The 140,821-nt window shown below is 43.7% G+C and overlaps 2 protein-coding genes across 2 annotated transcripts; both read right to left on the bottom strand.

Annotated features, from left to right (window-relative positions):
• Nucleotides 1–25,676: 25,676 nt before the first annotated feature.
• LOC141173010 (sialic acid-binding Ig-like lectin 13) lies at nt 25,677–54,224 on the bottom strand. The gene is made up of 7 exons (XM_073657629.1): nt 54,085–54,224; nt 44,974–45,345; nt 44,274–44,576; nt 40,950–40,970; nt 33,326–33,448; nt 27,146–27,201; nt 25,677–25,951 (listed from the first exon to the last, which is right to left on the bottom strand). Exons 1-7 carry the CDS (start codon nt 54,149–54,151, stop codon nt 25,901–25,903), a joined length of 993 nt encoding a protein of 330 aa, XP_073513730.1. The 5' UTR covers nt 54,152–54,224; the 3' UTR covers nt 25,677–25,900.
• Nucleotides 54,225–63,903: 9,679 nt separating this feature from the next.
• On the bottom strand, nt 63,904–113,976 carry LOC141172002 (sialic acid-binding Ig-like lectin 9). Its single transcript, XM_073655763.1, has 8 exons — nt 113,802–113,976; nt 81,122–81,212; nt 79,551–79,919; nt 78,254–78,553; nt 77,046–77,075; nt 75,367–75,489; nt 75,055–75,101; nt 63,904–65,171 (listed from the first exon to the last, which is right to left on the bottom strand). The coding sequence occupies exons 2-8, from the start codon at nt 81,180–81,182 to the stop codon at nt 65,121–65,123; spliced, it is 981 nt and encodes a 326-aa protein (XP_073511864.1). The 5' UTR covers nt 81,183–81,212; nt 113,802–113,976; the 3' UTR covers nt 63,904–65,120.
• Between the last annotated feature and the right edge of the window lie 26,845 nt (nt 113,977–140,821).

The raw sequence follows: 140,821 nt of genomic DNA on the forward strand, positions 1-140,821 counted from the left end.
ACTATGTGGCGCCCGTTATACTGTATGAGGGACTATGTGGGGCTATTATTCTGTATGGGGGACTATGTGGGGCCCATTATACTGTATGGAGGACTATGTGGGATGCATTATACTGTAGAGAGGACTATGTGGGGCTCATTATACTGCATGAGGGACTATGTGGGGCCATTATTCTGTATGGGGGACTATGTGGGGTTCATTATTCTGTATGGAGGACTATGTGAGGCCCATTATACTGTATGGAGGACTATGTGGGGCCATTATTCTGTATGGAGGACTATGTGTGCCCATTATTCTGTATGCAGGACAATGTGGGGTTCATTAATCTATATGGAGGTCTATGTGGTGTCCATTATACTGTATGGAGGACTATGTGGGGCAATTATACTGTATGGAGGACTATGTGGGGCCATTATTTTGTATGGATGACAATGTGGGCCCATTATTCTGTATGCAGGACAATGTGGGGTTCTTTATTCTGTATGGAGGACTATGTGGGGCCCATTATACTGTATGGAGGACTATGTGGAGCCATTATACTGTATGGAGCACTATATGGGGCTATTATACTGTATGGAGAACTATTTGGGGCCATTATATTGTATGGATGACTATGTGGGGCCGATTATTCTGTATGGAGGACTATGTGGGGTTCATTATTCTGTATGGAGGACTATGTGGGGCCCATTATACTGTATGGAAGACTATATGGGGCCATTATACTGTACGGAGAACTATGTGGGGCCATTATTCTGTATGAAGGACTATGTGGGCCCATTATTCTGTTTGCAGGACAATGTGGGGTTCATTATTCTGTATGGAGGACTATATGGTGTCCATTATACTGTATGGAGGACTATGTGGGGCCATTATTCTGTATGGAGGACTATGTGGGGCTATTATACTGTATGGAGGACTATTTGGGGCCATTATACTGTATGGATGACTATGTGGCGCCCATTATTCTGTATGGAGGACTATGTGGGGCCCATTATACTGTATGGAGGACTATATGGGGTCATTATACTGTATGGAGGACTATGTGGGGTTATTATTCTGTATGGAGGACTATGTGGGGCCATTATACTGTATGGAGGACTATGTGGGGCCCATTATTCTGTTTGGAGGACTATATGGGGCCCAATATTCTGTATGGAGAACTATGTGGGGCCTATTATTCTGTATGGAGAACTATGTGGGGTTCATTATTTTGTATGAAGGACTATGTGGGGCCATTATTCTGTATGGAGGACTATGTGTGCCCATTATTCTATATGCAGGACAATGTGGGGTTCATTATTCTGTATGGAGGACTATGTGGGGTCATTAAACTGTATGGAGGACTATGTAGGGCTATTATACTGTATGGAGGACTATGTGGGGCCATTATACTGTATGGAGGACTATATGGGGCGATTATACTGTATGGAGGACTATGTGGGGTTGAATATTCTGTATGAAGGACTATGTGGGGTCATTATTCTATATGGAGGACTATGTGGGGTTCATTATTCTGTATGGAGGACTATGTAGTGCCCATTATACTGTATGGAGGACTATGTGGGGCCATTATACTTTATGGAGGACTATGTGGGGCCTTTATTCTGTATGGAGTACTATGTGGGCCCATTATTCTGTTTGCAGGACAATGTGGGGCCATTATTCTGTATGGAGGACTATGTGGGGCCCATTATACTGTATGGAGGACTTTGTGGGGCTATTATACTGTATGGAGAACTATGTAGGGCCATTATACTGTATGGAGGACTATGTGGGGCCCATTATTCTGTATGGAGGACTATGTGGGGCCCATTATACTGTATGGAGGACTATGTGGGGTCATTATACTGTATGGAGGACTATGTGGGGCCATTATCCTGTATGGAACACTATGTGGGGCCCATAATACTGTATGGAGGACTCTATGGGGCCCATTATTTTTTATGGAGGAATATGTGAGACCCATTATATTGTTTACTGGTTGGCCCGTGACTTTGTCTAAGTTTTTAATTTTAGCTCTCTGCGTGAATTTGACATCCCTGCCCTAGGATCACCACTCTAACTTTTTGTTCCAAGTATCTAAAAATATAATTGTTTATTCCTCATGTAGAGACTAAACTTTTCCAGAATTGATAAAATTATTTATTTTAATGTGAAAAACTTTGAATTTGGCATATCTTTACACTTTTTATGTAAAAAACAAACAGGAGAGATTTATATATATATATATATATATATCTATATATATAGATGTATATATATATATATATATATATATATATACATATATATATATATATATGTATATATATATATACTGTATATACACATTTCAATTTAATTTACACATAACCTAAAAATGAAATAATAAAATGTATACAAAGCTTACAATCTAATAAAACATTTAAAATATGAAAAGTATTTACACAAGTGAAAAAGTTGTAAATTATAAGATTAATACAAATTAAAACACAAAATCTATATAAAATAAAAACTTAAGTGATGACACTTTAAGCAATGATTTAGAAAAATGTAAAATTTTACTAGATACAAAAACAATATTGGTTCTTGACTCTTCTAAATTTCTTCACAGGATTTAGGAGCATGATGTCGCTTACTGCAGTGATCTCATAAATTCATACGTATTGCTAGTCTTTTCTGTTCGTCGCTTTAGAAAGTAAATTATTAGTGATAGTCAGTCAGTTCAATTTATTATTAAAATTAGGAAAATTGAGTTAAAGAAAATCTAAGATGCTTAAAAAGATATATTGGAATTAAATTTTCAAAGTTAAATGTAGCCAAATAAGTAAAGAATTTTGGTCCAAGTGGGAAGAAACAAATGATACAGCTCCGTAGTTTAAAAAAATATTAATAAAAAAAAATAAAGAGGAAAAAAATAAACTAGTGCAATAGAGATGAGCGAATATATTCGAGTGGAATTGAATTCTACTTTAATTTTAGAAAAATACTCTTTTGACAAAATCCAAATTTTTTGTAATGCGCTTTCGCCACAGGCAGCCATTTTTTTGAATGGTAAAAGACCATCAAAATGTTAAAAAATAGAAAAATCCTTTTATTCACTTTCCAGTCCCTCCATGCCACCTGTCCAGTCCTTGCCAAATCTTCAGATAGACTCCACTCACATTGAAATTACAGGAGTTTTCATGCTGGGCCAAGTGTTAGAACCTTGCTCTTAGGTTTTTTCCTTTGCTGGTCACATGACCTTGTTGGCCTATTTAATCCTGCTCCGCCCTTCTGGCTTTGCTGGACTTCATTGTATAACTACTTTCTAGCTAGCCTGTGCTCTGTATCTAACTGTTAGTTTGCTTGGTCTACGGACCTCTATGTTCTATATATTTTGTTTGTTCGTCTGTCTGCTACTATTTCTGTTAGGAGGTGTCCCATTTTCCTCCCAGTCCTTAGTACTTGTAGGGATTCCTTCCCCACATCTATAGGTCTCCGTACAGACTAGCTTAGGACTTAAGCAGGTCTGATCGCAGGATCAGGTTCCCTGTTACATCGTAGGGATTCAGCTGAGTTCTATCGTAGGGACAGATCTCCTCTCTTTCCTTAGCTCTGGTAGCAGAACATAACAGTAAGTCCAGCCTGCAAATTCTCTAAGGAAAGATTTTTCTGTTCCATCATGGTGTCGGTTCAGGATTTGGCTCATCGCCTGCAGGGACTCTCTATGGAGGTGGCCGAGCTCCGTCAGCACGTGAGTAACTGTCCTGGAGCACATTTCTTGGAGCCTAAGGTATGTTTGCCGGATTTATTTTTTGGTGAACACCGAGAATTTTTTTCATTTAAAAATGCTTGCTTATTGTATTTTCGTTTGAGACCCAAGTCCTCTGGGGATGAATCCCAGCGCATAGGGTTCATAATGTCACTTTTGCGCAAAGAGCCTCAGGAGTGGGCCTTTTCTTTGCAACCTAGTGATACATGCTTCAGATCAGTGGATAGTTTTTTTTCTGCTTTGGGACTATTATATAATGATCCTGACCATGTCGCATCAGCTGAGAATGAGTTGAGATGTTTGAAACAGGGATCAGGTAATGTGGAAAAATATTGTACTCATTTCCGTCGTTGGTCTACTCAAACAGGGTGGAACGATTCTGCTCTGAAAAGTCTATTTCTTGCTGGGCTCAATGAAAGGGTTAAAGACCTGCTAATTGCTTATCCTACACCTGAAGATTTGCAACAGGCTATGCAATTAGCTATACGGGTGGATAGGAGACTCAGTGCAAGGGTTAATGAGAGCAAATCCTCTGCTATGTCAGTTTCTGGTTATGAGAATGTGTGTTCTAACAGTGGTGAACCGATGGAGATTGGATCGGTGGCACCTCGCTCTCAAGAAAAAGACCGTAGATTTTCTGAAGGCTTGTGTTTCTATTTCGGAAAATCTGGTCATTTGATTAAAGGCTGTGAGCTTCGTATGAAGAAAGAAAAAAAAATGGTCAGTCATGCCCGTATTGCCTGTTTAAATTCCAAGGGTGTATTTTTAGCTGCTTCCACGATTGCTCAGGAAAAATTAATGGAATTTCGGGTGTTTGTTGATTGTGGGTCTACTCTGAATGTAATTGATGGGGGATTCTTGGAAAGACTCAATTTAAAACCCGAACCTTTATCATCCCCCATTGCTGTGGTTTCTGTGGATGGTTCCCCTTTGAAGAATATTACTCTCAAGGTCTGTGAATTTCCTCTCACTATTAATGGTGTTCACCATGAGAAATTGGATTTGGTAGTTTTGAATAACTTGCCTTCTCCAGTAATATTGGGATTGCCCTGGTTAAAATTTCACAATCCTGTACTGGATTGGTCTACCAGTGAAATTAAATCCTGGAGCCATAAATGTTATGACAAGTGTTGTAACGGGCGTATTGCAGCTTTGGATAGGGGAGAATTGCCTGTTCCTATTCAGGATTTTTAGAGAGTTTTTTCTGAGAAGGAATCGCAGGTTTTGCCTCCCCATAGAGACTATGATTGTTCTATTGAATTTGTCCCTGGAGCGACTCTTCCTAAAAGTCATTTATTTATCCTTACTATTCCTGAGAGGAAGCCTTTGGAGGAATACATACAGACAAGTTTGGCCGCCGGTCACATTAGGCCCTCTAAGTCTCCTGTGGCGGTTGGATTTTTTTTTGTAAAAAAAAGGGCGGCGGTTTACGTCCTTGTCTGGATTTTCGTGAGATTAACAAAATTACTGTACGCAATCCTTACCCATTGCCATTGATTCCTGATCTGTTTAACCAGTTAATGGGGGCCAAGTGCTTCTCTAAAATTGACCTTAAGGGGGCATACAATCTGTTGCGCATGAAGGAGGGTGACGAATGGAAGACTGCTTTTAACACTCCTGTGGGTCATTTTGAGAATCTGGTTATGCCTTTTGGTCTTACTAATGCTCCTGCATTTTTACAGAATCTTATTAATGACATCCTTAGACCTTTGATCGGCAAAAATGTGGTTGTGTATTTGGATGACATTTTGATTTATTCGCCGGATCTGGAGTCTCATTGGCGGAGCGTACGTGAGGTATTACAGTTATTAATGGACAATTCGCTTTTTGCTAAGCTGGAGAAATGTGAGTTCGCTGTACAGAGAATTAGTTTTTTGGGTTACATTATCTCCAGCGAAGGTTTTGAGATGGACCCGGTTAAAGTTCAAGCTGTACAGGAATGGCCTAGGCCTATTGGTTTGAAATCGATACAGAGGTTTTTAGGTTTCGCCAATTATTACAGAAAATTCATAAAAAAAATTTCTAGTATTGTCAAACCTCTGACCGATCTCACCAGGAAAGGTGCTGATGCGGTTCAGTGGTCTTCTGAGGCCATTGAAGCTTTTGTGTATCTCAAGGAGAGGTTCACCTCTGCTCCCATCCTTATGCAGCCTGATGTGACTAAGCCGTTTTTGGTTGAGGTTGATGCTTCCTCTGTGGGGGTTGGCGCAGTATTGTCTCAGGATAACGGGGATGGATTACATCCCTGTGCCTTTTTTTCAAAAAAATTTTCGGAGACTGAACTGAATTACGATATTGGTAATCGGGAATTATTGGCTATTAAACTCGCATTTGAACACTGGCGCCACTTCTTGGAAGGTGCGGAATTTCCCGTTCAGGTTCTTACGGATCATAAAAATCTGATATATCTTGATGCTGCCAAGCGCCTGAATGCCCGTCAGGCTAGGTGGGCACTGTTTTTCTCGCGGTTTAATTTCTCCGTTACGTACATCCCTGGTACTAAGAATGTTAAGGCGGATGCCTTGTCTCGCAGTTTTTCTCCCATAGTCGGTGCTGAGAAAGAGGAGAACATTTTACAAGAAGGTGTTGTGATAGCTGCTTTGGACTCCGTTTTGGAAGATGAGATTCTTAAAGCACAGGAGAATGCCCCATCTAACACTCCTCATGGGAGGTTGTTTGTGCCTGGGACCTTTAGGAGAGATTTGTTTGTTGAGTGTCACGAATCTCGGTTGGCAGGTCATCCCGGAATCTCTGAGACCAAGAGACTGTTGGGTCGCAGTTTTTGGTGGCCTGGATGGCAGAAGGAAGTCATTAAGTGGGTGCGTCAATGTACTATATGTGCTAGATCTAAGTCCTCACATACTCCTGCTGCGGGGTTGCTTTGTCCTTTGGAGGTTCCCAGTGCTCCTTGGACACATTTGGCTATGGACTTTATAACTGACCTTCCCCCCTCTGAGGGTTTTACTGTCATCTGGGTGGTCGTGGACCGTTTTCGCAAGATGTGTCACTTGGTTCCCTTCGTCAAACTGCCCTGCGCTAAAACTCTCGCTAAGGCCTTTGTCAAGGAAATTGTCAGACTTCATGGCGTTCCTACTGACATTGTTTCTGATAGGGGTCCTCAGTTCGTGGCTCATTTTTGGCGTGCCTTTTGTGACAGGTTGGGAGTTCATTTGTCGTTCTCGTCCGGATATCATTCTGAATCTAATGGCCAGACAGAAAGGAAAAAACAGTATGTTGAGCAGTTCTTGCGTTGTTTTGTGGCAGACAATCAAGAGGGGTGGTCTGAGTTTCTGCCACTTGCTGAATTTGCTCTGAACAATCATACATCTTCTTCTGCTGGTTGTTCGCCTTTTTTTTGTTGTTCTGGGAGACATCCGTCGTTTGGGTCGTTCTCCAAGTTGGGATCTGCCGTGCCTGAGGAGGAGAATTTTTCCGGTGATTTGGAGAGAGTTTGGACGGATGTGCGTGGTAATCTTCAGGAGGCCAACAGAAAATCTAAAGACTACTTTGATAGGAAACGACAGGAGGTTTTGTTCGCTGTTGGTGACATGGTTTGGTTGTCCTCTAGGAATCTGCGGTTGAGGATTCCTTCTAAGAAATTGGGTCCCAAGTTTGTAGGGCCCTTTAAGGTGCTTCAGGTTGTCAACCAATCTGCTGTTAGGTTGGAGATTCCTACCTCCTGGAGAATTAATCCGGTATTTCATGTCTCTCTGTTAAAAAAAGCTGTTGTGTCGGATGGTGACGCCTCTGCCTCTGTTCCTCCGGTGGTGGAGGACGGGGAATATGAAATTTCTCGCATCCTTAACTCTAGACGGTATAGAGGTAGTTTGCAGTATCTTGTGGCCTGGAAAGGTTTCGGACCCGAGGATAACTCTTGGGTGAGGTCAGATGATGTTTCCGCGTCCAGACTTATCAGAGCGTTTCACAGGAGATTTCCTGATAAGCCTGGTCCTAGGGGATCCGGAGGATCCTCTTAGAAGGGGGGGTACTGTTAGAACCTTGCTCTTAGGTTTTTTCCTTTGCTGGTCACATGACCTTGTTGGCCTATTTAATCCTGCTCCGCCCTTCTGGCTTTGCTGGACTTCATTGTATAACTATTTTCTAGCTAGCCTGTGCTCTGTATCTAACTCTGTTAGTTTGCTTGGTCTACGGACCTCTATGTTCTATATATTTTGTTTGTTCGTCTGTCTGCTACTATTTCTGTTAGGAGGTGTCCCATTTTCCTCCCAGTCCTTAGTACTTGTAGGGATTCCTTCCCCACATCTATAGGTCTCCGTACAGACTAGCTTAGGACTTTAGCAGGTTTGATCGCAGGATCAGGTTCCCTGTTACATCGTAGGGATTCAGCTGAGTTCTATCGTAGGGACAGATCTCCTCTCTTTCCTTAGCTCTGGTAGCAGAACATAACACCAAGACTTAAGTGAGGATCCTAATGGGTTCTGTGCCAGCGTACAAAAGATCATGAGGTCACAATGTACGTGGGGACCTAATGTGAACATGTGCAGAACCCTCAAGGGTCCTATCAAAACTGAATTTCCAAGTATGAGAAGCTCGGGTATTTCAGCTTGAGCGGCTGTGATCTGAAGTCATGGAAAGGACTGATTAGGCAACAGTAAGGAGTCGAGGGGTCGAAGAGGTGAGCAGAGGGTGAGTATAAGTATATAATTTTTTTTTTACACATTAAATTTACTACTCTTTGGTGTTGAGAGAGTCTTGAGCATAATAATGAAAATTAAATTCACAGAGAATAACTTCTCCATGAATCGAATTTCCTGGAAAAATTTTACGAAAAGGTAAATTCTAATTTCAACTGATCTGCTCATCTCTACACTGCAGTGTAAAGTTAGTGCTCAATTATTAGTATTATCAGTAAATTAGTAGTATTAGTTGTAGCAGTAATATTAAGAGTACTAGTAGAAGTAGAAGTAGTAGTGGTAGTAATAGCAGTAGTATACTCTACCTCATGAGCAGGTGGTGTTTCTGTGGATGTGACAGCTGGGAGATTATGGCTATGAGATCCATTTTCTAAAATCAGTATAAGTATTTAGTTTTAAAAAAATAATGGTAAAAAAATGTTTATGAATTATTTAAAGAAGCACTCCTCCTCCCATCAAAGTTTTCTGTCCTCTTAATATATTGTAGTCATCATATTATATAGCACTGTGCACTTACAATTGCTCATTTTGTCTTTCTACCCATTTAATTCATCTCTTTTCTATTAGGTTTATGACATCATATGATTAAAACTGAAGAGCTGAATTCTTCTCAGCTCTCTGTAGAAACAGGAGGTCAATTTTCTCTGCACAAGTCGTGAGTCACTGCAAAAGTCCCTGCTGGGAGGAGGAAGTCCCTGGTAGGGGGAGGATGGTGCAGCTGGGTTAGGAGTTGAAGTGGGGGATGATAGATCTAGGGACAAAAGACTTTCTGTTTCTATGTAGAACAGAGAAAAGAGAAGAATTAACTAGGATGACAATGTCACTGGCAGAATGCTGGAGAGGAGATATGTTTCACTGAGGCTGATGGTTTCAGTGATGTGAAACGTGGAAGTCTTCTCCTGCATAGTTGGTGCAGAAAGTGTTAATCGGCAATTTAAAAAGGGCATGTTTTAAAGGTGAATGACCATAGTGCAAGTGGGAGGTAATTCACCATATCTCCACCCCAGGGTATGGTCTGGGCTTTAAATAGCCAGCCTCGGGATTCAGGTGGTGGTTCAGTATCTGGAGGCCAGCTCCAGAGAGAGGAGCTTGTGTTTTTTGTGCTAATATGAACAATGTGTTTTTGCTAATCCCGAGTTTCCTGACCCCGGTTGGTGCAAGGACTATGCTGGACATTTTATTTTGTTTTGCCGTTATGCAAGATGGGCTTTGTTTATTTTTATGAACTCTACATTGGTTTATGCCGTTTAATAAACCAGCAGATAATTTAAATAGACAGTGTTCCATGTCTACCTCCATGTGCAGCCGACTGAGCAGATCTACAACCCTAAGTAGAAAGGCAAAATGAGCAATTGTAAGTACACATTGCTGTATAATATGATGATTGCAATGTATTAGCGGGATAAAAGCTTTGATGGGAGGAGGAGTGCTTCTTTAAGAAACAGAAGTTTCTTATTATTATTTTAGATTTATGTATTACTTATGTATTGTACATAGAACCATTTGGACCAGTGTGGCATGGTAATGTGCTAGTTGTGTATTGTAGCATTGAAGTAACCACACTACTCAAACAACACACAAAATGTATGAAACATTATGCCCCCAATTCATTAATATTTGTTTTTTGTACTGTATGTTTAGTCTTAATGAGGGGCATGCAGGAATAAGAAGCGCTTAAGTAATTAAGAGGTGCACGCTACTTATTGGATTCAGCACATCTTCTCAGTGGTGTGAGCCTCTGTGCACCTCATCAGAAATGTTACACCATTTGGAGACTAGAGTAATATCTCTAGCAAAATGTATGTCCCTATTTTTGATGAATTTGTTGGGTGGGTCTGACTACTTTCCCATCCCTTTCCCCAGCTCCCCGACTTCCCCCCAGCAATGCTCAAAAATGTGCTATTTTTTAAAGTATTTTAAAGACATTGATGAATCGATGGCCTCTGTCCCAAACCACTAAAATTCTTCCATCATGCTAAAAAGTACAGCTAGAACATTTATTTTCCAATTAAAAATGTTTTTTTTTTAAATGTACCTGTTTGCCTTTTCTTTGTGAATCTCCTAATGACATAATACAGTCCTGCAACAATTATCCAGATTATAACATTACTGATAATCGTCCACACTATGACGCGCAATGACACAGACCTACAAGCTGGAAAACATAAAAGTGAATAATATTTTAATTTTGTACTTCACAAAATATTCATTTTTTTGCTTCAGTTTATAAAACATGTTAGTGTTTAATAATAATTAATAATAATAATAATAATGATAATTAATATTATTAATAATAATTGTAAGACTTAATTTTTATTTATTTTTTTTCATAAAACATGTTAATATTACGGTACATAATAATAATGATTATTATTATTGTTATTGTTGTTGTTGTTATTGTTGTTGTTATTATTATTACTGTTATTATTATGTCACAATCGCTTAAATCACCAAACAATTCATAGTTTCTGTCTTCTAAAAATGGTTTTGTTTATTTTATATATGAACATATTTATTATTATTAATAATAATAATAACAAGAATAATAATTATTATTATTAATAATATATATTTTTACAGAAAACATTGATGATTTAAGTGATTGTCATATAATAATAATAATAATAATAATAATAATAATAGCCATTATTATTATTATTATTATGTGACGCTAACATGTTTTATATAGCGAAGCAAAAAAAGTCTTAAAAATGGTTATCATTATTAATATTCTTTTTTATTGTTATTATTATTAGTAATAATAATAATATATCAAAATCACTGAAATCACCATTGAACAATTTTGAGTTTTCTTCTTATAAAAATGTTTTCAGAGTCTGAACAAAACTATATTTTTTAATAAAAAAATTAAATATTATGTCATTCAGCTTAAACCACTATTGAGAGTCAACTTTCACAGTCGCAATAATTGACATCCTGAAACTTATATAGCAGAATTGTTCCTTGCTCAGTGCTGCCCAAAATAAATGTCCCTTTCTCACCATTGCATATAACATACATAGTATGGATCATAAAAAATATAGTATTGGAACTTTATATGCTTTTAAAAAACTATCCAGTGAAAAGTTATATTTTCTTACAGAATATGGTGCCAGCTGGTTGTCAAAGTGTATAGTAATGTGAATATCTAAGAACAGAGCTGACCGCTGATGGTCATACATGCTCAGTAACTCTATATTCAGCTCATTGGGTGGACGTGCATGCTGTTATGTACTTTGACCACCAGGTGGCGCCATCCTGTATAAAAAAAATATTGTAACTCTTCAATGGTTTATTTTTTTAACAGTAAATTGCTAATATTCTTAATTTTTTATGCACTATACAATGGATGTGAAATGTAATAAATGGCCTGTCCCTTTTTAAGTACTCATTATATCAAGTGACCACATGGACATAATGATATAAATAAGGACCTTGATGTATGAATAAGATAAGAAGGAGCATGATTGCAATATGGAATATGCAGGGAAGAAGACAACAGTGTATAAAAGTGTAAAAAATGACTCCTGTTCTCTATAGTTCTAATATGTTCACATGTATCAGATTTTCTCTAGATTTTCCATTAGATTTTTGAATGGATGAGATTTGAGTAATTTCATTGTGGATTATTCGTAGAAAGGTGAAAAGCTGAAAAAAAAAAATCATGTTGCAGATTTTGCTGCAAATTAACTACCAATCTGCAATAGCATCAGCAAAGAATTGACATTTGATTATAGTGTTTTGTTTTTTAAATATTCATATCTTTTATTTACCAATATCAACAAATGAGAACTCTTCCAAAGATCAGGGGTGGGCTGGGCCAAGGGTAGAGAGACATATGCCCCCCTGGCCGCTCCCCCAGCAGAAGTGCAGGGCCACTTGTCTGACTGTTTCTTCTTCAGCCAAGACGTCACTAGCAGACACTGGCGCACACACACAATACTGTGCGGTCATGTATGTGAAGCGCCCCCAGGGCCGGCGGGTACTCGGCAGCCGGGCCTCTGGTTGTTGGGGGATATCACGGTAGCTGGCCCGGTCCGTGACCCAGGGCGGTCAGTGCAAAAAGGGAGATACTGTTATATGGGGTTTTTGGGGATGTTTCGTGACGCCACTTGTGGATTGCGGCTAGAGGGAGCCGTCGCTGCGGAGCAGTCCTCTGGAGCAGGTGTTGTGGCAGCAGGGATGGTGTGGCTCTCCACAGGTAGAGCAAGCTCCAGGACAGTGTAGAATGTGAAAGGTGGTTGCGCTGGGAGTTGTAGTGCAGTGAGGGAATGTTGGCGCAGATGAAATAATTGGACGGAGGCGGTGCGGTGCAGTCATCAATGTCTTTACTCACAGTTCTTTAGGTCCTCAGGGTGCACTGTCAGTTTACAGCCTCCCGCGTCGCGCTGCGTTCACCAGGCAGGGGTTCGGTGGTTCCTCCAGTAGATCAGGGGTACCTGGCAGAACCCCATTTTCACGTGTTCCTATTTAGACCGTCTTCGTACTAGGTTCTTCTCCCTCCTGCCCTGCGCTGCCCACTCTCAATCCCGTTCAGGTGTTCTGAAGTTCCTCCTGTGCGTCGGATCCCGGACCTGCTTGACCCTCCTGGGGATTAGAATGCGGCTTACGATCCCTCTGTCTTATGACAGGTGGGGGGCGTACGGGTGCCTTCCTGCACTCGCCGTACCCCCTAGGATCACTCCTTAGAACGGAGTCTACTCCCTGCTCCCCTCCAGGGCCTCCAGACTTGGACCTCCTTGTGGAGCAGAGCTCCTACTGAGACTCTGCTCCCAGACTGTTCTTCTGAACTGTCCCGAGCTGTTCTTCTGAACTGCTCTCCCCTACACGACCTAACTGTCCTGCCACCCTAAGATTGCTTCCCTATATATACTCCTACCAAAGTCCTCCCTCTATCTACTTCCTCCTCCCACACCCACTACTGGTTCCCCCTACCTTTGGTTCCCCCCCCACTCCAGTCAGGGTCAGGGCTCAGCAGCTGCTCTCTGCATGTTGCCCCTCCTGCCGGCTTGGAGTAGTGTAGTGTTGGATGCACGTGTTTGGAGTTCCCGGCAGCCCTTCCTCCTTAGCTGAAAGAAGGAGACACCACACCTCTGGGTGAGGTGCAGTACCTCTTTGGCAACTGAACCATCAGGGGTGCTACATATACCAGCTGTGACATGGCTGGGTTGGTACACAAACAAAGTTAAAGGCACAGTGCCAGCCCGGCCATATCACAGCTAGCAGACACGGCTGCATATACTCAGTGCGTGCTGCTGTGTCTGCTAAAGAGATGTCACATAGCATACTCTGCATGGTCACATTCCCACCAGAGAGGAGCTGGACTGGAGGCAAGCTGTTGGAAGTTGAACCAAGTGTGTTGCAATCTTCCCCATTATAAAAATACCCTTAATATGTCTGTACATTTGTGGGTATGCATAACAAAATGTACGTATTGACCCCCAGCCGGGCAAGGATCTCACCTTTGAGCCTCTGGTAGTCCTGGGCGTCCTCCCGACTGAGGTTGAAGTAGGCCTTCTGGGCATCGCCAACCAAAAATGGAGCCATCACTTCGGCCCACTGGCTGGCTGGTAGGTTTTCCCACTCTGCTCTGCGATCGCAGATGGTCAGGAAGGCTTCCAAGTCATCCTCCGGTCCCATCTTCCACAACACTGAGCGAACCTTGTCCCCGGCTTTTCGACATTCCGGAATTGGTGTTGTGGTCATTTCTCACAGGGCAGCAATCTGTTGCCACAACAGTTTATTTGTTTTTAGCTGCTGCTGGGTACAGTAGCTGCTGCTGCTGATTATGCTGCTGCTTCTGCTCCGGCTGTTGCCGCTGGAGACTCAGGTGCTGCTCCTGCTGTTGCCATTGGAGACTCTGGTGATGCTCCTGCTGTTGCCGCTGAGACTGCAGCTGCTGCTGGGTGAGTACCATCTGCTTTAACAGCTCCTCCATTTTGTCCATGGGGTGGGGCTGAAAGGTGGCAGGCCAGATTGTGGTCATGGAGCTGCCGGTGGGGTATGCCTCAGTCACAATGCCCGCATTCTCCACCAAGCTATAAGGCGGCAGTGTTCACACTGTGCATTAACTGAGGCAGTGACCCAAGCAAGTCCAACATAAACAGCTTTTATTCAGCAACTTACAGGTAAACAGAAAGTCCTCCGGTTCGCAGCTGGGTTAACATAAGTCCATAAAAAAATGGTTGCCGTGGGCAACAGCCGCGCCGGGCCGCTTAGGGCCTGACAGATGCAGAACCTTCACAGGCGTGGGTTCAGCTACTGACAGGCCCGCCGAGCCTCCTGACTATGCACCTAGCAGGTCCCAACACTGAACAACACTAATCCTTAATGCAGGGTTTTTAAAGGACCTGTGGCAAGAGCCACTGGAAAACCCAGGTTGGAGGGAGGAGGCCGCCCCACTTCCTTCCTGTAGACTCTTCCAAGAAATGAAGGCCCTGCTGGGCTTTACTAATCTGCCTTAGCCAGATAACCTGACCAGGTCAATGCTCACCTTCATTCCTGCATTGCAGCCACAGGTGTGCCGGTGACTGCAATACACTTCAATGGGTTTAATAGGTCTCTGTACACATTCTGTCACTGCCTCACAGCAGTAAGCTTGGTTTTGTTCCGGTGTCTATGTAGAAAGCTTGATTATATTCCCATCTCTGTATAGTAAGTTCAGTTCTGTTCCCTTCTCTATGTAATAAGCTCTATTCTGTTGCTGTATCTAAGCAGTAAGGTCTGTTCTGTTGCCATCTTGGTCTAGTAAGCTCTGTTCTGTTCCCATCTCTATGTACTAAGCATGGTTCTGTTGCTGTACCTAAGCTTTGTTCAGTTCCCATTTCTATGTAGTAAGCTTGGCTCCTTTCCTGTCTCTCTGTAGTAAGCTCAGTTCTGTTCCCATATCTATTCGGTAAGCTTGGTTCTGTTGCTGTATTTATGCAGCAAGCTCTGTTCTGCTCCCATATCCATGTTCCAGACACTGTTATTTTTAAAGCCTTCTACCTCTGCTGCTTTAATGCAGAGGCCAGAGATAAGCAGGCTAAATATGGGCTAAAACAACTCGAGGGCCACTGCTTTGCCCCCCAGTCCAAAATTTGACAGCCAGACCCTGCCAAAGATTATATTATCTTCCACTGCAAATAGATCAGAACCCTTTAGATGTTTATGCTTAGCACAATGAGGTGTGAAGCTTCAGAACTGGAGGAGACAGTTCCTGTGAATATCATTGAGTCTGATCTGAGGAAGACAAGATGATCATGGCATGTGCTTACACCTGTCAATAGTACTGAATGTGTTTGTGTTGGATCAACTTTACAGGTGTTTTGTAGCTCTCAGGACTCTTACATTTTAATATACCATCCTATAGATGATCTTCTTTGCTTTATCTATTTATTGCTTGTGAGATATTTATTCATTTTATTATTCGATTAGAAAATCACAGGAAAAGTCACAAAATCTACACACAATTATTTTCCTGTGAATTTCCCCCATTTGGCAGTAAATCTTTTTTGTTAGCAAATCCGGCACAAGTCGACATCTACACTACTGGATAGAAGAATTAATTTTTTATTTTCATTTTATTTTTCATATTTTTTAAAGCAGTTGTCCAGTCGCACCATATAGATGAGATAGGTCATCAAAATGGGTAGCAGTCCAAAGCCCGGCACCCTACCTATCAGATGTTATTTGCTCCATTGGCTAAAAAAAGGAATCATCTCCTCCCTTAAGAACAATTAATTTAGATGAGTTATTAAGTGATAACATGTGTTTTAAACACTTGTCACCTCCTACCCTCATAAGGGATTTGGTGATTCATTTACTTTAATGCCTAAGGAAGGAGTAGGTTCAACTCCGAAATGCGTTTAAATAAATTGGAAGTTTTTTATACTTACCGCCTGGATTAACCATTGTCAGCGGCAGTGCCAGGGATCCACCGCACTCCTCTCTCCTTTACTTGTCATGTCCTCTCTCGATTTGATCTGAGTATAGCGTCCGGAGCAGTAGCCACAAATGGATTATACATCACTCTTTACGTAGTTGTGCTGCCCACAACCTGTTCAGGTGAGCGACCAACCCTACAGCTCATCCTCACCTATTGCCTTGGTGTTACACAGGGCGCTCCTTTAGTTTTTTTTCTCTATTCTTTTGAGTAGTAATAAGAGATGTCAAAAGTATAGGAACTGTTCTGTAGCACCCCGCAGCAGCTACTACACATTGAATGGTGCCATGTTCTGCAGCTCCATTCAAAGTGTTTACACCGGATGACCTCAAGAGCAAATTACAACTAGTTGATGACGGTGACGAATGTCAGACCATCACTAACCTTATATTTGATACATCGCCATTATGAAGTGATCAAACACCCCCTATAAATTTACGAGTCATCTGGAGATAGTGAAAACAATATCATGACAGGGTCTTTTAAAATTTCTTTCCATGACAAAAGAACTTCTTTGAGATAGAAGTGAATTAAAAAAAATCTAAAATACTGAAATTATAACAAATCCTTGGATTCATAGAATCTTTATAAAGTTATAATTGCCCTCAAATACTGCTAATATGAAGTGTTCTGGGTTCTCTGCTCTAGAATTGCCCATTGGTGAAGAATTTCTTCAGATGCTCTCTAGGAAATCTTGTATTTCGAACACCACATACATTTAGACTTAATATTTCTTACCAGTAGGTTTTACTTCCAGTTTCACTTCCTTTGAATAAGTGTAGGTTTGGCTAATTCTGCCATTGAATTTAAAGAAATAGGAGCCTTCATCTTCTTTCTTGGTTTCATTTATTAATAATGTGCAATCACCATTCCTTAGGCTTCCTAATAAATGGAAATGGGATTTTTGAACTTTTGTGTACTCATTGTTAGTGACGGCATAACTTTCAGAGTCTTTGGAACCCATAAGCCAGTATCCGAAGCAAGGTTTTATAGATCTTTGGTTGTCATAAAAAATCTGCATGAAATAACAGCACAGTTGCCTTCTTGTACACTAACATGATCCATAACTTGAATAGAATATCCAGGTGCCTCCTGACAAGTAATATCTACAAGAAACAGATAGAGATACAAATCATAAAAATATAATATAATTACATACTGTTTCTAGAGTTGGAAAATGTATTCGAATAGAATTGAATTCTACTCAAATTTTACAAATTCTCCGAAATTCTCCCAAATTTTTATTCTTCAGAATACAGTTTTTTTTTTTTATTGACTCAGTGTGAATTCAGCAAAATAGCAGACGACTGGTTAAAAGGTAAAAAGAAAAATAATAAAACTCGTCTCATCGCTCATCTCTCCAGTCACTTTTGCTGCTCACTCTCACCCATGAAGACCTCGGCTCCTCTCATGTGCTCGACATCATGACGTGAGCCACGACATTATGTTGGGCACTACAGGCCAGGGACATCAAGGCCCGGGACTTCCCTACTCATGCCCATCATTCAATGACAACATTGTGACCTTATGGCGCGCATGCGCAGGGACATCCCATGCCTAGTCATGGGCGGAAGATGCCTGGAGATTCTGAGAGCGGTGGCGGTAAGGAAAGAGAGGGGTAGAAGGAGGGAAAAGAGATGATAATGAAGAAGTAGATGAAAAAGAAAATGATGAAGAAGGATAAGGAGAAGAAAGAAAAAGGATGAGGATAATGATGATGAAGAATTAGATGAAGAGGAAAATTCCAGTATAATAAACCATAATAAATCATTAAAGGGGTTGTCCACAACTAGGACAACCAATTCTTGATCTAAGTGTTTGGCCCCGATAAAATAATAAAGCTTATATTCATCCCCAGTGCTGGCACTGTTCCAGCAATGTCGGCACTCGCGGTCCCGGGGCTCTCGTGTGGTTGTTGTGACATATGAGCCTTGCGTCCAATAAGTGCTGGCATCACTATCTCCGTCTTCAAACGTATCGAACATCAAGGGGAGGTGAAAGAGCAGCCACAGGCCTGACTTCCTCTTCATATTCAATTCGTATAAAGGAGGAGACAGTGACACCAGCACTGATTGGGTGCCAGGCTCACATGATATAACAATTGCACGAGAGCCCTGGGAAGGCGAGTACCGATACCGCTGAAACGGCGCCTACATGGGAGGTGAGTATAGACTTTTTAATTTTATCGGGGCCAAGCACTGGGTATGAGAGAGGGTTGTCCAAGTAGTGGACAACTTCTTTAAGATTCCAAGTGATCCATGTCTACGGCTCATAATTTTGATATGAACCCATCAGCTACATTCACTGTAAACTGTAAAATGATGACAATTACAATAAAAATTATTGTCCAGCTTCAAAAAAATCATGGACACCTTATTTTTTTTTTACGAACAGTATAATGTGTCTAACAACAGTATAATAATTTCTGGACGGTTGGCAACTCCGAATGGAGGTAGAGTTTTTGTGCCAAACTGAGATAGTAACTTTCTGAACTGGATAGGCAATGGAGGGAATGAGTGATGCATGAGGATGCCAAGGTTAGAGTAGAGATTCAAGGACTTGTATCCATAAAGTAAAAAAATGGAAGAGTTGCAATAGCCATAGTTTATTTATTAACTTGAAGCTACCGATGAATTGCTTATGGAAATAATGCATCCCACCTAGCTCCAAGTCTTGCTTGAACTGATTGTTATTTTATAATAATTGTTACTTTTTATGACCTGGACAATGATGCCATTCTTACCTTCCAAAAAGTGAGAAAAGATAAGCACAAGATGAGCCAACTTGCTGCAGTCCAAGATCCCCTTTAGCTTCATATTGAAGTCAACTCTTGTCCTACCTTGAGGATTGAATAAAGATTGTAAAACTTTTCAATACAAATTAGATTGTAGAAATTTGGATAAAACAGGATTCATTATCTCATCATCTACAATTGGAGAAAGACTGAGAGCATACAACCTCCAAAAAGAGGTTTGCTTTTTTCTGTACAAGACAGGTTTCTGATAATGCAAGCTCCTTACCAGATCGAAATAGCCTTTCCTCAATGTTTACCATTTTGTTTTAATATTTTTTTTATGTCATAGTCTCATAGCTATAGGCGTCGCAGTGGTTCTTAGGAGATGCCACAGACCCCTGTCACCAAGTTATCTCTGGTGAAGTGCTTCTGAATTACTCACCGTGATGAGAGATAGAACTGTGCAGCAGTGAAATAACAGCAGCACAGTTCTCTCTCCTCTCACTGTGATCACCTGTATAATTACATATAAGGCAACGCTGGGTTATTAGAGCCTAGACCGTAAGAGAGTCAGAGGTTAAAGAGGTGATCCAATGCCTAAAATATCATTTATAAATATCTATTTTTACATCTTAACCTCTTTTGTAATTAGTTTTTTTTTATAAAATATCCTACACTTTAACAGCTAATCGATAAATGTGTTTTTTTTATTCACTTCCGCTGGGGTTTCGTTTGAGATAGCTAATAAATCATCAGGTTTACGAATAAGATTGTAATTTGCAAAATACTAAGTCCGTGTTCACACAATGTGTTTGTGATGCTTTATTTGCTGCAATTTCCCCCCAAAATTGTGTGAATGCTGGAATTTTATTGTGCTTTTGAAGATCATGGTAAAGAAAACATAATGAATAGCTATGAGCGGACTTGTGGAAGTTTAGGTTTGTCGGGTTCAACCGAACTTTAGTCCAAAGTTTGGCTAGTGCACCAGAACTCTACGCGAACTTTAACCAGAACTCAAACCCTATTGAAGTAAATGTGGACACGAACTTTGTTGCTGTAATATGGTCTCAGGGCGGCAAAAGTCTCTCTCTCCCCAAAAGTCCATGTACGGAGTTTAGCACCGGAAACTGAATGTCCAATAAGAACCCCGAACTTTAAAGTTTGGGTTCGCTAATCTCTAATCATGAATGCACCGTGTGAACACAGACTGAACTTTTTAGCGATAAAGAAATTTCAGGCCGTGCTATTCAAACATTTGCTTCCAGGATTACTATTTACAAGCCTACAAGGAGGTAAACAATCTGCCCAAGAAATATTCAAATTCATGGATTTCAAAATGCATTTATATCCAAGAAAGTAAAAGAAAATAGTAAAAAATAATAATACTAAACCTCTGATTTTTACAGATGCAGCAGAATAAAACGTGTAATCAGTTTCTCATTGATTACTAGTGTTGAGATAATTGAGATAATTCAGTAAATTGGTGAGCAGTGTGAAAAACCATCGATAACTCAATAACTCTTATTCTCATGATGAGTTTTGCTGAATAACAATCAAATCTCTTCTGTAATATCAGTCCAATAACATCACACATTACAAAGATACATACAGTAAGGCAAAGAGCTGAACTGTATAGGAAAAACACTAACCAGACAGACAGGGTTAACAGACAGGGATAAAATAAAACTACAATCATACAAATGCACTCACAAAACACTAGAGTGGGAAACAGAGGAGGTATAGGAAGATGGAAACCAAATGTGAGATGATAAGGATAAACATGTAAATCAACTTTATGCAGCAATCTTCAGAAAAACTTTCCAACTTGCAACTCCAAACACTGAACTTCCTCCTTCACCACCAAACCAGACAGTAGAACTATCACTGGTAACTCCCAAGTGTCAGTGGAGAGCATATATACCAAAGGGGAGTGGTAAACACAGAGCAGCTGAGACAATTCAGGATGAAGAGTTCCAGAAGATGAACTGAAATGATTAACCATTGCCATGACAGCAAGAAAACCTGCACTGTTTAATATGAGGTGAAGCAGTTCTAATAAGAAACCCCACCATTCCACCGGAACTGCCCTTACCATAATCACCAATGACTTACTTACAGCCAAAGCTAACAGACAATTCTCTGTACTCCTTCTTCTTGACCTGCCCTCTGCTTTCAAAACAGTTGACCACTGCCTCCTACTACAGATCCTCTATTCCTTTGGCATCAAAGACCTTGCCCTATCTTGGATCTCCTCATACCTTTCTAACCACACATTTAGTGTCTCCCACTCACACACTACCTCCTCACCCTGCCCCCTCTCTGTTGGGGTCCCTCAAGGCTCTGTCCTAGGACTCCTACTCTTCTCAATCTATACCCTTAGCCTGGGACAGCTCATAAAATCCTATGGCTTCCAGTACCATCTGTACGCTGATGACACCCAGATCTACCTCTCTGGCCCAGATGTCACCTCTCTGCTGTCCAGAATCCCAGCATGTTTAGCAGCCATATCCTCCTTCTTCTCCTCCCACTACCTTAAGCTCAATGTGGACAAAACTGAACTCATTATATTTCCCCCATCTCGCATATCTTTCCCACCTGATCTTTCTATCAAGATAAATGACATCACTCTTTCCGCTGTACCAACAATCCACTGCCTCAGAGTAACCCTTGACTCTGCCCTGTCCTTCAAACCCCACATCCAAGCTCTCACCACCTCTTGTTGCCTCCAGCTCAAAAATATTTCCAGAATCCGTCCTTTCCTCAACCCTCAATCTAGTAAACTGCTTGTGCATGCCCTCATCATCTCCCGTCATGACTACTGCAACATCCTCCTCTGTGGTCTACCTTCTAACACTCTCGCACCCCTCCAGTCAATCCTCAACTCTGCTGCATGACTTGTTCATCTCTCGCCTCGCTATTCCTCTGCTACCCCCCTTTGCAAATCCCTTCACTTGCTTCCATTTCCCCAGTGTATCCAGTTCAAACTACTAACACTGACCTACAAAGCCATCCATAACCTCTTTCCTCCATACATCTCTGAATTAATCTCCCGATATATTTCCTCACGTAACCTTTGGTCCTCCCAATACCTCCTTCTCTCCTCCACACTTATTCATTCCTCATGCAATCGCCTCCAAGATTTCTTCCGAATATCCCCCATCCTATGGAATTCTGTGCCTCAACACGTCCGATTATCCACCACACCTGGATCCTTCAGACGGAGCCTGAAAACCCATCTCTTCAAACAAGCTTACAGCCTGCCATGACCTTGCTTTCTGCCACCCCCAACACCGGAACTACTACTTTGGTAGTGAAATCTTGGGGCGAGAAGACATATATCATTGATGTGAAAGTTCTTCTTAACCAGTTTGACACATCACCATGTTCCTTCACAAGAAATGCACCAAAATACCAGTTGTGCAAAAATTTAGCAACACTTCAAGCTGTTTTATGCAAATTCTTTGGAGAAAAATGAGTAATGAAATGAGGACAGAAAGGCAATCATTGTAAGGATTCATCCCTCGTTTTGAACTCAACACAAAGTTCACAATTGTTTAAAAAGGATTGTATTTTGGGGCACGTATTCAATTACAAATACAAAAGGCAATTTACCATGATCTCATGCATTACCCTAAATTACTAGAAGATAATAATTGAAACGTTTAATGCCCTAGACGACTAAGGATTCAACTGTTAACTCTATCACAACTCTTGCCCCCCAAAGATGCATGTATATATTAATTAAGCTTCTGTGATGATCTGATGCAGAAGATCCGTGGATAAGGATGTTTTTTTATCTCCAATTTTTAATTCTTTAAGGATTCAAATGTAATTTTTTACTTTTAGTTTTTTTACTTTTTCCATTTTCTTGAATTTTATTTCATTTTTTTAGCTCAGGTGTGAGATTTGAATATGTAAAATATGATAAAACATTATGATTCTTCTACATTATTATGTCCTTATGAACATGGCAGACATATGGGTTATTTTCAACGACTGGGTATTATAATAACCCAACAGAATGCCATACTTGCACTTCGGGATGCCAATGGGGCAACAAAGAGAGTTCACCACCGCTTAGCCTCTAAATTGCTGTTCTAGCTGTTCTTCTCTCTTATATTTTTCCTATCTAGAGTTGACTACTTGCCCCTATATTACAATCTGTATGGTAGTGTTTTTTTTTTACTCCCTGATCTGATGTTCTGTTTCTTACTAGACACTGCATTGACTGCTGCCCAGCATGTGAAACATGATCCTATCAGTGGCAGAAAAGAAAAGGGGAGAACCAGGGAGCAGTGAAGTAAAGAGACTAGAAAGGAAAAAAAAAAGAGTCAGGGAATTCACTTATTCAGATTTGCAATGAAAAACAAATCTACTTTAATTATGTATTTTTTTTATCAATCGTAACATTTTCCCAAAACAATAAAAAAAAAAAATCATATTTCTGTTATTTTTTGCACATTTTTGAATGCATCGTTTATTTTTAAAGTATATTACAACGGATTTATTTATTTATTTAGAAGTCTCATTTTTAACCCAGCGACATTGAAAATAAAAATAAATATTCACAGACTGCATTGTTCCCATATATATTCCAGATTTATCATCAATTGTCCAAAAACAACAAAAGAAAGTAACAATTTAATAATCATAAAAAAATCAGAACAAAACCGAATGCAATATGTCAGCAAAAGAGGTGTAAATAAAAACACTTATTACACATTCATATTTGTTCTGTATTTTCAAACACCCTATAGGACTTCCCATATCAGAAGATAATTATTAGGGTCATGATCATGTGGCTGTATGTGAGACTGATTGGTCGGGGCATCTCAGCGACAGATGGAACATTGGGAAGTGACTAATCTTACTGCGCGGAGTTCTTCAAAATCAGAAAAATGCTCAACTCATTAGTGAAGAAGCAGGATTACAACAAAAGTTACAACGAAAGTCACTCAAACGTGAAGTAAAAGAACCAGCAAATACTGAAGGAAGATAGTCTGTGCCATAGAGTGCAACATTGTATCCAACAGTTTATCTATCTCTTATCTATTATCTATCTATTATCTATCTATCTATTATCTATATATTATCTATCTATTATCTATCTATTATCTATCTATTATCTATCTACTATATATCTATTATATATCTATTATATATCATCTTTCTGTCATCTACAGTGGGGGAAAAAATATTTAATCAGCCACCAATTGTGCAAGTTCTCCCACTTAAAAAGATGAGAGGCCTGTACTTGACATCATAGGTAGACCTCAACTATGAGAGACAAAATGAGAAAACAAGTCCTGAAAATCACATTGTCTGATTTGGAAAGATATTTTTTGTTCAATATATACATATCTCTATTCTATCTATTATCTATCTATCATCTATATATCATTTATTATTGATCTATTATCTATCTATTATGTATCTATCTAATATCTATCTATTATCGATCATCTATCTACAGGTGCATCTCACTAAATTAGAATATCATCAAAAAGTTAATTTATTTCAGTTTTTCAATACCAAAAATTAAACTCCTATATTATATATAGTCAATAAAGACAGAGTGATCTATTTCAAGTGTTTATTTCTGTTAATGTTGATGTTTATGGCTTAGAGCCAATGAAAACACAAAAGTCATTATCACAGTAAATTAAAATAACTTACAAAAAAATACCTGCAAAGTTTCCTAAGCTTTTAAAAGGGTATCTTAGTCTGTTTCAGTAGGCTCCACAATCATGGGGATGACTGCTGACTTGACAGATGTCCAGAAGGCAGTCATTGACACACTCCACAAGGTCCCAGAATCTGGAGGAAGAGTGGAGAGGCCACAATCCAAGCTGCTTGAGGTCTAGTGTGAAGTTTCCACAATCAGTGATGGCTTGGGGAGCCATGTCATCTGCTGGTGTAGGTCCACTGTGTTTTATCAAGACCAAAGTCAGCGCAGCCATCTACCAGGACATTGTAGAGCACTTCATGCTTCCCTCTGCCGACAAGCTTTATGTAGATGGAAATGTCATTCTCCAGCAGGACTTGGCCCCTGTCCACACTGCCAAAAGTACCAATACCTGGTTTACAAACAGTATCACTGTGCTTGATTGGGAGCAAACTCGCCTGACCTTAACCCCATAGAGAATCTATTATAGAGAATCTATGGGGTATTGTCAAGAGGAAGATGAGAGACACCAGACCCAACAATGTAGACGAGCTGATGGCTGCTATCAAAGCAACCTGGGCTTCCATAACACCTCAGCAGGGCCACAGGCTGATCGCCTCCATGCCACATTGCCGCATTGATGCAGTAACTGATGCAAAAGGAGCCCTGACCAAGTATTGAGGGCATTTACTGAACATACATTTCAGTAGGACAACATTTCAGATTTTAAAAACATTTTTCAAGCTGTTGTTATAAAGTATTCTAATTTACTGAGATAATGACTTTTGTGTTTTCATTGGCTGTAATCCATAATCATCAACATTAACAGAAAAAAACACGTGAAATAGATCACTCTGTGTGTAATGACTCTATATAATATATGAGTTTCACTTTTTATATTGAAGAACTGAAATAAATTAACTTTTTGATGATATTCTAATTTAGTGAGATGCACATGTATCTATCTATCTATCTATCTATCTATCTATCTATCTATCTATCTATCTATCTATCTATCTATCTATCTATCTATCCAACCTGTAAAACGATGCAGTAGGGGATAATTGGATATATTTAACTTTAAGAAATAAAATAATATTTGATAGGCTTTATAATAACATAAATAAGTTCTAAAAAACAATGAGTCAACATTCAGATAATTGGTTTGTAGAACATGAAGATCTTGAAATCATTGTATCCTTATGTTGTAGTAGGTGTTGTCCTGCTGTCCCATTAGGTCCTTCAAAACAAAAGTTTACTGTTTTCAAAAAAATATTTTTCAATCATATTTAATAATCATAAAAAAATCAGAACAAAACCGAATGCAATATGACAGCAAAAGAGGTGTAAATAGAAACACTTATTACACATTCATATTTGTTTTGTATTTTCAAACACCCTAAAGGACTTCCCATATCAGAAGATAATTATTAGGGTCATGATCATGTGGCTGTATGTGAGACTGATTGGTCGGGGCATCTCAGCGACAGATGGAACATTGGGAAGTGACTAATCTTACTGCGCGGAGTTCTTCAAAATCAGAAAACTGCTCAACTCATTAGTGAAGAAGCAGGATTACAACAAAAGTTACAACGAAAGTCACTCAAATGGAAAGTAAAAGAACCAGCAAATAATGAAGGAAGATAGTCTGTGCCATAGAGTGCAACATTGTGTCCAACAGTTTATCTATCTATTATCTATCTAATATCTATTATCTATCTATTATCTATCTATCTATCTATCATCTATTATCTATTATCTATCTATTATCTATCTATTATCTATTATCTATCTATTATCTATCTATTATCTATTTATTATCTATTATCTATCTATCATCTATCTATTATCTATTATCTATCTATCTATCTATTATCTATCTATTATCTATTATCTATCTATTATCGATCTATCATCTATCTATTATCTATCAATTATCTATCTGTTATCTATTATCTATCTAATATCTATCTATTATCTATTATCTATCTATTATCTATTATTTATTTATATATTATCTATCTATTATCTATCTATCTATTATCTATCTATTATCTATTATTTATCTATTATCTATCTAATATATATCTATTATCTATCTAATATATATCTATTATCTATCTATCATCTATTATCTATCTATTATCTATCTATTATCTATCTATCTATTATCTATTTATTATCGATCTATTATTTATCTGTTATGTATTATCTATTATTCATTATCTATCTATTTATCTATAAAAACTCTCTATCATATGTATAATGAAATGATAATTCCATCCCACACATTCCTGCGGTGACATATAGCCTTAATGATAACAATGATACAGTTCAGTAGGATGTAAACGGTGCATTTTTCACACAGCGACATTCTGAATTGTTATTTGATTTCATGTAAGTTTCTTAAAACTCTTAGCAGCTCCTGTGATACCTGATAAGTAGATTCTGTTCTTTCTTCTTTTGGTTCGCAATTATGCGACCCATTCGCTAGAAAACATAAAATAATCTGAATCAATTCTATATCTGCATTTAGCAAATGGGTTGAATTACTAACTGAACCTACAGTTCAACAAAGTTTCACAGTCAACGTGTACGACAGAGCTACATGAAATTGTGCAACATTGTATGTACATACTGTAACATACCTGGCGGCGTCCTTGCATGGTGGTCCATCTCCCACTGTGCAAGAGCGCGCACTTGATCTCCAGTCCAGAATGTCTCTCTGGCTTCCCTCCATGCTGTCTGTTTGTGTCTGTTTCTGCTGCTTAAGGGCGGCGCCCGATCACTTCCTGCTTTTTGTACCTGCTGTGGGTCACACCCCTTGTGCGTCCTCAGCCTATTGCTGTCTGTCACCTGGTATATAGCTCAGCTGCTCCCATCTATCCCTGCCTGAGCATAGTGTTTCATTCAGTGTGTGCATGCACTCTGGAGGTGCCAGGTCCCGTTCTTTGTCTCCTGCCTTGCGGTATCAGTTCCCGTGTCTGAACTGAGTCCTGTCTTTGTCTCCTGCCTTGCGGTATCAGTTCCCGTGTCTGAACTGAGTCCTGTCTTTGTCTCCTTCCTTGCGGTATCAGTTCCCGTGTCTGAACTGAGTCCTGTCTATGTCTCCTGCCTTGCGGTATCAGTTCCCGTGTCTGAACTGAGTCCTGTCTATGTCTCCTGCCTTGCGGTATCAGTTCCCGTGTCTGAACTGAGTCCTGTCTATGTCTCCTGCCTTGCGGTATCAGTTCCCGTGTCTGAGCTGAGTCCTGTCTATGTCTCCTGCCTTGCGGTATCAGTTCCCGTGTCTGAGCTGAGTCCTGTCTTTGTCTCCTGCCTTGCGGTATCAGTTCCCGTGTCTGAACTGAGTCCTGTTTGTGTACTCTTGCCTGCTGCCTTTCCTGGAGGCTGTATTTCCAGGCCTGTCTGAACACGCTCCTAGCCTGTTCCTCCCGCCTTCTAGGGGCCGATTACCTAGACCCGCTCCTGTATCTTGTCTGTCCTGTCTGAACACGCTCCTTGCCTGTTCGTCCCGCCTCTCTGGGGGCCGATTACCCAGACCCGCTCCTGTATCTTGTCTGAACACGCTCCTTGCCTGTTCGTCCCGCCTCTCTAGGGGGCCGAATTCCCAGACCCGCTCCTGTATCCCGCTGCAGTGTCGGTCTCCTCCGTACACTCAGTTCCAGTCTGAACTCTCTCCTATCCTTTACCTATTTTGCCTCTATGTCCGATCCCTTCCGTTTTCTGCAGAGTCTGTACTCGTACCTAACTCCTGCTTGTTGTCTCTGTACTCTCGTTTGTGAGTTTGTGGTCCACTCGCTACTTCACTGCAAGTACCTTGTGGGTGTCTGGCTCTGCCTTACCCTTCCTGTCTGTTCCTTGTGAACAGAGCCCTGTCCCCCCTACTCAGCCTTGCCTGCTCTGACTTCTTTGCTCACCGCTCCAGCGGTTCTAGCCTGCTCCGACTCCTTTGCTCACCGCTCCGGCGGCTCTGGCCTGCTCTGATTCCTTTTGCTCACTGCTACGGCAGTCTTGCTTCATTCTTGCTCACCGCTCCTTGCGGCCTTGTCCTGCTCTACTCTTGCTCACCGCTCCAGGCGGCCTTGTCCTGCCCTGTTCTCGCTCACCTCTCTGGGCGGCCTCTCTCTGCTGTGTTTGTCCGCCACATCTGTGGTTCTGTTCCTGAGTCCCAGTGTATACTGGGTCCTATCCCGCCAGTGTCTCTACCTGCTAGTGCCTCCCTGTCTGCACTCTAGCTGTGCTTGCCTGTACCCCTCTGCCTGTATCGTTCCTGAGTCCCAGTGTGTACTGGGTCCTATCCCGCCAGTGTTCCTACCTGCTAGTGCCTCCCTGTCTGCACTCTTGCCTGTACCCCCCTGCCTGCATACCCGCCTGCCTGCATACCAGTCGTGCCTGCCTATACCCACCAGTCTGTGTGCCAGCCTACCAGTCTGTTCCTGTATTCCCCTGTGTGGGTCAACAGCCGTGTCCGGGGTCTGTCCTGGAGTAGCACCTGGTCCCTCTGCTCGGTTCCTCCTTGGTGCACTGGCGTCGTATGCCGTCGTGCGACCCTGGTCGGATCGGGCGAATACCTAGTTACGCCCCTCCAGGCATTCACTCTCCGGCACGGTCCAGTGGAATCACACGCACACGCCGCTCAGCCCGGGCGTGTGCATTACACATACCATTATATGTTCTATTAATCTAGAATTACAAAATTACATCCTGTAAATATTATACTCCAGAGCTGCACTCACTATTGTGCTGGTGCAGTCACTGTGTACATACATTACATTACTGATCCTGTACTGATACTGAGTTATATCCTGTATTATACTCCAGAGCTGCACTCACTATTCAGCTGGTGCAGTCACTGTGAACATACATTACATTACTGATCCTGAGTTACATCCTGTATTATACTCCAGAGCTGCACTCACTATTCTGCTGGTGCAGTCACTGTGTACATACATTACATTACTGATCCTGTACTGATTCTGAGTTACATCCTGTATTATACTCCAGAGCTGCACTCGCTATTCTGCTGGTGCAGTCACTGTGTATATACATTACATTACTGATCCTTTACTGATAATGAGTTACATCCTGTATTATACTCCAGAGCTGCACTCGCTATTCTGCTGGTGCAGTCACTGTGTATATACATTACATTACTGATCCTATACTGATCCTGAGTTACATCCTGTATTATACTCCAGAGCTGCACTCACTATTCTGCTGGTGCAGTCACTGTGTACACACATTACATTACTGATCCTGTACTGATCCTGAGTTACATCCTGTATTATGCTCCAGAGCTGCAATCACTATTCTGCTGGTGCAGTCACTGTGTACATACATTACATTACTGATCCTGTACTGATCCTGAGTTACATCCTGTATTATACTCCTGAGCTGCACTCACTATTCTGCTGGTGCAGTCACTGTGTACATACATTACATTACTGATCCTGAGTTACATCCTGTATTATACTCCAGAGCTGCACTCACTATTCTGCTGTTGCAGTCACTGAGTACATACATTACATTACTGATCCTGTACTGATACTGAGTTACATCCTGTATTATACTCCAGAGCTGCACTCACTATTCTGCTGTTGCAGTCATTGTGTACACACATTACATTACTGATCCTGTACTGATCTTGAGTTACATCCTGTATTATGCTCCAGAGCTGCAATCACTATTCTGCTGGTGCAGTCACTGTGTACATACATCACATTAATGATCCTGAGTTACATCCTGTATTATACTCCAGTGCTGCACTCACTATTCTGCTGGTGCAGTCACTGTGTACATACATTACATTACTGATCCTGAGTTACATCCTGTATTATACTCCAGAGCTGCTCTCACTATTCTGCTGTTGCAGTCACTGTGTACACACATTACATTACTGATCCTGTACTGATCGTGAGTTACATTCTGTATTTTGCTCCAGAGCTGCACTCACTATTCTGCTGGTGCAGTCACTGTGTACATACATTACATTACTGATCCTGAGTTACATCCTGTATTATACTCCAGAGCTGCACTCACTATTCTGCTAGTGCAGTCACTGTGTACATACATTACATTACTGATCCTGAGTTACATCCTGTATTATACTTCAGAGCTGCACAAACAATTCTGCTGGTGCAGGCACTGTGTACATACATTACATTACTGATCCTAAGTTACATCCTGTATAATAATGAAGAGCTGCACTCGCTATTCTGCTAGTGCACCGTGTCACTGTGTACATACATTACATTACTGATCCTGTACTGATCTTGAGTTACATCCTGTATTATACTCCAGAGCTGCACTCACTATTCTGCTTGTGCAGTCACTGTGTTTATACATTACATTACTGATCCTGAGTTACATCCTGTATTATACTCCAGAGCTGCACTCACTATTCTGCTGGTGCAGTCACTGTGTACATACATTACATTACTGATCCTGTACTGATCCTGAGTTACATCCTGTATTATACTCCAGAGCTGCACTCACTATTCTGCTGGTGGGGTCACTGTGTACATACATTACATTACTGATCCTCTACTGATCCAGAGTTACATCCTGTATTATACTCCAGAGCTGCACTCACTATTCTGCTTGTGCAGTCACTGTGTTTATACATTACATTACTGATCCTGAGTTACATCCTGTATTATACTCCAGAGCTGCACTCACTATTCTGCTGGTGGAGTAACTGTGTACATACATTACATTACTGATCCTGTACTGATTCCGAGTTACATCCTGTATTATACTCCAGAGCTACACTCACTATTCTGCTGGTGCAGTCACTGTGTATATACATTACATTACTGATCCTGAGTTACATCCTGTATTATACTCCAGAGCTGCACTCACTATTCTGCTGGTGCAGTCACTGTGTACATACATTACATTACTGATCCTGAGTTACATCCTGTATTATACTCCAGAGCTGCACTCACTATTCTTCTGGTGCAGTCACTGTGTACATACATTACATTACTGATCCTGAGTTACATCCTGCATTATACTCCAGAGCTGCACTCACTATTCTGCTGGTGCAGTCACTGTGTACATACATTACATTACTGATCCTGAGTTACATCCTGTATTATACTCCAGAGCGGCACTCACTATTCTGCTAGTGCAGTCACTGTGTACATACATTACATTACTGATCCTGAGTTACATCCTGTATTATACTTCAGAGCTGCACAAACAATTCTGCTGGTGCAGGCACTGTGTACATACATTACATTACTGATCCTAAGTTACATCCTGTATAATAATGAAGAGCTGCACTCGCTATTCTGCTAGTGCACCGTGTCACTGTGTACATACATTACATTACTGATCCTGTACTGATCTTGAGTTACATCCTGTATTATACTCCAGAGCTGCACTCACTATTCTGCTTGTGCAGTCACTGTGTTTATACATTACATTACTGATCCTGAGTTACATCCTGTATTATACTCCAGAGCTGCACTCACTATTCTGCTGGTGCAGTCACTGTGTACATACATTACATTACTGATCCTGTACTGATCCTGAGTTACATCCTGTATTATACTCCAGAGCTGCACTCACTATTCTGCTGGTGGGGTCACTGTGTACATACATTACATTACTGATCCTCTACTGATCCAGAGTTACATCCTGTATTATACTCCAGAGCTGCACTCACTATTCTGCTTGTGCAGTCACTGTGTTTATACATTACATTACTGATCCTGAGTTACATCCTGTATTATACTCCAGAGCTGCACTCACTATTCTGCTGGTGGAGTAACTGTGTACATACATTACATTACTGATCCTGTACTGATTCCGAGTTACATCCTGTATTATACTCCAGAGCTACACTCACTATTCTGCTGGTGCAGTCACTGTGTATATACATTACATTACTGATCCTGAGTTACATCCTGTATTATACTCCAGAGCTGCACTCACTATTCTGCTGGTGCAGTCACTGTGTACATACATTACATTACTGATCCTGAGTTACATCCTGTATTATACTCCAGAGCTGCACTCACTATTCTTCTGGTGCAGTCACTGTGTACATACATTACATTACTGATCCTGAGTTACATCCTGCATTATACTCCAGAGCTGCACTCACTATTCTGCTGGTGCAGTCACTGTGTACATACATTACATTACTGATCCTGAGTTACATCCTGTATTATACTCCAGAGCGGCACTCACTATTCTGCTGGTGAAGTCACTGTGTTCATACATTACATTACTGATCCTGCACTGATCCTGAGTTACATCCTGTATTATACTCCAGAGCTGCACTCATTATTCTGCTGGTGCAGTCAACAGTGAATACACATCAACAGCTTATGTCAATGCTGCTGTCAATCACTGAGCTCAGCAGCTTGTGCTGTTTTCCTGAGCTCAGTGATTGGTGGCAGCAGTGATATAAGCTGTTGATGTGATATCACTGCTGCAGCTAAAACACTGAGTACAAGCACTATCTGTCTTTGTTGTTTTACATTTACTGGAAGCTTTTGAGGTCCATTATTTTAAAAGTGAAAAACTCCTTTAATGTTGTTACAAGGGGTCAATTGTATTAAAATCCAAGAAAAACAATTATGTGACTGATTACTGTTACCTAATTGTATTTTCTTTGCATGTTTCTTGAGAAAGCAATATGACCCCAAAATGATCAGAAGAAGGATTATAAAGTTGCCGACAACCATCCCAGTGATAAGGATAGAATCCATAGATCTGCAAACTGTAAAAAATAGTGGCAAATTAGAAAGTAAAGTACCAGTGAACCCCCCCACCCCGGTAAGCAACATCCAGACTATAAGACGCCCCCCCAATTTTCTCCCAAATTTGAGGGGAAAAAAGTGTGTCTTATAGTCATAGAGTCATAGAATGGTAGAGTTGGAGGGGACCTCCTGGTTCATCTGGTCCAACCCCCTGCTCAAAGCAGGATTCACTAGATCATCTCAGACAGATGTCTGTCCAGCCTCTGTGTGAAGACGTCCATTGAAGGGGAACTCACCACCTCTCGTAGCCGCCTGTTCCACTCATTGATCACCCTCACTGTCAAAAAGTTTTTTCTAATATCTAATCTGTGTCTTCTCCCATTCAGTGTCATCCCATTGCTTCTAGTCTTTCCTTGTGCAAATGAGAATAAAGATGATCCTTCTACAATGTGACAGCCCTATATATATGGCAGTATAAACTTACTAGTGATGAGCGAGCACTAAAATGCTCGGGTACTCGTTGTTCGAGTCGAGCAAATTGGAATGCTCAAGTGCTCAGTCTGAGTAATGAACCCAATGTAAGTCTATGGGAAACTCGAGCATTTTTCAGGCGGCTCCCCCCCGGTGGTCTGCAGAAGGCCTAAAAATTGCCCAAATCAATCGAAACAGTGCTCAAATGACATGGGAACAGCATGGGGAAGACCCCTGGAGGCATCTCTGACTCCCAGGTCACTGCTGTCAACAACGTTGTCAGCGTATTACGCCACTTTTACGGACTCACAATAAAACATTCCAAAACAAAACCAAAATGGATTTTCCTGGGAAATATATTAAAGAACATCCTTTCCAGGGTAATGACTTGTATATAAGGCAAAACAAATAACCAAAAACAAAAATGCTCCTCCACACCTTGAGCTATGTTCACACATAGCGATGTTGATTAGTTTTTGCTCTTTTGCATTGATTTCAACCAAGACAAATACATCAATGGGAAATGTAATTTTAACATTTTACAACCTTATCTGGCCATGTGGTATGTGACACATCATCAGACACATGCATACAGTGCTGAAAAGACATGGGAACAGCATGGGGAAGACCCCTGGAAGCTTCTCTGACTCCCAGGTCACTGCCAAAAAGTTTGCCCATCACAAGTGATCATTGCGTATGCAAAGATGCCTCCTGCCATGCTCCTGTAATTGCAAACTTGCAACAATCACCGTCCACGTCCTTGTCCCAGCGCAGCGTTCAGTTGTCCCTACCCCATTCCTTGGAATGCAAGCGCAAGTATGCAACCATCCACCCACCCACAGGCTACAATACTATACTGCCAAATTTTTGACAGCTGCTTGCACATGAAATGTGGCCTTTCAGTCTCATGGAGCCAGTAGCTGTCCACAACCTCATGGCGATGGAAGGTTGTCCATACTCAGTTCCCAGTTGCCACTATTTCTCCCAGTGTCGTCTCTGCCTTCCACAAGCATGGGTCCCACAACATTACCCGTGACTTCCCCAGTGCACTTAGGTGGGAAGTACCGCCTAACCACAAACACATGGACAGGTGAATGTGGCCAGGGACGGTACAGAGCCAGTCCACATTAATAATGCAGCCATAGAGTGTCTGGGAACCTTTCCAAACACATTTCTTAGCCAGGACTGCATCTCAGCAGGGTTGGAAGGACCCACCAGAGAATCCTTGGGTTGGCCCTGGCTTCTAAATCAGGAGAGTTCATGATAGCGCAAACTTTGCAGCAGCTATGCGGCTCTTGAGTGGGGGAGAAAGTTGAGCCCCCAGAATCAAATCCTCTGGTAGGCCCAATGTTTTTCAGTTTGAAACTGCTTCTCAGTGGGAGTTGGATTTCACCACAGCCATATTCTTTAGCTCAGTGAAAGGACTGGCATAGAGGGAAACCGCATCTACTCCGGCTGTCATTTCTCTATCATCAGGTTCTACCCATTGTCACACACGACCATGCCTGGCTGTATGTTCAGAGGTGAGAACCACAGATCAGGCTGCTGTGTTACAGCATTCAACAACTCTACAGTGGTGGGCTGTTTGTCACCTAAGCATTAAGCATGTTATCTTCAGCAGAGCCTGTTGACGCTTGGCCAAGGCAGTGCTGCAGTGCTTTCAGCTTGTGACTGATGTGGTCATTTCGGAGATGGAGGCTGAACTGGAGGAGGAGGTGCAAGAGCTGAACAATGTGATTACATTGAGGTTACATTGGCGAGTCTGTTTTTTATACTAAACAAAGATCCGACTGTGTTTTTATTTTTTTTATTTTTTTTTTTTTCATGTTATTTTTTAAGACAAATGCATTCACCAGGAAATGTAATTTTAATATTTTACAACCTTATCTGGCCATGTGGTGTGTGACACACTATCAGACACATCTTGTTTCATTTATGATGAAAGGACTCTGATAGTCAAAAAGCCTATTTTTATAGGGTCATCAGGCGGCTCTTACTATTCTTAAAGGGCCATCAGCCGGCCCTCGCTATTGTTAGAGAGCCATCAGCCGGCTATGCTTTGTTGTTCCCATTAATGAATGGGTCTCCAATACTGTTATTGCGTATGCAGTGACTGCAAGGGCTCCCAAAAATTTGGAGGAACTTCAATGCCCCTTGCAAGAGACGTAGACGTCGGAGGGCCTCCTGAAAACTATATTCCCATTATTAGGAAGTGTGTCTCCCATACTGTTTGCCTATGCAGTGAAGCAACAGCTGTCAAAAATTTGGAGGAACTCCAATGCCCCTTGGAAGAGACGTAGATATGGTGATATGGTAGATATTGTGGTGATATGGTGGTGGATGATGAGGATGCAGAGAAGGAGGACAAGAGGAAATAGACAAAATTAGGAAGCGTATACCCATGTCTGGGAGTGAAGACAGAGGGAATAGAGTTAGACCTCCCAAAAAAACACTGTATTTGAGTTTGTTACACTGCTATAATTCGGTGGTGTTGAGAAGTCTGACCCAATACAGCCTTTGTTCATTTTTATAAGAGTCAGCCGGGCAGTATTTTCAGTTGACAGGCGAATGCGCATATCGGTTATAATTCCATTGGCGGCACTAAAAACCCTCTGTGACAAAACGCTAGCGGCAGGGCAGGCCGGGACCTCCAAGGCGTAGAGAGCCATTTCATGCTATGTGTCCAGCTTGGATACCTAATAATTTTAAGGCACAGAGGAATCACGGAAGACATTGGTACGGTCGGCAAGGAACTCCCACATCAACTTCCGAAACTTTGCATTCCTTGGGAGAGTACCCTGTGCCTCAGGGCCTGTGCAATGGGAGGGTCTGAGAAAACTGTCCCAGAACTTTCACAATGTTCCCCTGCCTTTGCTGGATTGCATTTGTGGCTCTCTCTCATGTACTCCTTGGTTGTCCAACGAACTGTGACTTCTGCAGCCAGCGTTGTCAGATGGGAATTTTTTTAATAATTCCGCAACAAGGGCCTTCTTGTACCGCACCATTTTATTAGGCCTGTCCTGCAAGGGAATAAGAGACAGAAAGCTCTCCCTGTAGCTTGGGTCTACAAGTGTCATTAATCAGTAATGGCTGTCACCTAAAATTTGGACAACGTGAGGGTCATGGGAAAGGCAGCATAACATAAACCCAGTCATGTGTGCCAGACTGCAAAGAGGCAAGACTTCCATGTCCTCACCAAGAGGACGACTGAACATGCTCTCCTCCTCATCCTCCTCCTCTTCCTCCTCCTCCCTGTACTCAGGCCATCCACACTGAACAAACTTTATGACAGTTGTGCAGGTAGGACAGTCTATAGCGCAAGAAACTAGCTCCTGTTCTTCCTCCTCCTCCTCCTTTTCCTCAATGTCACCCAATCCACGTTGGGATGAGATGAGGCTGGGCTGTGTGTAATCACCCTGTATGGTTCCTTGCTCCATCTTGTTGTGCTCCACCTGCAATGCATCCTCTTTAACAGCGAGCAGAGAGCATTTCAGAAGACAGAAAAGCAGGATGCTGACGCTAATTATGGTGGAGTACTCAAAGTTTTGGAGGATGGTACAGATGTCTGACATCGAGGTCCACTCTTGAGGTTTTATGTGTGGACTCTGATCTGAATTCTGCCGACCTTGTTGATGCTGGTAGTCAACAACTGCCCTCTTCTGCTCACAAATCCTTCCCAACATCTGCGATGTAGCGTTCCAACGTCTGGGGACATCGCAGATCAGTCGGTGACCTGGAAGCTGCAAACGCTGCTGAAGCACGAAAAGGGCAGCGGAAGCTGTAGCTGACTTTCTAAAATGGCACACAGGTGGCGTAATTTGATAAGCATATCCGGGAAGATTTTGAGAAATAACTGAACCATGAGGTAAAGCACATGGGCCAAGCATGGTACGTGTTTGTGCTCGCCACGCCCCAGAGCCACCACCAGATTCCAGCCATTGTCACACACGACCAGGCCTGGCTGTAGGGTCAGCGGTGTCAACAACAGATATGCCTGCTGTTTCAGAGCTGTCCACAACTCTTCAGCGTTGTGTGGTTTGTCACCTAAGCATATTAGATTCAGCACAGCCTGGTGCTGCTTGGCCGAGGCATTGCTGCAGTGCTTCCAGCTTGAGACTAATGTAGTCATTTTGGAAATGGATGCTGAAAAGGAGGAGGAGGAGGTGCAGGAGCAGTAGAATGTGGGGGCAACCCTGATTGACCCAGGGCCCTCATCGTTGGGAGGATGTGTTCCGTCCCAAGATTCGACTGGGTCCCAGCTTCCACTATATTAACCCAGTGTGCCATCAGCGAGATGTACCGTCCCTGCCCACAAGCACTTGCCCACGTGTCCGTGGTTAGGTGGGCTTTCCCAGTAACTGAGTTGTTGAGGGCACGTCTAATATTGTGGGACATGTGCTTGTGTAATGCGGGAATGGCACACTGGGATAAATAGTGGCAGCTGAGGACCAAGTACCGAGGGACGGCTGCCGCAATCAGGTTGCAGAAAGCTTCCGTCTCCACGAGCCTAAAAGGCAACATTTCGAGTGCAAGAAGTCGCAAAATGTGTGAATTTAGTAGTGTGGCCTGTGAGCGTTAGCTGTGTATTTGCGCTTGCGTTCCAAGGACTGGGGAAGGGACAACTGAACGCTGCGCTTGGACAAGGATGTGGACGTGCTACCTGATGGTGCAACTTGAGAATGTGCAACAAAAGGTGCAGGGCGGGTGGCATCTTGGCATGCGCCATGGACAGGGGATTGGCATCCTCTCACAACAGCGGAAGGAGCAGTGGTGTCACCTGTAGATACTGTTGCTGAACCCTGAGGTTCGGCCCACTTAGACGGGTGCTTTGCTGCCATGTGCCTGATCATGCTGGTGGTGGTCAGTCTTCTAGTTTTGCTACCCCTGCTGATGCTGGCCTGGCAGGTGGTGCAAATTGCCTTTTTGGGGTTATCTGCACAGTCTTTATAAAATACCCAGACTCGGGAAGACCTAACAGTTGTACTGGAAACTTCCGTCGTGTTGGCATTACGAGGAATGCTTTCCCGCCTTGTGTCTGCAGCCACCACACTGCTTCTTTCTGCCTGTTGTGGTGCTACACCTCCCTCCTCCTGTGTGCTGCTGTCCTCGCTCTGTGTGTCCTCCTGCCATGTTGGATCAGTTACTATATTATCCACCACCTTGTCTTCCACTTCCACACCCTGGTCCTCCTCCTGACTTTCTGGCAATTGTGTCTCATCATCATCATTATCCACCTCTTGCGACAGTAATTGCACTTTCCCACTGTCACGTTCATGTGACCGTGGCTGCTCAAATATTTGAGCATCGCTACATGCTTTCTCCTCTTGACTCGCTTGAAGCTAGCCGGGTGAGAGGCCCGAATCTACAAATGGAAAAGTATACAGCTCTTCTGAGTGTCCAAGTGTGGGATCAGTTGTCTCCGGGCACTCGGCATGGTGGGAGGAAGGAGGATCAGGGTGAGGAATATGCGGTCCAGACTCATGGCTACTGAGACTTGACCGTGTGGAAAACAGGGTGGAGGTAGTTTTATCCAAGTGACTGGAAGCATTGTCTGCCATCCAACCAATAACCTTTTCACACTGCTCTGTGTTCAGTAGTGGTGCTCTGCGGTCCCCTAGTAATTGCGACAGGAAGGTAGAGCAATAAGCTGCAGGTGTTTGTTGTGGCACAATTTAAGCTTGCCCACGGCCACGTGCTTGGCCTCTGCATGCACCATCACCATCATGTCCACTTCCCCGTCCCTTGCCACGCACCTTGCCCATTTTAAATGGAGGACAATATTTTCCACGTTCACGAGAAATGGCTGATTTTGGAACGCAGTTATATGTGATACGTGTGACAGAGAACCACGATTTTAAATAGCAGGCATGTAATTTACTAATATTATTCTACACGGAGAAGTAGTGTGAATAGCTTCACTGACACACTACAACGGAATGAAAATGGAAGAAATGCATGATTTTTGAACAGTCTTTTAGGTGATATGTCTGACAGAGAACCATGGCTTTAAATTGTAGGCCTGTAATTTACTAATATTATTCTACACAGAGACCTAGTGTGAATAGCTTCACCGACACACTGCAACAGAATGGAAAAGGGGGCCAATATTTTTCAAGTTCAGTTCAAATTTCTAGATTTTTATCACTGAAATATGGAACAGATCTGGCTTTATTCTGCTGTGAGCAAAAAAATTGTGTACTCTGGATTGCTTTTTAAGCAAATAACCAGGATTATGATAAAAAAAAATTCCCTGGCCCCTGATATCTGGGGATATGTCTAGAAATATCTTTAAGAACAGCAGCAGCAGGAATGTTCAATGTACCCTCTTGCACTATATGCACTGCAGTCTGCCACATACACTGCCTACCTGCCTAATTCCTGCTATCACCACTGATTATATGCAGCTGGATTAGTCCTCAGAAGGATTGTTATTTCAGATGTATATATATGTTGTGGAATACCTAACAGGACGTTCAATGGACCCTCTTGTGCTGTATCATGCACTGCAGTCTGCCACATACACTGCTTGCCTAACTCCAGCTGTCCCCACTGAATATATTCAGCTGGATTAGTCCTCAGAAGGACTGTTAGTTCAGATGGATACATATGTTGTGGTATACCTATACTAACTATAAACAAGCAAATCTCTCCATGACGCAGCAGCAGCTCTCCCCACTAAGCCTGATTCCAGGTTAGACTGTGACGAGCATGGCGGCGCCCGGTCTTAGATACATCTGATGATGCTGTGCGGCCAGCCAATCACTGTAATGCCACAACCAACATGGCTATGACATTACAGTGCATGGCAGGCAATCCCTGCATGTTCATTGGCTCTAAAGAGCGCAAAACATGTAGGGAGGGGACCCAACTTCCCGCCCGAGCAACCCGGAAATACTCACCAAGTGCCGCGCTCGTCGAACATAGTAATGCTCGGGCGAGAACCGAGCAGTGGCAAGCACATTCGCTCATCACTAGCACTTACCAATATTAAATATATTGGCTGAGGACAATGATGATAGAAAGAACAAATATCACACAAAGTATATTTACCTGGACAAGGAATCGTCTGACCTAGAAAAGCAGGAAAAGAAGCAATATATATATAAATATGTTTTTTTAACAAAAGCACTATGTTTACTATTTCTGGTATTGGCATGAATGTATTTTTACCTGGATATGAAAACACTTTACTCAAAGAGGCAGAAAAATCCTGTAAGATGCTTGCAGATTATAAAGATTGTATTATGTTGTTCTTACTTTCCATTTCTTTACTTTTCTTTTCCCTTACTATTTTTTTCATTCACCTTCTTTCTTGCCCTTGATCCTTTTTCACTTCCTTTTCCTTTATTTTTGTACCCTTTCCCTTTACTTTTACCAATTCTCCTTCTTTTTCTTATTATTTATCTGCTTTTCATGCCTATAATTTCTTTTCCGTTTTCTCCTCTTTATTAACCACAATTAATTTTATTTATTCTCCATTTTCTTTGCACTTTACATTCTTTCCTTCGTCCTCCATTTTTCTTGAAAATATTTTGCTTCATTTTTCTCTCCTTCATCCCTTTTCCCGCCTTCATCCCTTTTTCTTTCCCTTCACTTCTTTTTCCGCAAACTTTTTCCTCTCCTTACACATTTTTCCATTTCCTCCTCCTCATTTCTACTGCCGTCAACCCTTTCCCTTCAACTTTTTTTTGCCTTCACCTTTTTTCTTTCCTCTCAATAGCTTTCCTTTCCATTCACATCTTCACTTTCCCTTACACCCTTTTTACTTCTCTTTCCCTCTCTTTCTTTCACCATGTTTAATTTCCATTCACATTTTTTCCTTTCTGTTTTTCTTTTCTTCCATCCTTTTTTTTGCTTTCCACTCCTTTACATATCCTTCATCATTGTTTTACATTCTTTTCACCTCTTTTCTACATCATTCCCTTCACTTTACTTTCCTTCTCCTTTTTCATTTAATCTCTTTCCCTTTCTGTTTAACCTTCTTTTCTTTTGTCTTTTCATCTTCTTTCATTTCCTTCCCTTTCTTTACTATTCAATTGCTTTCCTTTGCCTCATTCGCTTCACTTATTTTTCTTCCTTACTAAAGGGGTTTGTTGATAGTTTTCAACCATGAAGACATATACATCACAAACAATGAACGCTCATCATACCTGCATCAATTGCATCCTGGCTGACAGCAGCCTGATGAGGCAAAGAAGTAAATCCTCAGAAGAAAGTTGGCATTTTGTTCTCCTAGGTTTATTACTTTTTGTAGAGATCCATGTGCAAAAAATAATATACAGTAGAAACTTCAAAGATACAATTCCTTAGGCATCTTCTATAACTAAGGAATAGCATTCCGAAATGCGTCAGTGACTTATGTCATTTGTGCATATGGATCTCCAAAAAAGTAATAAACCTAAGAGAACGGAATGCCAACTTCCTTCTTTGGATGAAGGCATATACAGTACAGACCAAAAGTTTGGACACACCTTCTCATTTAAAGATTTTTCTCTTTTCAATGACTTTGCAAATTGTACATTCACACTGAAGGCATCAAAACTATGAATTAATCCATGTGGAATTATATACTTAACAAAAAAGTGTGAAACAACTGAAAATATGTCTTACATTCTAGGTTCTTCAAAGTAGCCACCTTTTGCTTTGATGACTGCTTTGCACACTCTTGGCATTCTCTTGATGAGCTTCAAGAGGTAGTCACCGGAAATGGTCTTCCAACAATCTTGAAGGAGTTCCCAGAGATGCTTAGCGCTTGTTGGCCCTTTTGCCTTCACTCTGCGGTCCAGCTCACCCCAAACCATCTCGATTGGGTTCAGGTCTGGTGACTGTGGAGGCCAGGTCATCTGGCGTAGTACCCCATCACTCTAATTCTTGGTCAAATAGCCCTTACACAGCCTGGAGGTGTGTTTGTGGTCATTGTCCTGTTGAAAAATAAATGATGGTCCAACTAAACGCAAACCGGATGGAATAGAATGCCGCTGCAAGATGCTGTGGTAGCCATGCTGGTTCAGTATGCATTCAATTTTGAATAATTATCCAACAGTGTCACCTGCAAAGCACCCCCACACCATCACACCTCCTCCTCCATGCTTCACGGTGGGAACCAGGCATGTAGAGTCCATCCGTTCACCTTTTCTGCGTCGCACAAAGACACGGTGGTTAGAACCAAAGATCTCAAATTTGGACTCATCAGACCAAAGCATAGATTTCGACTGTTCTATTGTCCACTCCTTGTGTTCTTTAGCCCAAACAAGTCTCTTCTGCTTGTTGCCTGTCCTTAGCAGTGGTTTCCTAGCGGCTATTTTACCATGAAGGCCTGCTGCACAAAGTCTCCTCTTAACAGTTATTGCAGAGATGTGTCTGCTGCTAGAAATCTGTGTGGCATTGACCTGGTCTCTAATCTGAGCTGCTGTTAACCTGCGATTTCTGAGGCTGGTGACTCGGATAAACTTATCCTCAGAAGCAGAGGTAACTCTTGGTCTTCCTTTTCTGGGGTGGTCCTCATGTGAGCCAGTTTCTTTGTAGCGCTTGATGGTTTTTGCAACTGCACTTGGGGACACATTCAAAGTTTGCCCAATTTTTCAGACTGACGGACCTTCATTTCTTAAAGTAATGATGGCCACTTGTTTTTCTTTACTTAGCTGCTTTTTTCTAGCCATAATACAAATTCTAACAGTCTATTCAGTAGGACTATCAGCTGTGTATCCACCTGACTCCTGCACAACACAACTGATGGTCCCAACCCCATTTATAAGGCAAGAAATCCCACTTATTAAACCTGACAGGGCACACCTGTGAAGTGAAAACCATTTCCGGTGACTACCTCTTGAAGCTCATCAAGAGAATGCCAAGAGTGTGCAAAGCAGTCATCAAAGCAAAAGGTGGCTACTTTGAAGAACCTAGAATACAAGACATATTTTCAGTTGTTTCACACTTTTTTTGGAAAGTATATAATTCCACATGTGTTAATTCATAGTTTTGATGCCTTCAGTGTGAATGTACAATTTTCAAAGTCATGAAAATACAGAAAAATCTGAGGTGTGTCCAAACTTTTGGTCTATTCTGTAAGTCTGCAATGGAGCTGTATAAATGCAATGTAAGGAATTTTAAAATCAAGATTATTGTATGAGCTAAGTGACTTCCTATTTATTTTAGCATATTGGAGCAATAAAAAATAGTTGAACAGGTAAACTTATTCTATATGAATCTATTAGATTTGTAAATTCACCAAAATTACAGGGACTTTTTTTCACTTCAATATTATGATTTTTATTTCTACCTATTGTAAAAACACTTTCCAATTAGCATACAAGTTTGGCATCTGTATAATAAACTAATGAGATCGCAACAGTTGCAAAGAGTTATAAAACTTACCTACGACATTCAAAGTGATGCTACTACTGGTGGTCACATTACTTTCAAATGTTACTTTACAGGTAAGTAAAGATTGGTCATCCTGAATCCATGGTATAAAGGTGAGACTGGCATGATATGTTATTGTCCCATCGTCATTTCTTTCTATATAAGTCTGTGTCGGTCCATATTTTTCAATGTTACCTTCCCATGTGATAAACGGAATCTTTCCAGAACATCTTCCAGGACTTGTGCAATTCACTGTTACCTCTTCACCTGCAACCATCCTTCCCATAGCAGATATTTCTGGTTTATCAGATAACTCTAGAAAATAATTATTACAGGGCATAAAATGTTATTAAAAAGGGTTAGAAGCATCAAAGCAAGGTCATATGCATCTTATCATGAGCTAGATACAATGTATGCACTATTATGCCAGATAGCAAGCTATGCCCTAGTTAAGCTACCCAATGTACCACACCCTAGTTAAGCTACCCAACGTACCACACCTTAGTTAAGCTACCCAATGTAGCAAACCATAATTAAGCTACCAAATGTATCACACCCTAGTTAATCTACCTGATACATTTTGGTGGCAGTAACCCAATCTGAATATTTTAAAAGTGTTTTGTCAAACACAACTGGCAACAATTTGTTGAAAACTTTTGCAGTTCTAGGCATGTTGGTTTTAGTATTTGTATACTTTTATAAATATACGTACCCATCACATTCACTTTGACCATTGGGTTCTGAAAATTATAACTTCCAGTCCGATTTTTATTGTCTTCATGTCTAAAGTAATAGGTGCCATCGTCCTCCCTCTTGACGTTATTTATAGTCAATGTGCAATCTCCATTATCAGGATTTCCCGTAAGTTGAAAGTGTTTTTTACTGACAGATCTTAACTTGACATTAGTGGCTACAAGCGTAACTGGCAGTATAGGACTTTTGAGCCAAGAGCCCCCAGAATTCTTGAACATGTTTTTAGAGCTAGCATTAAATTTGCAAGGAATGGTGACACAGAGGCCCTCTTGGACATTGACAGTAGATTTAACATCAATGGAGTAACCAGGAACGTCCTGACACATGAAACCTGTTGAAAGATGAATGAATGACATCATGTTGAAAAATACTTTTCCCATCAAAGTATTTTCAAAGACTTTCATGTTCATCGGAATATCAGTATTCTCAAAGACAGAAGTAAACGTTGACGCATTTCGACTAAACAGTCTTAATCGTAACGAATAAGACTGTTTAGTCGAAACACGTCAACGTTTACTTCTGCCTTGCTATGATAACCTTTTAATAGAATTTGAATACAGTTAGCAATTTTAAGGACTATCCAACTTTTTGTTTTTCATGGACTATCTGCTTGCTTTGACCGACGGGAATGCTAAATCTCCGTGTTCTAATGGTAGGAGAGACATCGCTTTGGAGAGTGAAAGTTTTTTCGTTCTATGTAGTCAAAAACAGCTCAGTATTGCACTTATTAGGGCAGAAGCTTATGCTTCAGAGTTGATCTTCCATCTCTAAGAAGGGACTTTAAGTTTCTGTCATAGAAAAGCCATTTACAATGGTACAGTATGGAAAGCAATCTCTTGCCACAGAGGCTGTGCGTTTGTGAACCTGTCATTTTTCTTGCCCCAACTCTACTTATTGCCAGCGAGCCTTGTACATATCATTCATACCATGACTCCCACATGTCTTCTTTGACCATTATACAAGGGGACATGACTATTACAGGTAATAATATCTAGAAGACTGGTCCTATGTGCTGTAAAAACTAAGGACTATCTCTTAATAAATTGAATGAGTGCCTAAATAGACACACTCCATAAAATCAAAAGTAGATAGCTGGAGGTCTTCCTGTCTGAAAAGAGAAAGTAGGGTCAAAAGCCTGATGTTATCTTAAAGAGTTTCTGTAGCAATAAAAGTAAAATAAAGAAAATATCTCATCATAAATAAATTCCTAAATACCGTTAATTAGTAAACCAGAGTTATTTTATCTGTGGAGGTAAACACTAGGGTACATCAAAATAGTCGCCGTCTTTCTAGACTTACAGAAACAAGTCCTAGAATGTTAATAGAACAAGTGCCTATGAGCATGTGCAGTAAGAAGCTCCACTGCTGTGACCTGGAGATAACCTGTACCACAAATATCCAGGTCAGAGCCATCTCTCAGCATTCAGAAATACAGTATTGACAGCTGTGTGAGCAGTATCTTCTTCATTATCACTGGTATCTCCGCTATTACAGTAGATTATAGTAGATAGACAGGGTGGACAGCAGTATGAGCAGCCTCTTCTTCATCATCACTGGTATCTCCAGTATTACATTAGATTACAGTAGATAGACAGGGTGGACAGCAGTGTGAGCAGCTTCTTCTTGTCTCAGCATCCCTAGTATCTCCAGTATTAGATCAGACAGATAGGATGGACAGCAGTGTGATCACCTTTTTCATACCTCTGGTATTTTCATTATTAGATCAGATAAACAGGGTGGATAGTAGTGTGAGCAGACTCTTCTTACCTCTGCACCCTGGTATCACCAGTATTAGATCAGATAGACAGGGTGACAGCAGTGTGAGCAGCTTTTTCATACCTCTAGTATTTCCATTATTAAATCAGATAAACAGGGTGGATAGTAGTGTGAGCAGACTCTTCTTACCTCTGCACCCTGCATTCTCCAGTATTAGACCAGATAGACAGGGTGACTGCAGTGTGAGCAGCCTTTTCTTATCTCAGCACCCCTGGTATCTCCAGTATTACATCAGACAGACAGGATGGAAAGTAGTGTGAGCAGCTTTTTCTTACCTCAGCAACTCTGGTACCTCCAGTGTTAGATCAGATTGACAGGGTGGACAGCAGATAGAGCAGCTTCTTCTTAACTCAGCACCTCTGGCATTTCCAGCATTAGATCAGAGAGACAATGTGGACAACAGTGTGAGCTGCCTCTTCTTAGTTCAACATTCCTGGTATCTCCAGTATTACATCAGATAGACAGGGTGATCAGCAGCAGGAGCAGTATCTTCTTACCTCATCATCCCTGGTATATCCAGTATTAGAACATATAGACAGGGTGGACAGCAGTGTGAGCTGCCTCTTCTTACCTCAGCACCCCTGATATCTTGAGTATTAGATCAGATAAACAGGGTGGACAGCAGTATTAGTCACTTCGTCTTACCTCAGCATCCATTGTGTCTCCAGTATTAGATCAGATAGGCAGGGTGAACAGCAGTTTGAGGATCCTCTTCTTATCTCAGAACCTCTGGTTTCTCCTGTATTAGATCAGATAGAAAGGGTGGAAAGCAGTATGAGCAGCCTCTTCTTACCTCTGCACCCTGAACTCTCCAGTATTAAATCAGATAGACAGGGTGACAGCAGTGTGAGCTGCCTCTTCTTACCTCAGCACCTATTGTATATCCAATGGTAGATCAAATAAACAGGGTGTATAGTAGTGTGATCTGCCTCTTCTTACCGAAGCACCCCTGACATCTCCAGTATTAGATCAGATAGATAGGGTGGACATCTGTATAAGGAGCCTTTCTTACCTCAGCACCTTTGGTATCTCCAGTATTAGATCAGATGACAGAATGGACAGTAATGTGAGCAGCATTTTCTTACCTCAGTCCCCTTGGTATATACGGTATTATATCAGACAGGGTGGACAGCAGTATCAGCAGCCTCTTCTTACCTCAGTACCTCTGGTATCTCCAGTTTTGGATCAGATAAACAGGGTGGACAGCAGTGTGAGGAGCCTTTCTTACCTCAGCCTCCCGTTATATCCAGTATTGGATCAGACAGGGTGAACAGCAGTGTGAGCAGCCTCTTCTTACCTTAGTATGTGTTTATATCTCCAGTATTATATCAGATACACAGGGTGGTTGGACAGCAATGTGAGCAGTCTCTTCTTATCACAGCACCCCTTGTATCTCCAATATTAGATGAGATAGACAGGGTGGACCTCAGCAGCCTCTTCCTACCTCATCACCCCTGGTATCTCCAGTATAAGATCAAAATTTCCACTGGGATAACATCTTCTTATACTCAAAAGGATGATGCAGAGATTTCTATTGCACATGCTCATAAGCACATGCATGCCCTATTAACATGTTAGAACAGATTTCTGTTAATGCAGACAGCAGAACATGAAGAGAACAGAACATGACATTTGGAGGAACAGAGAATGTGAGCATTTTTTTTTTTTTAACCAGTTTCAGCACTTTCAATAATAATTCTTATACCCTAGAAAAACCCTTTATTGAAAATCTTCAGGTAGGTTCATTATATAGATACTAGTGATGAGCGAGCACTAAAATGCTCGGTACTCATTTTTTGAGTGAAGTAAATTGGAATGCTCGGGTGCTCGATCCGAGTAACGAGCCCAATATAAGTCTATAAGAAACGCAAGCATTTTTCCGGCAGCTCACCCGGTGGTCTGAAGAAGGCCTAAAAATTGCCCAAATCGATGGGAACAGTGCTCAAATGACATGGGAACAGCATGGGAAAGACCCCTGGAAGCATTTATGACTCCCAAGACACTGCTGTGAACAATGTTGACAGAGGTATTACACCACTTTTACGGGCTCACAATAAAACAGACAAAAACAAAACCAAAATGGATTTTCCTGGGAAATATGTTAAGGAACATTCTTTCCAGGGTAATGACTTGTATATAAGGCAAAATAAATATACAAAAACAAAAATGCTCCTCCACACCTTGGACTATGTCCACATGGAGCATTTTTGATTCGTTTTTGCACTTTTGCATTGCTTTTAACCAAGACAAATGCATTAACTAGGAAATGTAATTTTAACATTTTACAACCTTATCTGGCCATGTGGTGTGTGAGACATCATCAGACACATGCATACAGTGCTGAAAAGACATGGGAACAGCATGGGGAAGTCCCCTGGAAGCATCTCTGACTCCCATATTACTGCCTAAAAGTGTGCCCATCCTAAGTGATCCTTGGAGCCTGCGAAGATGCCTCCCCCCATGCACCTGTCGTTGCAGGATTGTAACAATCACTGTCCACGTCCTTGTCCCAGCGCAGTATTCAATTTTCCCCTACCCCATTCCCTGGAATGCAATCGCAAGTATGCAGCCAGCCACCCACCCACCCACCCACAGGCCGCAATAGTAAACTGCCATATTTCAGGGCAGCTGCTTGCACTGAAAATGTGGCCTTTTATGCTTGTGGAGGTGGAAGCTGTCCACAACCTCATGGCATCGGCGGCTAGGTTTCCATACTCGGTCCCCAGCCACCACTATTTCTCCCGGAATCGTCTCTGCCTTCCACAAGCGCAGGTCCCATAACATTACCTGTGCCCTCCCCAGTGTAGAGTGTCCAGGAACCTTCCCACACACTTTTCTTAGCCAGGACTGCTTCTCGGCAGGGTTGGACGGTCCCACCAGAGAATCCATGGGTGGGCCCTGGCTTCTCCATCAGGAGAGTTCATGATAGCACAATCTTTGCAGCTGCTATGGGCCTCTTGAGCAGGGGAGAAAAGTGGGCCCTCAGAATCAAATCCTCTGGTGGGCCCAATGTTTTTCAGTCTGAAACTGCTTCTCAGTGGAAGTTGTATTTCACCACAGCCATATTCTTTAGCTCGGTGAAAGGACTGGCATAGAGGGAAACCGTATATACTCCAGCTGTCATTTCTGGGTCACCAAGTTCCGCCCATTGTCACACACAACCATGCCTGGCTATTTGATCAGTGGTGAGAGCCACAGATCAGGCTGCTGTGTTATAGCTTTCAACAACTCTGCAGTGCTGGGCGGTTTGTCACCTAAGCATTAAGCATGTTATCTTCAGCACAGCCTTCTGCTGCTTGGCCAAGGCAGTGTTGCAATGCTTTCAGCTTGTGACTGATGTGGTCATTTCGGAGATGGAGGCTGAACTGCAGGAGGAGGTGCAGGAGCTGAACAATGTGATTACATTGAGGTTACATTGACGAGTCTGGTTTTTAAACAAAAGAAAGATCCTACTGTATTTTTAATTTTTTTTTTTCACGTTATTTTTTAAGACAAATGCATTCACCGGGAAATGTCATTTTAACATTTTACAACCTTATCTGGCCATTTGGTGTGTGACACATCATCAGACACATCCTATTTCAATTATGATGGAGGGACTCTGAAAGTCACAAAGCTTTTTTTTATAGGGCCATCGGGCAGCCCTTACTATTCTTAAAGGGCGAGCAGTTGGCCATCGCTGCTGTTAGAGAACCATCAGCCAGCTATGCTTTGTTGTTCCCATTATTAGCCATTAACGAGTGTGTCTCCTATACTTTTATTGCATATGCGGTGACTGCATTGGCTCCCAAAAATTTGGACGCAACCCAATACCCCTTTGAAGAGACATAGAGAAGGGTCTCAGTAAAAAAAATTTAAATTATAAAGAAGCGGGTCTCCTATTGTGATAATGCCCTTGCAGTGACTGCAAGGGCTGCCAAAAATTGCGAAAAACTCCACTAACAATTTAAAGTCACATAGAGCTTGGCCACAGTAACGACATGTTCCCATTAGAAAGGAGAGAGTCTACTATTCAGTTATAGGGTATGCAGTGAGTCTAACGGCTGCCAAAATTTAGGAAAAACCTCACTAACAATTTAAAGACACAAAGAGCAGGGCCACAGTAGCGACATATTCCCATTAGAAATGATCGGGTCTGCTATACAGTTATAGGGTATGCAGTGAGTCTAATGGCTGCAAAAAGTTAGGAAAAACCCACTAACAATTTAAAGACACATAGAGATGGTCCAAAGTAACAACATGTTCCCATTAGAAAGGGGAGGGTCTGCTATTCAGTTATAGGGTATGCAGTGAGTCCAACGGCGGACAAAATTTAGGAAAAACCCCACTAACAATACAAAGACACATAGAGCTGGGCCACAGTAATGACATGTTCCCATTAGAAAGGAGAGTATCTGCTACACATTTATAGGGTATGCAGTGAGTCCAACGGCTGTCAAAATTTATGGAAAACCCCACTATCAATTTAAAGACACATAGAGCTGGGCCACAGTAACGACATGTTCCCATTGGAAAGGAGAAGGTCTACTATACAGTTATAAGATATGCAGTGAGTCCAACGGCTGCCAAAATTTAGGAAAAAACCCTACTAACAATTTAAAGACACATAGAGGCGGGCCTCAGTAACAACATTTTCCCATTAGAAAGGAGAGGGTCTCCCATACTGTTTGCCTATGTAGTGAAGCAACAGCTGCCAAAAATTTGGTGGAACACCAATGTCCCTTGCAAGAGACGTACAGGTTAGAGAGCCTCCTGAAAACAAAGTTCCCAATATTAGAAAGTGGGTCTCCCATACTGTTTGCCAATGCAGTGAATGCAACGGCTGTAAAAAATTTGGAGGAACTCCAATGCCCCTTGCAAGAGACGTAGGTATGTTGATATGGTACATATGGTGGTGATATCGTGTTGGAGGATGAGGATGTGGAGAAGGAGTAGGTCAAGATCAAATAGACAAAATCAGGAAGCGTGTACCCATGTCTGGGTGTGAAGACAGAGATGCATGGGTATAGAGGGAAGAGAGACCTCCTCCCAAAAAACCACTGTATTTGAGTGGTGTTGAGAAGTCTGGCCCAATCCAGCTCTTGTTCATTTTTATAAGTGTCAGCCTGTCAGCATTTTCAGTTGACAGGCAGATGCTCCTATCGGTTAGAATTCCATCAGTGGCACTAAAAACCTGTTCTGACAAAACGTTAGCGGCAGGACAGGCCAGGACCTCCAAGGCGTAGAGAGCCAGTTCAGGCCGCTTGTCCATCTTGGATATCCAATAATTATATGGCACAGAGGAATCACGGAGGACATTGGTACAGTCGGCAAGGTACTCCTTAGTCATCTTCCGAAACGTTTCCTTCCTTGGAAGAGTACTCCATGTCTCAGGGCCTGTGCGATGGGAGGGTCTGAGAGAACTGCACAGAACTTTTACAGTGTTCCCCTGCCTCTGCTGGATTGTATTTGTGTTTCTCTTGCCTGTACTCCTTGGTTGTCCAACGAAGTGTGACCTCTGCCGCCAGCGTTTTCAGATGGGAATTTTTTCAATAATTCTGCAACAGGGGCCTACTCGTACTGCCTCATTTTATAAGGCCTGTCCTGCGTGGGAATAAGAGACAGAAAATTCTCCTCTTCCTCCTCCTCCCTGTCCTCAAGCTATCTATACTGAACAGATGGTATAACAGTTGTGCAGGTAGTACCATCTATAGCGCAGGAAACAAGCTCCTGTCCTTCATCCTCCTCCTCCTCTTCCTCATTGTCACCCAATCCACGTTGGGATTAGATGAGGCTGGGCTGTGTGTAATCACCCTGTATGGTTCCTTGCTCCATCTCATCGTGCTCCGCCTGCAATGTATTCTCTTTAATTGTGAGCAGAGAGCGATTCAGAAGACAGAGAAGTGGGATGGTGACGTTAATTATGGCATCATCGCCACTCACCACCTTGGTAGAGTTCTCAAAGTTTTGGAGGATGGTACAGATGGACAGATGGTACAGATGTCTAAAATCAATGTCCACTCCTGAGGTCTTATGTGTGAAGTCTGACGTGAATACCGATGGCCTTTTTGATGCTAGTACTCAACAATTCCCTCTTCTGCTCACAAATCCTACCCAACATCTGCAATGTAGAGTTCCAATGTGTGGGGACATCGCAGATCAGTGGTGAGCTGAAAGTTGAGAACGCTGCTAAAGCACGGCAAGGGTGAATTAAGCTGTAGTTGACTTTCTAAAATGGGTACAGAGGCGGCGTACTTTGACAAGACCCAGCAGATCCCGGTAGGTTTTGAGAAATCGCTGAACCACGAGGTTGAGCACATTGGCCAGGCATGGTACGCGTGTGAGCTTGTCTCTCCTCAGAGCCTCCACCAGGTTTTGGCCATTGTCACACAAGACCATGCCTGGCTGTAGGGTCAGCAGTGTCAGACACATATCTGCCTGCTCTTTCACAGCTGTCCACAAATCTTCAGCGTTGTGTGTTTTGGCCGAGGCAGTGCTGCAGTGATTCCAGCTTGCAACTGATGTGGTCATTTCGGAGATGGATGCTGAAGGGGAGGAGGAGGACGTGTAAGAGCTGTAGATGCCTTCAGTGTGAATGTACAATTTCCATAGTCATGAAAATACAGAAAAATCTTTAAATGAGAAGGTGTGTCCAAACTCTTGGTCTGTACTGTATATATATAAATATATATATATGTATATATATATATATATATGTATTTATGTTGTGAAATACCTATACTAACTATAAACAAGAAAATCTCTCCCTGAAGCAACAGCACCTCTCCCTACTCTGCCTGATTCCCGGGTACACTGTGACGAGCATGGCGGCGCCAGGTCTGATATAGACCTGTTGATGCTGTGCAACCACCCAATCACTGTAATGCCCACAACCAACATGAATACGGCATTACAGTGCATGGCTGGCAATCCCTGCATGTTCATTCGCTCTCTAAATAGTCCCAAACACGCAGGGCGGGAACCTGAGTTCCCGCCCGAGCAACCCAGAAATACTCGCCGAGCGCTGAGCTTGTCGAGCACAGTGATGCTCGGGCGAGTACCGAGCAGTGGCGAGCACGTTCTCTCATCACTAATAGACATGCTAACTTAGCATTAAGACGGAGCATTGGTAATTCCCGTTGATGAGTCTTGATGCTTCTGTGAAGATCCATGGTGATTACAGTATTTCGTCTGTGGCTTATTGATTTTAGTGCAAAGTAAAAACACTATTTCCTTATTGATCGCAAAAAAGGAAACATAACTTCTGCTCCTATATGATACAGGTAGAATTTTGTGAAATATAAAAAAAACTTACTTTTCAAGAGTAGAGTAAGGACAATGGAAAGATTGACCCGAATTTCAAAGCCGCTTATCTGTATCATCCTGATACGGAGATGAACTCTTGATTTGTGAAGGCGTTCTCTCTTCTGAAAATAAAACTTCTGAAAGTCTTTACCAACTTCTTTTTCCTTTTCCTGGATTTCTTCATTTTATGTCCACCTTTAACTTTCACAATTCATGTATAACTTCATTCTTGTGCTGAACACTTAAATCATTATCGTGACATACTAAATCAACAAATAACAAGAACTGTAAAATTTACTTACAGTCTGAAAAAAAGACCAAACTTACTTATATATTGACAGATTGAAAAATTGTTACCGGCAGAATGCAAAAAAATTCACAATGTGTTATGTCTCACCTGGTGAAGTGAATTTTTGAAGGCCTTGGTCCACATAAGCGGTTGTTGGGCAGCACGGAAATATGATGTTGGTGCAGCAGAAAGGAGAAAGCAATGGATGCTATATACACTGGACAGCAACCAGAGGAAAAGAGTAGTAGTCAAGTAGTAAGCCTTTGACTCAATGAAGGAAGATTGATGAAGCAGGGTTAAGATAATAGCATGGCAGAGTAGACTTGGCAATGTAGTAAAGCATAAATTATCAGCCCCAAGAAGCACTGGACAGTGATGTATGTGATCCCATTGGTGTAGTAGAGCCGAATAGGTCTGAATAATTAGTGCAGTGGTGTAGTTGAACTTGGTTGGTCAGGAAACTCAATGCAATGTATCAGTCTATTCGTATAATAGAGCTGGATTTCTCAGGAGACTCAATAAATAAGAATCAAACAGAATTATCTATTGTAGTGTCAAACATAAAAACTGGAATAAAGATTAGTTAAAACTATGATGCCATCGAAAGCATGATGAGGAAACAGGAATCCAAGATTGTGGTTTATTGGTCAATGCTTTTCAAAATATCAAACTTCTTCATCAGGTCAAACCGCTGTGGTTTAAGACAATATGAGCCAAATAAGAATCTCAATTTGCACACAGAGTGTTTCAGAGTGTTACCCCTCATTGCTTAATAAACAGGCAATCCCTGCACTCTATATTCCATCTGTTGGAAGCAGCCCTTGCAATATAACTTATAATAAAAGCCAAATCAAAATCTCAGTTTGCAAACACATTGTTTCAGGGTATTGCCCCTCATCAGTGCAAAGTATGAGATTTGATTTGGCAAGGTGAGAGGCTCTGGACTGAAGTCTAAGGGGTAACGATTCTCCTTGTAATGAGTGACATGTAAGCCCTCCCATGCAATGCTCCTCTTGGAAATTAAAGGGTCGATAGTGACTTGTAGGATTGCTGCTTCCAACAGGTAGCACTATAGAGTTCAAGTCCTCTTCCTCTCTGAAGAGGCAATTTGCATATTTAATTTCCCATAGAAGCATTGCATGGCGAATAAGCCTTCTTACATTGGCATGCCAGGGCCGGCATGTCACTATCCACAAGGAGAAACATTACCCTCTAAACCTCAGTCCAGAGTCTCTCTCTTAGCCAAATCAGACTCATATTTTGCACTGATGAGAGGCAATACCCTGAAACAATGTGTTTGCAAACTGAGATTTTGATTTGGCTTTTATTATAAGTTATATTGCAAGGGCTGCTTCCAACAGATGGAATATAGAGTGCAGGGATTGCCTGTTTATTAAGCAATCCCTGCATGTGTCACAGCTGTCTAACAGCCGTGACACATGCAGCCACGGTGGCTCAAACATAGATGCTGAGCATGCCAAAACAACCCGGCGAGCACCCGAGCATGCTCGTTTAGAGGGTTAAATGAGCATGCTTACTCAATACTAATCTGTACATAAAAGAACATTATGTTAGTGAAGAAAAATGCTGTGAGGTTTTTAGGCAGAAAAAATTCCCTTGTGCAAAAAAAACAGCCTGTGGCTCACTGTTAGAGTTTCTGCCTTCCATGCTAAAGATCATCAGTTTGAGCCTCTACAGGAACAAGCTACAAAAGAAGCTTAGAAAGACTCATCTGAGGAGCATAGTTAGACTGCCAAGGAGTATGGAGTGTCAGTAATTTGTTTGGTACACCTAGAATATGTCTGGGCAGCTTGCCTCACGGTAAAGGTATAGTGCACCACATGTAATAGTACATGCATTGGATTAGCTATAAAAGTAGGTAATTTGTTTTGTAAAAAATTGCAACATTTGTACTTTAGAATAATCTTTCCGTTATCTATTAATGTTGCACATAATGGTGCAACCAAGATCTGTAGATATTCATTGGATGGTTCATGACAACATTAATTAATGCTTCAGATACGTAAAAGGATTCAACGTAAAGAACTACGAAGAGAAGTTCTTGAATGTGCGACAACATCAGCAGTGATAGCTAACATGGGTACTTGAAAAATCCGTAACTGATCACAAAGTGGAGGAACTATTTATTTATTTCACTCACTTATATAGCGCCATTAATTGTATAGTGTTATACAGACATCATCATCATCTCTGTCCCCATTGGGGCTCATAATCTAAATTCCCTATTAGTATATCTATGGAGTGGGGGTGGAAACTCATGCAAATACGAGCAGAAAATACAAACTCCTTACAGATGTTGAACCCAGGAACCCAGCTCTACAATGCTTCAGTGCTAAACACCGAGCCACCGATACGTGGAGTCCTCTATATTATAATCTGGGATTTCAGGTAATGGCTAAGAAAAAGTGGCAGGATCCTTTGAGCGACCTCCATCTTGAAAAATGGCAGTTCCCTTGAACCCTTTTAGGATGGCGTCCCATAAATTGGAGACCCACGTATACAATTAGGGCATATCTTTCGGAAACTTCTTTTGAAATATCCCTTTAGTACTTAGTACTGGGTTAATATTGGTTTTGATTTTCTATAAAGGAAGTTAAAAGGGTTTCTAGTACTTATAAATTGATGACCTATCCTTTGGATAAATCATCAATATTATATTGGTGTGAGTTCAACACCAGTCACCTTCAAAAATCAGCTGATTGGAGGTCCCACAGCATACTAGAAGAGGCAAAGCTTCGCACATTGTACAGTGGCCATGAGTGGTCCTGCAAGTCAATGAAGGAAGTTCAAGGTTTTTTCTAGTATTTCAATATTGATGACCTATCCTTAAAGAGGTTGTCCACTACTTTTACATTGATGACTTATCCTTATAATAAATCATCAATGTCCAATCAGCCGGGGTCTGGCACTCCCGCCGATCAGCTGTTATCAGTGTCGGTGGCTTAAGTACTTAGTTGCCAAGCTGGTCGTCTACTTGTAGTGGCTGTCACATGGTACTGCACATCCACCTCCTATTTATTTGAATAGAAGGCAGCTGTGTAGTACCAAGCCCCGGCCACTACAAGTAGGCGGCCAGCTCGGCAAGCAAATATATCTAGCCATCGCTGACACTAATACCAGCTGATTGGCAGGGGTTCCGGGTGTCGGACCCTGGCTGATCAGATACTGATGACCTATCCCAAGGATAGGCCATCAATGTAAAAGTAGTGGACAACCTCTTTGAGATATCAATATAACATTGGTGTGGGTCCAACACCAGACACCCTCAGTAACCAAGCACACTAAAAGTGAAACAGGTTCACACATCGTATAGTGGCCATTAAAGACACTGGAAGCTTTTTGCCATGCTTGGGGATACTATAGGAGAAATTTTGCAGTAGCAAAAGAAGCATAATGCTGAAGAAAAAAATGGTGATTACTGCATTTGAAACTTGAATCCCACCTCTCATATATTGAATTTGATTATTATCTAGGGTTTGTACATGTATAGGACCATATAAGTAACGTACAAAATAAACATATAGTTTCATGGACAAATAATGAAGTTGATGTTAACAAAATACTTGATCTGGAAATTATTGCCATTTCCCATCTTTGATGTATCTTCTACAATATGAGATCTTCTGATATTTTCACTGTGTCCTTAAGATGTAGTAGATGTCGTTCTCCTGTCCATTTAAGTTCTTCAGAAATAAAGTTAATTAAAATAGAAATTATTAGACTGGTGATACTCTACAGCTCTCCTTGGAGTATGGGAGATACTCAAACATAAACTTCCAATGAAGCTTACAGCAAATGTTTGCCCTGAAATTCTCTCTTAATTTCCAAATGAAAGCGTCTTCAACTATTTGGATATTGAAAGTCGATTGATGTGGAAAAGCAACCGGAACCACCATCAATGAACTGTTTGCCACACCAATGATGGATGGATATAAACTATAGTGGACAATCTGAGTTACTGCAGCTCATATCGCATCCATGTGATTAGGAGCCAGACTGCTGGACTCAATAATGGCCACTATACAGTCTACAGATCAGTTCTGTGCCAGATCCGTATACTGTTTAAATGGGCTCTGGAAATAACTGGGAGTATTGAGTGCCTTTTTCCCCCCGATCTGCCATTGATGACCCTTTCTGAATATAGAAAAGCAATATCAAAGTAATGAACATGCCCATTAACTAATTAAATTATACCCCTGATGGTTTTCTGTTCTAGATCTCCTGTATATACATAGGACCAATGCTTTTCTTGCGTGTAACTTCTTGAAATTTTGCAACTTTTATCATTTTAATAACAATTTTGCCAAACTTCCAAAATGTTTTTGAAAGTCTTGGCTTTGGAATAATTGTTGAGCTTGGCAAAAAATTTACCATAATTTACACCCCAAAATTGGTGTAAATTAAGACATAAATATTCTGCAGTTCCTGAGTAGTGTATATTTCTTGAAGAGGCGCACAGCAACTGACAGATGCCCAGAATTCAATAAACAGCACCTGCCTCACTGAAGAATTTGATGCATCTTATTTTAATTGACCCTTCATCAAGAGTAGCATGCAAATTCTTGATGAATTGGGGCATTTGAGTTGTAGATTATAATTTTTTTTGCCTGCAACCACCTCCAGGGGGAGCTCAGGAGCTCGCTGCATACAGTGTTGTTATTAAGGTCAATGTAAAAGCAGCATGCAGTAAGCTCTATAGCTCCCTCTAATGGTGAATGAAGGCAGACAGAATTGCATTGTTTAACTATATAGAGGACAAGAATAAACATGATATTAAAGGATGAACGTTTCAAACTCTTGAAGAAAATTTTAAAGTTAATATCTATATTTATTGACAAAGTAATTTAGCCATATTTTTCTTTAATCAATTACTAATTTTGAATTTTTGTCTGTTTGTATCCACAGCTAAATTTAGAATTTAACTGAGAATGTATAAGATTTTATTTTGGAAAGAGTTGCAGATAAGTATTTTGCATGCAGGTGCATCTCACTAAATTAGAATATCATCAAAAAGTTAATTTATTATAGTTCTTCAATACAAAAAGTGAAACTCCTATATTATATAGAGTCATTACACACAGAGTGATCTATTTCAAGTGTTTATTTCTGTTAATGTTGATGATTATGGCTTACAGCCAATGAAAATACAAAAGTCATTATCTCAGTAAATTAGAATACTTTACAATAACAGCTTGAAAAATGTTTTTAAAATCTGAAATGTTGTCCTACTGAAATGTATGTTCAGTAAATGCCCTCAATACTTGGTCGGGGCTTCTTTTGCATCAATTACTGCATCAATGCGTCAGTGTGGCATGGAGGCGATCAGCCTGTGGCACTGCTGAGGTGTTATGGAAGCCCAGATGGCTTTGATAGCAGCCTTCAGCTCGTCTGCATTGTTGGGTCTGGTATCTCTCATCTTCCTCTTGACAATACCCCATAGATTCTCTATAATAGATTCTCTATGGGGTTAAGGTCAGGCGAGTTTGCTGCCAATCAAGCACAGTGATACTGTTGCTTGTAAACCAGGTATTGGTACTTTTGGCAGTATAGACAGGTGCCAAGTCCTGCCGGAGAATGACATTTCCATCTCCAAAAAGCTTGTCAGCAGAGGGAAGCATGAAGTGCTCTAAAATTTCCTGGTAGACAGCTGCGCTGACTTTGGTCTTGATAAAACACAGTGGACCTACACCAGCAGATGACATGGCTCCCCAAACCATCACTGATTGTGGAAACTTCACATTAGACCTCAAGCAGCTTGGATTGTGGCCTCTCCACTCTTCCCCCAAACTCTGGGACCTTGATTTCCAAATGAAAATTGGAACTCTGGGACATTGTGGAGTGTGTCAATGACTGCCTTCTAGACATATGTCAAGTCAGCAGTCTTCCTCATGATTGTGGAGCCTACTGAAACAGACTAAGGGACCTTTTTAAATGCTTAGGAAGCCTTTGGAGGTGTTTTTTGTTAATTATTCTAGTTTACTGAGGTACTGACTTTTGTGCTTTCATTGGCTGTAAGTCATAATCATCATCATTAACAGAAATAAACACTTGAAATTAGTGTTGAGCGAGCACTAAAATGCTCTGGTGCTCGAAGCTCGGGCCGAGCTCAACATGATACTCGGGTGCTCAACCTGAGCAACGAGCCCAATGTTAGTCTATGGGAGACCAGAGCATTTTTGCGGTGGCACCCCCGGCAGTCTGTAGAAAGCCTAAAAAGTGCTCAAAATGATAGTGACAGTGCTCAAATGACATGGAAACAGCATGGGGATCGCCCCAGGAAGCATTTCTGACCCCCAGGTCACTGCTGTCAACAACGTGCTCAGAGGTATTAAGCTACTTTTACGGGCTCACAATAAAACATTCAAAAACGAATCTGAAACGGTTTTCCTGTGAAATATGTTAAGGAACATCCTTTCCAGGGTAAAGACTTGTGTATAAGGTAAAATAAATAACCAAAAAAAAAATACTCCTCCACACCTTGGGCTATGTTCACAAGTAGCATTTTTTATGCATTTTTGCACTTTTCTATTGCTTTAAACCGTGACAAATGCATTCACCGGGAAATGTCATTTTAACATTTTACAACCTTATCTGGCAATGTGCTGTGTGACACATGCATACAGTGCTGAAAAGACATGGGAACAGCATGGGAAAGACCCCTGGAAGCATCTCTGACACCCAGGTCACTGCCTAAAAGTGTACCCATCAGAAGTGACCCTTGCCGCATCAGAAGATGCAGACTTGCAACTATCCCCGTGCAAGTCCTTGTCCCAGGGCATGTTCAATTTTACCTCCCCCATTCCTTGCAATGCAAGCGTAAATATGCAACCTGCCACCCACCCACCCCCAGTCTGCAATATCATACAGCTTGCTTGCACTTGAAATTGGGCCTTTTAGGCATGTGGGGGTGGAATCTGGCCACCACGTCATGGCTGCGTTGGCGGCCTGGTATCCATACTCAGTCCCCAGCCGCCAGGCGGACGGGTGTCCACGCTTGGTCCCCAGTCGCCAGGGGGTGGCCAGGTGTCCATACTCGGTCCCCATCTGCCCCAAGGCCTGGTGCCACACATGGTCCCAAGCCACCTGGGGGCGGCCGGGTGTCCATAAACTGTCCCCAGCCGCCCCTATTTGTCCCGCTGCGCCTTATATACAAGCGCGCATACCAAAACATTACCTGTGCCCTCCCCAGTGCATTTAGTGGGAAGGACAGCCTAACCACAAACACGTGGACACGTGAATGTGGCTAGGGATGGTCCATCTCACTGACGCCTTCACACTGGGTTAATATTGTGGAAGCCGGGAAACAGTTGGACACTGGGATGTAACACGTCCTCCAGACATAGAGGTTTGTGGGTCCTGGGTCAATCAGGCTTCAACACAAAGTTCAGAAGGTACACAGCAGCAGTGGTCGGCCGAGGATTGCTGGATGTTTTCCTGCTACTATCCCAGTTCTATGACTCCCGTTAAAACAAAGCTTCAGGTGATGAATGATGGATGAGGTGGTGGCAAAGGAGAAAGAGCAGGAGGAACAGGGACCATTCACATCAATATCAGGCCAGTCAACCACACATGTCTTGTAGGATATGTTTCTGTACCAAAAGGAGCAGTTCAGATGCACAGTTATAGAGCATACAGTGAGTGCAATGCCTAACAAAAATTTCGAGGCACTCCAATGCCTCTTGGAAGTGACATGGAGGTCCGAGGGCCTTAACTAAACCGTTTTTTCCATTTATAGCAACTGGGTCTCCTGTGCACTGTTGGCCTAAGCAGTGAATGGAAGGCTTTCCAAAAATTATGAGGAACTGCAATGCCCCTTGAAATAGACGTGGATTACAGCATACTAAAAACCTTCTACCTATTATTGGGGAGTGGGTCTCCCTTAGTCTTCGCCTATACATTGAAAAGCAAATGCTGATTAAAATTAGGAGGAAATGCAATTCCCGTTGGAAGAGTCGTGGAGGTTAGAGGTAATTAAAAACAACATTTCAATGCCCCTTAGAAGAGCTGTGGATTTCAGAGTGGTTTAACAAAACGTTTTTAATGCCCTTGGAAGAGACGTGGAGGTCACTGTAGCTTAACAGAATGGTTTTAATACCCCTTGGAAGAGTGGTAGAGGTCGCAGTGGAATAAAAAGACAATATCAATGCCCCGTGGAAGAGGCGTGGAGGTCACAGTAGCTTAACAATACGGTTTTAATGCCCCTTGGAAGAGCTGTGGAGTTCAGAGTGGTTTAACAAGATGGTTTTAATGCCTCTTGGAAGAGATGTGGCGTTCAGAGATGGTTTTAATGCCCCTTGGAAGAGACGTGGAGTCACAGTAGCTTAACAACACAGTTTTAATGCCCCTAGGAAGAGTGGTGGAGGTCGCAGTGGAATAAAAAGACAATATCAATGCCCCGTGGAAGAGGCGTGGCGGTCGCAGTGGAAAAAAAAGACAATATCAAGGCCCAGTGGAAGAGACATGGAGGTCACAGTAGCTTAACAAGACGGTTTTAATGCCCCTTGGAAGAGTTGTTGAGCTCAGAGTGGTTTAACTAGAAGGTTTTAATGCCTCTTGGAAGAGCTGTGGAGTTCAGATTGGTTTAACAAGACGGTTTTAATGCCCCTTGGAAGAGACGTGGAGGTCACAGTAGCTTAACAAGACAGCTTTAATGCCCCTTGGAAGAGTGGTGAAGGTCGCAGTGGAATAAAAAGACAATATCAATGCTCCGTGGAAGAGACATGGAGGTCACCATAGCTTTACAAGATGGTTTTAATGCCCCCTGGAAGAGTGGTGGAGGTTACAGTTGAATAAAAAGACAATATCAATGCCCCGTGGAAGAGACGTAGAGGTCATAGTAGCTTAACAACACGATTTTAATGCCCCTTACAAGAGCCATGCAGTACAGCATATTAAAAACATTATTCCCATTATTGCGGAGTGAGTTTCCCATGGTCTTTGCCTATGCCTTCCAAGCAAAAGCTACCAAAAATTAGGACGGAGGAACTTGCAATGCCCCTTACAAGAGCCATGCAATACATCATATTAAAAACATTATTCCCATTATTGGGGAGTGGGTCTCCCATAGTCTTTGCCTATGCCTTCCAAGCAAAAACTGCCAAAAATTAGGACGGAGGAACTTGCAATGCTGGCAACACGGACAACGGTCACCCTGGTAGTATAGTGGTGGTGGAGGCTGGGGATAAGGAGAAGAGCAAAAAACAGCCGAAATGAGTAAGCATATACCCATGTGTGGGTGTGAAGCGGTGCATGGGAATACACCTGCCGAAATAACACAGTGGATTTGACTTTATATTACTCTGCTGTCATTTGGTGGTGATGAGAAGTCTGGCCCAATGCAGCCCTTGTTCATTTTGATAAGGGTCAGCTTGTCATCATTGTCAGTTGACAGGCGAGTGCGCTTATCAGTTTTAATTCCCCAAACGGCACTAAAAACACGCTCCGATAACACGCTACTGGCAGGGCAGGCCGGGACCTCCAAGGAGTACAGAGCGAGTTCATTCCAAGTTTCCAGCTTGGATACCCAATAATTAAAAGGCACAGAGGAATCATGGAGGATGCTGGTTCGGTCAGCAAGGTACTCCCTCACCATCATTTGAAACTTTCCACTCCTTGTGAGAGTACCCCGCGACTCAGGGCCTGTAAGCTTGGCGGGTCTCAGAAAACCTTCCCAGAACGTTGACAGTGTTCCCCTGCCTCTGCTGGATTGCAGTTGCGTCTCTCTCACCTGTACGCCTTGGTTGGGCAACGAACTGTGACCTCTGCCGCTAGTGTGTTCAGATGGGAATTTTTTTAACAGTTCTGCAGCAAGGGCCTTCTGGTACTGCCCCATTTTTGTAGACCTCTCCACCTCAGGAATAAGAGAGTTAAAGTTCTCCTTGTAGCAGGGGTCTAAAAGTGTCACCAGCCAGTAATGACTGTCATCCAACATTTTGATAACGCGAGGGTCACGGATAAGACAGCGTAACATAAAGTCAGCCATGTGAGCCAGACTGGTAACAGGCAAGACTTCCGTGTCCTCACCAAGATGACAACTGACCATGCTCTCCTCCTCCTTCTCCCCCCTGTCCTCAGGCCACCCACGCTGAACCGAGGGTATGACAGTTGTACAGGTACTACCGTCTACAGCGCATGATGCCAGCTCTTGTTCTTCCTCCTCCTCTCCCTCATTGTCCCCCAATGCACATTGGGATGAGATGAGGCTGGGCTGTGTGTAATCGACCGCTACGGCTTCTTGATCCATCTCATCATACTCTGGCTGCAATGCCTCCTCTTTAATTCTCTGCAGAGAGCGTTGCAAAAGACAAACAAGTGGGATGCTAACACTAATGATGGCATCATCGCCACTCACCATCTTGGTGGACTCCTTAAAGTTGTAAGGATGGTACATATGTCAGACATCCAGATCTACTCCTGAGGTCTTATGTGTGGAGTCTGACCTGAATATCGACGGCCTTGTTGCAGCTGGTACTCCACAACTGCTCTCTTCTGCTCACAACTCCTTTGCAACATGTGGAGAGTAGAGTTCCAACGTGTGCGGACATCACACAAAATCATTGAATTTGATTATTATCTAGGGTTTGTACATGTATAGGACCATATAAGTAACGTACAAAAAAAACATATAGTTTCATGGACAAATAATGAAGCTGATGTTAACAAAATACTTGATCTTGAAATTACTGCCATTTCCCATCTTTGATGTATCTTCTACAATATGAGATCTTCTGATATTTTCACTGTGTCCTTAAGATGTAGTAGATGTCGTTCTCCTGTCCATTTAAGTTCTTCAGAAATAAAGTTAATTAAAATAGAAATTATTAGACTGGTGATACTCTACAGCTCTCCTTGGAGTATGGGAGATACTCAAACATAAACTTCCAATGAAGCTTACAGCAAATGTTTGCCCTGAAATTCTCTGTTAATTTCCAAATGAAAGCGTCTTCAACTACTTTGATATTGAAAGTCGATTGATGTGGAAAAGCAACCGGAACCACCATCAATGAACTGTTTGCCACACCAATGATGGATGGATATAAACTATAGTGGACAATCTGAGTTACTGCAGCTCATATCGCATCCATGTGATTAGGAGCCAGACTGCTGGACTCAATAATGGCCACTATACAGTCTACAGATCAGTCCTGTGCCAGATCCGTATACTGTTTAAATGGGCTCTGGAAATAACTGGGAGTATTGAGTGCCTTTTTCCCCCCGATCTGCCATTGATGACCCTTTCTGAATATAGAAAAGCAATATCAAAGTAATGAACATGCCCATTAACTAATTAAATTATACCCCTGATGGTTTTCTGTTCTAGATCTCCTGTATATACATAGGACCACTGCTTTTCTTGCGTGTAACTTCTTGAAATTTTGCAACTTTTATCGTTTTAATAACAATTTTGCCAAATTTCCAAAATGTTTTTGAAAGTCTTGGCTTTGGAATCGTTGTTGAGCTTGGCAAAAATTTTACCATAATTTACACCCCAAAATTGGTGTAAATTAAGACATAAATATTCTGCAGTTCCTGAGTAGTGTATATTTCTTGAAGAGGCGCACAGCAACTGACAGATGCCCAGAATTCAATAAACAGCACCTGCCTCACTGAAGAATTTGATGCATCTTATTTTAATTGACCCTTCATCAAGAGTAGCATGCAAATTCTTGATGAATTGGGGCATTTGAGTTGTAGATTATAATTTTTTTTGCCTGCAACCACCTCCAGGGGGAGCTCAGGAGCTCGCTGCATACAGTGTTGTTATTAAGGTCAATGTAAAAGCAGCATGCTGTAAGGTCTATAGCTCCCTCTAATGGTGAACGAAGGCAGACAGAATTGCATTGTTTAACTATATAGAGGACAAGAATAAACATGATATTAAAGGATGAAAGTTTCAAACTCTTGAAGAAAATTTTTAAGTTAATATCTATATTTATTGACAAAGTAATTTAGCCATATTTTTCTTTAATCAATTACTAATTTTAATTTTTGCCTGTTTGTATCCACAGCAAAATTTAGAATTTAACTGAGAATGTATAAGATTTTATTTTGGAAAGAGTTGCAGATAAGTATTTTGCATGCAGGTGCATCTCAATAAATTAGAATATCATCAAAAAGTTAATTTATTATAGTTCTTCAATACAAAAAGTGAAACTCCTATATTATATAGAGTCATTACACACAGAGTGATTTATTTCAAGTGTTTATTTCTGTTAATGTTGATGATTATGGCTTACAGCCAATGAAAATACAAAAGTCATTATCTCAGTAAATTAGAATACTTTACAATAACAGCTTGAAAAATGTTTTTAAAATCTGAAATGTTGTCCTACTGAAATGTATGTTCAGTAAATGCCCTGAATACTTGGTCGGGGCTCCTTTTGCATCAATTACTGCATCAATGCGGCAGTGTGGCATGGAGGCGATCAGCCTGTGGCACTGCTGAGGTGTTATGGAAGCCCAGGTGGCTTTGATAGCAGCCTTCAGCTCGTCTGCATTGTTGGGTCTGGTATCTCTCATCTTCCTCTTGACAATACCCCATAGATTCTCTATAATAGATTCTCTATGGGGTTAAGGTCAGGCGAGTTTGCTGCCAATCAAGCACAGTGATACTGTTGCTTGTAAACCAGGTATTGGTACTTTTGGCAGTATAGACAGGTGCCAAGTCCTGCCGGAGAATGACATTTCCATCTCCAAAAAGCTTGTCAGCTGAGGGAATCATGAAGTGCTCTAAAATTTCCTGGTAGACGGCTGCGCTGACTTTGGTCTTGATAAAACACAGTGGACCTACACCAGCAGATGACATGGCTCCCCAAACCATCACTGATTGTGGAAACTTCACATTAGACCTCAAGCAGCTTGGATTGTGGCCTCTCCACTCTTCCCCCAAACTCTGGGACCTTGATTTGCAAATGAAAATTGGAACTCTGGGACCTTGTGGAGTGTGTCAATGACTGCCTTCTAGACATATGTCAAGTCAGCAGTCTTCCTCATGATTGTGGAGCCTACTGAAACAGACTAAGGGACCTTTTAAAATGCTTAGGAAGCCTTTGCAGGTGTTTTTTGCTAATTATTCTAGTTTACTGAGGTACTGACTTTTGTGCTTTCATTGGCTGTAAGTCATAATCATCATCATTAACAGAAATAAACACTTGAAATTAGTGTTGAGCGAGCACTAAAATGTTCGGGTGCTCGAAGCTCGGGCCGAGCTCACCATGATACTCGGGTGCTCAACCTGAGCAATGAGCCCAATGTTAGTCTATGGGAGACCCGAGCATTTTTGCGGCGGCTCCCCCGGCAGTCGGTAGAAAGCCTAAAAAGTGCTCAAAATGATAGTGACAGTGCTCAAATGACATGGAAACAGCATGGGGATCGCCCCAGGAAGCATTTCTGACCCCCAGGTCACTGCTGTCAACAACGTGCTCAGAGGTATTAAGCTACTTTTACGGGTTCACAATAAAACATTCAAAAACGAATCTGAAACTGTTTTCCTGTGAAATATGTTAAGGAACATCCTTTCCAGGGTAAAGACTTGTGTATAAGGTAAAATAAATAACCAAAAACAAAAATAATCCTCCACACCTTGGGCTATGTTCACAAGTAGCATTTTTTATGCGTTTTTGCACTTTTCTATTGCTTTCAACCGTGACAAATGCATTCACCGGGAAATGTCATTTTAACATTTTACAACCTTATCTGGCAATGTGCTGTGTGTGACACATGCATACAGTGCTGAAAAGACATGGGAACAGCATGGGGAAGACCCCTGGAAGCATCTCTGACACCCAGGTTACTGTCTAAAAGTGTGCCCATCAGAAGTGACCCTTGCCGCATCAGAAGATGCAGACTTGCAACAATCCCCGTGCAAGTCCTTGTCCCAGGGCAGTGTTCAATTGTACCTCCCCCATTCCTTGCAATGCAAGCGTAAATATGCAACCTGCCACCCACCCACCCCCAGTCTGCAATATCATACAGCTTGCTTGCACTTGAAATTGGGCCTTTTAGGCATGTGGGGTGGAATCTGGCCACCACGTCATGGCTGCGTTGGCGGCCTGGTATCCATACTCAGTCCCCAGCCGCCAGGCGGACGGGTGTCCACGCTTGGTCCCCAGTCGCCAGGGGGTGGCCAGGTGTCCATACTCGGTCCCCAGCTGCCCCAAGGCCTGGTGCCACACACGGTCACAAGCCACCTGGGGGCGGCCGGGTGTCCATAAACTGTCCCCAGCCGCCCCTATTTGTCCCGCTGCGCCTTATATACAAGCGCGTGTAACACGTCCTCCAGACATAGAGGTTTGCGGGTCCTGGGTCAATCAGGCTTCAACACAAAGTTCAGAAGGTACATAGCAGCAGTGGTCGGCCGAGGATTGCTGGATGTTTTCCTGCTACTATCCCAGTTCTATGACTCCCGTTAAAACAAAGCTTCAGGTGATGAATGATGGATGAGGTGGTGGCAAAGGAGAAAGAGCAGGAGGAACAGGGACCATTTACATCAATATCAGGCCAGTCAACCACTCATGTCTTGTAGGATATGTTTCTGTACCAAAAGGAGCGGTTCAGATGCACAGTTATAGAGCATACAGTGAGTGTAATGCCTAACAAAAATTTCGAGGCACTCTAATGCCTCTTGGAAGTGACATGGAGGTCCGAGGGCCTTAACTAAACCGTTTTTTCCATTTATAGCAACTGGGTCTCCTGTGCACTGTTGGCCTAAGCAGTGAATCAAAGGCTTTCCAAAAATTATGAGGAACTGCAATGCCCCTTGAAATAGACATGGATTACAGCATACTAAAAACCTTCTACCTATTATTGGGGAGTGGGTCTCCCTTAGTCTTCGCCTATACATTGAAAAGCAAACGCTGATTAAAATTAGGAGGAAATGCAATTCCCGTTGGAAGAGTCGTGGAGGTTAGAGGTAATTAAAAACAACATTTCAATGCCCCTTAGAAGAGCTGTGGATTTCAGAGTGGTTTAACAAGTCGGTTTTAATGCCTCTTGGAAGAGCTGTGGCGTTCAGAGATGGTTTTAATGCCCCTTGGAAGAGACGTGGAGGTCACAGTAGCTTAACAACACAGTTTTAATGCCCCTAGGAAGAGTGGTGAAGGTCGCAGTGGAATAAAAAGACAATATCAATGCCCCGTGGAAGAGGCGTGGCGATCGCAGTGGAAAAAAAAGACAATACCAATGCCCAGTGGAATAGACATGGAGGTCACAGTAGCTTAACAAGACGGTTTTAATGCCCCTTGGAAGAGTTGTTGAGCTCAGAGTGGTTTAACTAGAAGGTTTTAATGCCCCTTGGAAGAGCTGTGGAGTTCAGATTGGTTTAACAAGACGGTTTTAATGCCCCTTGGAAGAGACGTGGAGGTCACAGTAGCTTAACAAGACAGCTTTAATGCCCCTTGGAAGAGTGGTGAAGGTCGCAGTGGAATAAAAAGACAATATCAATGCTCCGTGGAAGAGACATGGAGGTCACAGTAGCTTTACAAGATGGTTTTAATGCCCCCTGGAAGAGTGGTGGAGGTTACAGTTGAATAAAAAGACAATATCAATGCCCCGTGGAAGAGACGTAGAGGTCATAGTAGCTTAACAACACGATTTTAATGCCCCTTACAAGAGCCATGCAGTACAGCATATTAAAAACATTATTCCCATTATTGCGGAGTGAGTTTCCCATGGTCTTTGCCTATGCCTTCCAAGCAAAAGCTGCCAAAAATTAGGACGGAGTAACTTGCAATGCCCCTTACAAGAGCCATGCAATACATCATATTAAAAACATTATTCCCATTATTGGGGAGTGGGTCTCCCATAGTCTTTGCCTATGCCTTCCAAGCAAAAGCTGCCAAAAATTAGGACGGAGGAACTTGCAAGGCTGGCAACACGGACAACGGTCACCCTGGTAGTATAGTGGTGGTGGAGGCTGGGGATAAGGAGAAGAGCAAAAAACAGCCGAAATGAGTAAGCATATACCCATGTGTGGGTGTGAAGCGGTGCATGGGAATACACCTCCCGAAATCACACAGTGGATTTGACTTTATATTACTCTGCTGTCATTTGGTGGTGATGAGAAGTCTGGCCCAATGCAGCCCTTGTTCATTTTGATAAGGGTCAGCTTGTCATCATTGTCAGTTGACAGGCGAGTGCGCATATCAGTTCTAATTCCCCAAGCGGCACTAAAAACACGCTCCGATAACACGCTACTGGCAGGGCAGGCCGGGACCTCCAAGGCGTACAGAGCGAGTTCATTCCAAGTTTCCAGCTTGGATACCCAATAATTAAAAGGCACAGAGGAATCATGGAGGATGCTGGTTCGGTCAGCAAGGTACTCCCTCACCATCATTTGAAACTTTCCACTCCTTGTGAGAGTACCCCGCGACTCAGGGCCTGTAAGCTTGGCGGGTCTCAGAAAACCTTCCCAGAACGTTGACAGTGTTCACCTGCCTCTGCTGGATTGCAGTTGCGTCTCTCTCGCCTGTATGCCTTGGTTGGGCAACGAACTGTGACCTCTGCCGCTAGTGTGTTCAGATGGGAATTTTTTTAACAGTTCTGCAGCAAGGGCCTTCTGGTACTGCCCCATTTTTGTAGACCTCTCCACCTCGGGAATAAGAGAGTTAAAGTTCTCCTTGTAGCAGGGGTCTAAAAGTGTCACCAACCAGTAATGACTGTCATCCAACATTTTGACAACGCGAGGGTCACGGATAAGACAGCGTAACATAAAGTCAGCCATGTGAGCCAGACTGGTAACAGGCAAGACTTCCGTGTCCTCACCAAGATGACAACTGACCATGCTCTCCTCCTCCTTCTCCCCCCTGTCCTCAGGCCACCCACGCTGAACCGACGATATGACAGTTGTACAGGTACTACCGTCTACAGCGCATGATGCCAGCTCTTGTTCTTCCTCCTCCTCTCCCTCATTGTCCCCCAATGCACATTGGGATGAGATGAGGCTGGGCTGTGTGTAATCGACCGCTATGGCTTCTTGATCCATCTCATCATACTCTGGCTGCAATGCCTCCTCTTTAATTCTCTGCAGAGAGCGTTGCAAAAGACAGACAAGTGGGATGCTGACACTAATGATGGCATCATCGCCACTCACCATCTTGGTGGACTCCTTAAAGTTGTAAGGATGGTACATATGTCAGACATCCAGGTCTACTCCTGAGGTCTTATGTGTGGAGTCTGACCTGAATATCGACGGCCTTGTTGCAGCTGGTACTCCACAACTGCTCTCTTCTGCTCACAACTCCTTTGCAACATGTGGAGAGTAGAGTTCCAACGTGTGCGGACATCACACACAAGTCGGTGTGCCAGAAGCTGCAAACGCTGCTGCAACACAGCAAGGGCGGCGGAAGCTGTAGCCGACTTCCGAAAATGAGCTGACAGGCGCCATACTTTGACGAGCAGATCTGGTAACTCGGGGTACGATTTAAGAAACCGCTGAACCACGAGATTAAGCACATGAGCCAGGCATGGTACATGTGTGATCTCGCCTCGCCTCAGAGCCGCCACCAGGTTATGGCCATTGTCACACATGACCATGCCTGGATGTAGGTTCAGTGGTCCCAGCCACAGATCTGCCTGCTCTTTCACAGCTGTCCACAACTCACAAGCAGTGTGAGGTTTATAACCTAAGCTTATGAGTTTCAGCACAGCCTGTTGCCGCTTGGCTGAGGCAGTACTGCAGTGCTTCCAGCTTGTAACTGATATGGTGATATCTGAGATGGAGGCTGAACATGAGGAGGAGGAGGAGGATGATGCGCAGGAGCTGTACACTGTGGGGGCAACTCTAGCTGACATAGGGCCCGCAATCCTTGGTGTGGGGAGGATGTGTTCCGTCCCAAGGTCCGACTGAGTCCCAGCTTCCATTTGTTTACCCAGTGTGCCGTCAGGAAGATGTACCGTCCCTGGCCAGAAGCACTGGTCCACATGTCCATTGTCAGATGGATTCTCCCAGTAACTGCGTTGTTGAGGGCACGGCAAATGTTTTGGGACACGTGCTTGTGTAGTGGGGGATTGTACACCGGACAAAATAGTGTTGGCTGGGGACCAAGTACCGAGGGACGGCCACCGCCATAAGGTTGCGGAAGGATTCCATCTCCACCGGCCTAAAAGGCAGCATTTCCAATGCAAGCAGTCGTGAAATGTGCGAATTTAGGACTGTGGCCTGTGGGTCGTTGGCTGCGAATTTGTGCTTTCGTTCAAAGGTCTGGGATATGGACAATTGAACACTGCGGTGGGATGTGGACGTTGATGCTGTTTCTTGAGAAACTGCCATAACAAGTGAAGACTGAGAGGAGGGGGCATCTTTGCATGCAGTATGGACAGGGGATTGCCTAGCACGCACAACAGGGGGTTCTCTTACATGCACAACAGGGGAAGAAGCAGCGGTGACACCCGCTGACACTGGTCGTGGACCTTGGGGTTCGCCCCACAAAGTCGGGGGCTTTGCTGACATGTGCCTGATCATGCTGGTGGTGGTCAGGCTGGTAGTTTTGTCAACCCTGCTGATTCTGGACTGGCAGGTGGTAAAAATGGCCTTTTTGGGGTTATCAGCAGTCTTTAAAAAAATTTCAGACTCTGGAAGACCTACCGGTTGTACTGGCAACGTCCCTTGTGTTGATGTTACGGCGAACGGTTGCCCGCCTTCTGTCTGCGGCCACTACACTGCTTCTTCCTGCCTGTTGGGGTACTCTGCCTCCCTCCCCCTGTGTGCTGCTGGCCTCGCTCTGCGTGTCCTCCTGCCACGTTGGGTCAGTTACTAGATCATCCACCACCTCCTCCTCTTCTACTTCCGCACCACGATCCTCCTCCTCAATTTGTGGCAATTGTGTCTCATCATCATCCACTTCTTGTGACAAATTGCCAGCGTCGCCTTCCTGTGGCCGTGGCTGTTCAAGCATTTGGCCATCGCTACATGGGATCTCCTCTTCCACCACTTCAAGCGGAGCAGGCGAGGGGCCCAAATATGTAAATGGACCAGTGAACAGCTCTTCAGAGTATCAAAGTGTGGGATCAGTTGCTGTCTGACGACACTCGGCATGGTGGGAGGAAGGAGCATCAGGGTGAGGAGGAGTATGCGGTCGAGACTAATGGCTACTAAGACTTGATCATGTGGAAGACAGACCGGAGGTGGTGGTGCCCTGGTGACTGGAAGTTTTATCTGCTATCCAATTAATAACCTGTTCACACTGATCATTTGACAATACTGGTGTTGTTGTGTGCTTCCCTAGTAATTCGGTCAAGAACCGGGAGCAAGAAGATGTGGCTTTTGGTTGTGGCACATTTTCACCTTGGCCACGGCCCCGTCCTCTGCACGCACCATCAACAGAACGTCCAGTTTCACGTCCCTTGCCACGCGCCTTGCCCATTGTAAATGAAGTAAAATAGCTTACACTCGCACTATCAATGACAAAAGGGTAATAAAAAGGAGATTAGAACCGTGGAAGAGGAAAACCACAGTTCTATTTCTCTGTCCTACACCAGAATCTTTTAAACAAATATATTTGTGTCTGAACAGTCAGCGAGACACTCAAACTGTATTTTTATGTAAAAAAGGCAAAAAGGGGATAATACAGAGATTTGAACCGTAGAACTGCAAAACCACAGTTCTAATTTTCTGGCGTATACCAGACATTTTAAAATAGATATATTTGTGTCTGAACAGTCAGCGAGACATTCAAACTGTTTTTTTTATGTAAAAAAGGCAAAAAATTGGATAATACAGAGATTTGAACAGTGGAACTGAAAAACCACAGTTCTAGTTATCTGGCCGAAACCAGACTCTTTTAAACAGATATATTTGTGTCTGAACACTCACAGACACCCTCATTTTTTTTGGGGGGGGGGGGATAAATATCAAAAGGTTAATAAGACAGGTATTTGTACAGTCTGACTGAGGAAAAAAAAAAAAACAGGATTTAGATGAAAAAAAAAGGATTTTTCCTGGCCCCTGAGACCTAGAGCTAAGTCTAGCAATTTGACCAGCAGAAGCACACAGGACTATAATGCAGTGTTTGTTGGTATAACCACTGCATCTCCTATACAGCCTACCTGCCTTCCTGATATCTGGGATGGATATTAGTCCTGAGAAGAACTGTCTGTTTGATTTGACAGGCTTTAGAGACCTTACACTACTTATTTTGCAGTATAAATCTCTCCCTAGTTCAGCAACACTTTCCCTACACTGTGTGATCTGGAGTGACTGTGTCCAAGATGGCGGCGCCCGGTTTTAAATACTCGAGGTGAGCTGTGCAGCCAGCCAATCAATGTGATGCACACAACCAACATCCCGAGTAGTGAGATGCTCGGGGGAGTACCAAGCAGTGTCGAGCATGCTCGCTCAACACTACTTGAAATAGATCACTCTGTCTGTATTGACTCTATATAATATATGAGTTTCACATTTTTTTTTTATTGAAGAACTGAAATAAATTAACTTTTTGACAATATTCTAATTTTGTGAGATTATCTGTAGTTCTAGGGAAAAAAATGTAACATTTTTTTTCGCGCATTGGACACAAATGGAGCAGAAGATGTTTCCACACATTTCTTTAACATTTAGTTTCCAAGGTCACATAAAAAGGGGAAGCGAGAGAATAGGAAGCGGAACAAAACCACATTACATGTAATGAGTATTTGATGCTTAGATGTCTTCTACTACGATTACCACAAACATACCTGGTAGTTGCTTTCTCTTCCTTGGGTTTGACTTTGAGACCCATTTCCTAGAGAACATGATACATAAAATATAAACTTATTTGTATACTCCAATAAAAAAACCCTGGGGGCATTGTGGCTTGTACTTTTTGGGGGAAATTGTGAGTAACAATGTGGCAGATACTCAAAGTGGCAAAACTTTGGTGCTACTTATTGGCATGGTATTATAAAGATGGACTGAGAGTGGTCTAGTCTCCTGGGCAATGTTGGTCAGGGAACCATTACCACCAGTTATAGTGTTTTCCAGATGGCTGGAGAATGTGGAATAATTACCAAGTGATTGTTTCTCCATGCTTCTCTTCAAAAAGTAGTAAGTGCCCACAAAAATCAGAATCAGGATCACAAAGTTGCCAACGGCCATTGCAGCAATTATGCCAGAATCTATAGACCTGCAAACTGTAGAGAAACTTGTGAGTTCGAGCAGCAGTAGATCTATAGGTTAGGAAGGAAATATTACTACTACTTATAGATCAACTTATTACAGTTCCATGGAAAAGTAAATAAAAACTTGACAATTATTATACAAGTGAAAATTTCACAATTAGTTTTGACACAATATCCTGAACTGCTTGTACAGTGATATCGTAGATGGACCTGTCCCTAGGTCTAAAGGTATCAAGTTTTTCTCTTATTTTATTCTTGCTGCTCTCCTGAGTTTTCGTGAGTCTTTTTTGTTTCTTTTAAATCCGCCATACAGTTCCAGAGATACGGCCCTTTTCATCTAGCACTAATTTTTATGTTCTTTATCACTGGGAGCGGTGCTCACAGGGTAAAAATGCAAACACACCCTAGAGGATCCTGTGAGACACACCCCCTTGTAAAATCCTGAAAAATTAGCTCTAAATTAAAAGGCTGTTACTACTGCTTCTACTAGACTACTTCCAATAAACTATTATTATTTTTTATATTAGGTTATTACTACTTCTACTATTACCACTTCTGCTACAATTTATCACGATTCCATCTCTCAGTGTGTCTTGGATGCAGTGAGTGACAGCTCAGTCGTCCAATCTGGTGAAGGGCCTGTTGAGCTGTCTGTATTTTGATTGAAAGCTCGTTCATCCAATCTAGCACAGGGGTGTGCCGAGCTGTTGGTATTTTGAGTGGCAGCTTGGCCAACTAGTCTTGGACTGGGAAGCGCTGAGCTTCCTTCAGGTGTTCCCTGTTCCAAGTAATTAACCAGCTACTTAGCCAAGATGTCTGTCCTAGATAACTGCCAGTCATATATTTCAGCTCTGTGTGGTTTGAACTCTGTGCCTTGTGCTCGGAATTCTGACATTCTGATCTTTTGTTTCCGGACCCTGGATTTGTCTATTGACTACCCTTTTGCATTACCTATTTTGTCTTGATGCACTCTGACCTTGGAATTCTGACTCTGGATTGTGACCTGACTATGCCTTTTGCCTTAACCTTTTGTATATGATGGGTATCTGACCCTGGACCTCTTGACTACCCAAGCCTCAAGGCTCCTCTGTGAGTAGGGATGAGTGGACCCATGAAAGTTCGGGTTCTGGTACCTGACACAAACTTTAGTCCAAAGTTGAATTCTGGTACAAAACTATACCCAAACTTGAACCAGAACCCGAAACCCATTAAAAGAATGGGAACCCGAATTTTTAAGCTGAAAAATTCACTCTCTCCTTCCCTAGGAACTCCGAACATTGTAATGGACTTCAGGGAGAAGTCCATGCTTGGCAGTTATCACCAGACTCTAACTGTCTGGTACAAACACCAGAATTTTACGTTCGGGTTCGCTAATCTCTATCTGTGAGTAGTGACTTATTCAACTATTGCCATTAGACTACTAATTTAACTGCTGGACTTCTACTGTTTATAGGCTATTACTGCTAATAATATACTACTATTATTTTACTATTTCCTCTATTATTGCAATGAGTCACAACCACTATCGAATTAAAGTATCAACCATTGACTTTTAGCTGTAAACTCACCAGGTATAGGAATATCCTTCTGGAGAGCACCTGTGAAAAAAAAACACATTAATTGTTATCCATACAAGATACGACAATGACTACACTATTACTATATTATTGCCACTACTAACTTAGTACTAGAGATTAGGAAGTCTGACACAATCGATTTTGCAAGTTTGTTCACATTTTGCCAGGAAATTCAAAAGTGCATCAAAATTATTTGATGTGAACCAAATTTGCATTATTATGACCACATGGCGTTATATATGCAGAATGAAAAAGTGAAAAAAAAATACCTTGCCTCACCTGTCTTGCCGCCGTAGGACCGGTCCTCTATGCAGCTCTCTTCAGGCTTTTCTTTGCTTCTCCGCAACATTCAACCTCCTCTTCCTACATTTCCATTCTGCGTCTCTGGACTCTCAAGTCTTGATGTAAGTCGCCTAGTAGAAGACTGGATCTTGGATGATGCAATGAGATGGCAAAGGTCTCAGGACTGGAAGCCCTGGTGCAAAGTGAAGATGAAGGAAGAGGATGCTGCATGCTGTAAAATAAAGAGGAGGTTGGAAGCAGCCATTGCAGCAGGACAGGTGAGTGGTGAAGCTTTTTTTTGTTTTTCATCCTTTTTCTGGCCCTTTACAATTCAGCATCTGGCATATTACAATAAATTCAGATCCTGGAGATCCAAATTTTTGGAAAAATTCAAGGCAAATTTAATTATTCTTGAACCGATTCACTCACCTCTAGCTATTACAATTTAGTATTACAGCTACTTTGGTAACTCTCAGGAAGTATTAAGTCTCCTTACAGAAGAAGACATCATACTAGTGCCACTTATAGGCAACGTCACTGCGAGTTAATTTCCACATTTTAAAAAAAAAAAAAAAAAAATCTAAAGAAATCGTCCAAACTTGAGAAAAACATCTGAAGATAGCCCTTTACAGAGGTGGTCTGACAGATCATGCTCTTTGGGGAATGTTTACTAATTTATTCTCCTTCAGAAAAAAGAAAACTGTATCATTCTTCACCATACTACTATCACACTAATATGTCTACCAATAAAAACACAACTTTGCAGGTAATCTGGATATTTAATCTCCCACCATTTTCTGTACACAGCTCCAATGTATACCAAAGTTTCCATAAACAAAGGTATGTAAATACCTCCTAGTTTCAGAAGGAAATGATGTGCTTCAAATGAAGCTCCATTCTTCTCCAGGAAAACTCACCTTCTACGTTCAGAGAGATACTGCTACTTGTGGTCACTTTACTTTCGAAGATGACTTTACAGGTGAGAGAAAGTTGATCGTCTTCAGCCGATGGAACAAAGGTGATGTTAGAAAGATATGTGGTGGTGCCATCCTGATTATTTATTTCATAGATTTTCTCTGTCTTCATTTTAACTTTTCCTTCCCATGTGATAGATGGAAATATTCCAGAACATCTTCCCGGACTTGTACAACTCAGTGTTATCTCCTGGCCAACAATAATCCTTCCTGCAGGAGATATCTCTGGTTTATCTGATAACTCTACCAAAAGAGAGAAAGATGTTACATGGATTTAGGCGTCTATTCTAGGATCTGAACTTAAATAGGGGTATGTTCTGAGAATCGGAGTTAATTGAAGGATCTGGTCTACAGTCTAAAATAATTGAGAGGTTTATTCTAAAGTCTGATTTAATTGAGGGGTCTGTTCTGTCATCTGAATTCATTGAGTGGTTTGAGATGGGGTCTGAATTTATTTATGGATGTGATCTGGGGCCTGAGTTGATTGAGTGGTCTGGAGTCAGAATTTATTTTTTCATGTGGTCTAGGGTGTAAGTTCATTTTGTGGCCTGGTCTGGAGTCTGAGATGATTGAGTTGTCTGGTCTGGCTCTGAATTTATTTATGAGTGTGGTCTTGAGTTTGAATTTATTGAGTGGTCTGGAGTCTGAGTTGATTGAATGGTTTTGTCTGGGGTCTGAGTTGACTGAGTGGTCTAGTTTGGTGTCTGAGTTGATTGAGTGGTCTGGAGTCTGAGTTTATTGAATGGTTTCATCTGGGGTATGGGTTTATTAAGTGGTCTGGTCGTTGGTCTGAGTTGATTGAGTGGTCTGGTCTGGGGTCTGAGTTGATTGAGTGGTCTGGAGTCTGAGTTGACTGAATGGTCTGGTCTTGGGTATGAGTTTATTGAGGGGTCTGGTCTGGGGTCTGAGTTTATAGGGTAGTCTGGTCTGAGGATGGAGTTGATTGAGTGGTCTGGTCTGGGGTCTGAATTAATTGAGGAAATCAGCTCAGCTTCCCTTACTACCACCATAGACGGAACTTCAAACTCAGTTTGCCCAACATCCCATCGCCTTGTTTGGTTTCTCTTTGAGCATCTGTTGCCAATCTTGCTGGTACTGCTAATAATTGCCAAGCACTAACCAAGTGACGCAATAAGTACCTCAAGTAAGAGCAGTAGCTTGAGAGTCCTGATTATAAAAACTATAAAAAGATAACTTTGAACAATGGTAATGGTAAAAGTTCGGATAATCTAGCACTTACCTATTACTCTCACAAAGGTTCTGAAGTCATGGAAAGGAATAACGCTGCTTCCATCTTCAATTCTAAAACTGTAATAATCTGTATCTTGCTCCCTTGCATCGTTGATCATCAGCGAACAATCACCTCTCCAGACATCTCCGGTAAGAAAGAACCTGTCTCTTTTATTCGGAAGTTCAAAACTACTTTTAACAGCTACAATTTGCGAGGACAAGAAATTTCCTCTGAACCATATTCCTCGGGCATTCCTGGGGATGATGCTGATTGATGGCAATTGAAATGAGCATGGAATATGCACACAAAGTGCTCTCTGGACGACAACATTTCTTGGAGCCATTATTCCAATTCCTGAAAAATACTGTGTTCCTACATCTAAGACAAGATAAGAACATAGACAATAATTTCAAGAGGTGACCAAGAAAATGCCCAATATTTTCACTTTTTCAGCCACAATGTTGACCATGAGATTTGACTCTGATGTTTTTTAAGTCAGCAGACAAAAATTTCTCATGTAGTGGTTTCCCTAAAAATAGTAGTTTTTGACAGCTCTCGATTTTTCTAACCGCTCTATGGCATACCAACTGTGCAAATCATAGAATCATAGCATGTTAGAGTTGGAAGGGACATTCAGGGTCATTGTGTCCAACCCCCTGCTCAATTCAGGATTCACTAAACCATCTCAGACAGATGTCTCTCCAGCCTCTGTATGAAGACTTCCATTGAAGGAGAACTCACCACCTCTCATGGCCGCCTGTTACACTCATTGATCACCATCACTGTCAAAAAGTTTTTTCTAATACAATCATTAAAATGCTAGTTTTCTCCCATTTATTACGCTGTGGTCATATTTATCAGATGTGGCTGCTGAACCAAGGTCCAGCGAGTTTTCTAGATAAACTCTACTTTTTAATCTTCAGACTTTTTTAAGAGGATGAATCAGAGTATCTAGATTTTATTTCCTAAACTACTCACCTTTCTAATGTAAGGTTTGAGTTATTACTATGAAATCGACTAAGATAGTATCTTTAGATCTTATTTTATAAAGTTATCCTCCTTGTATTGTAAAGCTCAGTACTAATAACTTGACCAAGAGAAGATTTCTAGACTTCCTTACCTAAATTACTCATCATTTCACTGTACAGTACCATGAAAATGACTAAAGAGGCATTTACCCTGAAAGATATTTGTGAAGGAACAAATATCTTGCCATGTAAACATACTGTGGATCACCCGTTGAACAAGGAAAACACTTGTTCATTGGGTGTAATTATTTTTACGCAACATAAAAAAATCATTATCCTTGATGGACAATAGCAGTCTATGAACACTGAGCTTAATAGTATAGAACGCTCAGTGGGCATCATTTTCTTTGGTCTGCTTATAGAAAACATTCAAACGACTGCCGATCGGTAAAAGTTTACCAATCGAAGGTCGTGTCATGCCTTTGGTCAATCAGTCTAAATGGACCTCAAGAGAAACTCCAGAGCCAATTCATTGACTACATGCATCTCAGTAGTACAGAATAGACCAAATAAGTATTACAGTACAACAAATAAGAGAACCTTTGTACTTACCTTTCCATAGTAGAGGACTAACCAGTATTATTGCATGGAAATGTAGACTCCAGTCCCTCATTGGTCCCAAGTTGTGCAAAGGAAATATTTCCTAAAATTAATGATCAAAAGTGTAAGTGTAGGCTGTATACATTCTGCACCGGTCTTGGTTATGCATTAAGTAGGTATTTATGGTGTTCCTTTAGATGTGCATCAAAAGTACCTGGAAGATACTTAAGGCTTTACTTTTCATGGTGCCAACAACGGTGAGCAGTGATGTAGAAGCCGAAGACTTGGTCTAGCCACCTACCAGAGTCATACACTGACAATGCCATGTCAACACACCACCATATTAGACCTCAGGTTTTCTAAGGAATGAGACAACTTGAAAAATATAGTGGGAAGACATGTAAGTACCAAAGGATTTCCTGTAATTCTTAGCCTTCCTGGAGTGGAGTGCTGCACTCTGCACTTGGCTGAGGACATCCTGTACTTGATTCATGCACTTGAGATGCATTAACAATACATAGTCACTTATGTTAGATTCCAATTAGAATGACAAAACTGGAAACGCCACATTTGGCCCCATTTACCAATTTGAGTTTAATATACATTGTCTGAGACTTTTCAAACTCAAATTGTTTTTCTCTTTTTTTTTTGAAGACCAGTCGACACATGGCTGATTTTGATCCAATTGGAGACCAACGTGGCAGAATTCAATGAATGGGTTCTTAAAAAAAACATGGATAGCACATGGATGTCATACAGGATGAATATGTGTGCTGCCTTTCATTGAAAAAGCTTGGAAAGCCTCCATCAGTTGCTTTTTTTGTCATTTGAGAAAAAAACAATGACACGTGGATGATATAAATAGACACATGGACCAATAATTTACCAAAATCGGATCCAGCACACTGATGAAAATGAGTCAATTTTTAACATCCAAGTAAAAAAATGGGATCTAAGGGGTAAGGTTCCTCCTTGTGGATAGTGACAAGCCAGGTCTAGCATGCCAGAATGAGGAGACTTAAATGCCTTGCATGCTCTTCTGGGAAATTAAATATACAAATTGTCTCTTCAGAGAGGAAAAGGACTTGAACTCTTGTGTCACCTATTGGAAGTAACAATCCTACTAGTCAAAATTGACCCTTTAACAAGCCTTGCAATATGAATTAGGATAAAAGCCAAAGCAGAATCCTAATTGGGCTTCTGGTTTGGCTTTAATCCTAAATCATTTTGCAAGGCTCGTTAAAGGGTCGATATTGACTTGTACTTGCTACTTCCAATAGGTGGCACTAAAGTTAACCTTCGTCCGGTTGAGTAGGTACAATTGTAACTATTCCGTTTTAAAATTGAAATAACTTTTTTTCGAAAAGCCGTAGAGGGCTGAAATTTCGTGAGATCTCTGCAGTTTTGGTCCAGAATATATTGGCCAAATTTCAATAAAATATCTCGACCCCCTTTCGAGATAAGGGGTCGAGATATTTTTGCATCCATAACAAGCTGCATAGGTACAAATGTACCCTCATATACTTTGAATGAAGATAATACAAGGAAAAAAGAATAATATTTTTTTAATGATAATGCTATTTTATTATTATAAACAAGTAAAAAAACTGTTCATTTACATTATAAAAGAAAATGTAAAAAACTTTTTTTATTGATTTTCTTCGCAAGTAATGCATGTTGTCTTTGCTACCGAGTGTTCATCGCAAATGGGTTTCACACAAACCACACAAGACTTTCTAGTCTTACGTTGTTTTCGCCTCAGGTCTCGGCAGACATAGCAACTACCAACAACAAGGGAGGGTCCACGACTGCCATGAGGTATTTGAGGGCCAGCTGCTGCTTGCGATGCTACCAGAATGCATCGTCCGAGCACCATTTCTACTGCACCTCGAAGAAAATGGTTTCTCATCATCATTCGGTTTGTACTACGATCTTCAATTGCAGGCATACACAGCTGATTTGCAAGATCTTTCAGGAACTTTCTTCGTTGATCCTTTGTCCTGAAGCTTGGATTGTGTTCTCTGTAGATGATGTAGGATGCTAACCCAGTGATGTCAATCGTATTGTAGAAAAATGCCAGAGGCCAACATAATGTTCATCGTTTCACAGAGCACTCTCCCAACATTTTATCCATAACATCAACTTCGCCTTTTGTTTTGTTGAAGTATTTTATTATCTCTGGCTTGGCTGCTAGTGTCTCTTCAACTTCTCCCTTCATGTGCATAGATGATAGAAGCACGACTGATTTGTTCTTCTTTGGTACATATGAAAAGACTGTTGCATCATGATTGTAGGCAAAATTGCTCGAGTTTACAGGCCTTTCTTTGGCAGGCTGCATGTTGCTAGGTAGGAACCTTTTGTTTTTTCACACTGTACCAACTAGTGTCATGTTCCAGGAGTTCAATACCTTAGCTAGTTCCATGGTTGTAAAGAAGTTATCGGTGGTGACATTTCTTCCAGAGCCTTTATACGAGCTTACTAGGTCAAATACTGTTCGTTCACCAATGTTTACTTGTCGAGGACCATCAGTTGGTTTCCCAGTGTAGAGCTGACCTTGTAATGGGTAGGCGTTTGACGAGTCACAAGCCCAGAAAATCTTTATGCCATATTTAGCTGGTTTTGAAGGTATATACTGGGTAAATTTAGTATGGCCTCTAAATGGAAATAATTGCTCGTCGACGGTGATACAATTATATGGCTTGTAGGCTCTCTCCAGATTTCTGTTCAGCATTGTCCAGATGTCCTGTATTGGTGCAGCTTTATCTGTTTGCACACGTTCTACACGTGTATTTTCGTTGTCAAATCTGATAAATCTGAGTATCATCTTGAAGCGGTCACGAGACATGGCTGCACGTATAAGAGGCAGAGCAGCAACATTCCACATTTCCTCCAGATTTTCTTTGTTGTCTCTGTGCACACCAGCAGCAATCAGTATGCCCAAAATGCATGGAGTTCAGTTTCAGTAAATTGCTTGAATGTTTTTTGTGGTGGCCGTTCAGAAGAATCAGGAAAACGTTGTACCAGTTCGTTGTTGTAAGCATCACAAACTCTCTTGGCCTTTCGATTCGTTTCTCGTAATATGATGTCACACATCTCGGGAGTCATGATTGACTTGAATAGCTCTTTTGCTGTATACAGGTTGCTGATTGCTGCAGGGCCACCTCTTTGTCGTAGGACATTACGAGATTTTGTTTGTGCATTTGGCAGTTGATCACTACACCATTGAGTTTTATCCTTAGCAGTCCAAATGTCGCCTGCACTTTGAGGCACAGACTCATCCTCAACACTTTCGTCTGAGTCGTATTCTTTTTCCTGCTCTATGACCATTTCTTGTTCAATGTCTGAATCTTTTTCAGTAACATCCACTTGTGGTACATAGTTATCATCATCAGATGCAACATATGGTTCTTCCTCATGCTCAGAATCAGATTCTTCTAGCATTCGCATTATTTCGTCAGACGTAAATCTGTAAATATGAAAAAATGAAAAATAAATAATTTTCCGAAATACTACACAATACTACATTATTGGCTTTTCACAAAATGATACTAACCTGCAAACACGTTTTCTTGGATTATGGCGGAAACTAGATCCAGCATCACTATCACTCACGATGACTTGGTAGATGAATTTTGGCTTCGTAATTTAGTTCAGTAACACGTGGCAAGTAGAATGAAACTCGATTCTAAAGTGCAGATAAAAAAGTAAATTATTTCTAGTGATAATTATTTATAAATGTCATTTATATATTATGTAAACCGTATACGGTTTCAGAATTTTCATTCCATCTTCGACTGTTTTTTCGACCAATAGGAAAATTGTAACAGAGCCACCATCTTTATTTTGTGCTGAATATAATTAAAACATCGTAAAACAATATGTAGATACTAATTATTATCCATTTTTCGTATAAAAATCATACCTATAGTGATAAGTTTCATACAAAATATATGTAAGCCAAGTCCAGGCTCAAAGACAATTTCTGACTGTTCTGTCCCCACATAAGGCGAATGAAGGTATAACTGGCTGTTAGATGCTGTGAGACTTTCCTACCTTCGTATCCAAGAAATTGAAGACTTCACAAGCCTAGAAATGTGTGTGCTCACAGCAATGAGATGAACAGCAAAATGGCTACTGAGAGGAGGGAGGCAGGAAGAGAAGTAGAAGCCACTCCCAGTTTGAATCAACTTAATTGACAGCAACATAAGTGAGCAGTAGCAACACTGGCCAATAGATATCAGCATAACATTTGTAGCTGAATGAACTTTAGTTTCTGAAACCAAGTAAAGGAGAAAGTCTTCCCACAGTGGAGGTATATATGAAGGTACAATTGTACCTCTGCAGCCTGTTAACGTTGTAAAATTATGCAGCCTGATGAAGGTTAAAGTCCTCATCCTCTCTGAATAGACAATTTGCATAGTATAAAAACAGGTACAAAAATTAGGAGTAAGTAGTTTTGTCATCAATTCTGGCTGATGGAGATGATTTGCAGATAAAAATCAATTAGTCAAGTGAACAAAAATTGGATGAAAATAGAACCCAATGCACTGATGAAAAATGGTTCGTTCATAGGCAGCAGAACACCTACAGAAGAAACAACTCCTGACAGAGTATCCAAAAAAAAACAACTCAACCTTTTTTGCTGGGTTTTTAATTGAAGTCCCGCATTACTATTGCTATCCATAACCTTGTTTACATTGGTTGTCATGTCTTTCTCGTGTGTCACTGTCTCTCCGAACCAAAATCTGGAAATGATTCAGATGAAAATTTCCAAAAATATTGCGAGACTTCCTCACTTTCTTCCCTTTTTCAACTGTAGCATTATAAATTCCAGTATTTCACATCGCTTTATACTGTTACAAAAACGTACTGAAATCTTATGACATTATCTAAAGAGAAATATATTTAATTCTAGAAAAAAATCTGAATAACCAAAGTTTATTAAAATTGAGCGTGAATAAGTAATGTTTATTCTCTACCTAAAGGGAAAGTTCTACAACTTTCAATTAGAGATGAATTAGTCAGTTCAAAGCAAATTGAATTCGCCTCCAATTTCACATGAAATTTAGATGCTCTAATATATGATATTTTTGGCAATTTGCTTTGTGTGAATTCAACAGAATTTTGTAATGGATTTAAAAAAAAATGATATTTATCTGGTTGCTCGCCTGTCCTGCTGCCACAAATGACTACTGTGCTGTCCAGCCTCTTCTTTCCATATTAGGTCTTGACTGTCCCAGCCAGAACCCTGACCTAAACCCAATTGAGCATCTCTGGAGAGACCTGAAAATGGCTGTTCACCAACGTTCACCATCCAACCTGATGGAACTGGAGAGGATCTGCAAGGAAGAATGGCAGAGGATCCCCAAATCCAGGTGTGAAAAACTTGTTGCATCATTACTAAGAAGACTCATGGCTGTACTAGCTCAAAAGGGTGCTTCTACTCAATACTAAGCAAAGGGTCTGAATACTTATGACCATGTGATATTTCAGATTTTCGTTTTTAATAAATTTGCAAAAATTTCTACATTTCTGTTTTTTCAGTCAAGATGGGGTGCAGAGTGTACTTTAATGAGTAAAAAAATGAACTATTTAGAATTTACCAAATGGCTGCAATGAAACAAAGAGTGAAAAATTGAAAGGGGTCTGAACACTTTCCGTACCCACTGTAGTTTTACATTTTACGTGTATCCAATAACTTAGATACAAATTGAATTTCAGTGCCAAATTTGAGCGAACTGCTGAATTTGAACTTCAGCATATTTACTCACTACCACTTTCTATTGCAATTTTTCGCACAATTTCTTTTAGGGATATTTCACATTAAGTTTATGCACCCGTTCAGCGGCTCGGTTGGGGCTTACATCCAAACCACCCACAAAATGGGATTTGGACATATGAACAAAATCTATAATGGTGCCGGCAAACGTGCTCTCTGACGTGCATCATTTTTGAGAGTGTACGCCTACTGGACACAAACACCCAGGTGCTAGAAAGCAAAAACAGACAGCCTCAACTCCAGGGTGTTACTCCAGGCCCTGGAGTGGAGGTTGTCTGTTTTTGCTCTCCTGCTGTTGATTGCCAAGTGGGTTTCTTGGATTGTGGAGACATGCATCCCATAGGCGCTGTCTACTACTTCCTAGTGTCGACCTCCAGTAAGCGTTTTCTCCTGAAAATGATGCACAACAGAGCGCACGCTCGCTCTGCCAGCACCATTACAGTCAATGGCCCCGTTGGCACATACATCCGAATTCCATTTTGTGGGGGGTTCAGATGCAAGCCTCAATGGAGGCCAAGGACCGAATGCCTGAACGCAATGTGAAAACACCCTTACTATTTCAAAATATTTGCTTGCCGTCAGTGAATGTGGACAGTCTCCGGAGCCACCAATCCCTGCTCTTATCTAGTCCTGTTCTCTTCTTAGAAGTAGATACAATTTTATCCAGGTTATATATGACCTTCAGACTGACATATTGTAGCAAACTACTAAAGACTAGTGTTGAGCCACCCCCGTAGTGTTCGAGTTCGGTTCGGTTCGTCGAACACCCGTATGTTCGCCGAACTGTTCGTCGAACTGTTCGTCGAACACCTTCAAACACCGTTAAAACCAATGGCAGGCAAACAAAAACACATAGAAACACATAGAAAACACCTTCAAAGGTGTCCAAAAGCTGACAAACTGCTCAGAAGACACAACTAACACATGGAAAAGTGACAAGTACATATAGTCATGCGAAAAGAAAAGAGGTGGAGGAGTAAAAGGAGGGGGAGACACAGATATAGGCATGTCATGCCCTTCTAAAACCAAAAAAGTGCGAAGCCAACACAACCAGACCGTTCTTGCCCGTGCGACCTCCGTGTCTCTGGGTTTGTGCCAGAGCTGCGGAGGACCCTGACGGCCAGCCCCCCTCTCTCAATACTGGTGCCTGTCCGCTGGTGGGTCGAGCCCCCCCCGCGGTGGGGGGGGGGTAACATCTGCAGAAGAAAGACCATCTTCCAGCCAAACTAAGATGTCTACTTCTTTTCGTGGACAATGTGATACGATCCCTTTCTTACGGACAGGCACATCGCTACAAATTCCAGATGAGGCACAAAAACAGCAGGTGCTTCAACGGATATCAAGTGCTCCTTCAAGTGGGCTCTCCTCCACCTCAACTTCAACATCACAAATACTCCAGTCCTCAGAGGTGTCACCCCAATCGCACTTGCTTCCTCACAGCTCCCAAGTATCCAGCTGCCTGTCTGAGTATGGGGTAACACAGATGGTTGAGTCTGCACAGCTGTTTACTCATACTATAGCCTGGGAAACGGAGGTCTGCTCCAGAGCTTCTGTTAATCCAGACGAGGAAATGATCTGCACTGATGCCCAGAATCTTTATGAGTCGGATCCAGGACCAGATGAAGAAGGTTCTGAGCATAATGTAGACCCTCGTTCCCAAACTGTAACTCCTGTAGGTGGAGACAATGATGAAGACGATGATGAGACTCAAATACCTGATTGGAGCGACAACTTGACTTTTCGGTCAGGGCAGGAAGAGGTTGGCTCTGAGGACGACGGGTGTGAGAACACACAGGGTAATGATGACGAGGTTGGAGATCCCACTTACTGTCAACCCACAGTCAGCCTTCGATGAGGTCAGCAGAGGAGGTGGAGGAGGATGTGACTAGCCCAGGGATTGGGGATGACTCGGTACCCGGGCCTTTGCCTGGCCTTTGGGATGTCGCAGTGGTCGGCTCCCGGGCCCGTACCCTGGGGTCAGTCTTTAAAAGGGTGGATAATTGTTAATTCTATAAGAGTTCATGACGCCACCTGTGGTATCTGGTGAGAAGAACCAGCGCTGCAGCAGTCCACTGAGGCCGGTGATAAGGCAGCTCGATGGTATAGCTCCCCACAGGTGGAGCTAGGCCTCAGAAAAGCGTATGCAGGGGGAATGCAGGACAGGCAAGACCCAGCTGGGTCAGAGCAAGAACGGGAATGGACACGGTAATTGCTTCAGTACCTTTTACTGGTGGAAATTCAGGCACATCCCGGAGCACTGTAGGGTGAAGGGTGCATATCAGGATCCTCCCCAATGAGCGGGTGTAGGGCCTCCTGTTTCTTGCCTCTGCGTAGTAAGTTTCTGACCTGACTTTGTCTCTGTCCTGCGCTGGCTGACCTTGTGGTAGGGCCTTGTCTTGGAGTTCACGCTCCCAGTATGCGGGGCCTAAGTGTCTCCTGGCTCTGTTATGTATCAGCACCTTAGCGATCCTGGGACTTGTAGTTCTCCAGGGATTCCGGTTATGCCTTACTGGGTCATAGAGATCCCGGTAAGCTCGGATCCGGTGGCCGGTAAATGCTTCGGGGTGAGCTGGTTAAGCTCCTCTGCCCCCTATGTACTAATGACTCGCCCCCTGGGCCGTGGGGCACGCGGAACCCGGCAATGGGGAGACGATGGGGGTAGTAGTGGCGACCCGGTCCCGTGGCTCAGGGTGGTCAGACCAATGGTAGTCTGCTACGTACTGATGATAATGTCCGACTACGCCACCCGTGGATTGCGGTTATTAGGAACCGCCGCTGCAAGGCAGTCCGCTGGGGCTGATGAAGTGTGCAGCTAGAGTAGTTTGACTCCCCACAGGAAGAGTGCGGCCCCAGGGCAGTATAGTGGATGGTGGGGTGATGGTGGTGAGAGTCCCGGTACCGTTAGTGCTGGAGGAGCGAAAGAGCACACAGACAACGTACTGCAGTCCAATGTCTTTTACTCATAGTTCAGGTACTCCAGGTCACTTCTGTACAGGTAGTGACCACCCGAGCCATGCTGTGTCCACCAGGTGAGGGGCTCGGTCAACTTCCAGGCAGCTCAGGAGAATGGCACAGGACCCCCTTCTTTCCTTTCTCTGGCCTGCCTCACCAGTGACCCACTTTTGTCCGGTCGCCGCGGACCTGCGCAGGTAAACGTGGGCCCCGTTCCCCGCTGTCCTTTATGGTGCCTTCCTAGCAGGTTTGATGAGGTGCTGCACCAATAAATGGTCACAGCCTCCGGTCTTTGGCTGAGGGTTGTTTCTCCTCCACCAACTTGAGATCCGGTACCCTTAATCTGCCTGACCCTTCACCCTGGATTCTCATGGGTTCTTAGGGTCCCTTCCACCTTCTTGTTCCTGTGCCCTTCTGTTTCTCTGTCTCTTCTTCTGCTTTTCTGTTCTGTCTTCTCCTTCTTCCCTTGGCCTCTTCTCCAGGCCCAATTCTCCTTCTCCTCTCAGGCTCCGGCCTTTTCTCTCGGCCTGCCTCTGAGCAGAGCTCCTACAGAGCCTCTGCTCCCTGTCTTCTCTGACTGGACTTCTCCCAGAACTAAGATGGTGCCCACCTTTTATACCTCCCTCTGACCATGAGCCCAGGTGACCAGCAACCAATGGGCTCCTTCCTACGCTCAGGAACCAACCCCTATCTGCCCCTACAGCACTGGGTATTCCACCCCCCTCCCCACTCCAGCCAGGGACATAGTCGGTCGTGCCTGCACTTCTGTCTAGTGGGAGCACCGTTGAGCTGTCCCTCGGAAATGGGGTGTGTGTGCTGTATGCAGCTAACTGAGCCCTGGTCCATACTCCATCCTTACCCGGGAGTGGAATATCACACCTCTGGCAGAGGTGCAATACCACTGTAGCGGCCGAACCCTCGGGGCGCTACATTCCCCCCAGGTAAACCACAGCACGTCCTCGGGCTGGAAAAGAGCAAAAACAATTAAATACAGGACATGCAAACTTTTTCAAAACTTTTCACATCAGAAAACAAGCAATACGGTTCAATTCCCTTTATGGGAAACGCTTTTCTTTTCTTGTCACACTATTATAAAACACATACTAATACTTCTGGAACTCTTTTGACATATAAACATTATAGAAAACATTCACAACACTATTTAGCAGCATATAAAACCTATTCATATAAAACATTTGCAAGAAAACATTTTCAAAAACACATTCTTGGATCCTGGCGGCAGTGCAACTTGCGACCAGGTGTGCATTCTTCTTGTAAGTGCAGGAACTTTGGCAAACTTGTAAACACGGGGGACTTGCTGTCCCGAGGTAGTCGTGGTAGTCTATTTATAAAACCAGTAGGGGGCGCTTTAGGAAGCGCAACTATTTACAGGGAATTGGCCGCTCTCAGTCCTCGGCCAGTTGAAAAGGGGGAATGGCTGCTCACAGTCCTCAGCCTGGTAAAGGGAAGGGGGATGGCAGCTCTCAGTCCTCAGCCATGTTACCTAGGGTATAGGGCAACAGTCAAACAGTCCTATATCAGTCCCAACGGGGACGACACTTCATTCTGAAACAGTCCCAAACAGTTCCTTTGTACCCCGACGGGTAACTATTTACACACACGCTTTTGCTACTTACTAGTAGCGGTGTCCTTTATATGCTCCTTGCTCCTCCTGGTCGTCTTCGGGCCCGTCCGGGTCCCCTTGGTACTCAGAGTCCGAGTAGTGCTGTTCCTCCTCCTCTACTACTCTGTGGACGTGGAGGGCGTACCATCCCTTCACGCCTTGGTGTCAGGTGTAAGACACCACATCCCCTGGAAATAGATCCCGCCCTCGATGACCTTCTGGCAGGTGGCTCTCTACATCCCTCCTTGTCACTAACACGTCGCTGATGGTCTCAGGGTCTCGGATGAAACCCCAGCCGCGCTCCATCTGGAACTTCACAACAGTCCCGGTGACTCGGGGACTGCGGGCAGCACGGGGATCTCGCTGGGTCTTCATCTTCTGCTCCGCACTCTGGACCTGCAGCTTCTCCTGTTTCATGCGCCGCTCCCGCTGCTCCCTCTCGAACATCTCCAGCTGTTGGCAGCAGTACTCCCGTCGACGGGCGGCGTCCGGGGGCGCTAGGCCTTGCGACCGGGCCTGAGATTGTGGTCTGCTGATCATGCCCGGGGTCAGAGGGCACAGCGTGGGGCGGGGCTCGCTGGCGGTGTCGATGGCCTGGAAACCGGTTGGTAGCAGTGGAGGCACGGTCTCGATAGCGGGTTCAGATACGTTGGGCTCCGCAACAGGGTGAAGGGGCAGGTCAGCGGCCCCAGGGTTCGGGGTAGGGGCGACTCCGTTACCTGCCTCTGCTATCGCGGCCTCCTCCGCGGCGTCGTCTTCAGCCTCCGCTCTGTCTTCACTGCCCTCGGTGGCTGGTGTGCTGCTGGATGTCGACGGCACCTCCTGCTGCAGGGTCACAGCCCGCTGGGCCATTTCTTCTTTCCACCCGGCTATCACGTCCTGCTGCACCCGGACCATCCTCCGGTCCAGCTCCTCCAGCGCTGCCCGCGCATACTCGGGGTCCTCCTTGGGGAGGTGGGCTAGCAGCTCTGTGAAGCTGCATGGTGGTGCAGCCTGCAGCAGGCCTCTTGCCAAAGTGCTGGAGCTGGTTCCTTTCTCCATCTCTGGGTGTGGCCTGGCCAGAATGATCCAGACCATCCCCTGCCCCGCAGTTTTCTTCTCTTTCCGCCCCCATGGGGGGTGGTCCTGGGGCATTCTGCTGACAATCACTCTCAGGGGCAGCCCCCCCACGTTGACGGACATTTCTACATCTGTGCTCATGGTTGTTGGGGGCGGGCTTCCTCTTTGGCGCCATTCTGGAACCCGGCCCATGATGGGAGGCGGCCTCCTTTGGTCTTTTGGTGCGCACATTATGGCGCTCGTTCTTCTGGGGCAGGCGCCATTTTCTAACACAGTCAATCTCAATAAAACAGTCTCTTTCTCTTCAGGCGCGCAGTACCCGTTGTTAGCGGGCATGTAATCCTGCCGACTACGCCAAAGCTGATTCGCCCCCTGGGCCGTGGGGCACGCGGAACCGGGCAATGGGGAGACGATGGGGGTAGTAGTGGCGACCCGGTCCCGTGGCTCAGGGTGGTCAGACCAATGGTAGTCTGCTACGTACTGATGATAATGTCCGACTACGCCACCCGTGGATTGCGGTTATTAGGAACCGACGCTGCAAGGCAGTCCGCTGGGGCTGATGAGGTGTTCAGCTAGAGTAGTGTGACTCCCCACGGGAAGAGTGCGGCCCCAGGGCAATATAGTGGATGGTGGGGGTGATGGTGGTGAGAGTCCCGGTACCGTTAGTGCTGGAGGAGCGAAAGAGCACACAGACAACGTACTACAGTCCAATGTCTTTTACTCACAGTTCAGGTACTCCAGGTCACTTCTGTACAGGTAGTGACCGCCCGAGCCATGCTGTGTCCATCAGGTGAGGGGCTCGGTCAACTCCCAGGCAGCTCAGGAGAATGGCACAGGACTCCCTTCTTTCCTTTCTCTGGCCTGCCTCACCAGTGACCCACTTTTGACCGGTCACCGCGGACCTGCGCAGGTAAACGTGGGCCCCGTTCCCCGCTGTCCTTTATGGTGCCTTCCTAGCTGGTTTGATGAGGTGCTGCACCAATAAATGGTCACAGCCTCCGGTCTTTGGCTGAGGGTTGTTTCTCCTCCACCAATTTGGGATCCGGTACCCTTAATCTGCCTGACCCTTCACCCTGGATTCTCATGGGTTCTTAGGGTCCCTTCCACCTTCTTGTTCCTGAGCCCTTCTGTTTCTCTGTCTCTTCTTCTCCTTTTCTGTTCTGTCTTCTCCTCCTTCCCTTGGCCTCTTCTCCAGGCCCACTTTTCCTTCTCCTCTCAGGCTCCGGCCTTTTCTCTAGGCCTGCCTCTGAGCAGAGCTCCTACAGAGCCTCTGCTCCCTGTCTTCTCTGACTGGACTTCTCCCAGAACTAAGATGGTGCCCACCTTTTATACCTCCCTCTGACCATGAGCCCAGGTGACCAGCAACCAATGGGCTCCTTCCTACGCTCAGGAACCAACCCCTATCTGCCCCTACAGCACTGGGTATTCCACCCCCCTCCCCACTCCAGCCAGGTACATAGTCGGTCGTGCCTGCACTTCTGTCTAGTGGGAGCACCGTTGAGCTGTCCCTCGGAAATGGGGTGTGTGTGCTGTATGCAGCTAACTGAGCCCTGGTCCATACTCCATCTTTACCCGGGAGTGGAATATCACACCTCTGGCAGAGGTGCAATACCCCTGTAGCGGCCGAACCCTCGGGGCGCTACACTAACTCTCCACTCGCCTTCGGCCTAGTCGGGCCCTCACTAGGCTATACACACTAATGGCAACTTGCCGCGCTTCACCGATCTTATGGCGCCGTCACACCTAAAGCTCTAACTGGGCTCCCTGAATCTAGCTAACAGGAGCCTCGTGCTCCACTGCTGAACTATTAACTGAGTTCTCTAGACTAGACTGAGCTCCACAGCAGACTGACCTCTATTAGGCTTCTCTACTGCAGGAACTCTTCAGAGGAACTGAACTGCCTAGCTCCACCTTCCCTATTTATATCCCTAACGGGCTCCATCTGCTTGTCTGAGGTGGAAGGTGGAGATGTGTGAATGTTTATGTGGGCCTCTTGTGGAGGATTACATCAATGCACTCTTCTAGGATCTGTGATACCAAGCGCAGCTGGGCGTCACAGATGCTATTGACGACGAGGTCAGGTTGCGCCTTCCTGGACAGAGACGGAGTACTGGAAGCACGTCAACAACTGCATCCACAAACACAACTCTGCCTCTGACCACAAGTCGTAGTGGCTCTTCAGGTCGCATGGGCTCTAAGCCTTGCATAGCCTGAGTATTTTTTCAGATCGATAAGGATGACCCAACTCGTGTCATCTGTAATATTTGTCACCAAAAGCTAAGTAGAGGCCAAAAAATCCATAGTTTGAGTACTTCATGCATGAACCGTCACAAGGATATAAAGCATAAGTTGCAGTGGGAAGCTCACTGTGCTACAATACGGCCTAGCCGGCCGGGCCAACCACCGTCTACCCCATCTTGTGCATCTGCGGCCTCTTCATCCTCTGTGACTGGGGGGGACAGCAGTCACACATGTTTTTGGACGCAGACCTGCCACCTCTTTACCCGCCACAGCCAGTGTGATTGGCAGGTCATCTTTTTATTTGGAAGTGGAAACACCAGCTGGTGTTGAGCGCTCTCCGACATCGAGAGCACCACCTTTGGATCAAGGCAACCTAACTTTTCCGTCTGCATTTTCCTCACAGACCGGCAAGTTTGCCGGGGACACCCTACTCAACCCCATCGAAGCACAACAGCCAGCCCTCGGTGACTCAGATGTTGACAAGTAAAAGACCATTTCCTCCTAGCCATGACAAAGCTAAGAGGTTTAATTTCACCATCTGCAAGCTGTTGGCTACAGAAATGCTGCCTTTCCACCTGGTGGACACAGAGGATTTTCAAGACCTTATGTCCATCGCAGTGCCCCAGTACCAGATGCCCAGTCGGCACTACTTCTCAAAGAAAGGTGTGCCTGCGCTCCACCAGCATGTCGCACACAACATCACCGCTTCTTTGAGAAACTCTGTGTGTGACAGGGTGCATTTCACCACAGACACTTGGGCGAGTAAGCATGGACAGGGGCATTACATGTCACTGACTGGGCACTGGGTAACTATGGTGACAGCAGGACAAAGGGCTGCTGTCCAAGTCTTGCCGTCCCCACGAGTTGTACGTCAATCCTCTTTATCTAGAAGTTCCTCCACTGCTTCTGCCTCCTCAACCTCCTCTCGGTCCTCCACCTGCACCCAAAGCCTGTCTTGTAATGCCACCCGCTTTCTAACTGCGCAGAAGGAATCCTGCACACCTCCTTACTATGCTGGCAGCAGGGCTCAATGGCATCTGGCGGAGTTTACTTTGAAATGTCTGGGAAATGTGAGTCACACAGCTGAGAAGTTGTGGTCAGCTCTGGAGACCCAGTTTCATGAATGGTTGTCTCCCTGGACCTGCAACCAGGGAAGGCCGTATGCAACAATGCTGCAAACCTGGGTGCGGTCCTTCGCCTTGTATGGCTCACATGTTGAACCTGGTTGTCCAGCAATTTTTAGCCCACTATCCCGGACTAGATGGCCTTCTGCAGAGGGCACGGTCGCTGTGTGCTCACTTCCGCCGTTCGCATCCCGCAGATCAACGACTTACATCTCTACAGAAGTCGTTGGGCCTGCCAGTTCACCGGCTGAAAACGCGATGTGCCGACACGGTCAAATTCAACTCTGCACATGTTGCAGCGACTGTGGCAGCACCGAAAAGCCCTGGTGCAATACGTTCTGTGACGTATAGCCTGGGCCAACGAGATCCAGAAGTGGGGCAAATCACGCTGCAGGAGTGGTCTCAGATCAGGGACCTATGAAGTTGACGCGCCCCCTGGGCCGTGGGGTACCCGGAGCCGGACCGGTAGACGCTGGGGGTTGTAGTCACTCTGGCGGCGACCCGGTCCTTGACCCAGGGCGGTCAATCCAAGGGTAATTTGTATATATGGGTTCTATAATGTCCGACTACGCCACCTGTGGAGTGCAGCCAAAGGGGCCGCCACTGCGGAACAGTCCTCTGAAGCTGGTGGTTTTGCAGCAATGGTAATATTACTCCCCACAGGAAGAGTGTAGCTTCAGGGCAGTGTGGGTGGATGATGGTGGTTGTAGTGCAGGGAGTCAGTAATGAACACAGAGTCAGTGTGATTCAGTCCCAAGATCTTTACTCACAGTTGTTGCAGTCCAGATTACAGGTACCAGAGCAATCTCCCCCGTCGTGCTGTGCGTACTCAGTGAGGGGCTCAGTCCACCCCCAGAAAGCTCCGGAGTACTTAGCAGGACCCCCTTCTGTGTGTCCTTTCTCTGGCCTTCTCCCTGCACCTCACACCCAGTGACACTTCTATCCGGTATCCTCGGTCCTTGGCGGGCGACGTGTGTTCCGTCCTCTGGGTCCTATGTGGCTACCTTCTTAGTGAGACTGGGGTGGACTTTAGCCTGCAGTACATGAAATGCTGCAGCCTCCAGTTTCTAGTTGAACCTTGCTGTTTCTCCGCTAGTTGAGGGACTGGTTCTTCTTATCTGGCCTGACCCCTCTACCTCCTGGTAGCAGCGGGCGTACGGGTGGCCTTCTGCATGGCACGTACCCCTAGGGTCCCTTTGGTTCCTGAAGCCTTCCTGCTCCCACTCCTCTCTTCTCTCCTTCAGTCCTGGGCCTCTCAGGCTAGGCCCGCCACTGGAGCAGAGCTCATGCAGAGCCTCTGCTCCTGTCACTTCTCCTCCTCTGACTGGCTTGCTCTTTTTAAGATGGCTTCCTATTTATACTCTCCCTGTCATGTGCTCCCCTAAGCTGCTTTCTCCACCCACACCCACTACATAGGACCCTCCCACCAGCTAGGGACCTGGGACTGTGCTCTCCCTTAGGAGCAATCTCGCCCTACCCCCACTGCGGGTATGTGTTGGATGCAGGTGTTAGGGTCCCGAGCCATACTCCTTCCTTACCCGAGGGGGAGATACCACACCTCTGGGTGAGATGCAGTACCTCTGTGGCGACTGAACCCTCAGGGGCACCACACACCCTTCTGCACAGTTTTGAAATGGCGACAAAGATGTTTAGTGCTGACGACGATGCCATTATCAGCATGACTATTCTTGTGATTTACATGCTGGAGCACACGTTAAACAGAATTCAGAGTCAGGTGGTGGGACAAGAGGAGGTGGAGGAAGTAGAGGAGGAGTCGTATGCGGAAGGGGTAACATCTCCAAGGTCCAGACGGTCGGCAGCACCAAGGCGGCAGGCATGGGAGGGTGGGGGAGAGGGATTAACCAGGGCGCATGGTAGCAGCCAAACTGTTGAGGAAGGTGCAGGAGACGAGGAAGAAGTGGAGGACGAACTGGCGATGGGCATGTAAGACTCATCAGATGAGGGAGAACTTGATCACATTTCTGTTGTGCGAGGTTGGGGGGAGAGGGCAGAGGAAGGAAGCATGATTCTTACCTCGCTACCAACACAACAAGGACTTGGTCCTCCTGGATGCGCAAGACACATGAGTGCCTTCTTGCTGCACTACCTGCAACATGACCCTCGGATTGTCAGAATTCGAAGTAATCCCGACTACTGTGTTGCCACTAGTGTTGAGCCACCCCCGTAGTGTTCGAGTTCGGTTCGGTTCATCGAACACCCTTGTGTTCGCCGAACTGTTCGTCGAATTGTTCGTCGAACACCTTCGAACACCGTTAAAACCAATGGCAGGCAAACAAAAACACATAGAAACACATAGAAAACACCTTCAAAGGTGTCCAAAAGCTGACAAACTGCTCAGAAGACAAAACTAACACATGGAAAAGTGACAAGTACATATAGTCATGCGAAAAGAAAAGAGGTGGAGGAGTAAAAGGAGGTGGAGACACAGATATAGGCATGTCATGCCCTTCTAAAACCAAACAAGTGAGAAGCCGACACGGCCAGTCCGTTCCTGCCCGTGCCACCTCCGTGTCGCCGGGTTTGTGCCAGAGCCACGGTGGACCCTGACGGCCAGCACCCCTCTCCCAATACTGGTGCCTGTCCGCTGGTGGGTTGAGCGAGCCCCCCTGTGGTGGAGGCATGTCTAAGCTTTTTCATTTAAATTGTCTCTCTAATTTGAATGAATATACTTTAAATCCTTTTACAAGGATCTATTGGAGGGCAAGTCTCATGCCAGCAGCCGCGCAATTCCAGCTCCAGTAGCGTCCACTAAAGCTGCTGCAGTTAAAAAGCTTTTATAAGGATCGAGCTCGGCAGTCCACCGCAAGCCGTCCTACCGCAAGTCCCAGCCCCTATGACTTGGGGTGCCTCCTGATGCTCTTCACTGAGTATCCCGGGGTCCCGAAGCATTTCCTTTGAAAAAATTAAGTGTCCAAACTACAGGTGGTGTAGCTTGCTTAACATTTGGGATAATCCGCAGACTAGCAGACACTGCTACTAGGCACAAAGTATTTCCTGGGCTAGATGCAGTTAAAAATTTGTAATTAGATACTCTCGTTGGATGCTGAGAAAGCATTCCATAGAGTCTCCTGGCACGCCATATATTATTCTCTTAAAAAGCTTGGGGTAGGGGTCTAGGGGACCCTTTTATAGCCAAAATCACGGCCCTGTATCGCAATGCATCACCTAGGCTGAAGATAAATGGAACTGAATCACCCCGAGGGCTCGGTTGCTGCAGAGGTATTGCACCTCACCCAGAGGTGTGATATCTCACTCTCAGGTAAGGATGGAGTGTGGATCAGGACCCCGACACCTGCATGCATTACACCACATTGCCGTGGGGCAGGGCGACCAATATGCCCCTGAGATGGGCACGACAGTCCCTGTCCCTGGCTGGAGTGGGGGGAGGGAACACTGAGGAAGGGGAACCCTGTAGTGCAGGAGCAGGGAGGAAGCAGTTCCTGGGTGCATTGAGAAGGGAGTATAAAAGGTGGGCACCATCTTAGTTCAGTGCAGAGAAGTCTGAGCAGAAGTGACAGGGAGCAGGGGCTCTGCATGAGCTCTGCTCCGGAGGCGGGCCTAGTAACAGAGGCCCAGGCCTGGAAGAGGGAGAAGGAAGGAAGAGGAGCGGAGAAGGCTCCAGGAACGAGGAAGGAAGGGATCCCAGGGGTGTGGACGGGCGAGTCGCCACCGCACATCCGAATCCACCTGCGTGGAGGGGTCAGGCCAAAGGGGGAGACCGGTCCCCGAAACTAGTGGAGGCGGGAAGCGACCCTCAGCTAGAAACCGGAGGCTGTGACATTTTATGTGGCGCAGCCCCTCGCTACACCCGCTAGGAGGGCAGCACATAGGGTCAGGGAAACTGGCGCCAAGTTTACCAAGAGGAGGCCCGAGGCAGCCGGACAGAAGGGTTGGTAAGAAAGGCCAGACAAAGGACACACAAAGGGCGTCCTGTGAAGTGCTCCAAAGTTATCTGGGAGTTGTCTGAGCCCCTCACCTGGTGAGCACAGTACGACGTGGGCAGCCGTTACCTGCAGAAGTGGTCTGGATTATAAGAACTGTGAGTAAAGGCCCTGGACTGCATCACTGACTCCGTGTCGTTACTGCTGCTGCCCTGCACCATCACCCCCATCCTCCGCATACACTGCCCTGAGGCTATACTCCTACCGTGGGGAGTTATGCTACGCTCTGCTGCACCCACAACACCAGCCTCAGCGGTCTGCCCTGCAGCGGCGGTTCACTCTGACCGCAATCCACGGGTGGCGTAGTCGGACATTTAAACATCAAAACCACATAAATAGTTCCGCCACTGGTTTGACCGCCCTGAGCCACGGAACCGGGTCGTCGCCACGGAGACTACAACCACCAGCATCCACCAAAAAGGGTCCGGCTCCGGATGTCCCAAGGCTCAGGGGCGCGTCAGAACATTTTCATCACCTTTCATAATCACCAATGGGACAAGGCAGGGATGTCCTCTGTCCCCTCTCTTATACATCCTAGTGACGGAGCACCTGCTCTCATCAATTCGCCATAAACCCAATATTAGGTGGATTGAGGTGGGAGGCACTGAGTACAAGTGCTCTCTATTTGCTGATGATGTCCTAGTATATATCACTCAATCACATATATCCATCCCTGCTGTTATGGCTGAAATAGATCACTTTGTTACATGGTCAAATTTTAAAATCAATACAGCGAAGTCTGAGGCCCTCGATGTCTCCCTCCCCAAATCCATACAGGAGTCCATCCAGTCCAACTTTCTCTTTGCCTGGCCCTCACAGGGTATCAAATTCTTAGGAATTCCTATTCATAGAGACCTCTCCCGTCTATGTTATCTTAATTTTGGGCCCTTTATTGAACAACTCCATACAGACCACGGTTGGCAAGTTAGAACTGTAAGATTCACTACGTGAACCACTGGTGATTTGTGGAAAAGCACATGTACACTGTGTTCCAAATTATTATGCAAAAAGTGTTTAGGAGTGATAAGGGAAGAATTTGTTTGTTTGTCAGTTAAACTCATTGATGGTGGTGTGTGTCAGGGCTCTTTATATCACTGTAAGAAATTGCAGACACCTGTGCTAATTAGTTTGGCAGGTGTGTCCAATGAATGGCAAGACTACTTAAGAAGGCTGTCCCACATTATTAAGCAGCCTACATTTTCTGCCAAAATGGGAAAGAAAAAGGATGTGTCGGCTGCTGAGAAGCAACAAATTGTGGAGTGTTTAGGTCAAGACAAGACTACAATCAACATTGTGCGATGATCAGGATGAAGTGTCTTGGCAATCAAGAAGTATGTAGCTGATTCACAGTACACACGTGTGCGTGCTGATAAGGGCAAATTGAGGACTCTTTCCTACAGGCAATTATGTCAGGTTAAAAGAGCAGCGGCAAAAACGCCTTGTCATAGCAGCAGACAAGTTTTTGAAGCTGCTGGTGCCTCCAACGTCCCCCGAACAACAAGATGCAGGGTCCTTCAGATGTTTGCAGCTGTGCGTACACCATCCTGTCGACCTCCTGTATCCACTGCACACAAGCAGAAACGGCTCCAGTGGGCCAAACATTACATGAAGACTGATTTCAAAACTGTTTTGTTCACGGATGAGTGCCGTGCAACGCTCGCTGGTCCAGATGGATGGAGTGGAGGATGGCTGGTTGATGGACACCCCACGCAAACATGGCTACAGCGCCAACAAGGAGGAGGTGGAGTAATGTTTTGGGCTGGAATCATGGGGAGAGAGATTGTCAGCCCCTTTAGGATCCCTGAAGGGGTAAAAATGAACTCCATAATGTATGTGGAGTTTCTCAAACAGCACTTCCTGCCTTGGTTCAAGAAGAAGAACCGTGTATTCCACAGCAAGATCATTTTCATGCATGATAATGCACCGTCTCATGCTGCACATAACACATCTGCATCTCTCGCTGATATGGGCATAAAAGTGGACAAACTTATGGTGTGACCCCTATGCTCCCCTGACCTCTACCCCATTCAGAACCTCTGGAGCATCATCAAAAGGAGTGTATATGATGGCGGGAGGCAGTTCACATCTAAGCAACAGCTCTGGGTTGGGTATTCTGTCCTCATGCAAAACAATTGAAGCAGAAACCATCCAAAACCTGACAAATTCAATGGACAAGAGAGTTCAGAAGCTCCTTTCGAACAAGGGGTCCTATGTGCAAATGTAACATCACCTAGAATAAAGTTTTGAGTTGAAAACTGTTTGATTTCAGTTTCTAATAACCTGCTAATGCTTAGAATTTCAAAAATGACCATTTTTTTTTGTCTTTATTAAAATGAAAAGGTTGATCGAAGAGTGTGGGGGATCTAACAGTGTGGCAACCCAGTAGTCAGGATTACTTTGTATTCTGACAATCTGAGGGTCATGTTGCAGGTAGTGCAGCAAGAAGGCACTTATGTGTCTTGAGCATCTCGGAGCCCCAAAATTATTTTCCGGGCTAGATGCAGCTAAAAATTATTATTAATTTTAAATCTGGTGGAGCTTAGCATAGATGGCCTAATATAATCAGTACTGCACACTGCTACAAAGCCCAAATTATTTTCCAGCCAAGATACAGATAAACTTGATTAGTAATTTTAAATCTGGTGGAGCTTAGTATAGATGGCCTAATAGAATCAGTACCGCACACTGCTACAAAGCCCAAATTATTTTCCAGCCAAGATACAGATAAACATGATTAGTAATTTTAAATCTGGTGGAGTTTAGTATAGATGGCCTAATAGAAACAGTACTGCACACTGCTACAAAGCCCAAATTATTTTCCAGCCAAGATACAGATAAACATGATTAGTAATTTGAAAGCTTAAAACGGTTGGTGAGGTGATTTTAACCAATCATCAAGCTTTTACTCTCCCCAGAATTACACAGGGGTAGAAAAGTCGTTTCGGATCCATGATTTGTTTATCTTTATGAACGTGAGTCTGTCTACATTATCAGTGGAGAGCCGTGTGCGCTTATCTGTCAGCACACCACCAGCAGCGCTGAACACACGTTCAGACAGAACGCTGGCTGCGGGGCATGACAAGATCTCCAAGGCGTAAGTGGCTAGCTCCGGCCATTTATCCAGATTGGAAGCCCAAAATGAGCAAGGTTCCAGTGACACAGTCATGGCTTCAATGTTTACTTGGAGATACTTCTGTATCATCGTCTCTAGGCGTTGACTATGTGTCAGACTTCTTGTCTCCTGTGGCCTTGCAAAGGATGGGCTAAAAAAGTGGTGAAATGATTCCGCAAAATTGATGTTACCAGCAGATACTGTGTTTCTGTTACGGTTTGAGTGCTGAACACTCGACGGTCCCACGGTTGGCAAGTTGGAACTGTGAGATTCACTACGTGCACCACTGGTGTTTTGTGGAAAAGCACATGTAAGATTCTGCAACAGTCTCTGCTGATACTCCTGCATGCGTGCATCCCTTTCTATGGCAGGAATAATTTCTGCAAATTTACTTTTGTACCGGGGATCTAACAGTGTGGCAACCCAGTAGTCAGGATTTTTTCTAATTCTCACAATTCGAGGGTCATGTTGCAGGTAGTGAAGCAAGAAGGCACTCATGTGTCTTGCGCATCGAGGAGCACCAAGTCCCGGTTGTGTTGGTGGCGATGCAAAATCATGCTTCCTTCCTCTGTCCTCTCCCTCCAACCTCGCACAACAGAAATGTGATCAAGGTCTCCCTCATCTGATGAGTCTTCCATCAGTTCGTCCTCCACTTCTTCCTGGGCTCCTGCACCTTCCTCACTAGTTTGGCTGCTACCATGCGCCCTGGTAAAACCATCTCCCCCACCCTCACATGCCTGCCTCCTTGGTGCTGCCGACCGTCTGGACCTTGCAGATGTTAGCCCTTCCGCATACAACTCCTCCTCCTCTACTTCCTCCACCTCCTCTTGTGCCACCACCTGACTCCGAATTCTGTTTAACATGTGCTCCAGCATGTAAATCACCGGAATAGTCATGCTGATAATGGCATCGTCAGCACTAAACATCTTCGGCGCCATTTCAAAACTGTGCAGAAGGGTGCATAGGTCCCTGATCTGAGGCCACTCCTCCAGCGTGATTTGCCCCACCTCTGGATCTCGTTGGCCCAGGCTATACGTCAGAACGTATTGCACCAGGGCTTGTCAGTGCTGCCACAGTCGCTGCAACATGTGCAGAGTTGAATTCCACCGGGTAGGCACATCGCATTTTAGCCGGTGAAGTGGCAGGCCCAGCGACTTCTGTAGAGATGTAAGTCGCTGAGCTGCGGGATGCAAACGGCGGAAGTGAGCACACAGCGACCGTGCCCTCTGCAGAAGGCCATCTAGTCCGGGATAGTGGGCTAAAAATTGCTGGACAACCAGGTTCAACACGTGAGCCATACAAGGCACGTGTGTGACATTGCCCCGGCGAAGGGCCGCACCCAGGTTTGCATCATTGTCGCACACGGCCTTCCCTGGATTCAGGTCCAGTGGAGACAACCATTCATGAAATTGGTTCTCCAGAGCTGACCACAACTCCTCAGCTGTGTGACTCACATTTCCCAGACATTTCAAAGTAAAAACCGCCTGATGACGTTGAGCCCTACTGCCAGCATAGTAAGGAGGTGTGCAGGATCCCTTCCGCGCAGTTAGAAAGCTTGTGGCATGACCAGACAGGCTTTAGGTGCAGGTGGAGGACCGAGAGGAGGTTGAGGAGGCAGAAGCAGTGGAGGAACTTAGAGATAAAGAGGATTGACGCAAAACTCATGGGGACGGCAAGACTTGGACAGCAGCCCCTTGTCCTGCTGTCACCATAGTTACCCAGTGCCCAGTCAGCTACATGTAACGCCCCTGTCCATGCCTACTCGTCCAAGTGTCTGTGGTGAAATGCACCCTGTCACACACAGAGTTTCTCAAAGAAGCGTTGATGTTGTGTGCGACTTGCTGGTGGAGCCCAGGCACACCTTTCTTTGAGAAATAGTGCCGACTGGGCATCTGGTACTGGGGCACTACGACGGACATAAGATCTCGAAAATCCTCTGTGTCCACCAGGCGGAAAGGCAGCATTTCTGTAGCCAAGAGCTTGCAGATGGTGAAATTCAACCTCTTAGCTTTCTCATGGCTAGGAGGAAATGGTCTTTTACTTGTCCACATCTGAGGGACCGAGGGCTGGCTGTTGTGCTTAGACGGGGTTGATAAGGGTGTCCCTGGCAAACTGCCGGTCTGTGAGAAAGATGCAGGCGGACATGTTAGGTTGCCTTGATCCAAAGGTGGTGCTATCGATGTTGGACAGCGCTCAACACCAGCTGGTGTTACCACCTCCAAAGAAAATGATGACCTGCCAATCATGCTGGCTGTTGCGGGTAAAGAGGTGGCAGGTTTGCTTCCCAAAACAGGTGTGACTGCTGTCCCCCCAGTCACAGAGGATGAAGAGGCCGCAGATGCACAAGATGGGGCAGACGGTGGTTGGCCCGGCCGGCTAGGCCGTATTGTAGCACAGTGAGCTTCCCACTGCAACTTATGCTTCATGTCCATGTGCCGGTTCATGCATGAAGTACTCAAACTATGTATTTTTTGGCATCTACATAGCTTTTGTTGACAAATGTTACAGATAACACAAGTTGGGTCATCTTTATCGATCTGAAAAAATGCCCAGGCTATGCAAGGCTTAGCACCCATGTGACCTGAAGAGCCACCACGACTTGTGGTCAGAGGCAGAGTTGTGTTTGAGGATGCAGTTGTTGACATGCTTCCAGTACTACGTCTCTGTCCAGGAAGGCCCAACCTGACCTCGTCGTCACTAGCATCCTGCTCCACCTCTTCTGCTGACCTCATCTCTTGGCTGACTGTGGGTTGACAGTAAGTGGGATCTCCAACCTAATCATCATCACCCTGTGTGTTATCACACCCGTCGTCCTCAGAGCCAACCTGTTCCTACCCTGACAAAAAACTAAAGTTGTCGCTCCAATCAGGTATTTGAGTCTCATCATCGTCTTCCTCATTGTCTCCACCAACAGGAGTTACAGTTTGGGAATGAGGGTCTACATTATGTTCAGAACCTTCTGCGTCTGGTCCTGGATCCGACTCATAAAGATTCTGGGCATCAGTGCAGATCATTTCCTCGTCTGGATTCACAGAAGCGCTGGAGCCGACCTCTGATTCCCAGGCTATAGTATGAGTAAACAGCTCTGCAGACTCAACCATCTGTTCTACCTCATACTCAGACGGGCAGCTGGAGATTTGGGAGCTGTGAGGAAGCAAGTGCGATTGGGGTGACACCTCTGAGGACTGGAGTATTTGTGATGTTGAAGTTGATGTGGAAGAGAACCCACTTAAAGGAGCACTTGATATCCGTTGAAGCACCTGCTGTTTTAGTGCCTCATCTGGAATTTGTAGCGATTGGCGTGGCCGTAAGAAAGGGATCTTATCACATTGTCCGCTAAAAGAAGTAGACATTTTAGTTTGGCTGGAAGATGGTCTTTCTTCTGCAGATGTTACTGTTGCTTTAACACCTACCCCACGGACACAACCTTTTTTCCCCTTCCCAACAAGCCTATTCCCCTTTCCACCAGCAGCAGGCCTTTTTCCACTCATTTTGGTGGTTAACTAATTCACAACTCTGGAGTTGTTTGCACAAAAAAACAATGGATGGGAACCGAGCAGAGCTGAGTGGCCAAACTGTGGTATTAGGCCAAAACTATCGTCTGGGTTAGATGCAGAAAAAAATTATATTCAATTTGCAACCTGATGGAGGTCAGTATAGACAGACTAATAGAACAAGTCCCACACACTGCTAGAAGCCCAAATATTTTTTCAGAGCTAGATGCAGAAAAAAATTATATTCAATTTGCAACCTGATGGAGGTCAGTATAGATGGACTAATAGAACAAGTCCCACACACTGCTAGAAGCCCAAATATTTTTTCAGAGCTAGATGCAGAAAAAAATTGTTTTGAATTTGCAACCTGATGGAGGTCAGTATAGATGGACTAGTAGGCCAAGTCCCACACGCTGCTAGAAGCCCAAATATTTTTTCAGAGCTAGATGCAGAAAAAAATTATATTCAATTTGCAACCTGATGAAGGTCAGTATAGATGGACTAATAGAATAATGCTATGCCCAAAAGGTTTTACTTTACTAGGTGCAGTAAAAAAATTGGTATTCTATACACAGGTGGTGTAGCTTGCAACACAGATAGGCTACTCCACTGACTAACACACTCTGCAATAGGCCAAAATGGATTAGCTTTGCTAGATTTAGCCAAATGCTGTGAAAAAAAACTTGCACAGCACTGGCACAGACCTGCCTGGCAAAAACTGATAGGAACTGATGTAACTTAGTCCTGAAAAGGACTCCAATTACAATTAGTCTTTACTCCCAACCTATCTATTTAAGAGCACAGACCTGCCTGATAAAAGTCGTAGGAAATGCTGTAACCTAGTCCTTAAAAGGACTGCAATCACAACTATTCCCTACTCCCAAGCTATCTGTAGATTTGTGCGAAAATTGGCTTGAAATTAACAAGGTATAGCGCACACAGCAATAGCGGTGCCGTCTAACACGCAGCTGCAGCAGTGAGAAAATGGTAGCGACGGGGAAAATGGCTGGGTCTTATAGGGCAAGGACATGTGACATACACTGCCAATGACACATGCCCTTGCTTGTGTGAAAAAAAGCACTTCGCTCCGTGTGTGCGCTGCTGATAGGCTGACAGATTGCACCTCCCCACTGTAAATGCGGGAAAGAGAAAAAAAAAATGGAGATCTTCATTATTCCTGCAGAGATCCATCCCCTGCCCCTCCCCCCGCCCCGCTGTACACTCAAACTGCGTATTAACATTAATTTTCATCATTACTGAGAAAAAATCCAGTTATGATTTTGGTGCACGAACAGTTATCGAACATAACCTCGAACAGCCGAATTTTTTTCAAATCGTTCGTGTTCGCCGAACTGCTCGAACACCGCCCAAAACAGCTCGAATTTGAGATTGGCGAACAGTTCGAGTCGAACAACGCTCATCTCTAGTTGCCACACTCTTAGATCCCCGGTACGAAAGTAAATTTGCCGAAATAATTCCTGCCATAGAAAGGGATTCACGCATGCAGGAGTATCTGCAGAGGCTGTTGCAGAATCTTACATGTGCTTTTTCACAAAACACCAGTGGTGCACGTAGTGAATCTCACAGTTCTAACTTGCAAACCGTGGGACTGTCGAATCTTCATCACTCAAACCGTAACAGTAACACAGTATATGCTGGTAACAGCAATTTTGTGGAATCATTTCACCACTTTTTTAGACCATCCTTTGCAAGGCCACAGGAGACAAGAAGTCTGACACATAATCAACGCCTAGATAGGATGGTACAGGAGTATCTCCAAGTGAACATCGAAGCCATGACTGTGTCACTGGACCCTTGCTCATTTTGGGATACCAATCTGGAAAAATGTCCAGAGCTCGCGACTGTGGGGACCCCCAACCAAACCCAGACGCTCAGCCCCCCTACCGCCCCTCTTTCCTTGACAATACAATAATGTAACTCTTACAACTGGATGGGTGAGGATCGGTCACAGCTTTATTAACTCTTTATACTCATTCCATTAGAAAGGCATTTTATTTCTAAAATAATTCAGCTTGTTGCAGCATGCCCTGGGTCTCCACACCGGCAAGTTGGCCAACAAGTGTAACTCTCCAACATGTCCTTTCTATTTCCAGGCCACGGAGGATCCTGCATACTCGTATGCAGGACTCTGACCCCCATCCATCACTCTTAACGCTTGTTCCACTCCGTCCTGGAGTGAACACCATCGGGCCGTATGAGGCCTGCTTTATCTCCTTCCAGTTGTCGGTGTTGTATCACTACACCGCCTCTGTCTCTTCTAAATTTTGCCATCCAAATATTTATTACCCGCCTTGTCCGTTCGATGGCCGTGATGTCTCGCGCATCTTGCCATACTGCTATCGGCACAATCTCTGTCCATACTGTAGTTAGTTTTGTGAAAAATTCTCTGAAGAGCTCAGTGTCTAGTTTCATTATTGCCATTAGTTATGCGCTCTTGTGATGACCTAGGTCATTTCCCCGGGCCTGTATAACTAAGATGACCGGATCTCTTGCCTCTCTCCCTACCTTGATTACCTCCATTAGTACCTGTCACCATAGCAGGCCTCTAATACCTCTCCAGTTGAAATATGTGTTATGAAACTCTAATTTCCTCCCGCCTGGGCGGACTTTCGCCCTTTTTTCTGCCCAATATATATGCGCGTGGCCTATCACCCACACTGTTGGTTTAGCGTCACCTGTAAAAGAAACAAACCACGTTAGGATAACAAGTCCGGTCCTATGTATCTCGCCAAACACGTGGATCGCCATCTCCCTATCCTCTGAACTTCCGCTTCTGACAGACCTGCTCTTGCTGCTTCCATGGCCGTGCCTATGCGGAATGATTGTGTCCCGTAATCTTTGGGGTGGTTCCCTGCCGATGTTATGCATTTATTAAATATAGCTTGGAACTGGTATCTTGGTAATGGTGTTCCATCAATGTGTGATAGGAAGAAATTACTTTGTGATCTGATGATTATATATGTTTTTAGCATTGTTACCAGACTCAGTGTACCGTTTGTGGGTTGTAGAAGTACCCAAGTGCCCCTGCCCGCTGGAACCATTTTCGATTGGCGTATGCGTAGACGTATTGCATTATTGGCTATGACTACGTTCTGGTGTAATAAGCCTCCACTGGTGGTAATTTTGGAATGAGGGACTAATTCGCTTATACATAGCGCCCCAAAGAAGGCGATCGCAAATGCAGTAGACAGTAGTGTTGCTTCAAATTGTGAGTGTCATATTAATGGTGTTAGGGATATGATGTGAGAAATCAGTTTTAGTGACACGGGACGGGACGTCTACACTCCTGACTTGGCTGACCCCTTTTCCACCCTTTTATGAATTGTCTGATGATGAATCTCTTTGTCACATCTCCCCAATTTAGTAGTTGGAAGTCAATTGCTACTCCGGTCAGACACCGCTGCGCTGACGCCCCTGATATGCCCCTCATCATTAGCTGGTGGAGAATTTCTATGGTGACTTGTAATCTGGCTTGTTCACATTGGTCAACCCGTTTGCCCTTTGACTAGTCGTGTCCACTCTTCCCATGCCTTACCGTATGCTTGCCACGTCGACGGGGCAACTGACGCTCTGATTAATGGCATCAACTATTCGCCACTAGATTCCATTGGGAGGGTGGGCAACTGTTGCCCGATGGGTGGGCGTTGGGGAGGAGCTCTGTGAAAATCTGCCAAATGAATTGTGTTAAAGCGTTAGCAGCAGCTTTAGACCCCTCAGAATCGTGGCTAGCGCGGACCGATGCATTGTGTTTTAGGCACAGGAATGCTAGCCGGCGTAGACGGGAGAGACGATGATGCCATCTTATTAATGCAGTGCGCTAGGCTGGTGTTTTTTGGTAGGAAGCGTATATTTTTGTTAGCCAGGAGCATGCCCCATATTTCAATTGCTACCACTATTGGGAAGAAAAGAATTTTTCCGGGCCAGATGCAGCTAAAAATTATTATTAATTTCAAAGCTGGTGGAGCTTGGTATAGATGGCCTAATACAATGAGTACCACACACTGCTAATATGCCCAAAATTATTTTCCAAGCAAGAAGCAGCTAAAAATTATTAGTAATTTGAAAGCTGGTGGAGCTTAGTATAGATGGCCTAATAGAATGAGTACCACACACAGCTAATATGCCCAAAATTATTTTACAGGCAAGATGCAGCTAAAAATTATTTTGAATTTGCAACCTGGTGGAGGTTAGTATAGATGGACTAAGAGAACAAGTCCCACACACTGCTACAAGCCCAAGCCCAAATATTTATTCATACTGGATTCAGATAAAAACTATTTTGAATTTGCAACCTGGTGGAGGTTAGTATAGATGGACTAATAGAACAAGTCCCACACACTGCTACAAGCCGAAGCCCAAATATTTTTTCAGAGCTAGATGCAGATAAAAATAATTTTGAATTTGCAACCTGGTGGAGGTTAGTATAGATGGACTAATAGAACAAGTCCAACACACTGCTACTAGCTGAAGCCCAAATATTTTTTCAGAGCTAGATGCAGATAAAAATAATTTTGAATTTGCAACCTGGTAGAGGTTAGTATAGATGGACTAATAGAACAAGTCCCACACACTGCTACAAGCCGAAGCCCAAATAATTTTTCAGAGCTAGATGCAGATAAAAATTATTTTGAGTCTGCAACCTGGTGGAGGTTAGTATAGATGGACTAATAGAACAAGTCCCACACACTGCTACAAGCCCAAGCCCAAATATTTTTTCAGAGCTAGATGCAGATAAAAATTATTTTGAATTTGCAACCTGGTGGAGGTTAGTATAGATGGAATAATAGACCAAGTCCCACACACTGCTACAAGCCCAAGCCCAAATATTTTTTCAGAGCTAGATGCAGATAAAAATTATTTTGAATTTGCAACCTGGTGGAGGTTAGTATAGATGGACTAATAGAACAAGTCCCACACACTGCTACAAGCCCAAATATTTTTTCATAGCTGGATGCAGATAAAAATTATTTTGAATTTGCAACCTGGTGGAGGTTAGTATAGATGGACTAATAGAACAAGTCCCACACACTGCTACAAGCCGAAGCCCAAATATTTTTTCAGAGCTAGATGCAGATAAAAATTATTTTGAGTTTGCAACCTGGTGGAGGTTAGTATAGATGGACTGATAGAACAAGTCCCACACACTGCTACAAGCCCAAGCCCAAATATTTTTTCAGAGCTAGATGCAGATAAAAATTATTTTGAATTTGAAACCTGGTGGAGGTTAGCATAGATGGACTAATAGACCACGTCCCACACACTGCTACAAGCCCAAGCCCAAATATTTTTTCAGAGCTAGATGCAGATAAAAATTATTTTGAATTTGCAACCAGGTGGAGGTTAGTATAGATGGACTAATAGAACAAGTCCCACACACTGCTACAAGCCCAAGCCCAAATATTTTTTCATAGCTGGATGCAGATAAAAATTATTTTGAATTTGCAACCTGGTGGAGGTTTGCATAGATGGACTAATAGAACAAGTCCCACACACTGCTACAAGCCGAAGCCCAATATTTTTTCAGAGCTAGATGCAGATAAAAATTATTTTGAATTTGCAACCTGGTGGAGGTTAGTATAGATGGACTAACAGAACAAGTCCCACACACTGCTTCAAGCTCAAGCCCAAATATTTTTTCATAGCTGGATGCAGATAAAAATTATTTTGAATTTGCAACCTGGTGGAGGTTAGTATAGATGGACTAATAGAACAAGTCCCACACACTGCTACAAGCCGAAGCCCAAATATTTTTTCAGAGCTAGATGCAGATAAAAATAATTTTGAATTTGCAACCTGGTGGAGGTTAGTATAGATGGACTAATAGAACAAGTCCCACACACTACTAGAAGCCCAAATATTTTTTCAGAGCTTGATGCAGATAAAAATTATTTTGAATTTGCAACCTGGTGGAGGTTAGTATAGATGGACTAATAGAATGATGCTATGCCCAAAAGGTTTTACTTCACTATGTGCAGTAAAAAAAATTTTATTCTACACACAGGTGGTGTAGCTTGCAACACAGATAGGCTACTCCACTGACAAACACACACTGCAAGAGGCCAAAAAGGATTTGCTTTGCTAGATTTGGCCAAATGCTGTGAAAAAAACTTGCACAGCACTAAAACAGACCTGCCTGGCAAAAAGTGATAGGAACTTATGTTACCTAGCCCTCAAAAGGACTGCAATTTCAATTAGTCTTTACTCCCAACCTATCTATTTAAGAGCACAGACCTGCCTGATAAAAGTGATAGGAACTGATGTAACCTAGCGCTGAAAAGGACTGCAATTACAATTAGTCTTTACTCCCAACCTATCTATTTAAGAGCACAGACCTGCCTGATAAAAGTTGTAGGAAATGCTGTAACCTAGTCCTTTAAAGAACTGCAATCACAACTATTCCCTACTCCCAAGCTATCTGTAGATTTGTGCGAAAATTGGCTTGAAATTAACAAAGTGTAGCGCACACAGAAACAGCGGTGCCGTCTAACACGCTGCTGCAGCAGTGAGAAAATCGTGGCGACGGGGAAAATGACTTGGTCTCATAGGGCAAGGACATGTGACATACACTGCCAATGACACATGCCCTTGCTTGTGTGAAAAAAAGCAGTTTGCTCCGTGTGTGCGCTGCTGATAGGCTGACAGATTGCACCTCCCCACTGTAAATGCGGGAAAGAGAAAAAAAAATGGAGATCTTCATTATTTATGCAGAGATCCATCCCCTACCCCTCCCACCGCCCCGCTGTACACTCAAACTGCGTATTAACATTAATTTTCAGCATTACTGAGAAAAAATCCAGTTATAATTTTGGTGCACGAACAGTTATCGAACATAACCTCGAACAGCCGAATTTTTTTCAAATTGTTCGTGTTCGCCGAACGGCTCGAACACCGCCCAAAACAGCTTGAATTTGAGATTGGCGAACAGTTCGAGTCGAACACCGCTCATCTCTACTAAAGACTACAGTAATTAGTTCACAGAGCATTGTCTAGTAAGAAGTAATTGTATGCACTTTTAAGCTGGAAACAGAAGTAGATATTAATGTACAAGTTTAATGTCTCAAAATATTAGCAAGAATGTTTTCATATCAGTTATTTTTCAAAGGGTTTGTCCACTACTTTTATATTGACGATCTATGATTTAGAAAACAAAGTCTATGGAAATTGTTTGAAATTTTCCTTTATATAATCAATCCAGATTTTAAAAATAATTTTCTAATAACTTAAAACAAGACATGAATATGTGGTGTTAGTTTGCCCTTTTATACCATTTTCTTGACCCTTGAGCCATTTCTTACCCTCCCGAATCCTGCAGGAAATTTCTTACCTGTATGTCTTGCAGAAAATAAAACTAGAAGTCTTGCTTTTGATCTTGGATGAAGGATTTCTTCACTATAAGCTCTTACAGGTCAGCCTCTCTCCACCGCACTCCTGACTTCTCTCGTTATAACTGCACACTCGGCCGCTAAGTGGAAAGCAGAAGTGGTCGAGGCCTCAGCCCCATCTGTGATTGCAGCATGAGTGAATTAGTCATAAGTAGCGATTGATTCATGAGACAAGTGAAACAATATTGATTTTTTTTTGGAAAACAGGATGGAAAACATGATGAGATGTCATGTATGTTGATTATTATAGCAGTCATTACTAGAGATGAGCGTTGTTCTACTCGAACTGTTCGCCAATCTCAAATTCGAGCTGTTTTGGGCGGTGTTCGAGCCGTTCGGCGAACACGAACAATTTGAGAAAAATTCGGCTGTTCGAGGTTATGTTCGATAACTGTTCGTGCACCAAAATCATAACTGGATTTTTTCTCAGTAATGATGAAAATTAATGTTAATACGCAGTTTGAGTGTACAGCGGGGTGGGGGGATGGGCAGGGGATGGATCTCTGCAGGAACAATGAAGATCTCCATTTTTTTTTCTCTTTCCCGCATTTGCAGTGGGGAGGTGCAATCTGTCAGCCTATCAGCAGCGCACACATGGAGCGAAGTGCTTTTTTTCACACAAGCAAGGGCATGTGTCATTGGCAGTGTATGTCACATGTCCTTGCCCTATAAGACCAAGCAATTTTCCCCGTCGCCACCATTTTCTCACTGCTGCAGCTGCGTGTTAGACGGCACCGCTGTTGCTGTGTGCGCTATACCTTGTTAATTTCAAGCCAATTTTTCTCACAAATCTACAGATAGCTTGGGAGTAGGGAATAGTTGTGATTGCAGTCCTTTTAAGGACTAGGTTACAGCATTTCCTACGACTTTTATCAGGCAGGTCTGTGCTCTTAAATAGATAGATTGTGGGAGTAAAGACTAATTGTAATTGGAGTCCTTTTCAGGACTAGGTTACATCAGTTCCTATCAGTTTTTGCCAGGCAGGTCTGTGCCAGTGCTGTGCAAGTTTTTTTCACAGCATTTGGCTGAATCTAGCAAAGCTAATCCTTTTTGGCCTATTGCAGAGTGTGTTAGTCAGTGGAGTAGCCTATCTGTGTTGCAAGATATACCACCTGTGTATAGAATACCAATTATTTTACTGCACCTAGTGAAGTAAAATCTTTGGGGCATAGCATCATTCTATTAGTCCATCTATACTGACCTCCATCAGGTTGCAAACTGAATATATTTTTTTTCTGCATCTAGCTCTGAAAAAATATTTGGCCTTCTAGCTGTGTGTGGGACTTGTTCTATTAGTCCATCTATACTGACCTCCATAAGGTTGCAAACTGAATATAATTTTTTTCTGCATCTACCTCTGAAAAAATATTTGGCCTTCTAGCTGTGTGTGGGACTTGTTCTATTAGTCCATCTATACTGACCTCCATAAGGTTGCAAACTGAATATAATTATTTTCTGCATCTACCTCTGAAAAAATATTTGGCCTTCTAGCTGTGTGTGGGACTTGTTCTATTAGTCCATCTATACTGACCTCCATCAGGTTGCAATTTGAATATAATTTTTTTCTGCATCTAGCTCTGAAAAAATATTGGGCTTCTAGCTGTGTGTGGGACTTGTTGTACTAGTCCATCTATACTGACCTCCATCAGGTTGGAATCTGCATATATTTTTTTATTCATCTACCTCTGAAAAAATATTGGGCTTCTAGCTGTGTTTGGGACTTGTTCTATTAATCCATCTATACAGACCTCCATCAGGTTGCAAACTGAATATATTTTTTTCTGCATCTACCTCTGAAAAAATATTGGGCTTCTAGCTGTGTGTGGGACTTGTTCTATTAATCCATCTATACAGACCTCCATCAGGTTGCAAACTGAATATATTTTTTTCTGCATCTACCTCTGAAAAAATATTGGGCTTCTAGCTGTGTGTGGGACTTGTTGTATTAGTCCATCTATACAGACCTCCATCAGGTTGCAAACTGAATATATTTTTTTCTGCATCTACCTCTGAAAAAATATTGGGCTTCTAGCTGTGTGTGGGACTTGTTGTATTAGTCCATCTATACTGACCTCCATAAGGTTGCAAACTGAATATAATTTTTTTCTGCATCTACCTCTGACAAAATATTTGGCCTTCTAGCTGTGTGTGGGACTTGTTCTATTAGTCCATCTATACTGACCTCCATAAGGTTGCAAACTGAATATAATTTTTTTCTGCATCTACCTCTGAAAAAATATTTGGCCTTCTAGCTGTGTGTGGGACTTGTTCTATTAGTCCATCTATACTGACCTCCATAAGGTTGCAAACTGAATATAATTTTTTTCTGCATCTACCTCTGAAAAAATATTTGGCCTTCTAGCTGTGTGTGGGACTTGTTCTATTAGTCCATCTATACTGACCTCCATAAGGTTGCAAACTGAATATATTTTTTTTCTGCATCTACCTCTGAAAAAATATTGGGCTTCTAGCTGTGTGTGGGACTTGTTCTATTAATCCATCTATACAGACCTCCATCAGGTTGCAAACTGAATATATTTTTTTCTGCATCTAGCTCTGAAAAAATATTGGGCTTCTAGCTGTGTGTGGGACTTGTTGTATTAGTCCATCTATACAGACCTCCATCAGGTTGCAAATTGAATATAATTTTTTTCTGCATCTAACCCAGCCAATAGTTTTGGCCTAATACCACAGTTTGGCCACTCAGCTCTGCTCGGTTCCCATCCATTGTTTTTTTGTGCAAACAACTCCAGAGTTGTGAATTAGTTAACCACCAAAATGAGTGGAAAAAGGCCTGCTGCTGGTGGAAAGGGGAATAGGCGTGCTGGGAAGGGGAAAAAAGGTTGTGTCCGTGGGGTAGGTGTTAAAGCAACAGTAACATCTGCAGAAGAAAGACCATCTTCCACCCAAACTAAAATGTCTACTTCTTTTAGCGGACAATGTGATAAGATCCCTTTCTTACGGCCACGCCAATCGCTACAAATTCCAGATGAGGCACAAAAACAGCAGGTGCTTCAACGGATATCAAGTGCTCCTTTAAGTGGGCTCTCCTCCACATCAACTTCAACATCACAAATACTCCAGTCCTCAAAGGTGTCACCCCAATCGCACTTGCTTCCTCACAGCTCCCAAATCTCCAGCTGCCCGTCTGAGTATTAAGTAGAACAGATGGTTGAGTCTGCAGAGCTGTTTACTCATACTATAGCCTGGAAATCAGAGGTCGACTCCAGCACTTCTGTGAATCCAGACGAGGAAATGATCTGCACTGATGCCCAGAATCTTTATGAGTCGGATCCAGGACCAAATGCAGAAGGTTCTGACCATAATGTAGACCCTCATTCCCAAACTGTAACTCCTGTTGGTGGAGACAATGAGGAAGACGATGATAAGACTCAAATACCTGATTGGAGCGACAACTTTAGTATTTTGTCAGGGCAGGAACAGGTTGGCTCTGAGGACGACGGGTGTGATAACGCACAGGGTGATGATGATTAGGTTGGAGATCCCACTTACTGTCAACCCACAGTCAGCCAAGAGATGAGGTCAGCAGAGGAGGTGGAGGAAGATGCTAGTGACGACGAGGTCAGGTTGCGCCTTCCTGGACAGAGACGTAGTACTGGAAGCACGTCAACAACTGCATCCTCAAACACAACTCTGCCTCTCACCACAAGTCGTGGTGGCTCTTCAGGTCGCATGGGTGCTAAGCCTTGCATAGCCTGGGCATTTTTTCAGATCGATAAAGATGACCCAACTCGTGTTATCTGTAACATTTGTCAGCAAAAGCTAAGTAGAGGCCAAAAAATACATAGTTTGAGTACTTCATGCATGAACCGGCACATGGACATGAAGCATAAGTTGCAGTGGGAAGCTCAGTGTGCTACAATGCGGCCTAGCCGGCCGGGCCAACCACCGTCTGCCATATCTTGTGCATCCGCGGCCTCTTCATCCTCTGTGACTGGGGGGACAGCTGTCACACCTGTTTTGGGCGCAGACCTGCCACCTCTTTACCCGCAACAGCCAGCGTGATTGGCAGGTCATCATTTTCTTTGGAGGTGGTAACACCAGCTGGTCTTGAGCGCTGTCCGACATCGATAGCACCACCTTTGGATCAAGGCAACCTAACATGTCTGCCTGCATCTTCCTCACAGACCGGCAGTTTGCCGGGGACACCCTTATCAACCCCGTCTAAGCACAATAGCCAGCCCTCGGTCCCTCAGATGTGGACAAGTAAAAGACCATTTCCTCCTAGCCATGAGAAAGCTAAGAGGTTGAATTTCACCATCTGCAAGCTCTTGGCTACAGAAATGCTGCCTTTCCGCCTGGTGGACACAGAGGATTTTCGAGACCTTATGTCCGTCGCAGTGCCCCACTACCAGATGCCCAGTCGGCACTACTTCTCAAAGAAAGGTGTGCCTGCGCTCCACCAGCATGTCGCACACAACATCACCGCTTCTTTGAGAAACTTTGTGTGTGACAGGGTGCATTTCACCACAGACACTTGGACGAGTAGGCATGGACAGGGGCGTTACATGTCGCTGACTGGGCACTGGGTAACTATGGTGACAGCAGGACAAGGGGCTGCTGTCCAAGTCTTGCCGTCCCCACGAGTTGTGCGTCAATCCTCTTTATGTCAAAGTTCCTCCACTGCTTCTGCCTCCTCAACCTCCTCTCGGTCCTCCACCTGCACCCAAAGCCTGTCTGGTCATGCCACAAGCTTTCTAACTGCGCAGAAGGGATCCTGCACACCTCCTTACTATGCTGGCAGTAGGGCTCAACGTCATCAGGCGGTTTTTACATTGAAATGTCTGGGAAATGTGAGTCACACAGCTGAGGAGTTGTGGTCAGCTCTGGAGAACCAATTTCATGAATGGTTGTCTCCACTGGACCTGAAACCAGGGAAGTCCGTGTGCGACAATGCTGCAAACGTGGGTGCGGCCCTTCGCTGGGGCAATGTCACACACGTGCCTTGTATGGCTCACGTGTTGAACCTGGTTGTCCAGCAATTTTTAGCCCACTATCCCAGACTAGATGGCCTTCTGCAGAGGGCACGGTCGCTGTGTGCTCACTTCCGCCGTTCGCATCCCGCAGCTCAGCGACTTACATCTCTACTGAAGTCGTTGGGCCTGCCACTTCACCGGCTAAAATGCGATGTGCCTACCCGGTGGAATTCAACTCTGCACATGTTGCAGCGACTGTGGCAGCACCGACAAGCCCTGGTGCAATATGTTCTGACGTATAGCCTGGGCCAACGAGATTCAGAGGTGGGGCAAATCACGCTGGAGGAGTGGTCTCAGATCAGGGACCTATGCACCCTTCTGCACAGTTTTGAAATGGCGACGAAGATGTTTAGTGCTGACGATGCCATTATCAGCATGACTATTCCGGTGATTTACATGCTGGAGCACATGTTAAACAGAATTCGGAGTCAGGTGGTGGCACAAGAGGAGGTGGAGGAAGTAGAGGAGGAGGAGTTGTATGCGGAAGGGCTAACATCTGCAAGGTCCAGACGGTCGGCAGCACCAAGGCGGCAGGCATGTGAGGGTGCGGGAGATGGTTTTACCAGGGCGCATGGTAGCAGCCAAACTAGTGAGGAAGGTGCAGGAGCCCAGGAAGAAGTGGAGGACGAACTGATGGAAGACTCATCAGATGAGGGAGACCTTGATCACATTTCTGTTGTGCGAGGTTGGGGGGAGAGGACAGAGGAAGGAAGCATGATTGTTACCTCGCCACCAACACAACAGGGACTTGGTGCTCCTGGATGCGCAACACACATGAGTGCCTTCTTGCTGCGCTACCTGCAACATGACCCTCGAATTGTGAGAATTAGAAATAATCCTGACTACTGGGTTGCCACACTGTTAGATCCCCGGTACAAAAGTAAATTTGCAGAAATTATTCCTGTCATAGAAAGGGATGCACGCATGCAAGAGTATCAGCAGAGACTGTTGCAGAATCTTACATGTGCTTTTCCACAAAATACCAGTGGTGCACGTAGTGAATCTCACAGTACCAACTTGCCAACCGTGGGACCGTCAAGTGTTCAGCACTCAAACCGTAACAGAACCACAGTATCTGCTGGTAACATCAATTTTGCGGAATCATTTCACCACTTTTTTAGCCCATCCTTTGCAAGGCCACAGGAGACAAGAAGTCTGACACATAGTCAACGCCTAGAGACGATGGTACAGGAGTATCTCCAAGTAAACATTGAAGCCACGACTGTGTCACTGGACCCTTGCTCTTTTTGGGCTTCCAATCTGGATAAATGGCCGGAGCTAGCCACTTACGCCTTGGAGATCTTGTCATGCCCCGCAGCCAGCGTTCTGTCTGAACGTGTGTTCAGCGCTGCTGGTGGTGTGCTGACAGATAAGCGCACGCGGCTCTCCACTGATAATGTAGACAGACGCACGTTCATAAAGATGAACAAATCATGGATCCGAAACGACTTTTCTACCCCTGTGTCATCCTGGGGAGAGTAAAAGCTTGATGATTGGTTAAAATCACCCTACCAACCGTTTTAAGCTTTCAAATTACTAATCATGTTTATCTGTATCTTGGCTGGAAAATAATTTGGGCTTTGTAGCAGTGTGCAGTACTGATTCTATTAGGCCATCTATAATAAGCTCCACCAGATTTAAAATTACTAATCATGTTTATCTGTATCTTGACTGGAAAATAATTTGGGCTTTGTAGCAGTGTGCAGCACTGATCCTATTAGGCCATCTATACTAAAGCTTCACCAGATTTAAAATTAATAATAATTTTTAGCTGCATCTAGCCCGGAAAATAATTTTGGGGCTCCGAGATGCGCAAGACACATAAGTGCCTTCTTGCTGCACTACCTGCAGCATGACCCTCATATTGTCAGAATTCGAAGTAATAATGACTACTGGGTTGCCACACTCTTAGATCCCCCAAACTTTTCGATCAACCTTTTCATTTTAATAAAGACCAAAAAAATGGTCATTTTTGAAATTATAAGCATTAGCAGGTTGTTAGAAACTGAAATCAAACAGTTTTCAACTCAAAACTTTATTCTAGGTGATGTTACATTTTCACATAGGACCCCTTGTTCGAAAGGAGCTTCTGAACTCTCTCGTCCATTGAATTTGTCAGGTTTTGGATGGTTTCTGCTTCAATTGTTTTGCATGAGGACAGAATACCCTCCCAGAGCTGTTGCTTAGATGTGAACTGCCTCCCGCCATCATAGACACTCCTTTTAATGATGCTCTAAAGGTTCTGAATGGGGTAGAGGTCAGGGGAGCATGGGGGTCACACCATAAGTTTGTCCCCTTTTATGCCCATATCAGCCAGAGATGCAGATGTTTTATGTGCAGCATGAGATGGTGCATTATCATGCAGAAAAATGATCTTGCTGTGAAATACACGGTTCTTCTTCTTGAACCATGGCAGGAAGTGCTGTTTGAGAATATCCACATACATTATGGAGTTCATCTTTAGCGCCTTCAGGGATCCTAAAGGGGCCGACAATCTCTCTCCCCATGATTCCAGCCCAAAACATTACTCCACCTCCTCCTTGTTGGCGCTGTAGCCGTGTTTGCGTGGGGTGTCCATCAACCAGCCATCCTCCACTCCATCCATCTGGACCATCGAGCGCTGCACGGCACTCATCCGTGAACAAAACAGTTTTGAAATCAGTCTTCATGTAATGTTTGGCCCACTGGAGCCGTTTCTGCTTGTGTGAAGTGGATAGAGGAGGTCGACAGGATGGCGTATGCACAGCTGCAAACCTCTGAAGGACCCTGCATCTTGTTGTTTGGGGGACGTTGGAGGCACAAGCAGCTTCAAAAACTTGTCTGCTGCTATGACAAGGCTTTTTTTGCCGCTGCTCTTTCAACCTGACGTAATTGCCTGTAGGAAAGAGTCCTCAATTTGCCCTTATCAGCACGCACACGTGTGTACTGTGAATCAGCTACATACTTCTTGATTGCCAAGACACTTCATCCTGATCATCGCACAATGTTGATTGTAGTCATGCCTTGACCTAAACACTCCACAATTTGTTGCTTCTCAGCAGCCGACACATCGTTTTTCTTTCCCATTTTGGCAGAAAATGTAGGCTGCTTAATAATGTGAGACAGCCTTCTTAAGTAGTCTTGCCTTTCATTGGACACAGCTGCCAAACTAATTAGCACAGGTGTCTGCAATTGCTTACAGTGATATAAAGAGCCCTGACACACATCACCATCAGTGAGTTTAACTGAAAAACAAACAAATTCTTCCCTTATCACTCCTAAACACTTTTTGCATAATAATTTGGAACGCAGTGTACATGTGCTTTTCCACAAAACACCAGTGGTTCACGTAGTGAATCTTACAGTTCTAACTTGCCAACCGTGGTCTGTATGGAGTTGTTCAATAAAGGGCCCAAAATTAAGATAACATAGATGGGAGAGGTCTCTATGAATAGGAATTCCTAAGTATTTGATACCCTGTGAGGGCCAGGCAAAGGGAAAGTTGGACTGGATGGAATCCTATATGGATTTGGGGAGGGAGACATCGAGGGCCTCAGACTTCGCTGCATTGATTTTAAAATTTGACCATGTAACAAAGTGATCTATTTCAGCCATAACAGCATGGATGGATATATGTGATTGAGTGATATATACTAGGACATCATCAGCAAATAGAGAGCACTTGTACTCGGTGCCTCCCACCTCAATCCACCTAATATTGGGGTTATGGCGAATTGATGAGAGCAGGTGCTCCGTCACTAGGATATATAAGAGAGGGGACAGAGGACATCCTTGCCTTGTCCCATTGGTGATTGTGAAAGGTGATGAAAATGTTCTGACGCACCCCCTGGGCCTTGGGACACCCGGAGCCGGACCCTTTTTGGTGGATGCTGGTGGTTGTAGTCTTCGTGGCGGCGACCCGGTTCCGTGGCTCAGGGTGGTCAAACCAGTGGCGGAACTATTTATGTGGTTTTGATGTTTAAATGTCCGACTACGCCACCCGTGGATTGCGGTCAGAGTGAACCGCCGCTACAGGGCAGACCGCTGAGGCTGGTGTTGTGGGTGCAGCAGAGCGTAGCATAACTCCCCACGGGAGGAGTATAGCCTCAGGGCAGTGTATGCGGAGGATGGGGGTGATGGTGCAGGGCAGCAGCAGTAACGACACGGAGTCAGTGATGCAGTTCAGGGCCTTTACTCACAGTTCTTATTATCCAGACCACGTCTGCAGGTAACGGCTGCCCACGTCGTACTGTGCTCACCAGGTGAGGGGCTCAGACAACTCCCAGATAACTTTGGAGCGCTTCACAGGACCCACTTTGTGTGTCCTTTGTCTGGCCTTTCTTACCAACACTTCTGTCCGGCTGCCTCGGGCCTCCTCTTGGTAAACTTGGCGCCAGTTTCCCTGACCCTATGTGGTGCCCTCCTAGCGGGTGTAGCGAGGGGCTGCGCCACATAAAATGTCAGAGCCTCCGGTTTCTAGCTGAGGGTCGTTTCCTGCCTCCACTAGTTCGGGGACCGGTCTCCCCCTTTGGCCTGACCCCTCCACGCAGGTGGATTCGGGCGTGCGGTGGCGACTCGCCCGTCCGCACCCCTGGGATCCCTTCATTCCTCGTTCCTGGAGCCTTCTCCGCTCCTCTTCCTTCCTTCTCCCTCTTGCAGGCCTGGGCCTCTGTTACTAGGCCCGCCTCCGGAGCAGAGCACATGCAGAGCCCCTGCTCCCTGCCACTTCTGCTCAGACTTCTCTGCACTGAACTAAGATGGTGCCCACCTTTTATACTCCCTTCTCAATGCACCCAGGAACTGCTTCCTCCCTGCTCCTGCACTACAGGGTTCCCCTTCCTCAGTGTTCCCTCCCCCCACTCCAGCCAGGGACAGGGACTGTCGTGCCCATCTCAGGGGCATATTGGTCGCCCTGCCCCACGGCAATGTGGTGTAATGCATGCAGGTGTCGGGTCCTGATTCACACTCCATCCTTACCTGAGAGTGAGATATCACACCTCTGGGTGAGGTGCAATACGTCTGTAGCAACCGAGCCCTCAGGGTGCTACAGTTCCATATATCTTCAGCCTAGGTGACGTATTGTGATACAGGGCCGTGATTTTGGCTATAAAAGGGTCCCCTAGACCCCTACCCCAAGCTTTTTAAGAGAATCATATATGGCGTGGCAGGAGACTCTATGGAATGCTTTCTCAGCATCCAACGAGAGTATCTACTTACAAATTTTTAACTGCATCTAGCCCAGGAAATACTTTGTGCCTAGTAGCAGTGTCTGCTAGTCAGCGGATTATCCCGGCTGTTAAGCAAGCTACACCACCTGTAGTTTGGACACTTAATTTTTTCAAAGGAAATGCTTCGGGACCACGGGATACTCAGTGAAGAGCATCAGGAGGCACCCCAAGGCATAGGGGCTGGGACTGGCAGTAGGATGCCTTGCGGTGGACAGCCGAGCTCGATCCTTATAAAAGCTTTTTAACTGCAGCAGCTTTAGTGGACGCTACTGGAGCTGGAATTACGCGGCTGCTGGCATGAGACTTGCCCTCCAATAGATCCTTGTAAATGGATTTAAAGTGTATTCATTCAAATTAGAGAGACAATTTAAATTAAAAAACTTAGAGCTGCCTCCACCACAGGGGGGCTCGCTCGACCCACCAGCGGACAGGCACCAGTATTGGGAGAGGGGGGCTGGCCGTCAGGGTTCACCGCGGCTCTGGCACAAACCCGGCGACACGGAGGTGGCACGGGCAGGAGCGGACTGAACATGTCGGCTTCTCACTTTTTGGATTTTAGAAGGGCATGACATGCCTATATCTGTGTCTCCCCCTCCTTTTACTCCTCCACCTCTTTTCTTTTCTCATGACTATATGTACTTGTCACTTTTCCATGTGTTAGTTGTGTCTTCTGAGCAGTTTGTCAGCTTTTGGACACCTTTGAAGGTGTTTTCTATGTGTTTCTATGTGTTTTTGTTTGCCTGCCATTGGTTTTAACGGTGTTCGAAGGTGTTCGACGAACAGTTCGACGAACAGTTCGGCGAACTCACGGGTGTTCGACGAACCGAACCGAACTCGAACACTACGGGGGTGGCTCAGCACTAGTCATTACTGGAGACATCATGTGTAGTGATCATTGTAAAACATGGCACATATAGTGATCATTATAGGAGACTAGGGATTAGAAGATCAGCCAAAGTTTGAATTTACCTGTTCTCTCGTTTTATTCTGGAAAATTTAAAATTATTATCCACAAATTCAGTGTGCATCGTACATAGTAAACTTAATTTTCATGCCTCTGGGTTCGAACCCTTGAGTCTGTGCTTTGTGGTCGGCTTCTCTATCGACCAAGCCACAGCAGAAACACCTTTTCGCTGGATGATTAGTTTCTGTTGCCCTTGCTTCAGTCTTTTTAAAGTAACATGTGTGTTCATTTACTCATTTGTCTGCCCTATCACCTTTAGGGTGCATCTTTATATACCTTCTCCCTGCTGGTATTTCCTGCTGGTGATAGTCTCATTTGCATGTCCAGCCATACTACTGCAGTGAAAGACCAGCTAGGGCTTATCTCTTTGTTGTTTATGTTTTTTACCTTTCACCTATCTTCTGCTTCTTTTCAGGAAGCAGGAGGCATATTTTCTAACAGTATGTACTTAATCCTTTATTTTGTATTTCATGGTTTGTTTTACTCACTCTGTAATCTCTTTCCATTTCAGCACACTTTCCCTTCTGTAGATAATTTGCACTCTGCTCTGCCCTCCGGTTCTTTAGGTGGTACGTGAAGTGCTCAACAGACTTTCCCGCAGCTTAAGTCTGAGTTGCCATCATCTTATTCTGTGGTTAGGGTTATCTCAGCTCAAACAGGAACCACTTGGGACTGCAGGGTCAGGATCTTCAGTCTGTACAGGAACCGGCAGGGTCAGTTGCAGTTCTTAATGTGTTATCTGTTTTCCCAAGTGACTTGCTACACTTTCATAACAATAAGATGTAAAAAATAAAAAAAAACTTATACTCACAGCTCACCTCTCCAGCTCCTCCTCCTGTCACTGCATCTTCAGATTGCTGCTGCGAACACTGAAACCCCCACGCATGCCGAGAAGGCATAATGATGTGACCTTTTGTGCAGAGCCCTCCAAGACCTCACCTTAATCCAGTGTAAGAGGCCTGGTGATTTCAGCATGAGCTGCGATGATCTGAAGATGCGCTGAGGACCGGATGGGTGATGATGAGGAGTGGAGAGGCTGGAGAGGTGAGCGGTAATGTGAACATAATGTTTTGTTGGGGGTTTTCTTTTTACATTTTGATTATCTTTTATGGTTTCGAAAAATGGCAGCAGAAGAATCAAATTACATAACGAAGGCTGAATTTTGCTAAATTTGAGTAGAATTCAATTCTACTTAAATTTATTCGCTCATCTTTATAGGAGACATCAAATGTCTCCTTTATAGGAGACACAGGAAATGTCATGTGTAGTGGTCATTAAAGGAAATGTAGTCATGCATAACAATTAGAGATGAGCGTTGTTCTACTCGAACTGTTCACCAATCTCAAATTTGAGCTGTTTTGGGCGGTGTTCGAGCCGTTCGGCGAACACGAACGATTTTAGAAAAATTCGGCTGTTCGAGGTTATGTTCGATAACTGTTCATGCACCAAAATCATAACTGGATTTTTTCTCAGTAATGATGAAAATTAATGTTAATACGCAGTTTGAGTGTACAGCGGGGTGGGGGGAGGGGCAGGGGATGGATCTCTGCAGGAATAATGAAGATCTCCATTTTTTTTTCTCTTTCCCGCATTTACAGTGGGGAGGTGCAATCTGTCAGCCTATCAGCAGCACACACACGGAGCGAAGTGCTTTTTTCACACAAGCAAGGGCATGTGTCATTGGCAGTGTATGTCACATGTCCTTGCCCTATAAGACCAAGCCATTTTCCCCGTCGCCACCATTTTCTCACTGCTGCAGCTGCATGTTAGACGGCACCGCTGTTGCTGTGTGCGCTATACCTTGTTAATTTCAAGCCAATTTTCGCACAAATCTACAGATAGCTTGGGAGTAGAGAATAGTTGTGATTGCAGTCCTTTTAACGACTAGGTTACAGCATTTCCTAGGACTTTTATCAGGCAGGTCTGTGCTCTTAAATAGATAGATTGTGGGAGTAAAGACTAATTGTAATTGCAGCATAGCATCATTCTATTAGTCCATCTATACTGACCTCCATCAGGTTGCAAACTGAATATAATTTTTTTCTGCATCTAGCTCTGAAAAAATATGTGGCCTTCTAGCAGTGTGTGGGACTTTCTCTATTAGTCCATCAATACTGACCTCCATCAGGTTGCAAACTGAATATATATTTTTTCTGAATCTACCTCTGAAAAAATATTTGGGCTTCTAGCAGTGTGTGGGACTTGTTCTATTAGTCCATCTATACTGACCTCCATCAGGTTGCAAACTGAATATATTTTTTTTCTGCATCTACCTCTGAAAAAATATTGGGCTTCTAGCTGTGTATGGGACTTGTTCTATTAATCCATCTATACAGACCTCCATCAGGTTGCAAACTGAATATAATTTTTTTCTGCATCTACCTCTGAAAAAATATTTGGGCTTCTAGCTGTGTGTGGGACTTGTTCTATTAGTCCATCTATACTGACCTCCATCAGGTTGCAAACTGAAAATTATTTTTTGTCTGCATCTAGTTCTGAAAAAATATTTGGCCTTCTAGCAGTGTGTGGGACTTTCTCTATTAGTCCATCTATACTGACCTCCATCGGGTTGCAAATTAAAAATAATTTTTATCTGCATCTACCTCTGAAAAAATATTGGGCTTCTAGCTGTGTGTGGGACTTGTTCTATTAATCCATCTATACAGACCTCCATCAGGTTGCAAACTGAATATAATTTTTTTCTGCATCTAGCTCTGAAAAAATATTTGGCCTTCTAGCAGTGTGTGGGACTTTCTCTATTAGTCCATCTATACTGACCTCCATCAGGTTGCAAATTAAAAATAATTTTTATCTGCATCCAGCTCTGAAAAAATATTTGGCCTTCTAGCAGTGTGTGGGACTTTCTCTATTAGTCCATCTATACTGACCTCCATCAGGTTGCAAATTAAAAATAATTTTTATCTGCATCCAGCTCTGAAAAAATATTTGGCCTTCTAGCAGTGTGTGGGACTTTCTCTATTAGTCCATCTATACTGACCTCCATCAGGTTGCAAATTAAAAATAATTGTTTGTCTGCATCTAGCTCTGAAAAAATATTTGGCCTTCTAGCAGTGTGTAGGACTTTCTCTATTAGTCCATCTATACTGACCTCCATCAGGTTGCAAATTAAAAATAATTTTTATCTGCATCCAGCTCTGAAAAAATATTTGGCCTTCTAGCAGTGTGTGGGACTTTCTCTATTAGTCCATCTATACTGACCTAAATCAGGTTGCAAATTAAAAATAATTTTTTTGTCTGCATCTAGCTCTGAAAAAATATTTGGCCTTCTAGCAGTGTGTGGGACTTTCTCTATTAGTCCATCTATACTGACCTCCATCAGGTTGCAAACTGAATATATTTTTTTTCTGCATCTACCTCTGAAAAAATATTGGGCTTCTAGCTGTGTGTGGGACTTGTTCTATTAATCCATCTATACAGACCTCCATCAGGTTGCAAACTGAATATAATTTTTTTCTGCATCTACCTCTGAAAAAATATTTGGGCTTCTAGCTGTGTGTGGGACTTGTTCTATTAGTCCATCTATACTGACCTCCATCAGGTTGCAAACTGAAAATAATTTTTTGTCTGCATCTAGCTCTGAAAAAATATTTGGCCTTCTAGCAGTGTGTGGGACTTTCTCTATTAGTCCATCTATACTGACCTCCATCAGGTTGCAAATTAAAAATAATTTTTATCTGCATCCAGCTCTGAAAAAATATTTGGCCTTCTAGCAGTGTGTGGGACTTTCTCTATTAGTCCATCTATACTGACCTCCATCAGGTTGCAAATTAAAAATAATTTTTATCTGCATCTGTAGCACCCTGAGGATTCGGCTGCTACAGGGGTATTGCACCTCAACCCAGAGGTGTGATATTCCACTCCCGGGTAAGGATGGAGTGTGGACCTGAGCTCAGAAAGCTGCATGCATTACACACATCCCATTTCCGAGGAACAGACCAACGGTACTCCCACTTAGAAATGTGCAGGTACGACCGAGTCTGTTCCTGGCTGGAGTGGGAGGGGGGTGGTACATCCCAAGTAGTGTAGGGGCAGATAGGGGGAGCAGCCTGGGTAAAGATAGGAGCTCATTGGGTGCTGGTCACCTGAGCTCACACATAGAGGGAGTATATAAGGTGGGCACCATCAAAGTTCAGGGTCAGTCTTTGCAGAGGAGTCAGTCTGCCACAGTCGGTCAGTCTGTCAGAGAAAGAAGCAGAGGTCCAGATGAGCCTGCAGAGAGAGAGTGGAGCAGAGAAGGAAAGACCCAGAGAGGAAAAAGAAAGGACTCTGAGAACCCAAATTCAATCCCCGGGTGAAGAGTCGGCAATAGGGTACCGGATCCCAAACTGGTGGGGGCAAAAGCACACCCTAGCCAGAGACCGGAGGCCGTGGGCAGCGTCTGCCACGGCCACCCACCACATCCACCCCGAAGGCAAACCACGTGGAGGGTCAGGGAACCCAAGGCCAAGGGTCTCCCAACAGAAGGCCCGAGGGAGCTGGACCTAGGTGGATCACTAGTGGGGACGGCCAGAGGAAAGGACAGAAGGAGAGCTCAGGGTCACGCTCCGGACTTGTTTGGGGGTTTGCTGAATCCAGGACCTGGTGGACGCAGCACGGCTCGGGTGGTCACTTGAAGCTGGAGTGACCGGAACATCAGCAGTGAGTAAATACCTTAAACTGCACAACCCGACTCTGTCTTCACTTAACATCTATGCTGCACCACCACAACCCCCATCCTCTGCACCTGACCCCCTGAGGCTATACCCCACCCGTTGGGGGTTATACTACCAAAAGCTGCACCAACACCATCAGCCTCAGCGGACCCTGCTGCAGCGGCGGCCATAGTGACCGCAATACAACGGGTGGCGTAGTCGACATTAAGAACTTATTAACATCTGTAGGACTGCCACATACTCTGAGCTTGACACCCTGGACACGGACCGGGTCACAGCCACTCGGAAGACTACAACTCCCATCTGATCCGGCTCCGGGTATTCCCCTAAAGAATATGGCCCAGGGGGCGCGTCACATCCAGCTCTGAAAAAATATTTGGCCTTCTAGCAGTGTGTGGGACTTTCTCTATTAGTCCATCTATACTGACCTCCATCAGGTTGCAAATTAAAAATAATTTTTTGTCTGCATCTAGCTCTGAAATAATATTTGGCCTTCTAGCAGTGTGTGGGACTTTCTCTATTAGTCCATCTATACTGACCTCCATCAGGTTGCAAACTGAATATATTTTTTTTCTGCATCTACCTCTGAAAAAATATTGGGCTTCTAGCTGTGTGTGGGACTTGTTCTATTAATCCATCTATACAGACCTCCATCAGGTTGCAAACTGAATATAATTTTTGTCTGCATCTATCTCTGAAAAAATATTTGGGCTTCTAGCTGTGTGTGGGACTTGTTCTATTAGTCCATCTATACTGACCTCCATCAGGTTGCAAACTGAAAATAATTTTTTATCTGCATCTAGCTCTGAAAAAATATTTGGCCTTCTAGCAGTGTGTGGGACTTTCTCTATTAGTCCATCTATACTGACCTCCATCAGGTTGCAAATTAAAAATATTTTTTATCTGCATCCAGCTCTGAAAAAATATTTGGCCTTCTAGCAGTGTGTGGGACTTTCTCTATCAGTCCATCTATACTGACCTCCATCAGGTTGCAAATTAAAAATAATTTTTATCTGCATCCAGCTCTGAAAAAATATTTGGCCTTCTAGCAGTGTGTGGGACTTTCTCTATTAGTCCATCTATACTGACCTCCATCAGGTTGCAAATTTAAAATAAGTGTTTGTCTGCATCTAGCTCTGAAAAAATATTTGGCCTTCTAGCAGTGTGTGGGACTTTCTCTATTAGTCCATCTATACTGACCTCCATCAGGTTGCAAACTGAATATAATTTTTTTCTGCATCTACCTCTGAAAAAATATTTGGGCTTCTAGCTGTGTGTGGGACTTGTTCTATTAGTCCATCTATACTGACCTCCATCAGGTTGCAAACTGAAAATTATTTTTTGTCTGCATCTAGTTCTGAAAAAATATTTGGCCTTCTAGCAGTGTGTGGGACTTTCTCTATTAGTCCATCTATACTGACCTCCATCAGGATGCAAATTAAAAATAATTTTTATCTGCATCTACCTCTGAAAAAATATTGGGCTTCTAGCTGTGTGTGGGACTTGTTCTATTAGTCCATCTATACAGACCTCCATCAGGTTGCAAACTGAATATAATTTTTTTCTGCATCTAGCTCTGAAAAAATATTTGGCCTTCTAGCAGTGTGTGGGACTTTCTCTATTAGTCCATCTATACTGACCTCCATCAGGTTGCAAATTAAAAATAATTTTTATCTGCATCTACCTCTGAAAAAATATTTGGGCTTCTAGCTGTGTGTGGGACTTGTTCTATTAGTCCATCTATACTGACCTCCATCAGGTTGCAAACTGAATATAATTTTTTTCTGCATCTAGCTCTGAAAAAATATTTGGCCTTCTAGCAGTGTGTGGGACTTTCTCTATTAGTCCATTTATACTGACCTCCATCAGGTTGCAAATTAAAAATAATTTTTATCTGCATCCAGCTCTGAAAAAATATTTGGCTTTCTAGCAGTGTGTGGGACTTTCTCTATTAGTCCATCTATACTGACCTCCATCAGGTTGCAAATTAAAAATAATTTTTATCTGCATCCAGCTCTGAAAAAATATTTGGCCTTCTAGCAGTGTGTGGGACTTTCTCTATTAGTCCATCTATACTGACCTCCATCAGGTTGCAAATTAAAAATAATTTTTTGTCTGCATCAAGCTCTGAAAAAATATTTGGCCTTCTAGAGGTGTGTGGCACTTTCTCTATTAGTCCATCTATACTGACCTCCATCAGGTTGCAAACTGAATATATTTTTTTTCTGCATCTACCTCTGAAAAAATATTGGGCTTCTAGCTGTGTGTGGGACTTGTTCTATTAAACCATCTATACAGACCTCCATCAGGTTGCAAACTGAATATAATTTTTTTCTGCATCTACCTCTGAAAAAATATTTGGGCTTCTAGCTGTGTGTGGGACTTGTTCTATTAGTCCATCTATACTGACCTCCATCAGGTTGCAAACTGAAAATAATTTTTTGTCTGCATCTAGCTCTGAATAAATATTTGGCCTTCTAGCAGTGTGTGGGACTTTCTCTATTAGTCCATCTATACTGACCTCCATCAGGTTGCAAATTAAAAATATTTTTTATCTGCATCCAGCTCTGAAAAAATATTTGGCCTTCTAGCAGTGTGTGGGACTTTCTCTATTAGTCCATCTATACTGACCTCCATCAGGTTGCAAATTAAAAATAATTTTTATCTGCATCCAGCTCTGAAAAAATATTTGGCCTTCTAGCAGTGTGTGGGACTTTCTCTATTAGTCCATCTATACTGACCTCCATCAGGTTGCAAATTAAAAATAATTTTTTGTCTGCATCTAGCTCTGAAAAAATATTTGGCCTTCTAGCAGTGTGTGGGACTTTCTCTATTAGTCCATCTATACTGACCTCCATCAGGTTGCAAACTGAATATATTTTTTTCTGCGTCTACCTCTGAAAAAATATTTGGGCTTCTAGCAGTGTGTGGGACTTTCTCTATTAGTCCATCTATACTGACCTCCATCAGGTTGCAAATTAAAAATAATTTTTATCTGCATCCAGCTCTGAAAAAATATTTGGCCTTCTAGCAGTGTGTGGGACTTTCTCTATTAGTCCATCTATACTGACCTCCATCAGGTTGCAAATTAAAAATAATTTTTATCTGCATCCAGCTCTGAAAAAATATTTGGCCTTCTAGCAGTGTGTGGGACTTTCTCTATTAGTCCATCTATACTGACCTCCATCAGGTTGCAAATTAAAAATATTTGTTTGTCTGCATCTAGCTCTGAAAAATATTTGGCCTTCTAGCAGTGTGTGGGACTTTCTCTATTAGTCCATCTATACTGACCTCCATCAGGTTGCAAATTAAAAATAATTTTTATCTGCATCTACCTCTGAAAAAATATTTGGGCTTCTAGCTGTGTGTGGGACTTGTTCTATTAGTCCATCTATACTGACCTCCATCAGGTTGCAAACTGAATATAATTTTTTTCTGCATCTAGCTCTGAAAAAATATTTGGCCTTCTAGCAGTGTGTGGGACTTTCTCTATTAGTCCATCTATACTGACCTCCATCAGGTTGCAAATTAAAAATAATTTTTATCTGCATCCAGCTCTGAAAAAATATTTGGCCTTCTAGCAGTGTGTGGGACTTTCTCTATTAGTCCATCTATACTGACCTCCATCAGGTTGCAAATTAAAAATAATTTTTATCTGCATCCAGCTCTGAAAAAATATTTGGCCTTCTAGCAGTGTGTGGGACTTTCTCTATTAGTCCATCTATACTGACCTCCATCAGGTTGCAAATTAAAAATAATTTTTTGTCTGCATCTAGCTCTGAAAAAATATTTGGCCTTCTAGCAGTGTGTGGGACTTTCTCTATTAGTCCATCTATACTGACCTCCATCAGGTTGCAAACTGAATATATTTTTTTTCTGCATCTACCTCTGAAAAAATATTGGGCTTCTAGCTGTGTGTGGGTCTTGTTCTATTAATCCATCTATACAGACCTCCATCAGGTTGCAAACTGAATATAATTTTTGTCTGCATCTACCTCTGAAAAAATATTTGGGCTTCTAGCTGTGTGTGGGACTTGTTCTATTAGTCCATCTATACTGACCTCCATCAGGTTGCAAACTGAAAATAATTTTTTGTCTGCATCTAGCTCTGAAAAAATATTTGGCCTTCTAGCAGTGTGTGGGACTTTCTCTATTAGTCCATCTATACTGACCTCCATCAGGTTGCAAATTAAAAATATTTTTTATCTGCATCCAGCTCTGAAAAAATATTTGGCCTTCTAGCAGTGTGTGGGACTTTCTCTATTAGTCCATCTATACTGACCTCCATCAGGTTGCAAATTAAAAATAATTTTTATCTGCATCCAGCTCTGAAAAAATATTTGGCCTTCTAGCAGTGTGTGGGACTTTCTCTATTAGTCCATTTATACTGACCTCCATCAGTTTGCAAATTAAAAATAATTGTTTGTCTGCATCTAGCTCTGAAAAAATATTTGGCCTTCTAGCAGTGTGTGGGACTTTCTCTATTAGTCCATCTATACTGACCTCCATCAGGTTGCAAACTGAATATAATTTTTTTCTGCATCTACCTCTGAAAAAATATTTGGGCTTCTAGCTGTGTGTGGGACTTGTTCTATTAGTCCATCTATACTGACCTCCATCAGGTTGCAAACTGAAAATTATTTTTTGTCTGCATCTAGTTCTGAAAAAATATTTGGCCTTCTAGCAGTGTGTGGGAGTTTCTCTATTAGTCCATCTATACTGACCTCCATCAGGTTGCAAATTAAAAATAATTTTTATCTGCATCTACCTCTGAAAAAATATTGGGCTTCTAGCTGTGTGTGGGACTTGTTCTATTAATCCATCTATACAGACCTCCATCAGGTTGCAAACTGAATATAATTTTTTTCTGCATCTAGCTCTGAAAAAATATTTGGCCTTCTAGCAGTGTGTGGGACTTTCTCTATTAGTCCATCTATACTGACCTCCATCAGGTTGCAAATTAAAAATAATTTTTATCTACATCTTCCTCTGAAAAAATATTTGGGCTTCTAGCTGTGTGTGGGACTTGTTCTATTAGTCCATCTATGCTGACCTCCATCAGGTTGCAAACTGAATATAATTTTTTTCTGCATCTAGCTCTGAAAAAATATTTGGCCTTCTAGCAGTGTGTGGGACTTTCTCAATTAGTCCATCTATACTGACCTCCATCAGGTTGCAAATTAAAAATAATTTTTATCTGCATCTTCCTCTGAAAAAATATTTGGGCTTCTAGCTGTGTGTGGGACTTGTTCTATTAGTCCATCTATGCTGACCTCCATCAGGTTGCAAACTGAATATAATTTTTTTCTGCATCTAGCTCTGAAAAAATATTTGGCCTTCTAGCAGTGTGTGGGACTTTCTCAATTAGTCCATCTATACTGACCTCCATCAGGTTGCAAATTAAAAATAATTTTTATCTGCATCCAGCTCTGAAAAAATATTTGGCCTTCTAGCAGTGTGTGGGACTTTCTCTATTAGTCCATCTATACTGACCTCCATCAGGTTGCAAATTAAAAATAATTTTTTGTCTGCATCTAGCTCTGAAAAAATATTTGGCCTTCTAGAGGTGTGTGGGACTTTCTCTATTAGTCCATCTATACTGACCTCCATCAGGTTTCAAACTGAATATATTTTTTTTCTGCATCTACCTCTGAAAAAATATTTGGGCTTCTAGCTGTGTGTGGGACTTTCTCTATTAGTCCATCTATACCGACCTCCATCAGGTTGCAAATTGAATATAATTTTTTTCTACATCTAACCCAGCCAATAGTTTTGGCCTAATACCTACAGTTTGGCCACTCAGCTCTGCTCGGTTCCCATCCATTGTTTTTTTGTGCAAACAACTCCAGAGTTGTGAATTAGTTAACCACCAAAAGGAGTGGAAAAAGGCCTGCTGCTGGTGGAAAGGGGAATAGGCGTGTTGGGAAGGGGAAAAAAGGTTGTGTCCGTGGGGTAGGTGTTAAAACAACAGTAACATCTGCAGAAGAAAGACCATCTTCCAGCCAAACTAAATGTCTACTTCTTTTAGCGGACAATGTGATAAGATCCTTTTCTTACGGCCACGCCAATCGCTACAAATTCCAGATGAGGCACAAAAACAGCAGGTGCTTCAACGGATATCAAGTGCTCCTTTAAGTGGGCTCTCCACCACATCAACTTCAACATCACAAATACCCCAGTCCTCAAAGGTGTCACCCCAATCGCACTTGCTTCCTCACAGCTCCCAAATCTCCAGCTGCCCGTCTGAGTATGAGGAAGAACAGATGGTTGAGTCTGCAGAGCTGTTTACTCATACTATAGCCTGGGAATCAGAGGTCGACTCCAGCGCTTCTGTGAATCCAGACGAGGAAATGATCTGCACTGATGCCCAGAATCTTTATGAATCGGATCCAGGACCAGACGCAGAAGGTTCTGACCATAATGTAGACCCTCATTCCCAAACTGTAACTCCTGTTGGTGGAGACAATGAGGAAGACGATGATGAGACTCAAATACCTGATTGGAGCGACAACTTTAGTTTTTTGTCAGGGCAGGAACAGGTTGGCTCTGAGGACGACGGGTGTGATAACGCACAGGGTGATGATGATGAGGTTGGAGATCCCACTTACTGTCAACCCACAGTCAGCCAAGAGATGAGGTCAGCAGAGGAGGTGGAGGAAGATGCTAGTGACAACGAGGTCAGGTTGCGCCTTCCTGGACAGAGACGTAGTACTGGAAGCACGTCAACAACTGCATCCTCAAACACAACTCTGCCTCTCACCACAAGTCGTGGTGGCTCTTCAGGTCGCATGGGTGCTAAGCCTTGCATAGCCTGGGCATTTTTTCAGATCAATAAAGATGACCCAACTCGTGTTATCTGTAACATTTGTCAGCAAAAGCTAAGTAGAGGCTAAAAAATACATAGTTTGAGTACTTCATGCATGAACCGGCACATGAACATGAAGCATAAGTTGCAGTGGGAAGCTCAGTGTGCTACAATGCGGCCTAGCCGGCCGGGCCAACCACCGTCTGCCATATCTTGTGCATCCGCGGCCTCTTCATCCTCTGTGACTGGGGGGACAGCAGTCACACCTGTTTTGGGGCGCAGACCTGCCACCTCTTTAGCCGCAACAGCCAGCGTGATTGGCAGGTCATCATTTTCTTTGGAGGTGGTAACACCAGCTGGTGTTGAGCGCTGTCCGACATCGATAGCACCACCTTTGGATCAAGGCAACCTAACATGTCTGCCTGCATCTTCCTCACAGACCGGCAGTTTGCCGGGGACACCCTTATCAACCCCGTCTAAGCACAATAGCCAGCCCTCGGTCCCTCAGATGTGGACAAGTAAAAGACCATTTCCTCCTAGCCATGAGAAAGCTAAGAGGTTGAATTTCACCATCTGCAAGCTCTTGGCTACAGAAATGCTGCCTTTCCGCCTGGTGGACACAGAGGATTTTCGAGACCTTATGTCCGTCGCAGTGCCCCAGTACCAGATGCCCAGTCGGCACTACTTCTCAAAGAAAGGTGTGCCAGCGCTCCACCAGCATGTCGCACACAACATCACCGCTTCTTTGAGAAACTCTGTGTGTGACAGGGTGCATTTCACCACAGACACTTGGACGAGTAGGCATGGACAGGGGCGTTACATGTCACTGACTGGGCACTGGGTAACTATGGTGACAGCAGGACAAGGGGCTGCTGTCCAAGTCTTGCCGTCCCCACGAGTTGTGCGTCAATCCTCTTTATGTCAAAGTTCCTCCACTGCTTCTGCCTCCTCAACTTCCTCTCGGTCTTCCACCTGCACCCAAAGCCTGTCTGGTCATGCCACAAGCTTTCTAACTGCGCAGAAGGGATCCTGCACACCTCCTTACTATGCTGGCAGTAGGGCTCAACGTCATCAGGCGGTTTTTACTTTGAAATGTCTGGGAAATGTGAGTCACACAGCTGAGGAGTTGTGTCAGCTCTGGAGAACCAATTTCATGAATGCTTGTCTCCACTGGACCTGAAACCAGGGAAGGCCGTGTGCGACAATGCTGCAAACCTGGGTGCGGCCCTTCGCCGGGGCAATGTCACACACGTGCCTTGTATGGCTCACGTGTTGAACCTGGTTGTCCAGCAATTTTTAGCCCACTATCCCAGACTAGATGGCCTTCTGCAGAGGGCACGGTCGCTGTGTGCTCACTTCCGCCGTTCGCATCCCGCAGCTCAGCAACTTACATCTCTACAGAAGTCGTTGGGCCTGCCACTTCACCGGCTAAAATGCGATGTGCCTACCCGGTGGAATTCAACTCTGCACATGTTGCAGCGACTGTGGCAGCACCGACAAGCCCTGGTGCAATACGTTCTGATGTATAGCCTGGGCCAACGAGATTCGGAGGTGGGGCAAATCACGCTGGAGGAGTGGTCTCAGATCAGGGACCTATGCACCCTTCTGCACAGTTTTGAAATGGCGACGAAGATGTTTAGTGCTGACGATGCCATTATCAGCATGACTATTCCGGTGATTTACATGCTGGAGCACATGTTAAACAGAATTCGGAGTCAGGTGGTGGCACAAGAGGAGGTGGAGGAAGTAGAGGAGGAGGAGTTGTATGCGGAAGGGCTAACATCTGCAAGGTCCAGACGGTCGGCAGCACCAAGGTGGCAGGCATGTGAGGGTGGGGGAGATGGTTTTACCAGGGAGCATGGTAGCAGCCAAACTAGTGAGGAAGGTGCAGGAGCCCAGGAAGAAGTGGAGGACGAACTGATGGAAGACTCATCAGATGAGGGAGACCTTGATCACATTTCTGTTGTGCGAGGTTGGGGGGAGAGGACAGAGGAAGGAAGCATGATTGTTACCTCGCCACCAACACAACAGGGACTTGGTGCTCCTGGATGCGCAACACACATGAGTGCCTTCTTGCTGCACTACCTGCAACATGACCATCGAATTGTGAGAATTAGAAATAATCCTGACTACTCGGTTGCCACACTGTTAGATCCCCGGTACAAAAGTAAATTTGCAGAAATTATTCCTGCCATAGAAAGGGATGCACGCATGCAGGAGTATCAGCAGAGACTGTTGCAGAATCTTACATGTGCTTTTCCACAAAACACCAGTGGTGCACGTAGTGAATCTCACAGTTCCAACTTGCCAACCGTGGGACCGTCAAGTGTTCAGCACTCAAACCGTAACAGAACCACAGTATCTGCTGGTAACATCAATTTTGCGGAACCATTTCACCACTTTTTTAGCCCATCCTTTGCAAGGCCACAGGAGACAAGAAGTCTGACACATAGTCAACGCCTAGAGACGATGGTACAGGAGTATCTCCAAGTAAACATTGAAGCCATGACTGTGTCACTGGACCCTTGCTCTTTTTGGGCTTCCAATCTGGATAAATGGCCGGAGCTAGCCACTTACGCCTTGGAGATCTTGTCATGCCCCGCAGCCAGCGTTCTGTCTGAACGTGTGTTCAGCGCTGCTGGTGGTGTGCTGACAGATAATCGCACGCGGCTCTCCACTGATAATGTAGACAGACTCATGTTCATAAAGATGAACAAATCATGGATCCAAAATGACTTTTCTACCCCTGTGTCATCCTGGGGAGAGTAAAAGCTTGATGATTGGTTAAAATCACCCTACCAACCGTTTTAAGCTTTCAAATTACTAATCATGTTTATCTGTATCTTGGCTGGAAAATAATTTGGGCTTTGTAGCAGTGTGCAGCACTGATTCTATTAGGCCATCTATAATAAGCTCCACCAGATTTAAAATTACTAATCATGTTTATCTGTATCTTGACTGGAAAATAATTTGGGCTTTGTAGCAGTGTGCAGCACTGATCCTATTAGGCCATCTGTACTAAGCTCCACCAGATTTAAAATTAATAATAATTTTTAGCTGCATCTAGCCCGGAAAATAATTTTGGGGCTCCGAGATGCGCAAGACACATAAGTGCCTTCTTGCTGCACTACCTCCAACATGACCCTCATATTGTCAGAATTCGAAGTAATCATGACTACTGGGTTGCCACACTCTTAGATCCCCCAAACTTTTCGATCAACCTTTTCATTTTAATAAACACCAAAAAAATGGTCATTTTTGAAATTATAAGCATTAGCAGGTTATTAGAAACTGAAATCAAACAGTTTTCAACTCAAAACTTTATTCTAGGTGATGTTACATTTTCACATAGGACCCCTTGTTCGAATGGAGCTTCTGAACTCCCTCGTCCATTGAATTTGTCAGGTTTTGGATGGTTTCTGCTTCAATTGTTTTGCATGAGGACAGAATACCCTCCCAGAGCTGTTGCTTAGATGTGAACTGCCTCCCGCCATCATAGACACTCATTTTGATGATGCTCCAGAGGTTCTGAATGGGGTAGAGGTCAGGGGAGCATGGGCGTCACACCATAAGTTTGTCCCCTTTTATGCCCATATCAGCCAGAGATGCAGATGTTTTATGTGCAGCATGAGATGGTGCATTATCATGCAAAAAAATGATCTTGCTGTGAAATACATGGTTCTTCTTCTTGAACCATGGCAGGAAGTGCTGTTTGAGAAAATCCACATACATTATGGAGTTCATCTTTAGCGCCTTCAGGGATCCTAAAGGGGCCGACAATCTCTCTCCCCATGATTCCAGCCCAAAACATTACTCCACCTCCTCCTTGTTGGCGCTGTAGCCGTGTTTGCGTGGGGTGTCCATCAACCAGCCATCCTCCACTCCATCCATCTGGACCATCGAGCGCTGCACGGCACTCATCCGTGAACAAAACAGTTTTGAAATCAGTCTTCATGAAATGTTTGGCCCACTGGAGCCGTTTCTGCTTGTGTGAAGTGGATAGAGGAGGTCGACAGGATGGCATATGCACAGCTGCAAACCTCTGAAGGACCCTGCATCTTGTTGTTCGGGGGACGTTGGAGGCACCAGCAGCTTCAAAAACTTGTCTGCTGCTATGACAAGGCTTTTTTGCCGCTGCTCTTTTAACCTGACGTAATTGCCTGTAGGAAAGAGTACTCAATTTGCCCTTATTAGCACGCACATGTGTGTACTGTGAATCAGCTACATACTTCTTGATTGCCAAGACACTTCATCCTGATCAGCGCACAATGTTGATTGTAGTCATGCCTTGACCTAAACACTCCACAATTTGTTGT

The sequence above is a fragment of the Phyllobates terribilis genome, unplaced genomic scaffold (genome assembly GCF_046119375.1).
Source record: "Phyllobates terribilis strain yellow unplaced genomic scaffold, ASM4611937v1 Scaffold_12__6_contigs__length_324123572, whole genome shotgun sequence".
Taxonomy (NCBI): Eukaryota; Metazoa; Chordata; class Amphibia; order Anura; family Dendrobatidae; genus Phyllobates; species Phyllobates terribilis.

Bases quoted from the DNA above. Each gene is read 5' to 3' on its own strand.
- LOC141173010 (XM_073657629.1), bottom strand. From the start codon at position 54,151: ATGATACAGATAAGCGGCTTTGAAATTCGGGTCAATCTTTCCATTGTC. The intron at 44,577-44,973 runs GTACGTATATTT...ATTATTTTCTAG, and splicing joins GGTCAAAGTGAATGTGATGG to AGTTATCTGATAAACCAGAA. The intron at 40,971-44,273 runs GTAAGTTTTATA...CTGCTTTTCTAG, and splicing joins CATCACTTTGAATGTCGTAG to GTCAGACGATTCCTTGTCCA.
- LOC141172002 (XM_073655763.1), bottom strand. From the start codon at position 81,182: ATGAGGGACTGGAGTCTACATTTCCATGCAATAATACTGGTTAGTCCT. The intron at 75,102-75,366 runs GTAATTATTCCA...CATGTTCTCTAG, and splicing joins CATGGAGAAACAATCACTTG to GAAATGGGTCTCAAAGTCAA. The intron at 65,172-75,054 runs GTATGTTTGTGG...TTATTTCTGAAG, and splicing joins GAAGAGAAAGCAACTACCAG to AACTTAAATGGACAGGAGAA.